This window comes from Phycodurus eques, chromosome 13, assembly GCF_024500275.1.
Source record: "Phycodurus eques isolate BA_2022a chromosome 13, UOR_Pequ_1.1, whole genome shotgun sequence".
Classification (NCBI taxonomy): Eukaryota; Metazoa; Chordata; class Actinopteri; order Syngnathiformes; family Syngnathidae; genus Phycodurus; species Phycodurus eques.
In genome coordinates, this window is record NC_084537.1 from 24,758,086 (window position 1) to 24,879,981 (window position 121,896).

The 121,896-nt window shown below is 44.2% G+C and overlaps 8 protein-coding genes across 25 annotated transcripts in view; 4 read left to right on the forward strand and 4 right to left on the reverse strand.

Annotated features, from left to right (window-relative positions):
- The window catches only part of scp2a (sterol carrier protein 2a), a 9,018-nt gene extending 2,290 nt beyond the window's left edge, over window positions 1-6,728 (forward strand). The window contains exons 8-16 of one of the 6 annotated variants that reach the window (XM_061695110.1): window positions 8-94; window positions 191-341; window positions 948-1,095; window positions 1,502-1,609; window positions 2,304-2,457; window positions 3,112-3,208; window positions 4,854-4,983; window positions 5,536-5,615; window positions 6,013-6,728. In XM_061695110.1, the coding sequence (XP_061551094.1) occupies window positions 8-94; window positions 191-341; window positions 948-1,095; window positions 1,502-1,609; window positions 2,304-2,457; window positions 3,112-3,208; window positions 4,854-4,983; window positions 5,536-5,615; window positions 6,013-6,108 (1,051 nt within the window). In that variant the 3' untranslated portion in view covers window positions 6,109-6,728. Of the gene's footprint in view, window positions 1-7; window positions 95-190; window positions 342-947; window positions 1,096-1,501; window positions 1,610-2,303; window positions 2,458-3,111; window positions 3,209-4,189; window positions 4,831-4,853; window positions 4,984-5,535; window positions 5,616-6,012 lie in introns of those variants that run through there. The other 5 variants (XR_009769728.1, XM_061695112.1, XM_061695111.1 and 2 more) reach the window with 5 other exon arrangements.
- A 1,177-nt stretch (window positions 6,729-7,905) lies between these two features.
- slc1a7a (solute carrier family 1 member 7a) lies at window positions 7,906-29,662 on the reverse strand. The gene is made up of 11 exons (XM_061694097.1): window positions 29,495-29,662; window positions 25,843-25,922; window positions 20,293-20,508; window positions 17,759-17,801; window positions 16,482-16,713; window positions 16,294-16,393; window positions 15,848-16,081; window positions 15,152-15,346; window positions 11,709-11,843; window positions 10,310-10,409; window positions 7,906-9,628 (listed from the first exon to the last, which is right to left on the reverse strand). Exons 1-11 carry the CDS (start codon window positions 29,633-29,635, stop codon window positions 9,362-9,364), a joined length of 1,743 nt encoding a protein of 580 aa, XP_061550081.1. The 5' UTR covers window positions 29,636-29,662; the 3' UTR covers window positions 7,906-9,361.
- A 3,630-nt stretch (window positions 29,663-33,292) lies between these two features.
- On the forward strand, window positions 33,293-36,050 carry LOC133411641 (protein shisa-like-2A). Of its 3 annotated transcripts, none has more exons than XM_061694231.1 (4): window positions 33,293-33,480; window positions 34,479-34,615; window positions 34,713-34,845; window positions 35,226-36,050. In XM_061694231.1, the coding sequence occupies exons 1-4, from the start codon at window positions 33,302-33,304 to the stop codon at window positions 35,341-35,343; spliced, it is 567 nt and encodes a 188-aa protein (XP_061550215.1). In that variant the 5' UTR covers window positions 33,293-33,301; the 3' UTR covers window positions 35,344-36,050. The 3 variants fall into 3 exon arrangements, with proteins under 3 accessions (XP_061550215.1, XP_061550217.1, XP_061550216.1); XM_061694233.1 differs by having other exon boundaries at window positions 34,713-34,870; window positions 35,226-35,317; XM_061694232.1 differs by having other exon boundaries at window positions 34,713-35,310.
- Window positions 36,051-39,696: 3,646 nt separating this feature from the next.
- Window positions 39,697-42,820, reverse strand: LOC133411824 (leucine-rich repeat-containing protein 19-like). Of its 2 annotated transcripts, none has more exons than XM_061694531.1 (3): window positions 42,765-42,820; window positions 40,816-41,002; window positions 39,697-40,657 (listed from the first exon to the last, which is right to left on the reverse strand). In XM_061694531.1, exons 2-3 carry the CDS (start codon window positions 40,979-40,981, stop codon window positions 40,263-40,265), a joined length of 561 nt encoding a protein of 186 aa, XP_061550515.1. In that variant the 5' UTR covers window positions 40,982-41,002; window positions 42,765-42,820; the 3' UTR covers window positions 39,697-40,262. The 2 variants fall into 2 exon arrangements, with proteins under 2 accessions (XP_061550515.1, XP_061550516.1); XM_061694532.1 differs by lacking the exon at window positions 42,765-42,820 and adding an exon at window positions 41,948-42,106.
- A 596-nt stretch (window positions 42,821-43,416) lies between these two features.
- Window positions 43,417-44,866, reverse strand: tmem125b (transmembrane protein 125b). Its single transcript, XM_061694530.1, has 3 exons — window positions 44,607-44,866; window positions 44,211-44,271; window positions 43,417-44,118 (listed from the first exon to the last, which is right to left on the reverse strand). The coding sequence occupies exon 3, from the start codon at window positions 44,085-44,087 to the stop codon at window positions 43,419-43,421; it is 669 nt and encodes a 222-aa protein (XP_061550514.1). The 5' UTR covers window positions 44,088-44,118; window positions 44,211-44,271; window positions 44,607-44,866; the 3' UTR covers window positions 43,417-43,418.
- Window positions 44,867-52,772: 7,906 nt separating this feature from the next.
- On the forward strand, window positions 52,773-100,866 carry LOC133411206 (low-density lipoprotein receptor-related protein 8-like). 5 transcript variants are annotated; one of them, XM_061693243.1, is made up of 18 exons: window positions 52,773-52,931; window positions 53,306-53,422; window positions 67,845-67,967; window positions 77,326-77,451; window positions 83,062-83,451; window positions 84,950-85,072; window positions 85,197-85,319; window positions 87,997-88,116; window positions 88,775-88,900; window positions 91,724-91,895; window positions 92,686-92,913; window positions 93,405-93,523; window positions 93,778-93,917; window positions 95,305-95,446; window positions 96,424-96,576; window positions 97,025-97,300; window positions 98,097-98,165; window positions 98,810-100,866. In XM_061693243.1, the coding sequence occupies exons 1-18, from the start codon at window positions 52,877-52,879 to the stop codon at window positions 99,148-99,150; spliced, it is 2,943 nt and encodes a 980-aa protein (XP_061549227.1). In that variant the 5' UTR covers window positions 52,773-52,876; the 3' UTR covers window positions 99,151-100,866. The 5 variants fall into 5 exon arrangements, with proteins under 5 accessions (XP_061549227.1, XP_061549228.1, XP_061549229.1 ...); XM_061693244.1 differs by having other exon boundaries at window positions 98,828-100,866; XM_061693245.1 differs by lacking the exon at window positions 67,845-67,967.
- An 844-nt stretch (window positions 100,867-101,710) lies between these two features.
- LOC133411207 (KN motif and ankyrin repeat domain-containing protein 4-like) lies at window positions 101,711-111,696 on the reverse strand. Of its 5 annotated transcripts, XM_061693250.1 has the most exons (10): window positions 111,496-111,696; window positions 109,614-109,670; window positions 107,953-109,245; window positions 106,765-106,825; window positions 106,273-106,536; window positions 106,083-106,167; window positions 105,784-106,003; window positions 105,218-105,360; window positions 103,914-104,114; window positions 101,711-102,713 (listed from the first exon to the last, which is right to left on the reverse strand). In XM_061693250.1, exons 2-10 carry the CDS (start codon window positions 109,630-109,632, stop codon window positions 102,618-102,620), a joined length of 2,382 nt encoding a protein of 793 aa, XP_061549234.1. In that variant the 5' UTR covers window positions 109,633-109,670; window positions 111,496-111,696; the 3' UTR covers window positions 101,711-102,617. The 5 variants fall into 5 exon arrangements, with proteins under 5 accessions (XP_061549234.1, XP_061549237.1, XP_061549235.1 ...); XM_061693253.1 differs by having other exon boundaries at window positions 102,634-104,114; window positions 108,049-109,245; XM_061693251.1 differs by having other exon boundaries at window positions 102,634-104,114; window positions 107,959-109,245.
- Window positions 111,697-115,647: 3,951 nt separating this feature from the next.
- On the forward strand, window positions 115,648-120,612 carry LOC133411693 (angiopoietin-related protein 3-like). 2 transcript variants are annotated; one of them, XM_061694345.1, is made up of 7 exons: window positions 115,648-116,158; window positions 117,213-117,323; window positions 118,033-118,153; window positions 118,371-118,484; window positions 118,939-119,034; window positions 119,595-119,867; window positions 119,948-120,612. In XM_061694345.1, the coding sequence occupies exons 1-7, from the start codon at window positions 115,655-115,657 to the stop codon at window positions 120,172-120,174; spliced, it is 1,446 nt and encodes a 481-aa protein (XP_061550329.1). In that variant the 5' UTR covers window positions 115,648-115,654; the 3' UTR covers window positions 120,175-120,612. The 2 variants fall into 2 exon arrangements, with proteins under 2 accessions (XP_061550329.1, XP_061550330.1); XM_061694346.1 differs by having other exon boundaries at window positions 118,383-118,484.
- The last annotated feature ends 1,284 nt before the right edge of the window (window positions 120,613-121,896 follow it).

The following is a 121,896-nucleotide window of genomic DNA, read 5'->3' on the forward strand; positions in this document are numbered from 1 at the left end:
TTTGGAGTTATTCTCAGTTCCAAGACGAGTACACTTTGGAGCAGGTCATGAACTCGAGGAAGGTGTTTGAGTTCTTGACTCTTCTGCAGTGCTGGTGAGATACGCCCATGTATTCATTACCTTTTCCCAGGAGGACAAGTTACACGCGCGCACCCAAAAAGCAAATTGTCCAACATTATTCTGTCATCAGCCCCACATCAGACGGTGCCGGCGCTGCAGTTTTGGCGAGTGAGGCCTTTGTCAGGCGTCACCGTCTGGAGAAGCAAGCAGTGGAAATCCTGGCCCAAGAGATGGTGACTGACCTGACCACGACATTCGAGGAAAACAGCTGCATTAAGATGGTGAGAAATCACCATGGTGCCTTTCCGCTATCATTTTCTTGTCCCCACAGGGTTTCATGCTCATGTCATGACAATGATACAAACTGGAATAGCACTCAGTCGAGACAAATAATCCCAATTAGGTTCCGACCTTCATAAACACCCATCTCTTGCTTTTATTCAATATTATTCCACAAGAAATTGAGGCAAGTCCCTCTCAAAAGACTTCTGGTTTTGCCTGTGTATATTCTCATTCATTTCACTGCATTTTTCTTTAAGAGCAGGATAAATACTTAAGCTTTAAACCCACCCAGCACTTCACGTCACCTCCAAAAAAGCCATATTGATGTATTTTCATATTGTTTACAGACACAGAAGAGTTCAACTCATACAGTATTAAACTACAGCCTTTAAATCTATACACGTTTTGCTTCCTCCGTCTCCCAATCTTGAAATTGTGTCCAAAAAAAGCAATTCATCCGCTGTAGGTAAATCAATCTTTGATTTTGTAAAGGCGCATTTATTTTGACTGCAAATCCCATCACTGTTCACAGCTTTAAACAAAGTAAGCCGCTTTCGGGATCCTTTCGCCATAAATGAGCGCACTCCTCTGTCACCGACGTTCAGGTGGGTTACGACATGTCTCGCTCGGCGGCCCGAAAATGTTTCGAAGCATCGGGTCTGCAGCCTGCCGATGTTGATGTTGTGGAGCTGCACGACTGCTTCTCTGCTAACGAGCTAATCACCTACGAGGCACTGGGACTGTGCCCTGAAGGTACTTTTCGATATACCGAAAATGTAAAGCAGATTCAAGCTTTCCGCTCTCTTTTTCTGCGCCCTCGAATCACAAAATATTATAATCGAATCATTGTGGTGAATGTGTTCCGCGAGTATGAGCCGTATATCAAAAATCCATATATGTCCAATATTTTGAAAGCGATATAAAATGATGGGCCTTTAAAATGATCCACCAACCCTTTAAGTGCCATAAATTCAACTTGATTTGCGCACTTAACACACAAACACAAGCTGGTTGACAGATGTTTCAAACGTGCGAAGAAAGCTAAAACGTTCCTTGTCGGAAATACAATTGAACGGAAAACCGAGCCACCTGCTTTTAGAATGTTGACAGTATACGATGAGTAAACGGTGATGTGACCGGCGGCTTTTTGTCCCAACAGGTAAAGGTGCGGAGCTGATTGACAGAGGGGACAACACGTATGGCGGCAAATACGTCATCAACCCCAGCGGCGGTCTCATTTCCAAAGGACATCCTTTAGGAGCTACAGGCACATGCTTTCTATCTCCTATTTTCTAGCGTAGATATTTAGAAATCATTTAGGATCCTTTCAATATCAACGTATTCACATATTCCAATGGCCAGTAGGAGGCGCTGTGTCCCATGTGACTGGAGGGTTCAGCTTGTTGTTTTGTTGTTGGGGTTCGGGATTCTGCTGAATCTGGAGTCGTGAGTGGCGCTCCACATTTGTAGCCATTAGATGAGAAGTGTGCCTTCGGGCAAGATCTTAAACCCTAAAGTGCGCCCGGGTCGCCACTGTAAATGAGAAACCGTTCTCAATTGCCGTAGGTGGTTAAACAAAAGAACTCAAATTGAAGAATGAAGTGTATGGCGGATGCTTGACGCAACAATAATACTTGTATTGTTGCTGGCCTGTTTCTTCCTACTTCTATGGATGTATGCAATGGACCAAAATGACTGAATTCAACATTTCTTCTTTGACTCATCTTTCTCTTATTGGTGAGATGTTCCCTCCCCTGCATCAAATCTCATTTGATTAATTCTACCTCGCACTCTTTGATCACGCTTGGATAGATTGCCAGGGGTCTTGCCCGCCTCACCGATCAACAGTGATGCGTTTAACCTTGGTCGCGAAGCCCACGTTTGAAAAAGCCCCCCCCCCCCCCCGTTCTTCCAAACACTCGAATGTGCGTGTGCTCGCAACGTTTCCTCTTTTGACTCAGGTCTGGCCCAGTGTGCTGAGCTCTGCTGGCAGCTGAGAGGTCAGGCCGGCAGGAGGCAAGTCCCCGGGGCTAAAGTAGCCTTGCAGCACAACATCGGCTTAGGAGGAGCTGCGGTTGTCACTCTTTACAAAATGGGATTCGAGCAGGAGGCCAGGTATCCTATATTTAGTTGCTCTTCGTGTCAAATCGCCGCGAAAGGGGCGAGCCTCTCTGAACGAGGCCATTTTCTTTGTAAAAATATTCACCTTTGCGATGAATAGATTTAATCACCGATATAAATATGACTTCATTTGTAAATGCATTGCCCAGCCACGCTACAATCTAATCAGATCCAACGCGAGAGCGTTGTTAAAAAAAATATTAAAAAAAAAAAAATAAAGAAGAAAAAAAAGATATTGCCTTTAGATTTTCCATGATGATATTGTTGCTTCATTTGAGTGACAGAAAAAAGAGACCGTTTGGCCAAACATTTGGACTTTATGACGGCAGAGGATTTCACTTTCGCTCAGCTCTCGCGTGTTGTGGTTGCTCCGTAATCGTGTTCGGCCCGGTACGCACATAAAGACGATCGGGCTGTTTGCGTCCCGATTTTGTCCTGACCGAGGACGTCGAAGCCCAGACAATCTTGGGTCTTCGGAGATTTCCAAATACCGCTCGTAACTCTATACTCGTAAGTGCATTATCTACTCTGGATTCCACATTGCTTATAATCTATCGTATACTGTATATCACTGCGCTTATCGTATACTTTGGTCACCGTTTGACCTAAGATTGCGTTTGTGACGACGGCTGCTTTTTGCCTCCTCAGGTTACCCGTCGGTGCAGTCGCCACAAGTGCAGGCAACAGCTTGGAGGGCTTTAAAGCGTACGCTGTCTTCAAGGAGATTGAAAAACATCTGCAGGAGGTACGGTGACATCGCAAGCCTTATACCAACCCCAATTCCAATGACGTTGGAAGGTTTGCGGTGATAACGATCCGGACGGGGGATGCTGACCAACATCGGTCAACGTCGAGTGCCGCTACTGCCGGCAACTTTAAATAACATTTCATTTGCGCATGCTAATTTCCGCCACCGCGCGCATCATTGTATTCCGTTTATTTACATTTTACGCAACGTCCCGACTTCATTGGAATTGGGGTTTGCAATCTTCCCTGCGTTCCCTGGACGGCACATTTCTGATAAAAGCATACATTAAAAAAAATCGATCCAAGAATTCAAAGTAACAAAGCCTCACATAGGCGGCCACAGAGAGATGATAATAAAAAGACGACCATGAAACAAACAAATATGACCATATGCTTAACGGTCGTTCACATCAAACACAAATAAGAAACAAGGATGTCCATATTTTCTATTTTTGGCACATATTCTAGAGTCTAGTCTGAATACTGCTCACTTGCGACCCAAGTCAGGAGAAGCTTTGTAGAAAATGGATGAATTGATGGACTAACAAACCACTTTCACTTGAGGCTCATCAATCGTGTGAGCTAGCGTACGAGCCTAAATAACACGCTCGCGCAGATGACGTCACATCACGCAATTGTGCACTAGCACTTGACACAAACTCCTTTTGTCATTTACGCGCAATAATAAATGTTCGGAAATACTGGCAAATTGGAAAGACAACGAGTGGCTGCATCGGAAGAGAAGCAGAAACATAACTTTTGACGGTGGACAAGGTGCATTCCAGGACCTCTAACAAAACAGGAACTCTCAAATCCAGATGAATAATGCGGCAGAGGTCCAACCGGAAAAGAATCTGCCGACATGCAAATGTGTGAAAACCAAACCGCAAATATGCGGTGGTTCACTGTAATTCAGTCGTTAAGATACTATGAGTGTAAATGCAAATGAGGGAAATAAAGCGTTTTTTTTTTTTCAAAGCACGGACGGCGGACTCAAATGGACTACTAACAACCTGCGTGAATTTCAGCAGATGCACTTGAGTCCTGACTGACAGCAAACTGCACGAACCGCAGGGACGTTTTGATTTGCTCTCCCCGTTAATGGCCGTCAACGAAAGACTTTCAGCTTACGGCACTTCAGTACTCTCACCGTGCGCGTCCCTTAATGACTCCAGTGAACCCTCGACTTCTTCCAGCGTGGTCATGCTTGTCCCAAAACTCCAATCAAAACGTGGTGCAACCCAGCACGCGCAAGGTGCAACTAGTAAACGCATTTGTGAGTGCTGTTGTTATCCTTGCCGCATGATGTCCTCGTTCCAAAAAAACCTGCCGTGTGCAGTTAGTTGTCGTTGACCGTTTTTTTCCATTATTTTTTTTTTTTTTTTTTTGATTGGCTCTTTGAAGTCTCTCCCACGTGTTGACATGCTGACAACGGCCAAATGGCGATGTTGTTCCCGCTTTCATTCTAATGCATGTGTGCTTTTGTCAGGTTTTCTGAGCTTAGTCGAAACCATTTGGTCTTGTTGCATTTTTCTAATCATCACTATCGGTTTGATCCTTGACAATACAAACCTCTCTAAAAGCATTATGTGCATATTCAAGAATTGTTTTAGGAAGCTCAAAGCCTTTTTGTCCTCCTGCAGGAAGGAGCGCAGCTTGTCAAGAAGGTCGGCGGTGTGTTTGCGTTTCAAGTGAAAGACGGACCTGATGGGAAGGAGGCGACTTGGTTTGTGGATGTGAAAAATGGCAACGGTCGTGTCACCAGTGAAGCAGGTATTTCTTTCCAAACCATTTCGAGCTATTCGCCTTTTTTGTCTTTGAAACACATCGTACACGATTCATATAGCCTAACTTGAAGTTACAGTGGAACCCCGATTTATGAAGAATTAAGAACTTGTTACCTCGGAGAGCAGAGAGCTTTAGTTTTTTTGCTCCAAAGAAACTGAAAACCGCTAGCGATGGTGTTATGAAGGTTAATCGTTTTACTGTTGAGAAAGGAAAGAAACATTAGTTGAACACGAGAATGACATTTGTGTTTGTGATCTCGCAGCGCACTTTGGTTTAGTAAAAATGGACCATCTGTCCAATTGGGCTTGGGAACGTGTCGTCGCGCCGTACACTTATCATTGATTATTAATAATCACATAGAATTGAAGCTGACTAGAGCAAATTTGTTTTCCCTTTGCATGAATCAGTACCCGAGAAGTACCGGTAGCTCTCGCTTCCCAAAAGCTTGGCGACCCCTGCGAGAGTGTGCGAGGTTTTGGAATCCCAATGCAATTGAAAAATGGTTTGCTCAGTTGTCGCAATTGACGTTGCTTTCAGGGACAAAGGCCGACTGCACCTTGACCATGAGCGATCAAGATCTGCTGGAGCTAATGACAGGAAAGTTGAACGCGCAAATGGTACGTGCCAAAATACTCTCGAGCTTAACGTTTCGAGCTTTCATTGCGGTGCATACGTGAGATTTCTTACTTTTTTATTTTTGAAAACATTCGAACGAAAACGAATGTGAAACGCTGCGCTTCAAGAATGACTCAATTAAAATGTGTTGCACGTAAAAGTTCAATAAACTTTGTATCATCTTGGCCATTCCCGCTGCAGTCACATTGGCAGCTGTCCGACATGGGACACTTGATCCCGATCCGAATATAGCCGATTCCGTGCATTTTTTTTATATATATTTTTTTTTTCCCCGGTACCTTTACATGCCGCGTAAACTAATTGCGCAACCGTGTACTGTAAATCCAGCCTCGGAAGATTAACAAGTCATCTGGGTGTTTCCTCATTGAACCTCTTTAGGCGTTTTTCAAGGGAAAGCTGAAGATTGCTGGGAATATGGGCCTGGCCATGAAGCTGCAGGACCTTCAGGTCTCACCAGGAAAAGCCAAGCTGTGATTTTTCTGGGACGGAATTGAACAGGTTCTTCAGTACTGACAAGCGCCAAAGTCACTGGCTCTGCATGTCCATTTGAATATATATTTCGGCGAGAAAGGCTTTATAGATGATAAACTCCTTCTGAATTGTTTCATACGTTTGAATAATTGAATAGGAAATAAGCTCAGGACGGCAGAATGAAAGAAGAGCGGAGGCGGTCACAAAATGAAGCCCTATCCTGCGGGCGTCGGCCAGTGGCATATAAAACTGTGTTCGATAATTCAGATTTTTTGTGTGCACAATAGAGAAAAAACATTGTTCTGCGGAATACACCGACGGGATTGCGGGTGACGAGGACATACACGGCGAGCCGCACGCAGCAGCGGCATTTTGAGGAGAATTTTGGAAGGAAAAATAGAATGACTTCAAATCATTGATTTTCACCATCACAACATGTAACTGCTCACTCAATGAATGCCTTATGATGAATTTACGCAATTACACACTTCTGTTGTTATTTCTCGTTTGTCCTCAAGAATAAGCGAAACATCGTGCTAATTGTGAAAACGGTTAATGTCAATCGCTCTGGAACATTGGCAACATTCTGCGGCACCAAATCTTTAATAAACACCAGCAGCTTTTCCGTGTGTGAGTTTTTATTTGAAGTCCGTAATATTAAAGCGCAACTTCACTGTCAAATCTTCTTTTTTTTTTTTTTCTCTCTCGCTCTCTTTCCTTCCTGAATGCCTCCTAGTCCCAGTTGTGTGTTTCTGTACACGACCTGGGAAAAAAAAAAAAAGTCATTTCAATCGCTATGGTTGGATACAGAGGTGGTTAGGCGATACAGGCAAATGCGAAGTGCACCGGGCACGCCGTGGGTTGCCACATACTCGGGGAAAATATTCACCTTTCATATGATGATTTGAAAACTAGTTGAGCTAACGGAGATTCAAATGTCAAGCGTTGCGCAATAAATAATAGTGTAGTAGTAGTAGTAGTTTTTTTAAAACATTTTTTTGTTGTTGTGTTAGTTAAAAATTTCTAGAGCATGTGCCAGTCATTTTTTAAAAACTTTACATAAGTGTTAAAGTGCACATTTATTGTTATTATTATTATTATGAATACTCCATAACTTAGCATTCCATATTATGCAATATTCAACTGAAGTTTGCTGCTTTTTTTGCATCTGCTAATGACCATTTCTAAGTTATGACAATAAAGTTATGACTAGTGTAATATTCATTTTAGTAAATACATTGGCAATTATACCTGCATAGTAGACGTGTATACATGAGGTCATTCATATTTTGATTTATAAATGATAACCGTACAACATACATGTGTTTCCTCACTGCAAGGTGACCGAAGCCAAGGTAACCGATAGCAACCGATGGCTCGGAACAAAACAAACCGACAGAAAAATCGTACGTTAGGTCAGTGGTCCCCAACCCCCGGTCCACGAACCGGTACCGGTCCGTGAGGCATTTGTTACCGGGCCCCACAGAAACAATGACCAATTGATATCATTTCCGTTGGAAAGCGGTTCGTGTCTCAAATGTGTGTCGTTTTGAAAATTGACCATATCTTCTCCGCCGCAACAGCTGTACGTCTCAATTGACACGTCGAGACGGCGCAGAACGCTTCGGTTTCCGCACCCCAGCCGAGCTCGAAGAACCAATCATTTCATAAAGTGATCCGGTTGATTACGTTCACTGTAAAAGATTTGTTCTTTTGAACGAAATGTTCGCGAACGAAACAACACGAGACCGCACGTCGGTCATGTGATGCGTTACTACAAATAAGTCCGTACGACTCAAAGAAAAAGAAAGCATCTTTTAATAGAGAATATCAGGAGTCCTACTTAAAATACGGGTTTATCTCAACAAGTAAGTCTCACGCACCGAGTCCGCGCTGCATAATACCGGATGTGGCGACAAGGTAGTTTTGATGTGTTGCACTTCTAAGAGAGTGTTTTAGTTTTTCCGTGACATGGCGCACATCTGGGCTAGGCCCCCGGCCGCCGTGTTGGAGGTCCCACGCGTTGTTTTCCCGCTGCACATTGAGCGTTAAACGAGATCATTCTGGCAGCCAATGTCCCAAAAATGGTGAAAAACGACGCAATGTTTGGCTGCAACGATACAGGCGGGAGGGACAAAGTCTCATTTCGCCGTTTCGTAGCACCGATTTGGAATCAGGGCGAGAAGACTGAACGTTTAATTGTCAAGGAAAAGACCGAGATTGTGGCTTTCCCGGATCCGCCCGGGTGCGCTGCCCATGCATCTGCGTCTGTTCTGAACACTTCGTTGAAGGTAAGCTCCGCTCGGCAAAGTCAACGCTGCCGTGAGGCGAAAGAGTTTAGTTTTATTTCCGCTTGTCTGCGCGCACTGTTAGGCGCTGAGAATTGCGTAGGCATGGTAGTTGTTTACGACAGCCACTTTGTCGTCGTGTCGCGTCATCTTTGCCACTGCGTCCGGAGTTTCTCCTTCCTCTGTCAACTTTGTTTTTAGCACATCTCAGGAGGTCGGAACATTTACGACATAGCTGATATGAACCGATTACAGAAAAATAAACACAGGAGCAAAACCGAACGCAGTTCCATCTACTAGTCTTTCCGTTTCAAGCCTGGCTTATTTTCCAGCCCTCCAAGATGGCGGACAAACTTGTCATGCGATCGGAAACTATCTGCGGTGCGCTATAGAGTGAATGATTTCAAACATGGGCTTTGTCATGACAGCGCTGCTAAGACATCAAATCGTATGGTGGGCGAAGAGCTTGGCACCGTACTGTATTGCGTATATATTATTTTTGTTGATGTGCGCTTCAGCGTTTGTGAATGCATGATTGAAATATACAAAAAGTCCATTTAAAAATATACTTTTGGATACCAAAACAGGTTAATACAATATGATTCGAGTGGATTTTTCCCCAGTCCGCAGAAGGATAGAGTTGCTTTTGATAATTAGAAGCTTTTATGTCCTCCCTTCCTTCTCCTTTTAATAGAAGTGGAACCTTGAAGTGAGTCCGCCCAAGCCCAACATCATGCACAACTGCTACCAAATGATACATGTTGGATATGGACACTCACAAATACGCAGGTCATTATTCAAATACTGTTCTGAAAAAGAGAAAGCAGTGTTTGTTTTCGATTTCCTCCGCATTCATTCACTTTCCAGGAATCTCTTTTCCGAGAGCTCGGAGCAGCGTGACCTCGGCGGCGTCGCCAAAGGAGCGTTGCTGGTCCTTTCCCCGCCGGGCCAGCACTCCAGTGCTCGGTCTATACGTTAGTCTCCAGACCGTTCATGTCAATGGAACAGTGGTCCTTGTCTCTGTGGCCTCTCTTGTGGTGAGAGGAGGGAGCGCGTTTCTTCTTGTCTAGTGGTCGAATGCCCTCCTCCAGCTGGATCAGGCGGGCCACGTCCGGGGACGGGCGCTCGCGCTTGCCGCCCGGCGGAGGCGGTTGGTAGCAGCCGTTCTTCTGGTTCTGGTAGGTCATCATCTGCTGGATGCTGATCATGGGCTTCGTCTCGCAGATCAGAGGCACCTGGCGGAGGCCGTCAGACGATTATTCATTACTATTCATTATATGTCATTACTTCTTCGCAATGAAGTATCAAACTTGCATTCTCTCTTGATAAAGAATTTGATTGCATTTTTTTGAATTGGGCGTGTTCTAACTTAGCAATGTGTTATGCGATATCCCCGTCAACAACATTATGCTTTCCACTTTGGACTAGTTGTAAAAGATTGACTATAGAATGCTTATCTCATATTTATCTTTATTGACCTACTTACCAACCAAGCGACCTTCTTTTTCTTTTCCGGCAATCACGTTATTTGGGTTCCCTTTCAATTATAGCTTCCTGAAACTTCCCATTGCTGTGCAAATGATCGTTTCCTTGTTTTGGGCCTTGATTGCACTTTAAGATAACTTTAATGGACTGAAGAAGGGATTTAATGAACGGGAACTATGTATGTGAAAAATGCGAATCTACCGAAAGGGGAGGTTGCGCTGAATGATTGACACTGATCATTGACGATGGTTTCAAAGACACAGAGCATCGCTACGCAGTACTGTAAATGAACAACACATTAGCCCCTGGAACAGCCAGTGGTATAACTACTTACACAACCTTAACTGACGTCCTAGGAAATGTAACTACACAACACATTGTAGGAGTATTCATGGATTGTCTGTGCGACACACAAGGTTTCAAGTTCTCACCTGTTCGCCCTCTTTGATGAAATCTTTTCTGCAGATGTGAGCCATGATGCCTGTGGCCAGGGCGTCGCCCATCACATTGACCATGGTCCTGAATCGATCCCTGCGCCACAACATTTACAAACCATCATGAAGAGGCTTTAGGCCGAAGGATATGTTAAAGAAGAATGCAAAATTGCATTTTGAGTTGCTTGTTTACAAATAATTCATTCTCTGGAGTGTCTGCGCATCCATTCAAAAACAAAACAAAACAAAACGTAACAACGTATGCCATTATTTAGTCCCCCCGCAAATGAGTGAAAATACAAAGGCAGTGTGTCACAAAGTTAGCACAGTCACTGATGAAGCAATCATGACCTCATTGTTGTCACGACGATGATGTCAGTGTCGTGTATCGTTGCGGAGGGATCTTGACCCACTCTTCTTTACTTTACCACCTGGCTTTAACTCATTTGTTTCCGCACAGATGTTTCGAAGTCATCACGTCTTGGACTGTGTCGCCGGGACGCCTCGATGCACCATTCTCTTTTTGTATTTTACAGTGTAATGTGCTCATAACAGCTTTTGCGACTTGTTGTGGGCCAAAACTGTAATCCGTGTCACATTTTGCAGACGGAAAAGCACTTTTTCCTCATTCAACTAGTTGGCAGTCTTAGTGTGTTGCATGTGAAACTGTTGCAGATAACTCCAAGCATCTCTGTGTCACTGATGTTGTATTCTTTTTTTTTTTTTCTTCCCCCCCGACCCTCCACATTATTTTTTTTCAACTTTATTGCTGCCTTGCTATTCAGTGCAGTGTTTCTTTCTGTACAGTATTATAAAACGGATTACTAAGGGGATTAACATTTGTCTGAGAATCGCACACTCTACCATCGCAGTTGTGCTGATTTGTTTTGATTTGTAAAATGGGATTTATGGGGTTCAAATCGTCATGTTGTAATGACAAGTTGAAAAGTGTTGCATTTGAGTGAAACATATGGCGTGTTCAAGAAAAAGTTGTTTTTGGAACGACGCTTGATGAGAATAAAACACATTTTCATCACAATTTCAAGACGAAATGAAATTAATTAAGTATCGGTACTCAGTGGCATGAGTGCTTCCCTATCTGCAACAACTAAGATCTAAGATCACTCATCATGTCTTTCCTCTTTGACATGACGGTAAAACACATCAAAATGCTCCAAACTAGCAAAGTGTCTGATTCTTAGCTGAATTATTTCTATGGAAATAATTCGTGTTGTTTTTCCACACACGCACATTATTTGTTTTTCCTGAAGTAAATGACACGAAATATCCTGCGTTGTTGTTCATCTGAGGCTGTATCGACGGTTTCAAAATCTAAGCTGTAAAGACAAAAGTAAAGGTGAAAGGTGTGTTTTCTCTTTGGCTGCAGCGTACTTACAAAGCCCAATCAACAGCAATGATGAGAGTGATGTCATCGGTAGGCAGACCCACAGAGGTCAGCACGATCACCATGGTAACCAGTCCAGCTTGTGGGATTCCAGCTGCACCAATACTGGCTGCTGTGGCAGTAATGCTGAAAAAGCAGGGTGCAGTTCTTATTGCTATCGTCATGATGTCAATATTACGATTCGAAGCTGACTTGAATGAACTGCGCACGATAAAAGCTTTTGTCGGGGTTGTGCCGCCAGATATACAGGAGTAGATCATTTCGTAATGTTTGTCAAATCTCGACGCTGGTACTCGAGAACAATAAGAAAAACTTGTTTGGGGCTGCCCCGCTAGATATATCCTAAAAGGCTCCCACCCCTCCTGCCCACCGCCAAGTTACTTAAAAAAAAAAAAAAGAATTAATCGAGCAGAACCTGCGGGTGCATGTGCTAAATCGCGGGTGTCAAACTTATATTTGTTGCGGGCCACATCTTAGTTCTGGTTTTGCTGAAGCTATCTAAATATGTAATCGCCTCATATTATTACATATGCACAACAAACTGATGGATAACTAGTTTTGAAATCCGATGCCATAAATGTTTTCTTTGTTAAATTCCATTAATTTTCAAAGGAGCCTTATTAAGCAAATATGCCTGCAATATCTCAACATTATTAAAAGTGAGGACAATTTGCAATCTTTGTATTTGAGCGGAACACATGACCTCGACGCTTACGATTTGCTTTGGCTACCTTTGCAAAGTGGCCAATTGCAAAGGGGCAGACTAGGAACCAATCTTCCATCATCGGGGTTTGCGGAAGACATTTCCTCGCAGCTGTGTATAAGACGTTTGATTGGGTTGTCTTTGAGTAATTTAGCAAAACATAATGGGCAACCTGCTCGCTAACTTTAGCTCTGTCGTGCGCTTTCCATTTCACTATCAGAAGAGGACGTCAGTGCCATTAATCTGAGCAACAGAAAAGCCAATGAGCTGGTGGCTCACCCATCGCGCTTAACTGCTGTACGTCTGAGTTTCCACCACGTCTACTTTTAAAGCAGGAATTTTAAGTCGAGGTGAATTGCTTCGATGCAATTCACCTCGACTTGCGCGTCGCACGTTCAAACTATGACGCCGAAAAAGGAGAATTGAACTCTTCGTTGAAGCCGCTTTCCCCTGTTTTCTCAATCGCGCTGCCTCGGTCCAATGACGCGAGATGCGAGCTTTTGTTTAGTCGTGGTGCGACCCGGAAGTACCTTTGACGACATGGCGAAAAGGTCAATAGCGCCAGTACAGTACCTTTATACAATGTCCATTCAAAAGCACAACATAGAATTACTCATGCAAACAATAATATGCAGCCATTCCGGGAGCAATTTGGGGTGCATAAGGAGCACCGAAAGATGCCCAGCACTCTTTGCGTGAACCACGGCACAACATTAAGCTGTGTTGTCAGCTGCCAAAGCGCACGGGAAGAGGGGGGGGGGGGGGAAATGATGTTAATTCTGGCGTGACAAGAGAGATGAGTCATACAGGTCATTGGGTTTTACTGCCAAGGGATTACGAGGGAACGGGCACAGCCTGAAGCTACGGGCAGAAGTCTGCTTAATGTTATTACCCGAGGACATGCCATTAAATCAGAGGGCCAGCCTTGTTTTTTTTGTTCTGGGCCTGCGTGGACTTGTTTACCTGTTGCAAGTGTAAAGAGCAACGGGGCGCTGGGAGAGCGAGTACACGACGACTTTTTTTGTGGAACGCTTCTGTGTCACGGCGGCCTCCAGACTGATTTGGCACAAATCAGATCAGACTAAGAAGCTCACATGAGGCATAATCTGTGTGACTTTTACATACAGTATATGCGTATTGAGTAAATCCTGTCATATTTTTAATCATGTAGAAAACGCAATATGTGACGTGATGTGATTAATTCACGATGCGTGGGAAACGTTTATGCAATACTCTTTTGCTCAATTGAAAACAAGAACAAATGTCAAACGAGTAAAATGAACAGCAGGGCATGTCCGTCCGTCCCTGCCGCGGCACCGTATCGGCGGCCAGTGCACGTGCCCGATCCACGGACCTGTACGGTGGATCTCGTCCATTGCCATTGGTCCAATTTTTTCAGTTTTCCAAGAAAATCGAGTTGACATATATATTATCCACATATACAATTCATACTTTTTATACTGTACAAGCTATAGTTGATTTAGCTTTTATATTATTTGTTATTATTTGGGCGGCACGGTGGGCGACTGGTTAGAGCGTCAGCCTCACAGTTCTGAGGAGCCGGGTTCAATCCCCGGACCCGCCTGTGTGGAGTTTGCGTGTCCTCCCCGTGCCCGCGAGGGTTTTCTCCGGGCACTCCGGTTTCCTCCCACATCCCAAAAACATGCATGAATTGGAGACTCTAAATTGCCCGTAGGTATGCATGTGAGTGCGAATGGTTGTCTGTTTGTATGTGCCCTGCGATTGGCTGGCAACCAGTTGAGGGTGTGCCCCGCCTCCTGCCCGATGATAGCTGGGATGGGCTCCGGCACGCCCGCGACCCGCGTGAGGAGAAGCGGCTCAGAAAATGGATGGATGTTATTATTTGTACTGCCTTTTGTGGTACCCTTGAGTACTGTAATTTCAATCACGTTTTGCACATATTGAAGAATTGGCAATAAAAGTACCTTGCACCTTGCATAAGACTTTTCTACATTTTCTATTGGAAATGAATGAGTGGGAAGAATTTAATGTTTTATTTAAAATTCAATGGGCACCAGAATTCACTGATTTCACACATCGTTTCTGGTATTCGCACTTGATGTTCTTCCAAAGCCTTTGCGTTGTTAAGATAGACTTGCCCCTTGAACCAACCCCGAAGGAAAAACAGAGTCCCCAGGTTACCTTGGGGGTCCTGGCTGGACACTCATACGGATGGATCTCTTCAATCCATCCATCTCCCATCCAAGTGGGCATTCAGCCATGCACAAATGTGGAGGGGCCCCATCTTGCATGTCAAGCACTGATAACTGGCCAGATTTCATTTTGCATCATCGCAAGGAACCTGTGTATGCTGTAACCTTTTTTTGGTGGTAAACTAAACAGCCTAAACCTAAAACATAAAAAAAAAAAAAAAAAGGAAACAAGGAATAAAATGTACGTAGTGTACGGTACTACTGTGCATTATTCTATGCTTAAGAGTTAAAAGGTGTTTAAAGATCATGGTAGAGGTTAATAGGAGTGTGGAGAGGATTAATAAGACTCTGAGGAGGTTCATACAGCTTTAAAATAGGTATAAATAATCCAAAGTATGTGGTCGCTACTTGGGAGATTTCAGCTATTGCGGGGGCGGTCCGGCGATAAACGAGGGATTTCGAAAATCGGGACTTCAATTTCAATCACCCTGTATTTGATTCATGGTGCTGCGGTCCAGTTGCCGCCGCACTCATCTTTTGCAAAATGTTTCGCTGACCTAATCGTGATGATTTGTCCGAAGTCGAGTTCGTAGTTATTCACTTGGGCTATAAAGATGGCCGCCACAGCCTCGTAGAGGGCGGTGCCGTCCATGTTGATGGTGGCCCCCACAGGCAGCACGAAGCGGATGATGCGTCTGTCAATGTGGTTGTTTTCTAGGAGGCACTTGAAGGTGATAGGCAGCGTGGCAGAGCTGCAAAAAAGACAACATCCAAATATCCACAAACGTCATCCGGGTGATGCAATACTGTAATAAGGGCGTCATTAAACAAGTTGAGCAGCTGTTCGATTCAGTTCTTTAAAACCTGCCAAGTGTCTTAAAACGCTCTTGTGCGTCCTCATTTGGAACAATGCGTTTCATTTCTGAAATTATTTTTCAAAAATAAAATTAAATGTCAGTCAACGGCTTCACAAAATGAGAATTGATGAGAGAACTGACTGCCACTATCGATACTGATAAGCAGTATCGACAGTGGCATCTCAATTGCTAAATCCTGATCAATTCCCATCCCTGGCCACTGTACTGTGAACGCTACGTTTAATAGTGTCAAACCTAAGCCGCACAATGTGGGATCTATTTCAAGCTTGATATTTGCTCTCTAAATCAACCACAAAGCTCAACGTGCCCGGGATTCAAACGGCCACTTCGTCAGAGGTTCAAGGCCGGAAATAGGATTCCTCAAAATAAAATTACCTGGAAGAGGTGGCCAGGGAAATAAGTAGGGCCTGCAAAATTCCTCTGATGTAAACAATGGGGCTCTTCTTGGTGATGAAGAAATACATGGCCGGCAGGATGAAAAGCCCGTGGAGCACCAAGCCCATTACCACTGTGATGGCATAGAAGCCCAGCTTCTTCCCCATTGCCGACGGATCGTCCATCTCCAAGATCTTCCCGGCAACCAGGAAAACAATACCAAAGGGGAAATACCTAAAAACGAAGGGACACAAAAAAATGAGTGCTATATTGTAAGATGAAACGTCCATGGGGCCCCCAAAAAAACCCATTTAAAACAATGGAGATGACTGCATAATGAGTTATGTAACAACAATCCTGTTGATTTATTCTTCTTTTTTCGCTGAGTTACATAATGTGTCCAATTTGGCCTGCTTTCAAACACATTTGAAGACACTAGTTCTTACCAGATAACAATGGCAACGATCTTGAGAACCGCTTCATTCAAACTCTGACAGAAGTTGACCAAAGCGCTTCCATTGGGCCCCATTCTCCCCAACATGATCCCTGCATCAGTCGCATACGTACAGTACGGAATTCAATGCATGTGCATAGCGTGAACTGCGTACGCGCCTGAAGCGTGCTGACCCCTTACCCATGGTGGCAGAGAAAATGACAATGCCCAGCACGTTCATGCCCTCGCTAGTACCCGCCGACGTCTTCATTATGACGTCCGGCGGCGGCGTGAGGTCCAGGGAAAAGTTCTGGACGTCTGTTCCGTTGTCATCCTGGATGCCGTAGATGTAGACCTTCCGAGTGGTGGTCTCATCCAAGAGCTGAGCCACTGTCGGTTTCGGGATATATTCGGCCAATCTCTGGGTTCGATACTTGAAAAGCAAAAGGGGTTAAGAGGCGCTCAGTGCTTAATACCGACAACAAAATGGTGAGATGTTCAGAGCAGTCTATTTTCTGACATCAAATGACATTTGTTGATCGTACTCATCAGTGCGTCTTGATCGTGTAAATGCTCGGGGGGGGGGGGGGGGGGGGGCGATTGCGCTCTCTGTCCAAGTGCAGGACAATTTCAAATAATTGCTCAAATGCTAATAGTTGATGGGCTAAAATATGGCAAAATAGCCAAAAAGTAGTCACATATTATACATTGTTCCCCAATGGTGTGGTGCTAACTTCAAAAGCCTAATGAGACTGGATAAGAATGCTGCAAGGGGAGAAGAGGCTGAAAGCTGAAAGTTGAAAGTTGAATGGCAGCAGGTCACTGACAATAACTCAGTGAGAAAGTTTTCCTCAAACATCTTATGGCCAAACTGCTGGAGATATTAAATGGCTTTGTCGGCTGGGAGATTTTGAGTTTTATGCTGATATTGTCAACCTCGGTGAAATACTGACTTTTGATTCCTCTGAAAGAAACGATACAAAATGTAACATTGGAGTCAAAGTGGACGTTTGAGCGCATCCGTTCGCTTCGAGTGGTCAATAGTGTCGGTTGTGTCATTTGAAGACATCACGTCGACACGTTCACCAAGCAGTGACCAGTAAGAGTGAGTTTATTTTTTGCTGATTCTAGCATTTACTGTATGTGCCCAGCTTCTGCAACATGTTCCAGACCAAAATATATTCAAAGTGGCAATGAAATTCCGAAATATGCAAACAGCAGGGTTGCAACCGCACTGGCTGTTTACGGAATGCCAGAAACACGTGTCTGGTATAAAGCCAACGTGAACGCTTTCCCCATTCACTTCAAATGGGAAAATATTTGTGGAGTTTTTAGCTAATTGCATTTTTCAAACTGAAATGTGTAAGGAGTAGAAGAGCCGAAAACGCATGTTGTGTTGGCACAGAATAAAATGCTGCATGTTCTTCAGCGTTCACATCACAAATCACAATTGTAGAAAATGTAACATTCTAGCTTACCTGTTGAAATGTAGCCTGAACCAAGTTTGCTGGAAACATGTTTCTACAGAAGAAAGGTTAAACAAATGTGTTAAAATCCTTCAACGAAAAGGGTATACAATACAATAGTGACAATAGTGCAATGTAACGTGAAATGAACCTTGTAAGAGCAATAATGACAAACACTTTCTTCAACAAACGGTGCTCATTGAAATGATTGTCAGCACAAATTGTATTGTATTTGTTATGCATTTTTATCCTGCAACACAACACTGCTCGCTAAAAGCAGACTGTAGGACTCGTATCCCAACAAAGAACCACTCATGTCGCTTTATCCCAGCACACGGAGTGCTCTCTCTGCCAAGGCCAGCTGCAGCGACACTCCAAGAGTGGGGGCACCTGACCTTGTGGATAGATTGACGTGGGGGGAGGGAGGAGCTCATTTTCCCAAGTCATCAAAGATCTTGCAGAAGGTTTTGAAAGAATGCACCATTGATGAGTCACCGAAAACACTGCGGCACAAGTCAAGTGCAATTCGTACGCAAGTAGGAGCGTTCCTCCAGCCGTCTGTTTTGTGTCCAAGACAATGCAAAGCGAGCTAATGTACTATTTTGATCCCCAAATCCAAGAATCCCCAACTTCATCAACACTATGCTCATTATTTGTACTTATCACACAGACTGGCATGCACACTGGGTCAAAGACCGACACTCTAGGCCATTTGTGGCTGGACCGATATAGCACGGCTGCATGATAGATGAAGGCTTTAAGGAAGCTTTGCTAGATAAATCCAAAGCCCAGCTGTGCTCTTCTGCAACACACACACACACACACACACACACACACGCGTGCACTCACACATTCACAAACACACACACACACACACACTGAGGGGCTGCGAACGTCACTACTGTCATATAATCAGTACAAAGTGGAATTGTGTAGACTTGGCTCATACATTCATTCAAAGGCAATTTATATTTGATTTTGACAATGAAATGAAATGGAAAAAGGATGGAAAGATTTTGGGGACTTAACCTTTTCCTCCAAGATAAAAAAAAAACAAAAAAACAAAACCCAACAACAACCTAATAGCCATTTTTTTTTGCTTACATGCCTAGCTATAAAAACTAATAAAAACAATTTTCCAACATAATAACTCTGGCCCCGTCACCTTATCGTGTTGGAGGGGTTTGTGTGTGAGAGCTGGATGAAGTGGCTGGGGAGAGGGAAGTCTGGGCGTCCCTGCTAAAGCTACTGCCGCCCCCCGCGACCCGACCTCGGATAAGCGGTAGAAAATGGACGGACGGACGGACGGATGGCTGGATAACTGCCGGTGGTGTTCTGGTCGTTGACCTAGTGTCACACTGACACAGTGGCTCTCAGGGTCCCGAGCGAGTTCACCTCAAACACACCCTGCCGCGCTTGAGCAGCTCTAATTAGCTTAGTACGTCAACCCGCTGGCACGCCTCACTCAAGGATTTCCCCTCCTTCCTCGAGCACTCCCGTCACTTTACTCCACATAAGACCGCCCGCAGTTTAGCACAAAACAAATTCATTACTAATCTCTATAAGTGTTCTTGCCTATTGTAAACCAAGGAAAGGATTCGCTTCTAACAGTTTCCAGCTCAATGGTCTCCTCAATAGATAAGTCGATTAGCGGCGACGTGGTCAGGGCCAGCAAGGCCCGAACGTCATCAGAAGCACTGACCTATATTACATATATATATTATATACATTTCTATGATAGACATTTCCAACTTCCATTTTAATATTTGTTCCATTTATTCCCAACAGTCTATTGTCTTGGTTTTTGTCGTGTTTTTCTTGGCTGCGCTGCTTCCAAGTGTTTACAGTATAGGTGATCTGCACGCTAACGTCTTGCGAATACAATTATCCTTCGAATATTATCGGTGCTCGCTTTTCGTTTCCTTATTGTGGGCTCGTAGAAGTAGCTGGTCGTAGCGCCGACCCCGGTCGGCATGGTAACAAAGCTGTCCAGGACTGGACTCATTTTCAGCACGCCTTCAAAAAACCCCCCCAAAAAACACTTATTTCTGTAAGTCCTACAAAGAAAATAGGATGTCATTCCTAATTTTACCTTGGCGTATTTTGGTGAATGCGTGTCACCGACATGTTATTAAGACACCTGGGAACTATTTGAAATTATTTAAAGAAGGAATTGAAGGTCACCGTGGGATGAAAATCCGCTGCGTTCAATTCTTCTGCCGAAACCTCTCTGCACCTTGAGTTCGTGCGTGTTCGACCAATGACAATTATGAGCTACGGAATATCCAAATTCGAAGCAAGCGCTTCCACCAATACGATGAAGATCCCAGCGCGACCGAATCCCAGCATGCAAACTTGGTCTACTTGACGGCTCTAATCTCAGTCATCCCCGTTAAACATATTTGGGAAGAACTTGAAAAGAAAATGTGAACCCTCTTGAATTACAAGTATTGTTTGCTCGTTTGTCTGAGAAGACAATGCGGATTCCTAAGCTACGTTAAGTTAACAGGCACTGAACACGGAACAGCTTTGCGAGTCCGTCTCACCGAATGAGATCCAGCAGAGCGTCGGCAGAGCTGGTCATCGGCTTCTTGCTCTCGTCAGAGTCCTCCTTCTGAGCAGCTCCTCCCGGGTGGATGACGTACACCATGACGATGCCCACCACCACAGCAACAAAGGTGGTCCAGAGGTAGTAGGAGATGGTCATGATGCCCAGTCGACTGGAGCATTTGGCATCCAGAGCGGCCAGACCTGACATCAAACTAAACAAATATTCCAAGATGGAAGATGGAGAGAAGAAAGAAAGAGAAAAATCATTCAGTTGAAATTTCTGTCTCCTCAGAAAGTGTTTGATTATTAATGGTGTTTGTTTAATGGTATAAATCAGAAAAAAATAAAAGAAAATACAAATTTGTGGCTGGTTTGAACAGATTTCTCCGGGTCACATAAAATCATGTGGAGGACCAGATCTGGCCCGCGGGCCTTCAGTTTGACACCAGTGCTTGATGACCACCAAGTTGTTCAATTTATTATACAACTCAAATTATCATTCAGAAGTTATCATTCTTCTGGCGGCACGGTAGACACCTGGTTAGAGCGTCCGCCTCGCAGCTCTGAGGACCCGGGTTCGATCCCCGGCCCCCCCTGTGTGGCGTTTGCATGTTCTCCCCGTGCCTGCGTGGCTTTTCTCCGGGCACTGCGGACCCCCCCCCCCCCCCCCCCAAAACATGCATGGTAGTTTAATTGAAGACTCGAAATTGCCCGTCGGCGCGAATGTCTCTAATAGATGAATGAATGATTTGACCGCCTTTGCCGGAGTTCGGGCAGCCCCTGTTGGGGGCTCACCTTCGTCACGTGAACGTTGCCATGGATTATTTGCAGCGGAACGTCCGGTGGCATATCTGCTTGGCTTTTGCCGCGTGCTCTCGCGAGACATCTCATGAGCTTTTAAGTTGTCTCTTCGTTCAACGTTTCCCCAAATTCGTATTCTAATACTCTTTCTAAATTCATACTTTTAACGCAAACATGCAAGACTGTATTTGAATGCTTGCAAATATTGTACATGACAAAGCGTTGAGTGCCTCTTTTCTAGACTTGTAGTGGCATTTCCATCGTTCTGAATGGCACTCTCAGTATCTTACGTGAGCATCCTTCTGTCCATCCATCCATTTTCTATAACATTTCATTTATCCTATTCAGTCACCATTAAGCCTTTGCTCCATTTGAGAATTGTTTTGGTTCAGGGAAGCGTTGTACCGTGACCGTCTCCAATTATCTTTATTCACAATGTGCATGTGGATCTAAAATACGTGTTAGAGTAGACTTGCATTCATCATATTTCAATTAGAAAGTGTAAATAAGTTTAAAGTAACTGGGTGATGTTGAAATATTGACCATACTTATCATTGTAGATCAAACCATAGCCACGAATAAATAAAAATGAGGAGTTTTTTGAGTACAGTCAGCACTAATTCCCTGCCTGAGGCCTGTTAGACACGCAGATTAAGTATATTAGTATGCAATGAGAAACCAAATTACAGACTTAATTAATCAGAGTAGGCTAAATTAAATGATTTTCGATATATCAAATTTGTGTCTCGAAACAGTGGCAAACCTGAAAATTCCTTTATTTTGCCGATGAGCTAAATGTTGGATGTATTAGATGTAGATGTATTAAACAAATGGATTTTGCTGTGTCGTAACCAACTCCAAGTCAAACTATGTGAAAAACCACGTTATCATTTCATTGGCGAATCATGTGCAACTCCACCTCTTCTGTCCTCTGCCTACCTGAACTCTGAACTTTGACGCCCTGCAAACATGTAGCTGCACACACACTCTCACACACACACACACACAAACACGCACACGCACGCACTCACACCAGACTCGGGGGTCGCACCAGCCACTTTAGCAGCCGTGGGGTTTTGTCATCTAATTTATAAATGTCTTATTTGCCTTCTCTGACCTTGACTATGTTGCACACGTCATCTGACCTTAGATAGTTGCACATTCAATGAATACTTTTTAGACTGTAAATACTACAGTTTATTTAGCTTTTATATTGATGTTATTATTTCTTTCGTAGCACTGCGGGCCCTTGAGTACCGTAATTTCAATCCTCTGTGTCTGTTCCGCATATTGAAGAATTGACAATCAAAGTACCTTGTAAACCTTGATTAAAATATCACGACCCTGATATTTCTTCGAATTCCTTATTCAGTAAATTAAACAGTCACTACATTATTGTATATTAGTATGCCGATATAATGCCAAGATATCGTATGAAATAAATGAAACATCAAAAGATTGTCATATTTAGCACCTTCGCAAGCACCACTTCAAATGTCACGCTTGAGCAAGTCGTCGAGAGCACAAGCGCTGTAGTCCTGTATGAGGGGCCGTTAGGGACATTATTCAGGATTAGCTCTCACACTTACTATTCAAATGCTTTCACGCACACAAACTACTGAAAGGCTCTCATAAACACTACTCAAACCCTCTCATAATCTCTACTCAAACACTCTCACACACAAGAGTCTTGCTCTCATAGCCTACTCAAACACTCATAAACTATCTATCTATCTATCTATCTATCTATCTATCTATCTATCTATCTATCTATCTATCTATCTATCTATCTATCTATCTATCTATCTATCTATCTATCTATCTATCTATGTGTTTATCTATATTTATAAGTCTTGAACTATTTGTCAAAATGTATCTATCTATATATCTAGATCTGTATTGTCTAAATCTATCTATCTATTTCTTTATTTGTGTGGAACTATATTTATAAGGCTACATCTATTTGTCAAAATCAATCTATCTATCTTAAAATAAATCTCCCAAGATTTTTTTTTCCGCCCCCACAAGTATGTATGCGAGCATTTGAGATGGATATGTGAAAGGATTTGAGTATATTCTCTGAATGGATTTGAGGATGCTATGTGAATAGATTTAACTTGTTTATGCGAGTGTGCATTTATATGAGTTGAAAAGGAAGTGGTTTCAAAATAAAATATGGCATTGACCAACAGCCATAAAGTACAATAGTAAGCCCAACTTAAGCCGTAGCGTTACATAGCATTATACTGTATAGTACAGACATATATATATTTATCATGTATATATGTCGTATACTTGTTGATTGTTGTGTTACAATAACACCCAAGAGCCCCACCCCCCACAAACCTCACATCATTTAAACAGTAAAAAATATCAGTGTTCATAAATGTCACGCTATATTGTTTTGTCTATTATGTCTACAACTGTAGCGAGTGGCCATGAGGAAAATGATTCGCTGCCTCCATGTTGATTGTTATGCAGTGAGATGTTCTTAAACCCGCAAAAAGATGTCGGGCACGTGTGCAGGGAACCGCGTCAGTTGGGGCCAGCTGTGGTGGGCGCCGCCCAAACGCCGTCCTAATTGCGGGCAGTCAAAATCCCGAGTGCACCGAGCCCGGTTGCTGCCCTTCTGCCAGGGACATGGCCTTCTGTGGGGGGGTTTGTTTGGCCTGACGCAGAACAAGAACAGTACTGTGCGCACTTTTTATCTATCATTTTCCGTACTTGGTTGGGAATTTATTTGGATTAATTGGCGCTAGCAGGTGTGGCGCCGAAAGGCTCGTCACTCCATTCCAACCGGTCTTTGGCTGGCAAAGTATATGAGTGTCGCTGCAACCGTCCAGCATCGGCATTTCAATATTTCCTCACAACTCGGAGGCTGCGACTGCACACGCGCTCTACGTATGTGTTGACGAACGGCAATAGATTGCAAAGTTTGTAGCGTGAAGACGAACACGCATGCAGCGAGCGGAGAGCCCATTGATTCGGCATGACGCGTCCACGGGATAATCTGGTTTGGTCTTTGGCTGGCGCGCAGATGGTTGGGAGGGAAACTAAAACGGGGACAGACAGGCTATAGGGCCGGGGCAGATATTTCACCCCGGGATAAGCCGTGTCAACCGGCTCATCTGTGCATCGCTAACCAGATACATTCTGCAGTGTTCAGCTACAGAGAGACTGCATTGCACGTAGGCATGACTATACATGTCTTTAGAAAGTCATAATTCTCTGCAAATATAAGCAAGCACCTAGCAGGCCGGCTGTGAGATCATGTGTGCGTGTGTGTGTGTGTGTGTGTGTGTGTGTGTGTGTGCGTTCATGCCGTCGCCGCTGGCTCCTTGCCTGTTATGTCGGATTAATTCTAATGATGCTCTCACATGTCTCACGTTTTGTCATCAACCAGCATTTTTCTGCTCTATACATGTGAAGCGCAAGTAAAAAAGACACCCATGCAAACTAACAAACGCTATTACTGCTCCTCCCTTTGAAACATAAATAAAAGGAAGACACAAAAGCACTGACATGGAGAGACCGACAGTGGGAGGGAGGATAGATTAACTTCTCATCCAGACTTTGCTGGTGTATATATTGTAAGTAGCTTATTGCACAAAGCACCCTGCATGTAACCGGTGTGTTTGCCTGATTTGTTTTTGGAGGGTTTTTTTGTATTGGACATCACTGACCTCATGCAGGCAACTAAGCGCTTTGAGGCTAAAATAATCATCATGGAGAATTTCTTACTCCATGACCCCCCCCCCCCCCCCCCCGCCCCCCATCACAGAGTTATGATGTAAAATCTAATCATAATTTAAGAGAGCACACAAAGATTGTAGTGACCTGAGCATTCAAAATGTAGGACATTGGATGAAGTATATTTCATGCCAAAAGAGAACAGCGGGATTCGTTCACTAACAGGGCACACGCACACATTTGTGCTAAAATCAGGCGTATGCACATCTCACGCACAAATCCGTGATTCGTCAATATGTTCGTACTTGTTTTCGTTCGTACTTTGTGAACAAATTTAGAGCCTCCTCCACCGATGCGTACGCACAAATAATGATCAGCTTTTGAAAAAATGTCACACACACACCTTTTACCCAGGATGCACAACATCTTTATACTACAGTCATTCATAAAAACAATAATTTTCATGAGAGTAACTTCAATTGGGACGTTGCTTATGAGTTGAGTGCTTTTGGACATACTTGGCAAATAAAGATGATTCTGATTCTGATTGTTCCTTTCAAGTGCTTGTAAGCGCTGTACAATTTGCCGGTACAAATGTGTCATAACAGCGATCGTGTGTATATGCTCCAAAAAAAAAACCTTTCCATGCAGTTATTAGTGAATACGGCAACGTGTGCAGTATGAAGCAGAGAAGGTCAGGATCATGCAAGACGTGCTTATAAAACCGAGTTAGACAGCCAACAATAATCCACAGCAAATGTTGTATTCTGTGAAAAATGATAAAGGAAAACAGTCGTTTAACTGTACTCTTAATTCTGACAATAAAAAAATAAGGACGCACCACAAAAAGATGATACCAAATGTTTGACAGACTGTGGCACTGAAAAGTACAGTAACACACTCCCTGAAACCCTACAACATGTTTTCAAAAAGAATACAATGTGAACAGAGAATATATGCTTCTGTTATTATTGGTCGAAGTGCGGTACAGTACAGGTATATATTTGGTACTCGACACAAACGTGTGTGCGTGTGTGGACTTGTGTTGCTCCTACCTGGAAACGACAAGCGGCAAAATGAGCATTTTCAACATCCTCATGAGCAGTTCTCCAGGAAACTGAAAGTATTTGACCTCCTGCAAGAAAAACATACAATAACGTGAATAAGCACTTCACTTGATTTACCATACAAAAGTCATAAACGGCATTTGGACCTCCAGCATTCGTTGTGCATTCATTAAGGCCTGGTGCACGCAATGAAACAAATGTTCTACTCTTAAAAGATTATTATTATTATTTTTTTGTCTGTTCTAAAAAAAAACAAAAAACGCTTTGGAAAATACTCCTTGCCGTCTGGGGAACCCACTTTTCTACGACATCGGCTGAAACATTTTTGTTTTCATTTGCGGTCGCGTCCGTATTCGTCAGTCTTGGGCGCTTCTTTGATCGGCTACATTCTGTTCCACGTCACCATTCTCGGCGTCATGACTTGGGAGACGTCGGCGTTTCGCGCGCACATTCAACACGTTCATTATTTAAGATTGTTGACCCCGACCTGTTTCGGACGCAGAAATCAGGACGAATCCACTCTTAACACACATCGGACTGAAGGACAAACTTATTCTTAATCTTATAAAATCTAAGATTGTCTGGCATTTGACGTGCGAGGTGTCGAAGGGGCAGAATTGGCACAATTCGTGCGTCTCATATTTGCTGCGAGTTGAAATCTTGCTATCGCTGGCATCTGTTGCTATCGATACATGAAGCAATGTAATGACTTAAATGGCTGCAATTTGACAAGAAGAGGTGAGGAGTTGTTTCCATGTGAAAATGCAGCAACGTGTGCTTTGGAACATCTGCAAAATTATAAAAAGCCTTTCCCCACTAAAAGGACACCACATAAGCCATTTGGACAAAGTCGGTGCTTGAAGCCCAATGTTTGGGTTTAGTTCATGTAACCACCCCAATTCCAATGAAGTTGGGACGTTGTGTTAGACTTAAATAAAAACAGAATACAATGATTTGCAAATCATGTTCAACCTATATTTAATTGAATGCTCCACAAAGACAAGATATATCGAATGTTCAAACTGATAAACTTGATTGTTTGAGCAAATAATCATTAACTGATGTGATGGTATGGGGCTGTGTTAGTGCCAATGGCATGGGTAACTTACACATGTGTGAAGGCACCAGTAATGCTGAAAGGTTTTAGAGAAACATATGCTGCCATCCAAGCAACGTCTTTTTCATGGACGCCCCTGCTTATTTCAGCAAGACGATGCCAAACCACATTCTGCACGTGTTACAACAGCGTGGCTTCGTAGTAAAAGAGTGCGGGTACGAGACTGGCCTGCCTACAGTCCAGACCTGTCTCCCGTTGAAAATGTGTGGCGCATTATCAGAACGCATTATGAAGCGTAAAATACCACAACGGAGACCCCGGACTGTTGAACAGCTGAAGCTGTACATCAAGCAAGAATGGGAAAGAAAATCCACGTACAAAGCTTCAACAATTAGTGTCCTCAGTTCCCAAACGTTTATTGAATGTTGTTCAAAGACAAGGTGATGTAACACAGCGGTAAACATGACCCTGTCCCAGCTTTTTTGGAATGTGTTGCAGCCATAACATTCTAAGTTCATGATTATTTGCTAAAAACAATCAAGTTGATCAGTTTGAACATTAAATATGTTGTATTTGTAGCGTATTCATTTAAATATAGGTTGAACACGATTTGCAAATCATTGTTTTCTGTTTTGATTTATGTTTAACACAACGTCCCAACTGCAATGGAATTGGGGTTTTATAAACTAGGGGTGGGACTCAATAAAAAAAAAAAAAAAAAATAGAATTAATGGCGTGTTTTGTAATTAATTTATCTCAATGAATCACATTTTAATCGTATAACAATATTTGTCCAAAAAAAGCAACACGGTTGATTTTAAACGGATTTTAGTGGACGACTGAATCCAATAATTGACACAGACAGGAATATAGTTAACGGTGGAAAAATAAATGTTCTTGTATTTCAATACAAAACAGTAGAAAAGCTCATCCACTGAGTCCCTCTGTTTCTTCGGCTAACGCAGAGGTGCTGGTGCGAGCTTTTTCTCTCTCCTGCCATTCAGACGACTGCAGTGCTCTGCTCGGTGGTCTTCCCAAAAAGACCATCTCTAATCTCCGACTACTGCAGAGCTCAGCGGCTCGTGTGCGGACCAAGTGTGTTTCTACACTATTCAGCAATACAGTACGTGCGTGTGCACGTGTGGTGTGTGTTTCGCGTTTATATGTGGAGATGGGAGGGATGGGTCGTTATTTGTTTTTGGGATATTTTGTGTTTTAATCTCTGTAAAGCACTTTGTGTTGCATTTTGATGGATGAAAAGTGCTATATAAATTAACTTGATTTTAATGTAGTTTACATACTGTTTTTTTTTTTTTTTAAAGTAGTGCAATAAAAATACACGTTTCCCCTAAGATAAGGAATAATCGTGATTAACAATTGGGATTACAATATTGATCCAAATAATTGTGATCGTCATTTTGGCCAGACTCGTGCAGCCCTACCAAAAAGTTCAACTGGTTTCGTTAGACCGTAACGCATTTTCAACTGCACACAAGCGGGAGATTAGAAAATGTAGCCTGGCATTGATGTTGTTGTTTTTTTTCGGGTTTTTTTGGAAGAAAAAACGTCTGTAACATGTTTGCATTGCACGTTTTATTTTGCCACACTAATGACGACAATACATAGAAATCCATTCTGAGATCCACATTAAATTAAAAGGTCAAACCTATGATTAATTACTGGATGTTGACCAGCCATAATATCAATATATCAATATCTGAGCTTTCTATGACATCGCTTGATGTAAAATATTTTGTTCCATGTCTCCAGTAGACCATCTTGCCTTTTTAGGCTGCTGTTCAGTGTGGCATGGACAAGTGTGAGTGAATTAAACCGAGGTTTACAGCGGTCAAACAAAATGGAGTATGTTAGCATGTCAGCATGTTCCATTCATCATATTGCATATTCTTAAGAATTACTGTTTTATTCACGTACTCATTGCATGACTGTATGTTCACAAACCTAATAAGTGGACCGCACGACTATAACGCGATGTTTCCTACCCTTGTGCAACCATGCAGAATAGCAAATACAACTGATGCGAATTATATAAGTGAACACGGTGGTCTGTTGTTGACCCGATGTCCCTGTGAGCGATTGGCTGCTAATCTCCCAACCGGGAATCCCGATCCATAGATGCGTCCGGCAGCCGCTCTCGGCAATCGGGGAGGCTGATGGGAACCGGCGAAGGAGGCGTCTGACGCCATTTTGGCTTCATATTGAATCTGGAACGCCTCCCTGGGAGCAATCTAACCTCTCAGGAAATATATTGTATGTTCCAACTGCACACCAACTCAGTATAAATGAATTCCAACAAACAAGAACACAATCGCTTCGACATTCACTCCTGCGTATGAACGACTGTGACTTTTTGTTGACAAACTCATTTGCGAGGCTTTCCTGTCACTCATCGCAAAATCCGTCACATGTACCTGTCGAAGTCCAACTGATATATTGTACGATACATCTGTACATTCGTGAAATGATCTTTTTAGTGGGGCCGGTGTAAAACGGACACGTGAGAAGTGGGTGCACAGGTGTGTTAGGGGTCACAAGAAACGGGGGGCATTTCAACCGACTGACCTGTTCGGAGAGCTGCTTGCCCCTCAGAAAGAAGCCAAGCAGGCAGCCGACTACCACGGCCAGCACAGACAGGATGAGGAGGCCGTTCTGCTTGCAGACATTCTTTACCCGCCCCCACACTTCCTCCAGCGCCACCGCCATCCTCAGCACCTCCTACAGCAGCTCGGTCCTGAGTGCAACTTTGTAAAGCCACCCCACGGCGGAACCCCCACCCCCCACCCCCGCCCCCACCCAAGTAGAACCCCGCCAACTGTCTATTCATCCATTCAGAGCCCGCAGTGCACAGTCGACAGCCACCTGCGCAATGTTCTAAGACTTAGATGCACCGCAGGTGGTCGAGACAGATTAAAGCAGACCTCCTGTATGTATACGAGATAGTGGGATGAAACAAAACGTGAGGAAAGAAAAATTGGAGGGGATTCAGTTCATCGAGGAGGGCAAAGTAAACACTGAAAAACAAACAGCAATTCCGCTGTGCCCAAAGCCGTCCGCTCCCCGGGATACTCCGCACGAGACTGACAGCATCGCGCAGTCGACCTTTCGATCTCTCAGTCGGTCGCCGCTCCCCTCGCCGTCTCACGGCCTCATCCCCCGCCCTTCCGCTCTGCCCGCTGGCCGACAGAGGGCCCTGCAACAGCCGGTGCTATTGTTAATGCTGCGATCCTATTAGGATGTGCTGCGCGACTCCCATCCAAGGCCGGATTACGGGGCTCTCTGAACAATTGGACTGCGGATTGTTGAAAAACAATTGCATAAAAAGTTAATTGTCACGTACTGTATACACACTGAGGATAATAATACCTGAGAGATTGACTCTTTAGAAGTCAAATATTGCTTTATTATGTATGGACAATACAAGAATATATATATAAATACAAACGCACACACACACACACACACGTGCATTTGGGTATAAATTGTGCAGAAATCTTTTTTTTCGGTGAGTGAAAGTGAATAGAAATGTCCGCCATGTTTTGTCCGTGTGGGACGATGCGCGTAGTTCCAAAATTTGGGAAAACTTGCAGATGCCGCACGAAGAGGTGCGGTTGCTGAAATGATGCAATTTTGCTGCGCGGAGCCGTGCGGACCTCGCGGATACGTCAAGTATAAACCAAACTTAAGTCAGTTTGAAGAGAGAATGATAAAAGAGCAGCTGCTCTGAAAGTCTCATATTGTAGACTTTATACCGTGAAAAAGTTGTCAAAAACTATAATCGAATATGCCATTGTCATGCATGCACACAATGCATATTAAGTTTTTTTCTTGCAAAATATATACTGGGTGTTTTCTAATTCATCTATGTCCTTACCTATCCCCGTCACTACGATACTTGCCTTTTGCATTTGTTCTATGGCTGGTGCTGTGGCATCATTGAACTATTATTTATTGCTTCTTATTGTTTATTACTTGCCGTGGACCAACAAGCAACACCTTCAATCACCTGTTTTCCTCCTGCTTAGATTAGAATTCAAATTGTGCCTGGGTTATCTTCAAATCGGTCAGTCAGTCAATCAATCAATCAATCAATCAATCCATCCATCCATCTGTCCATTTTTACATTTTCATGATTTAATGATCGATCCACATCTATTATATGTCAGTGTTGTAAGTCTACTGCAAAAATAAAACAAGTCTCCGTACCTCACTGTTCCAAGATATCATTTTGGGCCAAAAGTGTGCTAAGTGGAAAATATGAGTAAAGAAAAAGAAAGAAGAAAATGTTGAGCGAAATGACAGAGATAACAGCAAACATATGCACATATAGCAAACATTTACATTTTCATAACAGTTTAACAGGCTTTCACACGAAGGGTGATATTACTGTAATTGTAATCCCAGATGTCACAGCTGCAAGCGCTGCTGGGTAATCTCTGAAATATGCGCGCGTCTACAGGCCGTACACGCCGAGGCGCCACTCGAGGCCGTGAAAGGAGAAGAGGAGAGGAGAGGAGAGGAGAGGAGAGGAGAGGAGACGGCCATTTCAAACTTCTGAAAAGAAGCCCCGAGCTACTGATCGAATCTTGCAATTTCGGAATTACAATCAATAATTTCAAAACATGCAGGGAGATAGTTTTCCATGTGCAAACAAACACATGGATGGATGGGTAGAATGGCAAAGGTCACGGCCCTGCTAAATATTTGGTTCCCTTCAATGTGGATGCACGCTGCGATGGACCGTGGGGATGACCTTCCGCAATAATAGAATCATCTGCGCGTGTTCCTACGTCTTTGTAGGCATCTGAGCAGGACTTGTGTGAGTGAGATTTCTGAACAAGCGGTTGTTTGTCACCGCTGTCAAATAATCCCCTTTTCTTCTGCCAATTTTTTCCGCTGTTTCTGGATTGGACCGAGAGATAATCCGGGATTACAGCGATGTGTTTCGGCCTCATTCATTTTGATGGCCGGACGTGTTCAACAGCGGAAGTTCATTCATTGCGAGCCACGAGATGTTCAATTGCATCATCATCATCATCATCCACGGTAGTTTCACGGTCTCGCATAAAATGGGAATCACGTAACATAAATAAATATCCCAAAATAGGGTACTGTGCCAATGTTTTAGCACTTCTATAAAAAGTGGAGTCGTGCATTTGTTTGTTTGCCCATCTGTTTCTTAGTTAGTAGACTACTTTTGACACACGCCCCACCTTCACGAAGGTTGGCGGAAATTTCTTTTTGATTTATTAGTGTTGTCCTGCTAATTAACATGACGGATACAGGGTGTTCGGAAAGTCACTGTGCACTTATATCTTTGTTAAGAGAGATGTTCTAATATCCAATACAGGAGGTACTGTTATGTACAGTGCTGTGACAAAAGGGTTTGCCCACTTCTCAAATGATTATATTTTTGGGGGGGGAAATAGTTTGCCCACTTCGTATAGCATCGTCAAAACGAAGTCGGCCAAATGATCTCTGGAATGCAAAACGAAGCAAAATGCCAATTCGAGAACAGATGAGAAATAAAGTCAATGACATCGGCTTTCAAAAGCATTTCTCCAACCAACCGTTATCCCCAAATGGAAATGACTCCAAAAGCACAACGACGACTCATCCGGGAGGTCACAAAGGAGCTCGGGACAGCATGGAAAACAACTGCTGGCCTCCTTTGCCTCAGCTGAGGTCAGAGTTCACGACTGGACAGTAAGAAAATGGCATCCGTGGCCAAAACCGCTGATGACCAAACGCAAGCAAAACAAACATCTCAAGACTTTTGGAAGAACGTTCTATGGACGAGACGGTTGTTATCCATCATAATTGTTCAGAAAAAAGTGGAGAGAGCCTCGTGATGTTGTTGCAATACACCAGAGGGAGAATGAGGCAGCCATTTTGCAGTCACGTAATAGCACGCGGCAAAATAAATGCTGTTATTTCTGAGACTTCCTATTTTTGAGACTTCCTCATCGCAAGCTATCCCCTCGCATTACCCGCTCCCCAAAACGATGTTTTTGCCGCGGTGTGATTACAGTGGTGCAAACGCGGAGCCGCTACCGCGCAAAAAAAAGCCTTTCAAAGCAAACACCTGTGTCCTATCATCCATCCAAATGATTTTACAAAAGCTCTCGAGTTATAAATGTATGTATAAATTACAAAAAAAACATTTATAAAATTATAAATAAACAGCACAATACAGAGAGAGAGAGAGAGAGAGAGGGAGATTGTGTGATTGGCTCCCTTCCCTCCATCATATCAATTGGAGCTTTTGATGACGTGTGCCGAGTCCATCTGTCAGTGCACCCGCGGAGCGCGCGCGCACGCACGCACGCACGCGCTCTCGTCGGACTCGCGCGCTCGCTTCCCCGTGCCAGCATGAGCGCGGCGTGCAGCGGCTACCTGAGCACCGACGACGTGTTCGTGGACGCGTTCTCCTGCCCCAGGCCGGCAAACGCCGCCGCTCGCTTCTGTTGCGGCTTTAACGACTTGAAGTACTGCTGCGACGACCCCAACAGCTTTTATCCGCACGACTATGCTTACATGTGGTGGCTCAGGTGAGTTGGACTTTGTCGTCCCAGAGACGTCCTGCTCTGAACGTATCAGCCTTCCAAATGCCAGAAGGCTTGCCGTTATCTTTATGCGATTAGATGAAATGATTTGAAATGAGACTCTAGATCTTTCGTATTGATATAGATCTTATTTCAAGTGTCGAATATCCTTCTCATTAAAATCTAATGCAATACTGTTTGAGATCTTATGAAGGGATTTTAGATTCTCATTGTTCTCCTGTATATTTGCAGTGATATCTTATTTTGTCAAGTCCAAAAAAAAATGACAAATGTCTATCACACCGACGTATAGTGACAGGCAGAACAACTAAATGCTCGTGCATTCGATGGCAGAAGGTCCAAAAACCCCGGGTGGCCACCTATTGCCATTTCTACAACCGAATAAGTCGTGATCATAATAAATCGATCAATTCGATAATGATTTTGCAGGAAGGGAGTAAAAATGACAAAGGCTCATCCGTTGGCCGCGGTACCGCCACGCAACTTTTCAGGGTTACGGACAAAAAAAAAAAAAAAAACGTTTCCGCAAGAAGGCATGCTCAGTATTTCATGTTTTCATTGGATTGTTTTCTACTCATGGCCCACAAATATTTTTTCTATCTCGATATTTACTGTAATTATGACTTGAATACCGCGGCGGCGTAGGTTAGTTTCGGCTTGTGTACAAATTTGGGTTCCAGTATGCCATCGCCATAGGAGCAGTTAAATGTGCATCGCCAACGGAAGTTGCCTTTTCTTTGGAAAATAGAAATATGCTTTTTGACCGGCATACATCTCCAACGCTATTACTTTGGATGTAAACACATTTACTAAAACTACCTTCATGTCAGTAGATGGCAAAATCAAAATATGATTGAAACATGACACGCAGTCCATTTTCCCCTTAAGTCATCATGTGTGGTCATTGTGTAGTAATTGTAATGTCTTGATGCTGAAGTTGTATTTTCCTTTCTTCTATCACACGTCTTCTTCTCCCCTGTCAGTATTTGGGCTCTCGTCGGCCTGTCTTTCGCAGCGGTGATCCTTCTCGCCTTCCTCATTACAGTATGCGTTCTTTGCTACCTCTTTATTGCCACCAAACCAAGTCGCCGTGAAAACAACGTAGCCTTAGGAGCGCCAGGTTCGTGTGCGCGCGAGGCTTTCCCCATTCTTACTCCTTTTTATTTATTTTTTTTAACAAATGTATTTGCCGCATTTGTCTTTGTGCCTTCCGGCAGGCGACCCCCGGCAGGGATCCGGCCCGACCGGAGAGAAGCGCGCCTCTGGTCCGCGGGGATTCCGAAAGTACTTCATGAGCAGGAAGTTGCAATCTGACAACCAGCCCGCAGACCCGGAGCGTCTTTTTCAGAGGTGTTTCACAGCCACTGTTACGGCCGTAAGGGTGGAAAGTCCTTCATAGAAGAAGCTTTTAGCGTTGATTTAGTAGATGAAATTAGCGGTAGGAGCATCTTGATGTGGAGACGGTCTGACCAGGAGAGAAAAGAAGAGCGAGAAGACAATAAAGGGAAAATCATAATATTATTGGCCAATAATAATAATAAGAATAATACCTAACCTGTATAACATCTTGTTGCAAGCGGAGTCTTGGGAGACTTCAACTTGAGTCTCACGGGGTTTCTAGTCGTTTTGTCGTCACAAATCATCGAAACAGTGACGATCTAGATATCTGGATTTGTGTTTGACTGTTTGACTTTTTTGTGATTATTATTATTATTTTTTTTTTTTACCAGCTGTAATGCCCAAAATGTCAGTGAAGCAAGTGCACAAGTTGGATCTGACACCTCCACACCAGCAGGCGCCACGCTTTTCTTGCACCATGGACCTGTTTCATGTCAAGCAATTTTGTGACTGACCGGCAGAGGAACAAACAAACAAACAAACAAACAACAAAACATGATTTCAAATATAACTCACTATTATGCTGAATGTACCTGTTGTAATTAATGGGAGCCCTGCGCTTGCTTGTGATCCCTTCTGGCGGCGATGGGAGACCTTGACGCCAATGTGTTTCTTATGTCCAGTTTACTCTGTAATTTGCTTTTGGTCGTCATCGAAATGTAACCAGTAAGTGTCTCTGTGTGTAAGAAACTCGCAAAGGACTTTTTCCCAGTGCATTTATTGTACATGCCGGGCCTGTATCATTGGCAATTTGACGACGTCCGCAGGAACACAATGCGTTCATCTTCAACCGTTCTATTTATTTCAAATCCAGTTCCTGCGTTGGATGGAGGTGTAATTAGCGATGGGAATGGTGACTGAGCAGTGGTGGACAGACGCACGTGGCCGGTCACGCGTGCCTCGCCTTGCTCTTTCGTGTTCGAATTTAATATTACGGTACATTGTCCTCGAGCACGGAGCCCCATTGCTCGTGAATTCTGCACAGAATTCCTGAAATCCCAAAACCCTTTGCTTCTCCTCTTCGCTGACAAACGGGACGTGTGCATCGCTTGAAGGCTTTGTCGTTTTTTTAGTTCCAGAAGTATTTGTACGGAGTTACTGCGATTTCCATTCGTACACCACCGTAATGTATTTGAAATAAAACAATCAAGATGTGATTGAAGTTGAGACTTTCCGCTTTCATTTAAGGTGTTTATAATTTATGAACATTACCAAATTAGATCGCGAAACCTCACAATTCATCTTGTTTGCATCATGTGATGATCAGTCAACACCAATGTGACCGTTCCAATGCCATTAAAGAATTTAAAGAAAAAAATTAAAAATTAGAATCCATCGTGACGGTGCATAAAGCAAAATCATTAAAAGATCTCTCATTGTCCAAAGACCTCTGCACGTCGTTGTATATTTAGTCTGACATCAACCAAAAACTGGACAGTCAGGCTTTTTCAGGGTATTGCAGGTACAATTGCTCCAGTTTCGTTGCCACAATTGTCATCTCTTCTTCTTCAGGGGCTTAATGTGCGTGAAGAGATTAGATTGGAAAGAAAGTAACTGCGTTTTGGTCTCCAAATGCTTCCGGGTCATTCCAGAATTGGACGACATTTTGTGTTTCCCCCCCCCCGTGAAATTTAAACCAATCCATGCGCAAAATACAGAAACATGCAGTCGTCCTGAGAAATAATGTAATTGCAGTAAAGGTGATTATAAAGGTATTATTTAAAACACTAAATAGCTCTTGAGAACCCCCGACAATCTCTTTTGTTCTCTTGTGCCTCCTTGACATCCATATCAAATATGGGAGCTCAAATGAGTTTGAAATGAGCTTTTTTTTTTTTTTTGGTATCGGTTTTGTTGATATGTCTAACTTGTAACTGGTAGAAAATGTTGTTTTATCACAGAAGCGTCTCAACATGCACACGACCCAACGATAACCTTTTTAGCCATCTAAAGGAAGAGAAAAAATGTGAGCTACATGACTCAGCAGAAATGACATCATCAACCTCATCGCTTTGACCTTGGCCAGACCGAAGTCCTCTCGTCTACTTTTGCTATTTGTGTTCCAGTCAGAATGGAGTGTATTATTCAAACCAATGTTAATGTCACTTATCTCAGCAGCAAAAGATATATTTATATCAAAGTATTTATTTTCTTTATTATCTAGCTGAGTTTGTTCTTTACCAGTTAGCGTACTTTAGCAGTTAACACAGTTAACACAAAAGCATTGATTTGCAACCCTGTTACTGTAATTAGAGTGCCGCTAAAATTGAATTAGTATTCAAATATAATTGACCCTTCTTTATTGAAATGTAAATGATTTATTCAGCAATATTTTTAAACATGCTTTCTAGGTGCCCGAGTATCTGTAAAAGGGTTGTGCCAAACTCAGCAAAAAAATATACGACAAAAACAAATTCTCATAAAAAGTGTACCGCTGATGGTTGAACTCGACGAATCACCTGCGTTTCTTTGAAATCTAGCAAGCATTTATGAAATCAAGGATCCGTTTTACAGAAATTGTCCTCCAATTCTGCAATCAGCGTTGTACTCAACTTTCCATCATCCTAGTAATATTTTAATTGCGACGGTCGCACGTCTATCCGTAGGCCTACATTTTCGGTAAATTCAACTACTACTAATAATAATACTCAATTATTGTGTCAAATTCGATTGACCTTGTGGCCTTTGTCACATTTGTCAAATGTAACTCATACCAAAGTGTAACCCATAAATCAGTCACCGTCTCTCTATAGCCATCTAGCGCACATTTCCGCCGCCACTGAGCGCTAAGGGAACCCACGCTGCACCGTATTTCAGTCACAAGCATCCCAATATGACAGCAGAAAATGTAGATCATCTCCCTTCATAAAAGTCATGGATTCGGAAATCTGATCAAGTTTGAATTCTGGAGTTAAGACAGCCAGCTACGTTTTAATGTAATGTATATACTGTACAATACATGAAAAAAGAGCCCATTATTTGCACATTTATTTTGCAGGGTGTAGCTGATCGTAGCTATTACATGTATGACAATGTATTAGAAATCAATTATGTAAGTTTGTCTGAGTGTAGAGTAACTGATATTCTCTGACAAATACATAATCTATTAGAATATTTCCTGACATGGTAGGATGCGTTTGGTAACCAGATACATGTCCCACTAATTATTTTGTCCATATTTGACAGCATACACAGCAAGTCTGGTGAAAGCTTAAAGCTCGTTGTGTTTTTCATCATTGTCGAGTGTTGCGTCCACGTCAATGCAGACACGGGCCCCAAATGGATTCTTTTTTTCTTAAAGCTGACTCTGTATCTGACGTGGACATTAGATGAATTGTTAGCTATGTCGAGTGCACTGCTTGAAAATAAACTATTCTATCTATCTATGTATCTGTCAGATTAGAGACAAAAGGCCGACTCGCCTTTGCTCTCTTCCTCATAATTGATGTTGATCATAATCAATGAATTTTCATTTCTGTCCTTTAGGCATACAATGCCGTTAATACATCATTCCTTTTATGAGTTGAACGTTCAAACCCAGCAAATGAAGGCCACATAACAAAGCAAGGACCAAGCCACTCCAAGCATTCTCATTTCTAAGCATTAAGTCGTCAAGCTTGAAGTTACCTTTGATGCGTCAAACCTACGTTTCGGGCCATTTACATGTGAATGGTAACATGCTACACTGTGCATTTAAATCAATCTTTGTTGACATTGAGCAGTATTTCTACATTTGCGTTAGATTTGCCATGCGAAATGTTTCGTTTCTGATCAGAAAAGAAATCTCCACCTTGCACCCGTTACTCTTACTGCGCAGTTTCTTCCATCTGCAGAACCGATCCAATTCCGAGGGGTTTCTGTCTTTGCGCAAATACACATGCAACGCTGATTTCACGGACAACAGAATGCCCAAATTACTTTTCAGTTTCCCTCTGCAGAGGCAGGTACAAGCTGTTTTTCAAATAGCTCAAGCAACTGGTAAGGACATGAAATGGGCCCCACCAAGATATAAAGTACAAACAAAAAACAAAAATCCACAGCAGAGGTACCCAGGACGTCTTTTCTTTCGCATGAGGCTCAACAGGAACACAGACCAGCAGCTGTCTCAGAGATCATTCTTCACGTTCTTCTTTCATTTGTTGCGGTCGAAAGAACGAGCGTACGGCGGAACCTCCAAAGTGGAACAGCTTCTGAAATATGCCTCACGAGTCAACACAAAATACAGAAAACTGGAAGCTGTAAAGTCGTGATGCGTGAATCACGTCAAGTTATATTTATTTTTGAAAATCACAATGCAACCAAGACATTTCATATTGAATATTTTGTTGTTACAGCACCCGCACAATAATCAATATTATACACTGGAAATTTCCTTCTGCATATTCAAATAAAACACAGATGAAGAAGTCACCCTTAGCCAAATGGCAAAAATGACGAACATTAATTTAATGAATGCATATTTTATGAGGCAGACCCTCAGCGACCTGTGACCTCACAAATGTTCTTTTTCACCAACATCTGTATTCAAGTGTGCTCAGAATAGTAAAAGCGATTAAATTTAAAGGTGAGGCCAAGTCCATCCATCCGTTTTTGACTTCACGTCGAATTGTTTGATGGGATCGCCAGTCGTCCAAAGACCTCTGTCCGACATTGTTCACTGGTTAAATTGCTAAACAGTCCAACTTCCTCTGGTAAACAGTCGATCATTATTGTTGTGCTTAAAAAGCATTCAAAGAATAAAATCCAGTTGATTGAACCAACTGGATTTTATTCTTTGAATGCTTTGCACATATAGATGTATACTGTATGTACATACTGTACATACCATATCCAGGAATGAGGACCTCCTCCAGTGATGAAATAATTTACAGGACCATCATTTTGTTTGCGTTACCCGTGCTAATATAAACTATATTCTGTATACTATAACTAGAATGTCAGTCAGTCGAGCTCGAACCTCTGCCAAGGCCAAACCGATCACAGAAGTGTTCAAAAACAACATTTGTTCGTCTCTTTGTTAGTTCGCGGGTTATTTTCTGGTTGGTGTAGGATTGCGCGTGGTGCCACAAGGATGGCTGGAGTGCACAGTCGCATTGATGCCGCAAGGACTCAATCGGTGAAAATCAGTTTCTCTACCCGCACGCTAGATCCTCACCAAGATGCCATTTGTTCTTTCTTGGCCCATGAAGCACCCTTTTACAAAGTTTGGCGGAAGTTGTTTTTAATTTCTTTGACCTGATTCTGCTAATTGTTCAGTACGACACATAGGTGTGCATATTCGTCTAAATGTTTATGTTTGGCGCTTCTGCATCTGTCAAGTGATGAAAAAAACGAGCTGTAAAGCAGCCGCTGCACTCATCTACAGTATCTCAGCCTATTGTGAACTGCAGGTCATCGTCACTGTCGTCTATGCCGTACTCCACCTCTTCATCTTCTTCTCTCTCTGCCCGGGCCTTCTCACTGGTTTGAATATAGTTATCTTCAATGAAGCCGTCGTCATCTTCCTCGAGTGCGACGACGGTCCCTCTCGCCACTCCTACTCTGCCAGACACGCTGCTCGGAAAGGGCACCTCGTCTCGGCCGTACTGGCTGACCCCGTCGGCCTCCTGCAACAAGGAGTGTCTGTAGCTGGCCAGGAAGCGACGGAAGACGCGGAACCTGACGGCCGTGACGATGACGAGCGAGATAGCCAGAGCTGTGCCCAGCCCGGCGGCCAGATAGGACCATTCTGGCGACTTTGGGGCGCTGTCTTCATTGGTGAGCCCTGAGAAGAGAGTAGGAGATAAATGTACAACATAAAATAATAAATGTGTGGAGGATTGCGACAGTGTTGGAAACACGATTCTTGTAAATCTGACGTTGGAGCTCAAAGTTCGAAAACACATCTTGTAAAATACTGTGTGTGTAACTTTGTTGATTTACCTCGAGTTTCAGTGGCGTTACTGTTGGCCAGATCGCCGTCCTCTGTCAGGAGGTTTCTTTGAGAGGCGTTCTGGCGCTCACTTTCATACAGCGACGCACAATGTGCTTTTCTCATCGTTTCACAAAAGGAGAGAAACACAGTGATGCAGCAGATCCACCGGAACATTTCTCAAGCCTCCAAGGAAACCTAATCAGACAAAAAGACATTTTTGACAGAGGGTAATAGAAGTGCTTTTCTTTCCTCTTTCATATCTGCTCTTCCATTATTGGCAAATGTGGTCCAGTGAAACACCTCAAAAACTCTGAGAGCAACAATATGCACTTTTTCCCTTCCGAGAATGATGATGTTTGTCAGGCCGTAACTTGACATTGCCATTCAGAGAAGTCACCCATCTGAAAGGATTTACTACAACACATCACAGCATGTCATAGCAATCCCCGGATGCAATGTATGAGGTGTGTCAGAAATGTTCCAGGACCCGTGGCACAAATGGTGTACAGTGGACCTCCGCGAAGAGAAGTGACGGCCATTATAATTGCACTGAAATAAATATTTTTTAAAAACTCTCAACCAAATTCTTCAATAAGCGGAGGTAAACCGCCCGTTGTCACGGTGAAGCCGAGTTGTCCCGCCACAACGCTTGCCTCATCTTGCGAACTGATAAAACAAACGCCGCAGGATCTCTTGGTAGACGTCGTGGTTGATCGTCTGGCTGACAGTGAAAAGGAAAACTTGGACAGGTAGTTTGTAGTTTGCGTTCGGGGGACACACCACTTTTCTGACACACCTTTTAAACGTGCTGTAAAGATTTGAGGTGCAACAGAAGATCAGTAGTGGTGCACTTTTGAGTAATAATGTATAATTATATCAATTCCACGTGAAAGAATATCATTTTCCGAAGAGAATGACTTTTACATGGACAAATAAGGCAGTGTCTTTTTATTTGTACTGATTTCTGCTGTATGTTTCGGCTGTAGATGTTTCATCTGAGGCAGTAAGCAGTTAACAGTTAAAGGTAACAAAGGTAAACGATATCTAACTGACCCAAATCCACCGAGTTCCAAATACTAACTTGTTGTCCTCACCACGCACATCAACAAACAAAAGAAAACAAAAATAGCGATGACTTACCTGTCAGAGGAACTGGAATCTTTGTTGTATATATATATATATATATATAAAGTTCTTAGTTGTAGTTTTTAAGAGTGTTGTTTTTCTTCCTCTCCTGTTTCTCCTTCTGGAAGAAAGACTCTTGGTGGGCAAAGGTTGCGTTATATGCCTTAACGTTGCCGTGCCCATAAGTCAGATGCGTTAATGAATAACTTTATTTGGTTTTGCTATTTGTTAACAGCCTTTTGCTTTTTCACTGCCCACACTCACGTTCACACCTACAGGCAATTTAGAGTCTCCACGCAGACTACCGCGCAGGTTTTTGGAAACCGGAGCACCCGGAGAAAACCCACGCAGGCACGGACGGGAGAACATGCCAACTCCGCACAGGTGAGGCCGGATTTGAACCCGCAACCTCACAATTGTGAGGCGGATGTGCTAACCTGTCGCCCACCGTGGCTTTTTCACTGTTTCGGGCAAAACCAAAATAGAGTCCAGACGTCTATTACCGATAAGCCAGTGTTGTGTGGACGCATCCGTGCCTCGAGAGCAGATAGTGGAGGTGTGAAACAAAAAGTGTTTTTTTTTTTTTTTTTTTTTGCATATTAAGAGCTACATCCGCTTCTAATTGATTTGCTCCCAGTCGGAGGTCGCGTGTCTTCATCAAAAGGTCAGAAGCGTCTCCGGACTTCTGACACATGACAAATGAATCCCTTCGGAGAGCATTAGGTAGGACGCCTCTTTGAACAACACCATACCTGCCATGCAAGTATGAAGGGACGAATTACTGCATAAAAAAGTAACAAGTCATAACTAAAAATGAAGAAAAAGTACTCACCCTTTGACGTCACCTGGCAGCTGTTTGTATCTCGATACCGTCGCCGTTCTTCTGGTAATGCTGGAATTATTAAGTGTTGTGTGTCTGTCGGTAGGAAGCCAAACAATCTTGAGCTTTGTTGTTGTTGTTGTGTGCTCAACGTGGTTGCTTATGGAATATCTGGTCTCTCGAAAACAACAACAACACCAACAACGATACATTTGATTTGCCCAAAATTCCATGGTAGGGTCAATCGCAATTTGAGATTTGAGATACTTCTGTTTTCATTATTATTATTATTATTTTACATTGTGCAATTGACTTTAAGGGCCGGGGCTGATCATGACGTCATGACTGACAGCTGCCGTAGACTCGCCTCATTCATGGTGCCTTCAAGAAGGCTAGGTAACAAGAGCTTTGTTTTCAAACAGGGCACATTACAATGATTAGTGAAAAATTGCAATTGCAATTTTCTTACGGTTTATCGGTAAACAATAATCAACGATCTATCATTATCACAACAGATTAATTGAACGGCACTGCAATTATTTCTTCGGGGGAAATTCTGAAAACTTCCAAGTGAGAACAAACCGAAGTACGAAAAATAACGTGTTCCAATTCCACGAGTCCACTTTCTATTCCAGAGTTGCTTTGACTGTCTCAGTAGAGGCAGGCTCAGCTGGAGGCGGTTTCTCTCCTGGCCTGGTTGGCCTGTCCTCCTGAGACACAGAACACCCGGACGGAGCCGCCTCCCGTCCTCCTCCTGCTGTGCTCCCTTTTTCTCTTGAGGCGGACCAGCACGGCGTATCCCACGACCGCCAGAGCCGTGGCGAGTCCCGCGGCGATCATCACCAGACCGGACACCCGCGCGTCCCCGCCGTCATCGCCTCGGCCGCCCGTCGCGGTCGCACATAGTAAAACCGTCCCACACAGCGTGACCGCCAGACCCGCGACCAGGATGAGCGCCGGGTCGGCCCGTCCGCCGCTCTTCAGCTGGTCGATTCGCCGCCGGCTGCGCACGCAGTTCGTGTCTTGGATGGCGGAGCTGAGAAGCTGCTTGAGCAGAAGCGCCAGGGAGAGGAGACACAGCGTGGCGCCCACCCCGAGGCGCCACTCGCTGGACACGCTGGAGCCGCTGGTGGAGAGGAAGGCCACGCCGCCCAGGCCCAAACCTAATATGAGGGCGACCGAAGCGCAGTAACACAGAAGGGACTGACGCGGCTCTCGGAACCACCACAGCTCCACCTGCTCCTCCGGGGAACGCTGCTGGAGGAGGTCCAGGTACAGGCTTGGACGCTGATGAAAAGTCTGACCAGGCTGGTAGAAGACCTGCGTTTCCGGCATGCTGCTGGTGCCCGCCGGCAAGCCTCAATAGCTTGGAAAGGGCACGCAGTCGAAGGAATCAGAAACAGGTTCACAAATTTCATTCTGAACATCAACTTTTCCTACATTTTGCGAGCCGCTCACAATGTCGGGTCATGTGTCGCGCTCCGTCCTGCAGCAGAGGTCCCGGCGGTGAATCAGCTCCCTGTGAACGTATGGATCCTTCAAAGTTAAGGGATCGTTTGGCAGGGGAAACTCAAAATCAAAGTTGAAAACATTTTGAGTTCTTGCGAGAGAAAACCAAAGCAAGTAGAGAAATGGCCTGACAAACATCAGTGGGTTTGTTGTTGAAGACATCTAAAACACAATCAGAATGTTGATCCTTAACCTTAATCCTAATCCTTAATGTAGCTAGACTGAAGAATAATACAAATAAGAACTGTATTTGCATAGCACCTTTGAAAACACCTTTACAAAGTGCTTTGACAGACCGTTAGAAAAGCTGCAGGCAGGCAGTGCAAGATCGAGGTAGTCACTCACAAAGATGAAGCTCACGGGTCACGGGTCACGGGTCACGGGTCACGGGTCACGGGTCACGGGTCACGGGTCGCCGTCCATCCATTTGCGTTCCATCCTGCGGCGTCGGTCAGAGGCTTGTTTGGGCTTCATGGCAAATGATTACCATTGGAGTGGATGAATCAGTCGGCGTTAACGAATCCTTTCGGTTGCTCTGACAACAGCTTCGCTGAAGTGCTCCAGCTGGTTGGCAGATGAAACTCAAAAGAAGGTGCTCGATGGATTTTGAGTTCTCGCAGCAACGCAAGCGAAGCAGGCAGAGGAACGGTCACGGTGACTCGCCGCCGAGGACGAGCGAGGCTGATGAGCCACAAGCTCGTCACGTTCGCCATCCCGGTGCCAGGCGGAAAACGCCGGGTCACAAATAGAGCGTTAGATCATAGTTGGGGAGATTTTCTACACAATGAGGCCACACAACGGCAGCACGCCGACTGATGAGCACGACGACTGCTGCTGCCCAACTTGCCGTTTGTGTGTGCGCGCCCGCGCGCGCCAGGGCTGAATGATGTCAGCGTGTCACAATAATGCCGTTTCTGTGATCCAAAGCATTGTGTCACACTCACACTGCGTGGTTTGAATCGAATGAATGTTACTTCACATCACATTATTATTCTCCTCCACCCATATAAAGTCAATTATATGAACAGAAACACTGGCTCACGAGGTGTTGGTCCCGTCTTTGCAGGTACTCTTCTGGGAATGTGGGTCATGTCGGGAAGGATTTCTGTTTTTTCATCTGGGACAGCAATTCTCAAAGTGTGGTACGACTGACTGCCTAAGTTCAGTTCAGTTGTATTTAACTTTCGACTTCAAAACATTTGCATTTAATATTCAAGAAGTGTTTGTTTTAAACTTTCGTTGAGGTCCAATTTTTGTTGACCCTTCATGTGTGAGACATTTCAATTGAAGAATAGTTGAATAAGTATCGTTGAAAAAATAGATTTGTATATATTACATATGATATAGATGAGATTATTTATATGTTTTTCTTATTTTACTCTATTTAAGTGCAGTGCTAATGTTCAAACTGCATAATGTTATCGTGGCCTACAATAATGCAGTATTAAAAGTAGTCAGATACTGTCGATCGGTTTGAACATGAAATAACTTGTCTTTGTAGTGTCTTCAATGAAATATAGGTTGAACATGATTTGCAAATCATTGTATTCTGTTTTTATTGATGTTTAACATAACGTCCCCACTTCGTTGGAATTGGCGTTGTCGTTTTTCGGAATGCCACTGACCACTTAGGCTTACTAGGCTCCTGTAATTGAACGTCGGTCATGATGGTGGCACTTGGAGCGCAAGTACCTTTTGAGGTGATACTTGGTGTACAAAGTTTGGGACTGATGACTGACTTAGGGCACAGTCCAGGGGCCGGGTCCGGCTCGCCACGTCATTGGTGGCCCACAAGAGCAAATCAAGTCGACTGGATGAGTTGCTTTCATTTTGGAAAACCTCAACCAAATTTGCAAGTCTTCTGTTTGAACACATGTTACAAATCAATTCTAACATAAATTGAAAAAAAATACTGTAATTGTCCACTGAAAGGGACAATTTGCTGTTTTTTTTTTTTGCCTCCCTTTGCTGTTTTTATACTGTACCTTTTCAGCCTCTGGTTTTCTTGGAAGTGCTTTTGTTATATCAAAATAATGACATAACTTGCCTGTCGGAAATTCTCCAAGAAGAGGAAAAAGTAAGAAAAAGAAAGAAAGAAAAGAAAAAGAAGATGTGTTTTTAAAATAGCCTCTTTTGCGCCGCATTGACAGGCACGTTGGTGAGACGCCATTTCAAATAAGTTTGACGTACTGCCAAAGGCATCATGCGATGCGTGCTGTCCTCCAGCCAGAGGTTGAGCTGCACTGAATTGTTTTTGAATTTTGAATTTTTTAAACTAGTGGTTAGTGCGCGAGGCAGTTACACGTCCTGCCCCTGGACCGAATATGTTCAGTGATGGGACGCTGTACGCCTAAGTACCGTCTCCAAAAAATCCCAACATGAATACTGTACATCCGTACCGTCCGTTATACTCCCAAGTAATAACATTTCCAACGCATGCTTGGCTAAATAATGTGTTTTTTTTATTTTTTATTTTTTATTATAAACACAATGTTGTAAACCAATCAGCCCCAGTAATTTTTCACTAGCTGTCCAGGAGCCACTTTTGGATTCTGACCCACCGGATGAGAATCTCTGGTGTAGACGAGTAATTCTAGTCATTTCATTTAAGTTAAAAAGAATGTTCAGTTTCAAGTTCAGGCAAAATCAAAATAGCACCAGAACTTGACTATATATATATATATATATATATATATATATATATATATATATATATATATATATATATATATATACACAGCTGTAGCCTGTTTTGAAAATTCAGCAGTTCAAGATGTGTAATCTTCTGACAGTAACCCTTACTGCCATTATGCATTCCTATTATTATGAAACATTTTTCTTCTTTTCATTCATATTATTACAGTCATCATAGAAAATCAGCGCCCTGGGCTGACGCTATCATGCCCTTCAAATTTACAAATGCTCAACCATTGGTACAAAAATCAAGGTGACTCGGTGAGGACAATGCTTCTTTTGCGGATCTCAATTTGAAAATGAAATATTTCAAAATGTGGCAAAAGAAAAAAAAAAAATCTGGTACATGCAGTGGGGACAAGTGAATGAATGGATGAAGAAAGGAAGAAATGAATGGACTTTTGAATGAATCTTTTTTGCACATTATTGTCTTAAAAAGAACAGGTGTGTTGCCATACTGTCACCGGGGCATCAACATGTGCAATACAATGTTTCACCTTCAGGGGGCGCTGGATTTACGACAGCCTGCGGAGTGCCGTAGATGAAAAGTGCTTACCGGAGAATGTGCAGATTTGACAGGGAACGGCCACATTTTATTGTTGCTCCACGCCTCCACCTGGCACGCGGGTGTCGAAATGACAGATGGTAGCGGACAGGCGAATGCGCACAGCCAGAAAAGTGCGCAGTTGTTCGCCTTTTCTCACTCGCGCACAGGGGACAATATGGCCCATTCTAAATACTAATTTGACTGGTACCGGTACTGTAGCCTTTCAAGAATGATTCATTTTCATGTAATTATTAAGGCTTCTAGACACTGTAAACATGAACACGTACAGTTAATTTTAATTACGAGCATGCTTATTGACAGTCAGTCACCAACTGCTGAGGAGAAATTAAAAATGCCCTGGCGATGGCACAGTTCAGAACAGAAAGGCCAGCCAATTTGTGCTTAATGGAACGCTAATAACATAAGTGGCGGACAAAAGCATCTGTGAAAGCACATCATGCTCTACCTCCATCGTGCCCAAAAGGCTTTCAACACCATCTGAATAGAGCGTGCATTCAAATACCTGGCCAGTTATTACAGTATGTCATGGGCCTATTCAATTCCAAAAATAAAAATAGAGGATTTTTTTTTTTTTTTTTTTTTTTTTTTTCGGGCAAGGAAGGCAAGGCAAAAACGTGGCAGGACCCAAGTGCAGGCAAGCAGGGAGGCAAGACAGAAGTCTCAAAAATGATATTTAATCCCAAAACAAAAAGGCAAACAAGGAGCATGAAAAAAGCTAACGAAGCAAAGTCCCAAAACTGTTCATCAAAGTAACAAAGGAACACTTGAATAAACCTAAAACTGCAAACAAGACACGACAAGTGAAACTACTGCCGACTACGACAGCCACAATGACAATGAACCGACAAGAAGTGAAAGACACCCGGGAAGTAAATACAAACAAATTGATGAGACAACGCCGAACGCCTGGACAAGACACGAGGGGGCGGAGGGAGCCGATTGGTCCACACAAGGTGGAAGGTTGACGACAACAGGTGGAAACAAATAACTAAATGAGCACACGAGACATGAAAAACATGGGACAACACCGTGACAATATTCATATTCCATTGGTTTTAGAAGGGTTTTAAGTGGCTGATTTGTGCCGTTATTACGTTACGGGCTTCGATACGCAATGTAAGCAAGCGTAAGGTGCGTCCCCAGTTTTTATTATTCTCACATCGTGCAACGTAATACCACAGTCCTCATGGGTGCCGATTGAAGTGACTGGTGCGTGGCAACCATCTGAATTTTACTGGGGCCTGTTGGCTACTACGCAATCCATTTTTCTCTGGACTGTAGAAAGTAAACAAATCTCATTCAAATCTTTCTTTGGGCCAATTTTTAAAAAACGGTATGTGCTCAGCGCTTTGCTCTATTCAACACAGGTACATCTCAATGAATTAGAATAATGGTAGAAATGTATTTCAGTACTTGTACATTATGTAGATTTATTAAACACTTGGGGAAATACTTGAGGTCAAATTCCTGCTAATCTGCCTCTACCACGCATCTTTGGCACCATATTGCTTTCCTTGAAAACAAAAAAAAAGCAAATACATTATTCAATACAAATATTTTGGAATGTAATTATTCCTTTTTTTTCATTTTAGATGAGCAGGACAAATACTTTGTAGTTAATGATGAGTAAAGTTGTTTTGATCGTACCCGTTGACTCTGGATCAAAGTTTGCCATTCGCTGTGCAAGAGGTAGCAGCGAGGTGGGCGCGACGTAACGCGAGGCTTGTCTGACCTCAGAAGGTCAGCGTGTGGCACGTTAGAGGATAAGATGATAGAAATAATCATTCAAATTAAAAAAAATTCTACGCTTTATTTCCAGTTTTACATCTCGTTGTACCGCAGCGATGAAGGATTGCAATTGATTCTGCAATTAATTAGGCAGGTTTGCTAACAGTGGTTGCTAGCTTGCTATCGTGCCGGCTTTGTGTGTGTGTGTTGATCACTACTGCGCATGTTTAAGGTGGAAAACATTTTAAATATGACTCAAAGGTTAGTAATGTCTTCATCTGGTGATGTCTTTCTCAGTGTGACTGTTTTAGGAACGGGAGTTTAGTTCAGCGGAATCCAGAGTCAGCTGATACATTTTTTTTTTTAAAGTTGTTGTCAAAGCGAACAATATTTTTTGCCTCGTGGTAAAAAGAGGGTACAAATTCAAAAGCATAATTTCAATGTCGTGGGATTATTTACATGAAAAGACAATCGAATGATATTGTTAATGATGTTTACATGCTTCAATACTTCACTCTGTAATTGATTTATAATAATCACATCATATACAGTCACGGCTATGTGTTTAGCCATAACTGTATAAAAAGACACATGTGCTTCCCCCCACCCCTCACTGTCTGACATGAAATCAGACTAAACCTTTTCTGTTTTAGGTCAATTGGTATTATCAAAATCATGTCGAATTTGCTAAAGGCCAGAAATAATGACAGCAGTATTGACTGCATATAGTGGACAACACAGTCAACATTGGCACTGGTTCTGATGTTGAGGAAGGTTTCTGAAAGTAAAATGTGGCAAAGTGTAGTTTGCAATTACAACCAGCAGAGAGCGGCAGAGGAGCGTGCAGGAAGCCCCTTTTGCTGATTCAGTGCAGTGCTCGGACGACTTCTGGATGTAACAGAGACCAACTACCTGCAAGAGATGAAGGCGCAGTTTTAGCAAACCAGTAACACGCAGATTTGTCATTTTCATTCCAATTTCTTATTTGCAACAACAACAGCAACAATAATAATTGTATTCTGTTCAAGCATCCTTCAAATACAACTCGCAGCAACACAATAAAAGGAAACTATTGATCAGAGATGTTCTCTGGCCCAGCACAAAAGAATAGACGCCTGTGTAAAGCAAACAATTCATGTTAGTTTCCCCTGAACTGGCTGGATTACAAAAAAAAAAAAGAGAGGGACGTCACGCTGCAGTCGACGATATTAGTATGGCATACTAGTACAAGCAACACGGGAGCGGGGGAGTCAAGCTCAGCTTGTCCACGTCACACCTGCTGCGCCGGCCCAATTCAATTTCCCAGCATAGCTGACAAGTGTGAGAAGATAAGAGAGGATCAGAAGGTCGAGCAATTTTGCATCCCTGTGGCGCTTTTGTGCTCAGGTTTGAGGAGAATTTGTCAAATCACGACGACGGAAGTTTCCAGTGCATATGACGGATTCACACATCGGAAGAAAGATCTGCTTCACTTGTTCGATTTTTCAGTTCACGACTCCTGTATGACACCTCACTGTTCAGCAACTCTTTTATTAACACAGACCCTCAGCAATAATCTGATGGTTCTCATTTACATGCAAATGACGTGAAAGGTGAACCACGGCGAATATTGTTTGTAACAGTAGCGGGAACGGGAAAATGAACCTTGTTCCTCTTTCGTGAACTCAACTGCTGCCTCGCTGCTCTTTTCGTCACGCAATTAGGAAATCCGGGCGCGCAGATAAAAGTGCGCATCGTAGTTTTTACAGGACGAGGTCCAGAGTCTTCCAGCCGGAGCCAACAAGGTCGTCTTTCGAATGTAGGCCACAGAGATGGAGATAAGCTCGACGGCAACGAATCCCCGTGTCAAGCTCGACTGCATTTACAGCCAAGAAAGTTGCGGCGTTGAAGAGAGGGTCGCAGTCGCAGGGGGCCTGTTGTCATGGTTGCGCAGCGTCCAACCAATAGGAATTGAAGGGCCGGAGCAGACATCATCACATCCATTTATGTTGTTTTGTCTGCACTTTCAAGGAAGCAGTGCATCGTGTGAGCACTGCAACGTCTCAATAATCATCCTGTAATTATACAAAAATAAGACCTGAAGTTGGGCCATGAGGCACACCTCCAAATATCAATTGTTTTATTTGAAGTCCTTGTTAGCGAACGTATTTTCTGGAGTTTTCTTATCTCATCGTACTCTGTCCTCTCACCGTGGGAACTTTTTTATTATTTGCTTTAACATCGGCGAAGTGAGTTGAGCAACCTTTACACTTTAAAAACAGCTGACATCGCACTAATCCCCGACGTCGAGGACGTCGTCGTGACACTTGTTGAACAATATTGCCTGAAAAGGGTCTGATGCGAACTGTGACCGGTAGCGTACCCGAAAGGAAAAGGACCTTTGTCCTTTCCGAGCGACAAATGAATCTGTCGTTGTCAGCCCTGAGATATTGTCCGTGAAACACAAAACCGAAAGAGGTCCAAACGCTGCACGATTTCAAACTGCCCCCATACGACTAAAACGACCGCACTTGTACGATAGGTGGAATAGGACAGCAACGCTTAAGTCGAGGAATCGGTCAACCGATCGCCTGTCAATCACAGGAGGGGAATCGACCGTGCATACTCACGTTCGGTCCGTGCGGGCAAAATAACAGTAACCACAAGAATAATTCCGAATATTCGTGGGCCGTCTTGAGGAGGCGATTTGCGGGGGGGGGGGGGGGGTCTGTTGACTTCTGAGAAGGATTTGGCTGCAGCGTTGGACGCGAGTACGCACATTTTGCAGATGAATTTTGCTGTCGAGAACCCAACAGCCACGGTTCTATTGTTGGAGCGGATGAAGTTGTGCATGCGTGTGTCTGTTGCTGTGGTTTGAGAGCACAAAAGCATTTTCCAAACACGGTGCACGTGCCAGCAGTTATAAGTCAGAATTAGGAACCATTGGAGCGTTGTTCTGCATCCATTTTCTGCAGAGCTTGTACTCATGAGGGTCACAGGTGAGCTGGAGCCAATCCCAACTTGAAACTTTCGAAATCTGTGCTTTTTTTTTTTTTTTTTTACTTTGACTTTAGGCGAGGAGTTGAATCAGTACTTCTACTTTTCCACACAAGTATCTCGCACTTTTGCCACGTGCACAATGCCGTTCTGTGAAGGTAACTGAGCAATATCCGCTTTGTCAAAGCAGAAATGTCTCGTCTCTCCTCCCCTCCCCTCTCATCCCCTCCCCTCTCCTCCCCTCCCCTCTCCTCCCCTCTCCTCTCCTCTCCTCTCCTCTCCTCCCCTCTCCTCCCCTCTCCTCTCCTCTCCTCTCCTCTCCTCTCCTCTCCTCTCCTCTCCTCTCCTCTCCTCTCCTCTCCTCTCCTCTCCTCTCCTCTCCTCTCCTCTCCTCTCCTCTCCTCTCCTCCCCTCCCCTCTCCTCTCCTCTCCTCTCCTCGCTCAATATTGTGGTGTCGTCATGCTGCGGGCATCCAATGAGTTTGTCGGGGGATGATGTGAGGGGGCTCGATGGAGGGGCGGGCTCAATGGGAGCGGATCCTGGAGGTGGCGTGGGGGGCGTACAGCGGCGCAGACAGCCTCGCTACCAGCCCAGCTATTTTTTTTATTTTTTATTTTGACGGACTTTGTCTTGACAGCTCCTCCGGAAATGTGGCCAGACGTGAGGATATTGTTACTTTTTTCCATGGCCGTCGCGTCAGAAGGTCAGTGTGTGAGACATGAACGCTTTAGATGTTCAACGGTGGCGTGCGCGTGGATGCTGAATGAAGCTGAGCGCATGATGAGGACGAGGACGAGGACGCTCGTGCGCGTCTGTCGTCTGTCTGCCGGCTGCCATTCTCAAGGAATCTTTGCTCCGGCCCATTGATTCAACCGCAAGCCTAATTTGCTTTGCGCTTCTCCAACTCGTAGCGAACCAAAGTCCATTTCTGGCCAAACATGCCCCTCGGCTAATTGACCTTAATGCATGCTGCATATTCATTAGGCGTTCATTTGTAAATGACAGTTGGAGCAGCAGACGTTGGTTTTGTTATTCATCCATCTGGATGCTGATTCCGCTCTTGTGCCCCCCCCCCAGTGACGGAGGAGTGTGAGGATGGACAGTTCCAGTGCAACAACAAAAGATGTATTCCCACCCTGTGGAGGTGTGACGATGACGACGATTGCTCGGACAACAGCGATGAAGACAATTGTCGTAAGTATCCACGTCAGACGTGTGTCACGTGTTGCAGCCTTTATGTGGCCATAAAGCACGACTATAGAAATCTGCATCAGAAGACAACATTTGGAAGTAAGATGATTTGAGCTCACCTCAACTGTCTGTCAGAACATTAGGGTACACGTGCACACTCTCTGTCCAAATCTGCAATTGCATTTCCGTTCGTTGTCCGAGATGAGCACCGGCAATGGACCCCGCCGGGCCTCCCAAAATGGAGACGCGCACTCGGGGGGGGGTTACAAAAGAGCAATATTGTCTTTCTCAGTACAGTATCGGTGTAATTACCACAGATAGGAATAGGAGCGCACTGCAGCAGCCCAGCGAAACAATGCGCCTATGTGGCGGCCATGTTGGTAGGGGCAGTGTTCCCGTCGTAGGCAATGCATGTACAGTGGACCCCGTTAATCACGGGGGGCCGAGCCAGGCCGCGTCGAGACAATTTCCGCATACAACTGACACCCCCTAAAAACGATAAAAAAAAAATGGTGATATGGGTCATTTGTGGTTGAATCTCTTTGATACTTTTGTATTTCCGCGTGTACTGTATCCTGACTGATTTTCTTCACTGTGTCACGATCTTGGATTGGATGTTATTAGGTTGTACCTAATATTTTGTCCACTTCGCGCACTGGTGTCGAACCGCTGGCCCGGGGGCCAGATCCGGCCCGCCACGTCATTTGATCTGGCCCGCAAAAGCAAATCAAAATTGCTAATTGTGTTTTGGTGTCATAACATTGAGATATTTGCAAGCATTTTTTTTTTGTTACCAATCCCGCTTTGAAAGTAAACGTAACAGTCGAAAAACGTTTTTATAGGCTTCTCCATTCAAAACTGGTTATTCATCGTGTTGTGTATACTGTATTTAATTATATGGGGTAATCTTCTATTTATATGGGTTCGCAGTCGTAGCGGCCTTCCGAGGGAAGTCATAACTACGATGTGGCCCGTGGCAAAAATGAGTTTGACACCCCTGACTTAGTGTATAACATTAGTACTTCCTGCAATCAGATGATGTCTGCTCGCGATTCAGGTCGTTTTAAAATGTCAAAGGACACTTTTGCTAACGTTGTTACCACTTCACATTGAACTCATCTCATTGTTATTCAGTGGTTGACTTGTTGTATGTGTAATGCACGCATCCAAAATCAAGGTTTGCCCACACTCGGCAAAATGAAGGATGTATCTTGAGCTGATCACGTGACTTCTACAGCATGGGCAAATACTTCTTTTGGCTCTGGAACATGTGCAAATTGTTACCTTGGAGACCAATAATTAGCCTCAGGCTGTATTTTTGTTTGGATTGTACAGTATTAGAGGGACATAATTAGACTGGTAATGCCCCCCGTTTCAGTCAGTGTATGAGGTGTGTCAGAAAATGTCCAGGGCTGGTGTCACAAACGATAGATTTCAAAGCCAAACTGCGAGTTTTTCGCCGTCAAGCAAGAGATCCCGCTTCGGTGCGCGAAAAGAGGCGAGAGTTTTGTCAGGACAGCTCGTGGATCGGAACTATATCTTTTGTGACTCCGGTCCGAGAACCTTTCCGACATGCTTCGTGTGCCTTTGAAAAGGGATTTCACTTTTTGCACAAACAGGTTTGCTTTGATTGGAGCCAAAATGGGCGACTATGATTGTGTGGCGCATAAACATTTAACAAGCATCTCGGATGTGCCGTGCACGAGAACAAAATGGAATTTTCGTTTCCTTTCTGACGGTGAGCCAGTGGCCTACATTCTTGAAGAAGAAGCAGCGAAGCCGTGCCAAAGCACGTTCTTTTTTGTGTCTGGGTTAATTATGGCTCAGGAGGAAATCTTGCACCTCCTCACATGCAAACATGCATGCAGACTCATTCTGCCCATGTTCCGGTTTGCCTCCAGCTGCACACACAATCCTGCTGCCTGAGCCCATCTACATGGCAACGCTGGTTTCTTTCACGTGGCTATTTGGCCCTCAAAAGTAGCACCAGAGTCTGAATCTGACAGCATGTCATTTTGCACGGTAGTTTGTTGTTTTGTGGAAATGCAGTGTGGCAGCCAACACGGGAACACATGAGACTCCATTGAGTTGGCCCCTCCATTCCAACCGTGTGTACACAAACATCCTTTTGACACTGTGAGCAGCTCCACGGGTGGTTGCTGTTCAGGCAATTCCATATCCAGACAGCTTACACAAAAACGTAATGTGTGACGTCTGGCGTGACGCCTCCATCGTAGACGCCCCGACTACCACTGACCCAAAAGCAGCAAAGTCAAAGAAATACTTGTTTGAATTGGCAAATTTTGTCTGTAAAAAAAACCCACTCTTCTTGAACCGTTTGACTCCTGCCAACAACATTTTGATCTTTGACTGACACTACCTCTCAGTACAATAGGGTTTGTTTTCTGAAAACATATACAGTCAAAGTAAAGCTGCCATTTTGGCTGTTCTTTCACATGATGGCAGAATTTCAGAGCGCAGACGTTTGAAAACGAGCCTCAAAGTGGAAGCTAAGGACAATAGCGTTAAACTGAGGACACGTACCGTATGTGCACGTTAGTTGTCCAAGAAGGCATGTTCAATCAGTTCTGCTCAAGATAACACGTTTACTGCCGTAACTCTTCGACAGCGAGTGTACATTTACTCCACTGCTACTTCTACCAGCAAAGACGCAGTAGTTGCACACATCAGAATGGAATCTCATATAATTCACGCCGATGAAGAGTATTCCAAATATGCTTTTGCATATTGATGTGCTGGTGTCAACTGTTTTCTTTACAGTGACATCACCTACTATTGGCCTGGCAATGCATGTTTTTTTTTTAAATTGCGTGTTGGCTTACAGGAATCCTTTCGTACACCCAAGTAAAAAAAACAATTCTGTTTTGACTGAAGCGTTGTTGTGTAAACAGCGTCGCCTTCCCGTGTGCCCGTCCTCATCATGGCTCCACATGAGCGCACAAAGAAGGCAAGTGGTCCCGGGTGGACCCGCGGCCGTCTGCGGCGGCTCGGGGCCAACTGGCTAAGGCTGTTCGCTTATCTCACAGCTTTGGCAGCTCACTAAATGTGTTAGAAGTACACAAAGGGATTGTCGGGCGGTTGCTGCCGTGAATCCTTTCCGGTTCTGCATGCGGGCGAGCGCAGTGAAGTGTGAATTTGTGCGCCATATTTTGTGCAGGGCAGAGGTGTGTGCGTAGAAAGTTTGGCTTGTAAACACAGAAATTACATATCTGGTTTGGCTATGGAATGATTTTTACATTAGATCTCTGATTTTACTGCCTTACTGTTCCACAATACAAACAGTTAGGTCCCAGATTTGGACAATGACGACGACACCGCCACAATGCATTTGAAATAACAATCAATGCGTGGATATTGTATGTATAAATGGTTCGGCCAAATACGGCATTTACGCTTGGTGCGAGTACCACCATTTTGAGTGGCTTGAAATGGTAAAAAATGCCAGCACGGCGTCGTAGTGATTGTCACGTCTGCCTCGCAGGCGAGAGGTTGTGGGTTTGAATCCCGGCTGTGTGGAGTTTGCGTGTTCTCCCTTGGCGTCGGTTGCCTTGGCTTCACTGCAGCCGCCGTCACCTGCTGCTTTTTGGTGCCGCCTTCACTTTTGTCTTTGCTCAATTGCACCTATCGCTAATGGGGACTATCAAATGCGTTTGCCTTGAGTCTTGACTTGCTTTCACAGTTTGTGATTGGGAGGAGTAGCAAATGTTGTGGTAGGTGAGTGTCTGCTCGCAAGCTAAAGCTTTGAAACTGAAAATTAAAAAAAGGCTTCTAACGCTCTTCCCAATATCGTGTCTTTATGCATCAAGTGCATCCTCTAACTGCCACCGTGTTGTCACCTCCCCACACCCCCCAGACTGCATTTATATCTCTCCATACACAGCACCATCCCCCATCATCCCCCACTGACCTTCCAGTCTCTGCATGCGCCCATTACATTCCTAATCCCACTCACAACTGCGTGCGCACCCCAGTACGGACCGCTTGCATGCACAGATAAACGTAAATAGTGAAACGATGGATGTCAGGGCACTGTCAAATCATAGTCAAGATTACAAAGTGGAATACACGTACCGTAAATTCCCGTGTATAATGCGCATTTTTTTTTTACCACAAAAAATGGTCAAAAGTCAATAGTGCGCATTATACATAGGTATGGGAGAAAATGAAAAAGAACTTTCACATTTTATACATGTATGCCGCCATCTGGAGGTTTATGAAAAAGCTGTACACTTTCATTCCACTATTCCACCGCTGTAAAGATTAGCGTGGGAAAGCTTTACAAGCCCCAAATATGCATTCTGGTTAAACATGGGCTTAATCACAAATGAGCACAAAACATAATTTAGCACTTTGGAAATGTAAAATATTGAAATCAACCTCGCGATTCCCAATGCAAGGCGATGTCTTGCAATCTTCGTTCATTGCCATAATTAACGTCCTTATTATTACGTTAATTATTGTTGTCGTTTCTGTCTTTGTTACCAGCAGTTTGTTGAATATGTTATACACTTTATTTATGGTAGATTTTTATTTTTTTATGAAAGCATGACTTTAGGTATCGTGTGAAAGAGGGACCTTCTGGTCAATTCCACCACATAGATAAGCCCTACAGGGCCATTAAATGTGAAAGCAAGACTCAAGAAAACTTGAGCATCAATATCTTGAACAATTCTATCCGAGCGTTATTCATCAAGAACATTGACACCGTTATTGTATTTTGAATCATTTCCTGTACTAAAGCGAGATAGCATGCACTTGCTCTATCTGCTAATCAGATGGTTTGCTGTGAGCAGGACAAAGTTGGGGAGAGCGATCACGGCCGGCAGAAATGTAGAAACGACGATCGAAGAGAAACATATCTCGCCGCTTGGCCAGCACTAATACGGAGTGTTTAACCCTTTGCAAACGTACTGCAGCAACATTCTGGAGTCGATCCCAGTGCGGCTGGCCGTACGGCTACTTGCGTTTGATACAGCAATGACGCTGACATCGTTCCAAGGATGCTGAGGCTCTTGTAAGGAGCATTTACTGGCATCCGTTGTGCCGCTCCATTTCGTCGTCCGCTGGGCCACCGTCAACAAGTGAAGTGGAGACAGTTGTGTTTGTTTACTTGGTGAGCCCCGCTGGCCCACCGCACTGGATGGGGGTCTCAATGCAGCGTGCCCAAGCGGATCATTAGCAAGTCTGCAAGTCAGAGTGAGCCATTGACTCACATGAGCGCGTGTCGTTTTAGCAAAGATGGAAAAAGAGCGGGATTGGTGGCCGGCTTCAACCTTTTGCCTTCACCGCCCCCTCCAATGCATTTATCCTCACTAATGCTCAAAAAGAGGGCATTCTTGCTTCATTACTTCTCCTAAATAGCGCATTTCCCAGCGGACACACTTCGCATTTTTACTTCTCCTCTCGCAAAGATTTGCCTTTTCCTTTCAATTGAGGTGTACAGGTTGTAGGTCAGATTAATGATGGGGAAAAAAAAAGTTTAGACATGATTTATCTCCTATGTCACTTTGTTTTTGCATCTCCAAAACCTGGCAATTGAACAGGGGTGTTTCGACATTTTATATTCACTGTAGCTGTCATAGCTGATATGAATCATCTAATCTTCCACTTTTTACCACGCTCGTCCTCATTAGGGTCGCGGCTGAGTCGGCGCCCGACCCGGCTGACTTTCGGCGAGAGGCGGGGTACACCCCGGATCGGTTGGCAGCCAATCGCGGGGCACATATTGACAAACGAGCATTCACACTCACATTCACACCTGAGGACAAGTTAGCGGCTTCATGAAACCTGTTTTTGGAATGTGTGAGGAAGCCGGAGTACCCGGAGAAAACCCACCCAGTGCAACCCTGATATGAACCGGTGAAATATTGCCCTGCATAATTTCATGGAATCACATTCATTTTTTTTCTCAGAAACTAAACTATCAATTCAATGACCTTGCGTAAATCTCCGTTGTACAGGAATCCAAAGAGCATTCCTTTACTCTGACAGTGTGTCTTGATGCTAAAGTCAGAACTCTGAAGTTTAGCAGAGAGTAGCTTGTTTTTTTGTTTTTTTTTTCTCTCAGAAGAGCTAGAAAATGTGCTGATATGAAGTTATGGTAAACGTTAGCGGGTAAATGACTTTCTCCTGACCTCTCGCGCTTTGAGGAGGGACACGATGATCAAAGTGCAGCCGCTGAGCTCAGCCTGGAGATGGACGTGCTCGAGCTGCTTTGCTGCTGCACAATTGCACGCGCACCTGAAAACAGCCGTGCACTCACGCACGCGCACCGCACGCCCAGCCGTTCGGGCGCCGCACACGAAAAACACTTTCATTGAAACACTTGATGTGCACAGACAAGCAGAACAGAATGAGAGCATTTTGATTGGTCAGGATTGTGGATTGTGAATTGTTCCCTGAGAAGAAGAAGAAGAAAAAAAGAGAGTCTGTATAAAGACAAGATCTTCTCGGGATTTTTGTGGGTCAGGGTGGGGAGGAGGGGCGCTGCCCTCTCACTGATTTGCGAGTGTGTTTGGCCGTGTAATTGTTGTGATGCAGCTCAGAGTAGATGGGCAGCAAACAAAAAAAGAAACCTGCAATGTCGAAAAGGTCAACTTGGAGGTGGGGTCGCAATCTGCCATTGTCTACGTCGACAACTGAACAGCGATGGTTCCTCGGCCCCAGGGATTTAGCGAGAACAATCACCATGGCAACAAGGTCAAAAACCGAGCATGAAAACGAGACCGAGGAAATCCGAATTTAAACAGCTGGTATAAATAATGACAAGCTTTATTAAGTTCATCCTTCTGACATGTAAAAATAGGAATAATAACAACCAAAGCAAACCCAACAATAAAAACATGAAATGATGTGATTGCTGTCAGAATTGGAGAATTATTGAGCTCGACTGTATTACTCAAAAGGTTTCTTTATTGCTGCCACCCAACAAAACGCAAGATGGCACTTCTGAATCTTGAACACACACTTCAATCAGTCAACAATCAACAATCGCTTGGAATGTACGCCCCTGAAAGTCCGCCACACAATTGGATCAGGTTGTTTGTAAACATCACCGATTGGAAACAAATCCTTTACATCTTGACATCAATGTTTCAGGTGGATTCAAAGGAAGGCCGCCTGCGCCCATTGCAACAAATCCAAGTTGTGAAAAAGATTTACACATGCCATCAAAAGAAACCTCCAAAGTCCTAAACCACAGAAATGACGGAATCTCGTTTCGATGCCGTCGCTCACTTTATGACGTACTTCCTGTTTGTGTTGCAACCAGATTCAGAAAAGTGGACTAACGTGGCTGAAATATTGCGCAGCCCAACAAGGCCGGAGCGAAAGTGACTTTATAAAAAACAACGAATGCATCACTTCACCGGTTTCCTAACTTCCGCAATAACCCTGGTTCCTCTCCGGGATCCAAACTTACTTCAATGAGTTACGTAATGAGTTACAGGCTCTCAAATAGATACCCCACTTATATACTGACCATTGGCATACATCCAGGCTCTCTTTTTTTCGTCAAATTACCATGAAAACCGACTGCACTGAATGTTTGAGAGGCGACCTTATTTGTAAAGCGAGATCCGCTACTCACCTCGTTTTATTTTTCTTGAGTCCGGGGCTCACCAACCTTTTTTTTTTTTAAAAAAAAACGAATAATGCAAAAACCTATCAATTTAATACACGTCTGAAAAAACACATTTGCGTAAATCACCTCTAAGCCACAATATGTTATTTTTAATAATGAATGAATGATATTCGTCTATGTGAAGACACTTAATTGTCTCTCACAATAATTCAAAAATAGAACAATTAAAATAAGTGTTTACATTTTCAAATGAACACTTCCACCATTTTTTTTGGTCAGTTTTGCCATATCATGGAACTATATATATATATATATATAAATATATATATATATATATATATTTTTTTTAAACTAAAAAATGGTCAGTAACAATCAGTGACCCAATAAAAACTGCCCTAGGGACCCATGTTGGGTCGCAACCCTCAGTTTGGGAAAGACTGCGGCTTGGAGAAGCCATTGCGAACGTCCCCCAGTACGGCCTACAGCGTTTGCCACTCTTTGCAGCCTCACGTTGAGTATTGTTGATTGTTTTACGACGGGTAGTCGCTTGTATCGTCGGTCGATTTTCAGCACGCTCGACATAAAGTCTATCAGGCCTCCCGTTGTCTATTTGAGCCAGTGTGTGTTTAGTGTTTTTGTAAATGAAGCTGAAGAAAAGCAAATCGAACATTTTCATCTTAAAGTGCACAGCGGCAGAAACAGTCTTGTCGCGGGCTTGCAGAAGTGTTTGGGTTTGGTTCAAAGACAGAGTGAGTCTTAATTATGCCGCCTCGTTGCTGGGAGCAGATTTACTCGAGCAAGATAATTGACCTCGGGCAGGATTACGGTTATGCAAATTTTTATCTGCAGAGGAAACATGTATAATCCTCATTTTAGTGCCTTGTCACGGCAATTTGAAGGCCTTAGTCTTGAGGCCGGTGAGGCTACTTGGGTAAATTCCTTCTGTAGCTGCCATTGAGCTCCATAGTATTGTAGGCAGGGAGAAAAGAAAGGGGAAAAAATAGAGCCGCATCTCATTTTCTGCTCTGGCTAAAAGGCTAATCTCCTAACTCCCATTAGAGTTCACCCCCTCGGTAAAAAGGTTCTTTTTTATGTGCGGCACAGGTTTCCTTACACAAGGCTGACTGCGCTCTCGGCCGTCTCTCCGCGTTTTCCGTCTGCGATGTCGTGCCGCGGCATGTATTCTGAAATGAGAATAACTGCTCTCATGGGGTTTTACACTCGCCTGAACTGTTTGTGTGGCTCAAACCACAAAAAAACGATTGTGGTTTAGTTCCGTTTTCAAGCTCGTTAGAATAATCACAGTTCCACATTTCATTACGTTTGCGTATTCACCAATGTGACTGCTCTTGCCTTGTTTTTTCTTCTTTCTTATTCCCTACGTCAGTCCCCCCCCCCCCCCTCTCTTCCACTTAACGCAACCAGTCATTAGGTGTCTATTTTCAGTTCAATCGGAGGACACGAGTCAGATCTAAATCTGATGATGATGATGATGATGATGGCCATCCCCCTCAAGAGTACACAAATGGGTTTCCATGAACTCCAGCAGAAAGGTTTGCCAAGTTACACGAGGGGCTGATAGACACGCCCCCGTTCCGCAACAGCGTGTGACTGCACCGGCTCGTAAGAAAGGGTCGCGAAAAATTTGCCATGGTTTGATGAGCTCCGGAGAAGACGGCTGGCGTGCCCGCACAGAGCCCGCCCGGGCCATCAAACATCAACCATGGGATGAAAACAATTTTAGTGACCTCTGAACTCACAAACTCCTTCACTGACTTTATTCTTTATTAAAAACTCTAATGGTTGAATGGACAAAAGAAATCAAACATTCCAATCTCTATTGATGTAATGTCCCAATAGCGTCCCTTCTTAATGAACTGGAAAATGGGATCAAAAATTCCATTCTTTGTATCTGTGGACTGTAAATATTTGAAAGCAGTTATAGCTTTTCAGGCTTTGTAGTGTTGGCTTCAAATCCAAATTTCTTTTGCAACAGCAGTTGAAGCGTTTCAAGCCTACGTTTACTTTTGGCCCAAACTTCAGGAGCCTAACAATTTGAAAGTCAAGCTCACGGTCTTACAAAGTCTACTTTATCTCAACTGTTAAAGCAACACAAAAATAATATTGCACTTGTTTTGTTTTCCCTCTGTGGTTTATATTTGAATGTACACTGAGGTAAAATATAAGTAGATGGCGGTAAAGCGCCTTTGTTGAGAGGCTTACCGGTTTTCCTGGTTTGAAAGCAGTAAGTACATGTAGCGGATGTGCCAAATTATAACAGAACTCATCTACATCACATCAGGTCTCAAAATAACCAAATCAAGGAGGTAGTCCGTTTATAACGGAGGTTGTGTTCAAGCTATCAGAAGTCTGTTTCGAGCTGAAATGTGTTTGATGCTGTTATTCATAAAGGTGTTAGTTTAAGGCTTCAAACCGGCGTGTCATCAATAAGTATGTGGTGAGCCACCTGTGTCTCGGATGGGGGGGAAACGAGACGCGCAGGACAAAATGAATTGCGGCGTCGCAGCCTCAGCGGGCTGCGCTAAGCGGGTCCACCAGAATGGTGAAGTCAGGAGGAAGGCGCGTCTGGCCGCAGGTGTTGATTTGGGCACGTTTCTACTGAGGCGTGCGAGGAAAGCCGCGACGCGAGGTGCACCGGCCGAGGTGTCAGCGGCCTTGCAAAGCCACTTGCCCTCAAAGCGTGTGGCTTTCCTCCATCAGGTGGCCTTCATTTCTCAAATGAGGACGGCGACAGCATGCACCAAACGCCTCGCGCGATTTCATTTTGATTAAAACTTCAGCTTGAAGTTGTACAGCGCCAGACCTGAATGCTTTGACTTCTTTGTGCAAAAAAACAAGCCTGCGATCGTTTTCGAGGAAGTGGCTCTTTATCTTAATGAGCTCTCATGGTTTCATCCGACCGCAAAGAAGCCTCCCCATCTGCCGAGCGGGATTAGTTTCATCGGGACGTTTACTGTGTTGCTGCTCATTTCCGATAAAAGTGGGATTTGGGGATTTTGATTCTTGACAGCTGCATGACCCTGGCTGTGGAATTAAAGAGGCTCGCTTGTTGCACTTGTTGTTGTCTGTTAAAACCTCTTTTGCTTTTTGCTAGAGTCTGCTTTGATCACAGTGTATATATACACAATATATATACACAATGACAAAAACAGATTCAGAGAAGCGAGATATTCCGCACCCAGGGCCTTTTCAGAACATTTTAGACTGCAGGAATGATTTGTGGGGAATGCGTTATGTCTTGTGCCACCCTACTTTTACCAGAGTCAAAGTTACACGCGCAACTGTTCTTCTACTTAAGTACAGTGTATCAGTACTTTTATATCTTCTTGTGTTAAGGAAGAGGCCATTTTGTCTTTTCCAAAGACATTTTGCAGTTTCTGTTGAAGTGGAAGCTGAAGTGATATCGAACTTACCTGTCGCTCTACCGCAGTTACTGTTTTTTTTTTTGCTTCGTCCACCGTCCACCATCCCGCTGTTGTCTTTTTCTTCTTTTCCACTGTCGCAGTTGTTCCGTGTGCGTCCGCTGGGGCACCCTCAAGATTTGCTCGTGTTCCCAACTGAATCCTTTCCAGACTTCTGAAACAGGGATAATAATTTAGAATGCAAAATGCGTACCAGTAAATATAACCGTTACTGTACGACGACCACGCGTGCAATACGCGGCAGTGTGAGGGCTGGTCGACTTTACAGCCGGTTTGCGTCATTCATTCATCATTCTCCATATGCAAGGCGACAGTGAACTCGCACAGTGGGAATATTTCATTCGAATCCCCTGACCTACTATCGTACAGCCTTAATGATAATAAATCGTGATCGTGAACAAAGGAAATGTGTGAGTTACATCACTCTGAGCCGACAGCGCATGTGTCGTCAAATACTATAGCTGGCGGTCGTAGTGGAATTAATCATGAGTCTGTATTGTCTTGAAATGTAGGTCATGCCATGATCTCAATACAATCCACGCATTCAGCACGAGCAATGTGAACTGCGGTGTCTCCCGTGTGAGAAATAATGCCTTGCTGGTTTGAGTGACACGTCGTCGCGATATCCGCGCCATCAGATTCTTTTCTATAGCTTTGAATTCTTGTTGGAACGTCCACCGATGAGTTCTTTCAGATTCCTGCTTTAGTTCCTGACTGCTGCACCCTCACAGCATCTTAGACAAACACAACTAAGAGAAACATGGACGTCCAGTAATCCCTTTCTCAACTTTCCTCATCTAAATACAGACATGGAGCCGACATGCGTAAAGGGCAACGGTGGAATTAGCCAACTAAAAACTGTGCTACTGGTAATTCAATATATTGAGCATAAAGCTACAAGGTGTGTCAGAAAGGTCCCAGGACTGGTGTCACAAAAGACAAGAGTGCATTTCAAAACCAAACGACAAACTCACTGTTGTGTTTGGATTTTTTGTGGAAAGTTTAACATTCACTCATTCAAATGATGACTCTTATAATTGTACGATTGTTCTTTTCACTTTGGCTCTAATACTCTGCTAATGCATCTTAATATATTGTGCAGGTGTAGCTTTTGTGATGAGCGAGCGCACCGGCTTGTGCGTCTGCTTACACGGCGACAGAGTGCACCATTCTCATACTGGGACCATTTCATTTCCCTGATTGTCACTATGTTTGCAGTCTATTTACTGGATACTGTATTCGTCTCCCATGTTTTGCAAGCATGTGGAGAGCAACCGGAAGTGGACTCTTGCGCATTTTGTAGTATTTGCATCTTTGAGCTCCATTTTAACGAATCGAGATTTCAAGATTTTTGCGCAGCAGTCACCGTAGGCCCGTCCGGGGTTCAGGCATCGAGGTGCTGCAAATCTCTCGGTGTTTGGCCGAGCTGAACTAAAACCGCCTTAACTATAAATCACTCTCAGGCTATGCTGGAGGGACCGACGAGCTCTGCTGGCTGAGGCTTTCCGTACGAATCCAGAAAGGTGTGCGGCTGCGCACCTTTTCTGGATTAAGCACAGCGACGGAGAATATGGTCTGCCCCATGGACAATTTACGACATGTCGTAGGGATTCGTGTCCTGTGAGTGCTGCTCCTGCCTTTGACAGTTATATCGGCAAATTCTATGTGGTTTTACACTTTGCATTTGGTCTCCATAAAACACATTAATAATCTGCCAAAATCGAGCTCTACATGATTACCTCTCACGTTTAAAAAAAATCAACAACAAAATAACTGTATTGCTTTCTTCGTCTTCTGTAACATTTTCCTTTAGCTTGCCCCCCTAATTTGTATCCCAGACGAGCCGTATGTTTTTAAATCTGCACTAATTAAAAACCAAAGTGACTCCAAGCAGATGGCATGTCATAGCCTGCGTAATTATTGCCAAGTGAACTGTGGCCCCTGTAGACCTTGACTCAAATCAGTCGCTGCCTTGGTTGGACTGGATAAGAAGCAAACACGATCACGTGGGTCCGCTGGAGAACTGCAGAGACCACGTATCAAGGCAAGATTTTTCGCATGCCATGTAATGCAGAACATTCTGTCGCAACTTTTCAGTTCGTGCCACAATCTCCATTTTGGAATTTTAATGCATTTTTTACAATCAGCTGCCACTGCCATGAGATGCGGAAAGACAAAACACAAAATGAATTGTTAACACAAGGAAGAAAGCTGCAGCGATCCAACAGCTACTTAAACGATCGTCGGACTAAATGAAATGCCGACGTAGCCGGGATCGTGCAAACCTAAAAAAGCAATGTAGAAGCGATACAAAAATACAAAATAAATACAAAGCAATGGAAAATACAATATACGTGGAGCGCAAACTGCTAAATATTCATGAACTAACAGCAGAGTTTGCCAAGGTTGTAGTAATCAGAGACATCAAGGAATTGAAAAATACAGCGGTAGAACTCCTTTTCAACTCAGGACGTAAAGTAGTAATATCAGGAAAGGAATCCGACTACATTGCGCGAACTGCTTGGACATGGAACAGGACATTGATCCGGACATGAACAACTACCTGACACGTCTGCAGTAGGAATTAATACGACTGTAATATGGGATACAAGGGCAAGTTATCCGAGATCCGCGTCGACAATAGAAGTCTATACGCAAACTTTAATAGCATCAGCAACTATGCACAGTTGTTCTCATAGCTACTCCGCATCACTGCCATTTCTCTAGCACAGGAAAGGAAATAAACAACATAGTAAACAAAACCCAGTGGCGGAGTTTAGGTATGCTTCATGTTCAAATGAATACTACGGGTGGACAAATGTATCTGCCGAGAGGCTCAGATCTTAATTTATTACGTCTCCATCATCAACAACAACAACCAAAAAAGAGTAGCGCCCTGGTGGGGTCGATTAATTCTGATGGCGGGCAAACAAATGTCACAGAAACAAAACAAACAAACACAAAACCTTAGCGGAGGTGCAAATGAAATTCATGAAATGTTCCGTCTGACGCGGGACCTCCGGGCTTCGAGACGAATCGGAAAATTCAGCTCAGCCGTTGTCACTTTTCCAACAAGCAAGGAAAGTGGCATTTCTTTTGTTGTTGTCTACGTATACGCGCGCACCTCGCAGTTTGGAATGAACACAATGGGAAGATAAGAAGGATTCACCTCTTTGATCTTCCCATCATTAAACAGCAACATGTCGACGTCACTTAGTTTTATATGCCAAGACGACGGGCCAGCTGGATAAAGCCCGACGGCCGGGATTTAGTTTTAGTACGGAGATTAGGCCTCGGGGAAGAGCGACCTTAACGCCTGTCCTGTCGCTTTCCTTCTCTCTCTCTCTCTCTCTCTCTCTCTCTCTGTGTACGTGTGCAGCCCGGAGAACGTGCGCCGCCGCGGAGTTTGCCTGCCTGAACGGGCAGTGTGTCCCAGGGCGATGGCGCTGCGATGGCGAACCAGAATGTCCGGACGGTTCTGACGAGGCGGAGGAGACTTGCAGTAAGCGAAACCTCTTCACTTCACTTCATTCAAATGTTTTGACGTGTCGCTTACGAGCAGGGGTCGTGAGATCTTTGCCCATTTTGTGTGTTTCCTTTTAAACTCCTGCCAATTCATAGGACACTCAATTATACACAGTAGTTGGATTTTTCCAAGAATTGAACCTGAAGCAGTTATTGGAGCGGATCTTTTGAGCCACATCTTTGACACCTTCGTGCTCGCCGAACAGACTTTTGAGGCATATTTTCACTGAGTTAGGTCAAATTTGGAATCATTCAGTCTTAGGAGTGCTCACGTTTACATGTTCCAATGTGTAGTTCTTTGTGACCTTTAACTTGGACTTATGTTGGCTTTCAAAATTTGTTTGATGGTTAACTGTGAGAAATGGGTGTTCTACTGCTTCTCTGTGAGGCATTTGGATCCAATTCGACACCCATTTAAGTGAACTCATATTGCTCTGTGTCTGATAAAGAGCTGCAGATTGAACACAATCACGTAGAAGGAAATTATATGTCCTCGCAATTCAATGAACCAGAATTTTCATGAAAATGAGCTTTTGTTTTTTTAACTGAGCTGAAGCATCTGACAGACCGGGAAAGTATCGTAGATCAGGTGAATTCTTTTGACATTTTGGGTGTCGCATCGTCCGACGCTGTCAGGTGTTCATCTGGTGTGGAAACGCTTTGATTTCACTCGCCCTGTGAGAGCCTCGCTGATTTCCCTCGTCACCTCGGCTCCCGTGGCACCGCAGCCGCCTTGCCGACCGACTTCCGCTCGCCCACGCACTTGTGCGCACGCAAGAAAGGCGGCGATTACCTGCAGCACTGAGTGGCGGCTCTCTGGCTGTCAGTCAGTCAGTGATGCCCGCCCACACACGAACGCCGGCGGGGCTTGGATGAGTCCACCGCTCAAATGAGAGGCCCCGCTCACTTATTTGTTGTTTCATTTTTGCTCACATCAGATTGCGGCAGCATATCTGACTTTCATCAATGCTTGTTTATCTTTCCAAATAGGACTATTCCGAAATAGCCGCAGATAAAACTGATGCGACAACTGTATCTGATCTGAAACAATTGTTTTTCACGTGCAGACAATATTGCAATAAGCAATTCAACGTTGATTTTATGAGTCGACCACATTTCAAGTCCATCAAAGTCAATAACATAAACCAAATAACTTGAATTACACTACATGTGAAATATGAACACATTTAAATCAGCAAATCCGTACGTTTGCAGGTTTGCGTGGTGGAGTTGGTGGCAAAAGGTGGAAGATCCAAGTGAAGGAAAGCAGGAAGGCAAAGAGTCTTGAAAAAGTATTTCTTGACAACAAAACAAGAAAGGCAAACAAGGATCATGGAAAACTAGAAATACTTCAAAGTAACAAAGAAATACTAGGAAACAAAACACTCACCACTGCAGAAAACAAGACAAAACTAGCGATAGGTAGCTAACTGACGAGACAGCGAGGCACACCCGGAAGAGACACGAGTAGCTGGAGGGAGCTGATTGGTAGACACAAGGAACAGGGATAACGCGAACGGGTGGAAACGAAAAGCAAACGAGCGAGACATGACGCGAACGTGGGAAACAAGAAAACGAGACAAAACGAAATTCAATTGAGTTCAATTTCAGCGAGCTGTCGACGCTTTACGATTTGGAATTTAAAAGTGAATTAATTCGCCTGGGCTTCTTTGACAAGTCTGAATGCTTTCCTGGATTCATTTTTCACTATTTTTTTGAAATGAAGCAAATATCTATAATTTGACTTATGTGCTCTACTACAAAATAAAATATAATAACAATATCTGTCACTGTTGATAATAAACTGCGCAGCTAGCAAGACTGTGCGTAACAGAGGCTAGAAATGTGTCCAAAAATTTTTTTTTTGTAATTTTAATTTTTTGAAAGCGTTCCTGGCGAAATGGTGAATTTAAGCCTCGGTAGGATTAAAGAATAATTGACAAGAAGAATTATTAAAAAAAATATATATTGACAGAAACGATGTGTGTCAAATGAACTCTTACAGAGAATAATGTTAGAATATTTAAAACATGCTTCAAAGACCCATTGTCACGACTTGTCCGTTAGACCGGCATAATGTAAAAAAGGAAATTCCGAAAATTTGGTGACGTTTCAGAATTTGAGACCAACTCTTTTTCTTTTTAGACTAACCAACACTTTGACCTTGAATTGAGAATTGCAATTGATTTGTGTGTTTTTGTTTTTGCCTCATCCTCGTCACTGCTTTGTTTGTGTGCTGGTCGGTTGGATAAATAATGTAGGAAGCTGACTCCCTCGGAAAGTAGGAAAACATAAAGCGACCTCTGACGGGGAACGTGTTTGTTTTCAGAATCCAATTAAAGATAAACGAAGAAGTGATTCAGATCGCCTGACTGCACGATAAGAAGACAAAAATCTGGGCTGACAAAAATGCCATTTATATGTAAATCGCCTGCCGTGTGCACTTTATTCACATGATGTTGCATGTTGCAGTGTCAGATTTTCATCACGCTAAGAAGTAAATAACTTTTTAAAAGGCTCCTGCATCCCACTTTCCCCTAAATGGTGGAAAGATATGGCCGTTGTGTTGCAGGATTAAAGGAAAAACAAAAACAAATACAAACTCAAAATGAAGTCAAGAATAAATGACACAGCTAACCAGTTATACTTCCGTTCATCTACAAAAAAAAAAAAAAAAAAGAATGACCTACATTTACAACCTAAATTCTAATATTTGTTCCATGAACTTGTATTGCTTTATTTGATTGGCAATCAACCACAACAACAGCTTTTGGTTGACTGTTAAGAGAGCTCAGCAAGTCTGACTATTGTTCTCTTATGTATAATAACATTCAGTCCAACGATGAAATCCATTTGTTGGACACCTCATGCTGTGTTGACGCTAGCGTCTGTGTTCGGGTTGCGTGCAGTGTTTGTATAGCTTGAAAATCCCAAAATGGTCATGGAAAAGTCGATGTCAAGACACGGCATTCGCATCCGTTGTTCGTGTGCGGTCCGAATGTTGTAATTATTGAAATCTAAAAGGAAGTTTCACAGCTTTGAGAGAGCAGGGAGCCGAAAATAATTGTTTTTTTTTGGTGTTTTTTTTTGAAGAAGAAGCAGACGAAGAACATTAACTGCAAATGAAAACACCAATCTGTTGGATATTTAGGATTAGTACTTGCTGTTAGATACAGAAAAACAAAAAAGAAATGATTTGTTGCTCAATATGAATCGGTCTTGAGAAAATAATTTTCTTGCACAAAGTGAAATGTCACCAAGCGTCATCACTCTGACTGCAATGATTTGCTCTCAAATGATAAGCCACTCGACCTCACATGAATCAATGAAAAGCTGCAAAAGCAGAGCTTGCCGTGCTTTATTACACGAGGAGGAAGGCCGGGCCTTTGCGCTGACTGCATCCAATCTTTACTAGTTAGCGGAGAAGCACGGATGCCATTATGCAAATAAGACATGAGGCGATTACGTCTCGCTCGCCATACGTTTACCACATCGAGCTCTGCTTTGACGAAATCGGAAGTTCAACCAGGCAGCGCTATCGCGTGCTCTGGAACTCTCATGCTGTTATTTAGTTTGCCCCTCCGTTCTCGGATTCTGTCTTGTTCAGTTCCGCGTGTGCTGCGCGTGAAAGCGCACAGTGCAAACGCAGGCTGCCGAGGCTTTTTGGAAGGAGACATCTGTGCCATCGTCATTCTGCCTCACTGAGTGGATCCACAATTACATGCTGGACTGTGCTAAGAATCCTTTTCCGAGTGAGTTACGCGCGGTCCGTGAAAAATGAATGAGAAACACGGGAAGGGCCAAAGCTCCTCCTTTTTGGATGAAATTATTGTGTAATTAAGCAGGAAGTGGGCCACGGTTTCCAGCTGCGCAGCCCCTTCATGCAAGCGTCTCAGCAAAGTCGTGACAGTTATATGCTATCAATTATCTTTTGATTCCTAAAAATGTACACAATATAGCGGTGAGCCAAAAGAAACTGACAGTGTCACGTTTCGTTTGGCTTTGGCTTTGGGTGAGACGCTGCCGATAATGCGGGAGAAAGCCGGAAAACTTTGCCGAGCGAGGGAGGGACATGCAAACGCGACACAGGAGGGCCCAAGCTGAGATTTCAATGCAGAACCAGACGTGCTCGAACTTACGCCGATAGTTTAAAATGTATTTTTCTATGATTGGCTTTCCTGATGACTTGAGTTTCTATTGCTGTGTATTTGTTTCCCAACACACAGACAATCAGGCCACTCACATGCATGCAGGCAGGCAAGAGTGTCCCTCAAAGTCATCAGGATTCAAACTAGCATCTCGCCAACAGCTGGTAGCGATTCATTTTGTCCGCAGCTGGACTCGAACCGTGACCCTCCGGTTACAAAGCCCAACCGCAGATTGGCTTCTGTCGTCCAAATAATGTATTCTTATCGGTACGCACGTTGTTCGTCGTGGTTGTTTTTTGCCGGAAATCTACTCAGTGCATTAGTTATGGTGAAAAAGCTGTGGAATGTTCATAATTACTGCAGCGGTTGTGGTATCCAGTATTTGCAGTACTGCGAAGGTACTTGGAAATGACCGTTTGACCAGGCTGCGTATTTGCCACGCAGCACCTTCCAACAACTTCCGCTTCCAGGCTTCAACTCCGTTCTGCAAAGACACTCTGCGCTCCGCTTTTAAATCCATCGCACTTGACAGGCATGGCAAGTGCATCGTCTTCCGTTAAATGAGGACTTAACCCGGGAATAGGTGCCTTCATGGAAATGTGGACTTCTCAGACATGGGGGCGTATACCAAACTATTTCACAATCAAACCCCAGGGCTCCAAAAGGCAGAGATCCCCGAGCATTCACAGCTGAGTTTCCAAACTCTTGTTGACAGCTCACTTTGTGCTAAAATTCGTTCATCGACTTTATTCTTTCTTTCTTTATTCTTCATAATACAGTTGGCCTTTTAAGTGATGTCATCGATTTTTAGTGGAAAGATATGTTGAAAGTTGTTTTGGTCTTTCGTTCGCTTGAGAATCAGGATGACTTCAAAATGCAGAGTTGCACATACAGTTTGTTGCTTCGGGTTATTTCTCGCATATGTGCTTTTGTGTCATAACGTGATAGATAGTAAGTGTCTTTGCTATCATTTTTATGCAATACAACTGCTATAAAGACGCACACTGGTGGAAACTGTCAGAAAAGCAGAAATCGTAACTGACGAGTGCACTTGCTTGGCAAATGGGGAAACAAGATTTTCCCATCTTGTAGTCTCATATCACACGTCTGTTCCTTTCTGTTGCACATTTATAATGCAGGAAGGAGGACTCAGACGCGCCAACTCAGTTTAATGAAGCAGTTACGTCCGACTCGTGTTTTCACTTCTTTTGCTTTTTCACCTCTCGGGCTGAAAGACACGTCGATGTATTCAATTGTGTCACGGTTCTCTTAATTGCATCCCGCTGAAACGGTGCTGTGGAAACAAAGGCGAGCTATCGGAGCGCTTCTCTTCCGAAGGTGCGGCGGCTGGATCAGTTGTCACTTTGCAAAACAATTGCTCTTTTGGAAGACCAGAAATAAACCCTGGTTGTTTTTTTGTTAAGACTATTTCACCCATCCATCCGTCCATCCTCCATCCATTCATTTCTTCATTAATTCATTCATTTACGACAGCTCATCCTGTTCAATTTCACGGGCGAGCTGGAGCCAATCACCACGAGTACACCCCGGACGGAGCGGCTATCCGTCATGCGCGGGGCAAAACAACAATTGGCGCTCATGCTCCCACTTACGGATAATTTGGAATTCTTCAATGAACAACATGCCTATTTTTGCAGTGTGGAAGATCAGAGTAGGGATTCGAACTCACAACTTCTAACTGTGAGGCGGACGTGCTAGCCCCTCGCGGCACCACGCTGCTGCTATTTGAAGAAATGACTTCGTTCAAAATGAACCTAGTTTAAGGTTGCTAATAGTTTGTCTACGTTAACTTAAATGAATTAACGCTTGCACAAATCAGATTTCACATTTTGGGACACGACAAAAAAGACCTCACAGCCATTTCTACTGTTATTATTATGATTGTAATTATTGCCACATTTGTTTGCGTGTTGTACGGGATTTTAGAAAGTTGTCGTCCTTTAAAAAATATCAAAGTACCTCCACTGCAAATTAAACAAAAGGCGTTTCTAATATTTTGCTCCTCTCATGTGGTTAAAACAGGGACCAAATATACTGTATTCATATAATCAATAATAATAACCACAACGATAAACATTGGGTGAACCACATAGCTCACTGGCGATGTCGAGCAACATTAATGATTTTGTAAAGGCATCATTATTTTTTTTTTTGGGGGTGGTGCAGCTCTCGTTTTGGATCCCATTAAATTGGTGTACCTAATGAAGTGTCTAGCGAGTATGTGAATTGAGAGCGTACTCCGCTGAGGCGAGCAGCGCTTCCGACTCGGAGGCGCAAATAAATCAAAGGTCCACCTGTTGGAGCTCCGTGTGTGGACACGCCCGCCGCTTACAGCGACGGATCTCAAACAGTGGAGATGAATCCTCGTTCATCACAGTATAGCCTGTTGGTCTCTCGAATCATTTCCCTTTATTATACTGTATGGCCTCCTTCCCAAGAAGAAAAAAAAAGCCTTGAGGTGTGTCTTAATAACCTCACTAAATCAATATCTGTCTCCTGGAGCGGTGAGGTTCCCACTTGTTTTGTAATGGAGAGGTTGGGCTTGTGCGTGGAGGAGGAAGCGAGCTCCCACTTTATTAGAGAGTCATCAGTTAAAGGGCGAGACGGGTCGGTGGCTGGATGAATTCAAATTCCGCTCCACGCTCTGCCGCCTTCATCTTTTTTCCATTTGCTGTGGGTGAGATTGTGAAAGGTCAGGGAGCAGTTTGCTTCCTTTTTCTTGCTTCTGTTGCGCTTTTATGAATTCCCTTTCACCTAAAGGCTTCTCTCTGTCCTCTCGTCTGCTTTGTGTCCTCCTCTTGCCTCATTGGATTGTTTTCTGTCAGGCCGTGTTTGTTTGAACATCAGTCGGATTCATTTAGACAGCAAGTCATTACTCAAAGAAATGCTCTTTTTCTTCTTCTTCTTCTTCTTCTTCTTCTTCTTCTGCCCGTCTTTCTTTCCAGACATTGCTGCTTATAATCAGTCACTTGGTTTGCTTGGTCATTCCTCTCTTTTGGCTTGTACCTTCATTGCACACGTTTGCTCGATTGACATTCAGCAGTACACGCGTTGCACAATTTGGTCGTCAGCTCCCAATTCAAGTCTAAGTTTTTTTTATTGTTTTAAGCGGCATTAACATATAGGATTAAGAAAATATCTCGCAGGGCCAATGGAATGAATACACTCTATGATAGAAAATGTAGAATAGTATGTAATTAGCATAGTATAAAGTAATAGTCACTCCCATTTAGTTTCTGCTTAAACATCCATCCATGGATTTTCCATTTCAGTTATTCTTTTTAGGGTCACAGGGTGGAGTACATCCTTCACACGAACGTTCGGAGTTCCCGGAGATAACCCACACGAGCGCTTGGAGAAATAGAATCGAAACTCCGCAAAGCTTCCCACCCGTATCGGGTATCCCGTTCTGCTGCAGGACAAAAGTGCTCACCACTGCTCCACTGTTTTCCTTTTTTTTTTGGGGCTTTTGGTTCACCGTGACAACGTGAGACGTGAGGGTCATTGAGGTCCCATATACTATATCTGCTTTGTTTGAAACAACATGTGAAGTGCTTCGCACGATGAGCCTGTGAACAAATGAGTGCAAACCTCCTTTCCATTAAGAGCAACCTTCAGTGCTGTTCGTTGCACTTCTAATGAAGTAAAGCCGTCCCGTTGACGACACCAATCACTTCTAGGTTTCCTTTTTCCGCAAACTTTTCTCCCCTTCCCTCTCAGCTGATCCAAAACACACCTTCCCCCAAAGAAATGATGAATTTGTGACATTGTGCCTTGATCGTCTTGATGCAGAATTGTCTGATTTATGTTCAGTGGGTGCCGGCTTCAAAGCGCAGTATGAGCTCTAGTAGCAAACTTCTGTGCAGCGCTCTCTTATTTCCGACATTTGAAACCTTGTAAATCAAGCATACAAGTGGAAGATGCTAACGGTGCATGTACATTCAAGTGTGGCCCGATATGCTTATTTGTTTACAAGTGCTGATCAGATGTAAAATGGAATGAGTATCAGTATTTGCCCTTGTTATGAGAACACAGCAATAGTGAGCTGTTTAGAAGCCGTCCCGTGGCACTGCAGTGACCAGTGTTTTTTTTTCTTTTTTTTGGGGGGGGGTCCAGGCTTGGCTGCGTCAGCCCTTCTCACGAGTTGCTCTCCCCGGGCACCAGCTGCTTCTGTGGCCCACCGTGCCCGTCTCGCTGCTGTCATCTCACTGCAAATACGACAACATTTGTGCAAATATTACATTTGTGTGCTTCTCATTTGGCATGTTCAGTCCCACGTCAGGTTCACATTATGAACGTTTGCGTTTGAAATGTTTCTTCTTACTGCAAATCGCATTTTTGGATTAAGATCACTTTTATTTGAAGAATAATCACAGTATCATACATGTACAGTATGTCTTAAGTAATACTGTATAATAATTGAATCCTGATGTATGTTGCATAATTAGAAGTTCAATTTTCCTGTCACGCCACGCGAGAAGCTGTACTTTGCAGAGGCTTGTTAAACCTTCTCCCTGTCTCGTCCAATGACCTGCAATCCAGTTTAGTTGTTTTTTTTTTTTGGCAAGAGGCTGCATCGCTTATTTCCGCCTTCATCTCATCAAGTCTTGATGAAGCACGGCCGCCATGTTCGAAGAGATCCGTTTGGGATAGTTTTTGTCAACAACGCTGCCTCCGTAAACTCTCATTGAACGATAAGACCCGTGAAAAGCGAGCAAACACATCTTGGTAAACAACTGTGGGTGGAAGGGGTGCTGATGAGATTTGAAAATACTGTGTGAAATAATCATAGATCCATGATACGGCTTGTAGGCTGAATCTTTGATTTAAGCTTAAGGCTGCTCTGTAAGCAAAGATGTATAATTAACAACATGCGTCATAACAAACGCAGTGTAATCTGGATCAAACCCGCCCCGCTGCCAACCAGAACAGATTGGCAGGGAAAGGAGGAGGGTGCTGAGTTGTCCTTTGGATTTGCAGCCAACTGTGCATGTTGTCCTCCTCCTCAAAAAAACAAATAAACAAAAAAAAAAAAAAAAAGCCAAACTCATTTTTGTTTGACTAATCCTGGAGTTTTACCTGTATCATGAGGGCGCGATTCCTGGGGTGTCCTGTGATGTTTTCCATCAAGAACCCACGGCAGTAATCGTCTTATCACTTTCACAGGCAAGCAGACTTGCCCACCCGAGAAATTCGACTGCGGGGGATCCAATAAGTGTGTCTCATTGTCGTGGAGATGCGACGGCGAGAGGGATTGCGAGAACGGGGCGGATGAGGAGGACTGCGCATCCGGTGAGTTTGTCATTAAAAAAAAAAAAAAAAAAAAAATCAAAAAAAGATTGAATGAATTCATTTGTTTTCTTTCATGCACAAAGCATACGTATCTTTTCTGTTTTAACTTCACTCCAAAATGCAATTACAGTCTTGCTACTCTCATTGTGGCATTGCCAGATTTGTTTTTAAGCTTTCCCTCATCATACAGAGGCCTATGAACATTCTCTCATTCCAAGGATTTGATCTGAAGTTGACAACAAAATGACGCAGGACTCATTTTTGATGATTACCATAAAATTCTGTTGGCTTTCTGTTGAGGTTTGAGGGCTTGCGTCAGTGTGATTTCACTTCAATCCGGGAGTCTTCCGCAGGGGCCATCAGAGCCGTTGTACGTGACGTCGTCGCCTAACCGGCCAGTAAGACGATTCCGTCATTAGCCTGCGCCGCCCCCTCCTCCTTTACTCCCTGCAGGGACCTTCGTTGGCCTACTTCGAAGGCACCGTGAAGAATCTTCCTCTCCCTCATGCCTCTTCACACCAAGAGAAACAGATTGAGAGTGTTGGGGATGTGGTGTTTCGACTTCGAAGATCCTGTAAAATGGCATGTGGCAGGAAAATACAAAAAAACAAAACAAAACAAACACGTGGAATAAAAAAACATTATTATCGTCCAGTGATGCAGGTATTTGCTTTCAAAAGTTGAATGTTTGTGCAGTGTGGGTGTTGACATTGTGGCTGCTTTGAACAATTGGTGCCTGGGATACAATACATCATGTTTAGATGGGAGCTTTTCAAACAGACCTAATGGAAACACTTAAATTAAACAGTGTCTTACTGAATCCTGGACAATTTCTAACCACCCTAACATCAGACTGAAAGCTTGAATGTGGTGTCACACACTCCAGAGGAAGGACTAATTGACTTCTGCGCTAATACAGTACCTTCTTAGCTTGATGGCTTTTGCAGTGTTTTCCATTGAGAATGCATCTGTGTAAATGATTTTTGTCTCTTCTCACATCACTCTTAATGCCACAGCTTCAGATTCACTTCACAACGCTGTCACTCACCCAGTCGCATATTCCAACTCGGAGGATTTTAGTCATTCAAAACAGCCCGTTATGCGGAGTTGTCAAAAACGCAATTATTGCCGCAGACTCTGGCTGTCAGATGATTTATATTTACAGTCATGAAGTGAGCTGAAGAAGGACAACCGGAAATGACCAACGCATCTGAGTTCTCAGTGTGTCAATTGAGTTCTTGAAGCACTGGAGGGTTCATTTCTAAGCAGTTGTGTTCGACTTTAGTATGAGAAGATGAATTGCTTATTTCAAAAAACCAAAAAAAAACCAAATCAAACATAAGGTGTGACTGTTTCTTACAAGCCCAATTCCAATGAAGTTGGGACGTTGTGTTAAACATAAATAAAAACAGAATACAATGATTTGCAAATCATGTTCAACCTATATTTAATTGAATACACTACAAAGACAAGATATTTAATGTTCAAACTGATCAACTTGATTGTTTTTAGCAAATAATCATGAACTTAGAATTTTATGGCTGCAACACGTTCCAAAAAAAAGCTGGGACAGGGTCATGTTTACTACTGTGTTACATCACCTTTTCTTTTAACAACATTCAATAAACGTTTGGGAACTGAGGACACTAATTGTTGAAGCTTTGGAGGTGGAATTCTTTCCCATTCTCGCTCGATGTACAGCTTCAGCTGTTCAACCGTCCGGGGTCTCCGTTGTCGTATTTTACGCTTCATCATGCGCCGCACATTTTCAACGGGAGACAGGTCTGGACTGCAGGCGGGCCAGTCTAGTACCCGCACTCTTTTACTACGAAGCCACGCTGTTGTAACACGTGCAGAATGTGGTTTGGCATTGTCTTGCTGAAATAAGATGGGGTAGAGTTAACCTGTCCATGAAAAAGACGTCGCTTGGATGGCAGCATATGTTTCTCCAAAACCTGTATGTACCTTTCAGCATTAATGGTGCCTTCACAGATGTGCAAGTTACCCATGCCATTGGCACATAACAATTTTGGTCTGGTTCTCGAAGAAGAATCAGAGGTTGTTGCTTGGTGCTCATTTTTCCCCGACCCACGACTTTACTGGCATTGGCAATTCTAGTATTTTTTACTATTACTATGAATTACTTTAATTAATAGATGTAGCCTACGGTAATATATTGGAAAGTGTTCAATAGATGTATTCAAATTTAATAACGTAACACAAAATCTACTGAATTAAATAGATTAACCCAAATAACCATGATCTGGAAAAGGTTTCTGTCGGAACATACTTCAACATACAATAATTGCTACTTTCAAAAGCTACTCCTGAGACTCAAATTGATTCACAAAAGAGGACTTATTTGGTTACATTGAACAGTGAATAGTTGCCAATGAATCCACAGCTTAAATAAACAGAAAATTATGCCACACCAAAATGGATAAAAGTGAGATCAAAGGACTTTATATATTTTCTTGTCTGTCCAAAAGATCTGTAGAAGTGTTGGACTTCAATTATAAAGTGCAGACACTGACGTAACCAAAGGCAGAATTTTATGTACGCAAATAAAACACTGTACAGCTAATTTTAAAGTTATGGTATCTGCTAAAGGAAAAGGGAACACGGCTGTCTAAAAGTGACACACTTCTGAATATTATTTTTTTTACCTTTGTTAATATTTACAGATCTTTCCAATTACAAAAAACTGCCACCAGCCTAAAAAAAAAAGGCCTGTAGCAAATCCACCTACTTTAATTTCATGAATTTACATGACAACTCACTCCAGTAAAGTTTATTTTTAGTGCCTGTTTGGCCTTAATCCTTCCCGCTCCGGGCAACGTATTCCACTTTTTTTTCTCAAGTACTTTTTTGCTTGTGTTTCGCCAAGGTCCTTGTATATTGCAGCGATTGCACAACAACTTGAACTAGCTCCAGCTCTTGGTTGTTTCAAAGAAATTGACTAGGAGCATTGCCTGCTTTGGATTTAAAAGAATAAATGGCATAAAGGCAATCTGTTAATTGAGTCATCCGCATGCGGAATTATGTGTCAGCTAGACCCATTCGCTGTAAGCAGTTTTCCCTGACTAACATTTCTTTAGCTAGCACCAGCTCTGCAGGAGCGCTTCACTGATTGCGTTGTGTGTCCCTGTGATCCTCAGTCGAATTGAGTTGTTCTGAATCATCTAGAAATTGTGCAACATACATCCGCCGTGACATTATCAACATCGCATTTAAAATAGTTCATCAAGGAAATCTTGTCACATTCATGTGATAAACCTGCATTGAGGTTAGGTACTTAGGGAACGTTCCACCTGCATGGCAGTGAAATTTAGGTTACTTCGCAGGTGAACATCTACAAGCAGGTCCTCAAATTTTGAAAAGGAGACATGATATGCATTCCCCCCCCCCACACACACAATTTAAAACAATTCCCAGGCGTTATAATGTCAAATGTCAAAATACGACAATCATCAAGAAACAAAGTGAGCGAGCCCTCATTGCGACATTCATTCATCTTCCGTTCCTCTCCTCCTGTCGCGGGTTGCGGGCGTGCTGGAGCCTATCCCAGCTATCTTCAGGCGGGAGGCGGGGTACACCCTGAACCGGTCGCCAGCCAATCGCAGGGCACATAGAGACAAACACCCATTCGCACTCACATTCACACCTACGGGACATCTTCTTACATTAACATCGGCAATAATTTTGAAGGTCTTAGCTTGCTTTGGACAGGATTAGCTAAATACGTGGCCAGGAAGTGTTTTATATCACATAGCATGCTGTTCTCTCATTCGGTTCTAATTTGCCTGATAGTCTTCATTAATCCCACAACAGAATTGAGAAAATAAAGGCTTTTCCGGCTGCAAAACAATTTGAAGAGGATATAGTCGGGCGATCTTGGCACTTTGACTTCCAACATACCCGACAGAGGTTTTCGCAGGATTTACAGTAAAGGTCATCGACTGAGTTATTTCCCAGGAGACGTGCTGTTACCCTGCTGAACCTTCAGGAAATGTTACTTCTTCTCTGTGTGCGTCATGACGACAAGCTCGTCGTCTTTTGTCTTTGTCGGTCCGTACCTGCCACAGCGAAATGATGTGCTTCTCAAGGCTGCAGTGGTCATGAACTAATCATAGCCACCGTCGAGGCCTAAGGTGGTTTAGTGAGCAGTGATGAGTCACAATGTCAGAATTGAAACGCTATAATCCAAAGTGACGATCGTGTAGATCTTGTTGCTTCTCGATGCCATGTGCGAACTCCCCATTGTGGCCTGGCTTGTGGTGGGTCAAGGCTGAGGCTACACTGGACCTTCGCTTTCAGGACACGGTCAGCTGCCAAAATGTTCCCTCAGTCCACATGCGCTAGGACGTTGTGTACGTGCAGATAAACAAAATTGAGAGCTCGTTTTGTGCACAGGCGCACGTGGAGACATTTTGTATTTTGTCTTTCTTTTTTTTTTTTTTTGTCTGACCACAAGCTGTCACTGTTCGGTGCTCTACATGCTCACATGTATCTGTTTCTCCCGCTACTATGACAAACGAATCCAAGAGAAATAGGAGATTTATGACTTGTTTACTTCAGTTACAGATTTGATATTTAATCACAATGCAGTAAAATATCAATTTGGGGAGTTCCATTTGTCCAAAAGAAATCATAAAACGTCACAGTTAAATCTGGTTGTTTACCAACATTTAGAGACGCACTTACCTATTTTTTTTCTAGTTTTACAGTACACATTATCTATTTAAAAAAATAATTCAGTTTTTGGAACAAAAGTTAATTTGATTGTATGGTGTCCCCCGGAATGTTGCTGTTCATCAGGCGCCACTGTTATATTATTATTTTTTTAAACAATCCGTTTTCTTTACAGTATACTTGCTTAGTGTAATGTGCTCGCATTTGGGAAAGGAGAGCCACACTTGTTTTAGTTGTGCTCTCGATCACAGATTTTCACCAATTGCATCCTCGGCGATAAAATGGGGGTTCTCTGGATTTTGCTGTTCATATCCTCTTCCACATGATCATTTTATAATTCTAGCTACATATCCAATTTCTGTGCTATATGACTACGATTTACATTTTGAAGGCAAAATCGTCACAATGGGTGCAATGATTTCTTATCTGAAGTTCATATTCAGCTCTCAAATTATACAAGTGTTCTAAATTCCAGCTTATTGGTTCAAAGTAACCACGCTGGGCTGTAGTTGCAATTATGTTGCTGCCTCAACTCAAGTGGATGGCAAAACAGCATCGTCCTAAATGTGACCTAATTCGGTTGAAAATTGGCAACAGAAATGTCAAGCGCCCTGCTTGGGTTTCTATGATGATTTTGAGGTCGCTTCTATCTCTGGGGTGGCCGTTTATGTCATACATGAGATTTTAAATACAAAGCACACACACACACACACACACACACACACTAAACACAGATTTACGATGAATGAATTTTTACAGATTTTTACAGTAAATGTTATTTTTGGCCTACAGGGCACAAACAAATCTTTCTGTCACTCTGCAGCCTTCCAAAAACTTCGAATGATGATAACTAGAGACAGACAGGGAGCGCTCGTTGACTCAGCAAATGTTTTGTTCTTTTCTTTCTCGGTCCACCAGACGCCAAAGCCTGCCCCGCTGGCCAGTTCATGTGCGCCAACCGAAAGTGCTTGGCCGCGGTCCACGTGTGCGACGGCGACGACGACTGCGGAGACGGCAGCGACGAGCTCAAGTGCGCGTCGCCTCTCACCTGCGGGCCCAACCAACTCCGCTGTAACAATTCCGAGTGCGTGCCGCTCATGTGGAGCTGCGACGGCGATCCCGACTGCGCGGACGGTTCGGACGAGGGGCCCGAGCGCTGCGGCGGCGGCGACGGCCTCCACCTGGCTAACCGCAGGGCCGCCTGCACGGCCCAGGAGTTCCGCTGTGCCAATGGGGAGTGCGTACGGCTAAGCTGGAAATGCGACGGCGATCCCGACTGCAAAGACAAGTCGGACGAGTCGGACTGCCGTGAGTTTGTCTGTTCATCCTTTAGCGATCGCTGACCGCCGTGTGGTCTTGTGTCAAGATAAGCGCGCCGCCACTTCCTGCTTATCCTCTCTGACCACTTAATTAGGGACGAGATGGCAGAACAACGTGTGGTTTGGGGGCGGGGGGCAGTGGGAAGCACTCCCGACAAAGAGAAATACACATGACTTTGATGGGCGGCTACATGTAATTATGCTAGTGAGAAGCATTCGGTGTGCGCTCTCAAAATCTTTCCTCAGCAAACAGTTTTGCCCCTCGTGTGGTATTTTGTGATGGAGCACACTTTCTCCTCTTCAGGCAAGCTAGCTGCGTCCAGGGTAGGATGTCCTATCCTGGACGCAGCTAGATAAACTAAAAAGTGTGAAGATGGGGGCTTTATGATCCTTTTCCTCGTATCAGGCCAAGGGGAGGCTTGGGAAGCTCTTGCCTCACCGAGGCTGAGTGCGAAGCCGAGATTTTCTCACATGCCATTAGGACGATGTGTGACGCACACGTCACAGTGTGTCCACCACTCTGGTGGCATGTGAGCGGCGTGAAGACGACACCTGCGGAATTGCTTTTCTCCACATTTACCAACCATTTGTTACCAAAAGCAGAAATTTGTTGTAATTTGACCTTAAAATGAAAAATGGTTCGTGTTGTGGTTATGTTTATGTTTGTCCATCTTTTTGTTAGGTAGCTGGCTACGTTGTCCTTCATAGAAAATGACCAACAGAAGGGCGGAGGCATTATACTTCTGGAGGGTGGACTCGCTAATTTTAGTGAGGATTTAGAGATCCTCACTAAAATTAGCGAGATCCTCACTGAAATGTAATGCGTTCGTCCTTAGCACGTAGCATCCCCCTATAGAGTTTTGTGGAATCGTAATTTTTTTTGATGCGATCCTGTTAGGAGACTCTGTCTTTTTAAAATTTTGTTGAACTATTTCCTAAGGACTTCTGCGAGGTCACGAGAATGGCAAAACTACAGTAGATGTGGCTGATCTCTGGATAGTCTTTTACACATATTATATTACATATTATTTTTGTAACTGTCCTATTTTTTCAGTGGCCTTATTACGCCTTCATATAATTGAATTAACCAGAACTACTCAAAAAAGGCCTCAAAGCTTGAACGGTTACAGCAACACAGTCTTGTATCATAAATTCAACAATTGGACGAGCGTGCGCTTCAACACAGTGAGTCCGCCCTAAATCATCTCACTTCACAGCTGTAGTGCGAAGCTTATAGGATGGAGGATATAAACTGAAAGAACACCATCAAAAACACAGCAATCTTACTTCCTTGGGTGTTTCTGTGCTGGTCAGACCCAACATCCTCTGGACTCCGGACTCTCCCTGAAAGAGGAATGTTGTTTACACGTTTCGTAATCTCAGTTTGTGGTAATATAGAATTGAATTTGAATTCGACGCCATGGTGTTTTGTTGCACTTGAAAGGCTTAACTGCGGTGTTTTTGCTCGTGTGTGTTTTCGCGCGCAGCCCTGCTGACTTGCCGGCCTGATGAGTTCCAGTGCGGTGATGGTTCTTGCATCCACGGCACCAAGCAGTGTAATAAGGTCAACGACTGCCCCGATCACAGCGATGAATCCGGCTGCGTCAATTGTGGGTTTGGTTTTCTTTTCTTTTATTTGACTCGTTCAGTTTTAATGAACATTTGTTCGATATCGCTTCCGAGCGCTTTGATTGGCACGCAATGTTTGACCGATGTTTCGCTCCTTCGTTGCAGCCACCAAATGCGAGGGCCCCCTGAAGTTCTTGTGCAAGAACGGGGAGTGTATTGATAGTTCCAAAGTGTGTGACTCTGTCAAGGACTGCAAGGACAGATCAGATGAGCCCAAGAAAGAGTGTGGTAAGAGGAGGCTTTCTTTTCACAGCGTTGTACTATTTGTTACTCTGTAAGCATTTATCAGGTCAATTTGTGTTTTACATGGAATGGAATGAATTCTGTGACGATTGTTTGTTGGTTGCTTTTGGTTCTGGGAGTCCATAAGTCTGCCTCGATTGTTTAAACTTAAGAACGTCAAGGTCACAGGGTGGCGCTGGCTGAACACGTTGTCGCGACACTGTAAGCCTTACGCTATTTCGACGAAGAAAACTTGATTTATTCCCGTGGGGCAATTGAGGAAAACGCAAGGATGGAGGACATCAGGCATTTTGTACTCTTTCTTCTTAGCATGAGACTTCATTGCAGGTTTTGCCAATAGAAAGCGTCATGTAACAGATGGTCGTTTTCCAAATGTTTGACACAAACACTTCTGAACAGTGAACACAAACAACACAATTTGTTCATGTGTGTCAGCAGAGCTTTGTCGGCACTGTACAGTAAAAGATCATCGATACATTTTTTGTAAATGAATTCAAGCACATTATGTAGCATGGATGTGTTTTGGTTTGCCTCGACTAATGGCAGCTAACCTCCTCCTCTTACCTCAAAGACTTCAGAGGCACACTGACTCCAATTAGAAGAAGCCTCACTGATCACAACAAGAGTCTGCTTGTTCTAATTACTTTCAAACTGGAGGGAAAAGTCTTGTGTGCTGTTATCGTCTCCCTGTTCGACATCCTGTTTGCCGTCTCTACGTGACGCTTCTTCCTTCAGGACCAGTCTGTGGACTGAAGCCGCCGAAATGTTTTTACCGGAACTCTTGAACCCAAACGTTCCATTATATATAATGATGTTGATGAGGCGGCACGGTCGACTACTGGTTAGCACGTCCGCCCCCTCACAGTTCCGAGGACCGGGTTCAAATCCGGCCTCGCTTTTGTCCCCGTGCCTGCGCGGGTTTTCTCCGGGTACGCCGGTTTCCTCCCCATCCCAAAAACACGCACAATTCATTGAACACTTCAAATTGTCCGTAGGTGTGAATGTGAGTGCTAATGCTTGTTTGTATTTATGTGCCCTGTGATTGGCTGGTGACCAATTCGGGATGTACCCCGCCTTCCGCCTGCAGTTAACTGGGATAGGCTCCAGAATAGAGTGAGGTGCGTGTAGAAAAAAAGTGCGTGTAGAAAATGGATGGATGATGTTGATGAAGAAATGCTGACCGGTGCCAAGGAAGCTAACTACGAAATTATGAAACAAAGCAGATTTTTATTGCATTCATCATTTCTCTTCCTTGTCTTCCTGTGAGCTTGTATTTCCCCCCCATCGTCCTTCAACTCTGTTTTGTTCACAGCTTGTTAAAAAGTGTCCACGCACGCACGCACGCACGCACGCACACACACACACACACACACACACACCTACGCACACTTGATCACTCTGTCCTTCCAACCATTCATTTGCAAGATGTTCTTCCAACCGCACACAAAATAACTCACATGCGACACTGCTGCAATGAAACACACTGACACAAAGCGTCCGATTTCCATCATGGAGAATAGATGCAATGCACTTCTCTCTGCGCGTCAGCATGTCGTTTCCCAGCTTCTTACAAATAATTCCGTTTACAGTGCAGACTAATTACTTAGCAAACCAGTCAACTGTTAACACTGCACTCTCAACTCTCACGGGGAGAAACTCTTACAAATGGCCACTACGTAACGGGTTGTCATGGTGAAAAACAGCTCGCGGAGGCGTCGAGAGAATGCAGAGGATGTCGGCCCACAAGAATAGAGAAGTGGCCTCTAAATCACGGGCTTGATGGCATTTCTGGGAGGAAAATGTATTCCCAGTTCCTCCTGTACCTCTTTTTAACTAACCTAGTCCACGCGCAAGAATGAGCAATTACTGATTACTAAAATTGCCGTCACCTTTTTACATTTATTCTGAAGAGTAGTTGAGGCGACCCAAGTGCTGTCACTCATCCAATGAAATTAGAGCTGGGAATTTCTTGGTGACTGTTGATCTGCTTGACGTCTCCTATCAATTCGTACCTACTCGAGTATACAATCTACAGGAGGATGCTCGCTGAGTCTCGACTAGGATGCGATGCCGAAATCTTTTTTTTTTTTCAGTTCTGTATTGGAGCCCCACTTTGCATCAAGAAATGGTTGGCCTCAATGGTTAACCTTCTAGGCTTGAAGTAAATAACTTAGTATTTGATGAGTTAGTAACAGCAGGACATCAATTCTGTTACATTTCCCCGTCTTTGCTTCTTCCATGTAATGAGACTCAGTTGCAGCAGCACATCAGAACTCCAGTCCTGCGTCGCTCCATAACTGGCATCTCAGGATCTCTGCTCACATCACTCGGCGTCAGTGCGTGAACCGATGAACGATAATGAGTCTCTTTGATCCCCTGAGAGAATCTGATGGGGATTTGAGGCGGGAGCGGGAGGCGGGGTGGAAACAGAGCTGGCAGTACAAGACCGCAGATAAGATGAAATTGTTTGATTGAGATGAGATTCATCAGACATGTTCTTATATCTTTACCAAACATCAGACACCTCTTTTTGCTACACAAAGTGAGGCTTAGACTTCCTTTATATGAATTAATTGACCATACAGCATCTCCCTATCTTGGCTGTGATTGGCTGGGTGTTATTTTTGTGCCCCCCCCCCCCTCCCCATCCGACCCCCACAAGGTCTTAACGAGTGTATGATAAACAACGGCGGCTGCTCCCACGTCTGCATGGACCGACCCATCGGGTTTGAGTGTCAGTGTCCCGCCGGCTACCAGCTACTGGACAAGAAGACTTGCGGAGGTATTTTGACACAGTCATACAGTATGGTGACTAACTGAGTAACCAACCGTATGTGTGTTGCTTTTGCAGCTTCCCATCTGTTGTTTGTGCATTCAACCCCGATGTTTCAAAGAGTAGAAGATCAGAGTAGTTGACTTCGAAACATCCTCGAGATCAGGGGTGTCAAACTCATTTTTGTCACGGGCCACATCGCAGTCATGACTTCCCTCGGAGGGCCCCTACGACTGTGAACCCATAGAAATGAAAGATGACCTCATATAGTGTAATTGCATACAGTATACACAACACATTGATGAATAACCAGTTTTGAAATCAGAAGCCTATAAAAACATGTTTTTATTTCTCTTCAAAGTGGGATTGGTAACAAAAAAATGCTTGCAAATATCTCAATGGTATTACACCAGAACACAACGAGCAATTTTGATTTGCTTTCGCGGGCCACATAAAATGTTGTGGCGGGCCGGATCAGTTCGACACCTGTGCTCTAGATTGCCTTCTGTCCATCAGTTACCAATCGTCCCAGCAGATAATCACCCATTAAAGCTTGTCTTTCGGAAATGCATCACTTTCCTGAGGTGTGAATCAGTCCCTTTCTGTTTCCACCTGACTGTCCTGCGGTTGATTGATTGATAACCTCTCTTTCCTCTCCTCCCTGCAGACATTGATGAGTGTGAGAATCCGGACGCCTGCAGCCAAATCTGCATCAACTACAAGGGGGATTTTAAGTGCGAATGCTATGAAGGCTACGAGATGGATCCCGTCACAAAGACCTGCAAGGCAGAGGGTGAGTGCTCACTCATTCATTGAGAAAAAGAGCAGGTTGTTTGGCATGATGGAATTTGCATTGAGGACTTTTATCGAAGAGGATCATTTGTAACCTGACACACCACATGGTTGGTTTGTTTCGCAAATCCACACGATGAGGAGCTGAAACAAACTGTTGACCAACAGATTTAGGAAAGTTTGAAATGTTAATGAAAGTTGCCGATCACACAGTACAATGCCGGTCCGTGTACTGCACCCCCCCGGAGAAAGTGTCCCCGACCACCTGTTGTTCTTGACCGGATTAGAACGGGTGCATTTTTTGCGTCAGAACCCTCCCGTGAGGATTGATTGGGAGGGGGCGCCATTAAAGCCAGCACCGCCGCAACTTGTAGGTTCCGCAAGTGACACGTTCAGCCGTGTTTAGTTGTCATCCAGCGTAACAACTCTTCAGGGAAAACTTGCTGAGCCACGGTGAGTACTAATCACATTTCATTTCGTTTAGCCTCCGGTTCGTTATTCGCTAGATTTGTGCTGAACAAAGTGGACTGCCGAAAGGCCAATTCATCTGTCATGACCTCCGACCATGACGCAATATTTAGGAGGGATTAACAAGAGATGCCAGATTCTGTTCACACATTCCTCCTAAAATGTTTCTTAATTAGCTCGATGTAGTCAAATGAAATGCCGTCACTTCCAGTAGGCCCTGTGGCTCTCAGGCTCAGTGTTTTCTCTTCCTGCAATTAGCTTCAGCTGATTTTTCCTCCAGTATATCGCTGCACTATGTTTGTATATGCGTGGAGATTGTGTCTGCGTACACTTGTGTTTGACTGCGCGTGACTGCCAGTGTGTTTGCTAACAGTTTGCTGATGCTCGGGGACAACTGAATGTCTGGATGTGTGTCAAGAGCGGCGCAGATGCAGCAGCGCCACGCTGTTTCGAGGGAAGGGGGACGGCTGCCGGTGGTCCTTCAAACCAGCAGGGGATCATTTGGTTGTCATTGAAACGGACATTTTATTTTATTTCTTTGAGAGAATATAGGAAAGGGAAGCATTGGTAAGCATGATACAACATGGTCTTTGACACACTGAAGGACAACAGGGGCAAGTGAGTCATTAAGGACAGAATCTCATGTGTGCCTCTGGAGAAACGTGCTGCCCAGCTGCCATCCTAACACCATGCAGCGGTAAAAGCATGGGTCAGTGAGAAGCTTGCAAACCGTTTGGCTTTTTTTCTGGCTGGCTGGAATGAAAAAAAAACCAAACAACAAAACACATTGTAAATATGCCGCAAGATCCTGTTCAATTGAGGGTCTAATTCAAATGCAAGCTGGGCGACCTCTAAAAATAGACCAGACTCCCCCTAAATTGCAGCAAGGACACACTTGGGTGAAGGCAATTGTTGCTAATGGCTGTGTGGTCATTACATAACCTAATTACATAATTACATGGGTTTCTGCATACACAACCTCCAAAATATACGCGACACTAAAATGCCTACTTATATTTCTCTTCTTTACTTTTTATCCAAACTGCTACATTCCTCCTCTGTAGTAGCGACTTCAAGGTACATTTGTATTTTTCTGCTCCTAACAGCCTCTAATATTTGCCCACCATCTTTCTGTGGTGTGCTGCGACGTATCACTCAGCATTATAGTTATAAATTCATTGATTTCGTCCTCCGTTCCTCAATTTTTTGAAGCAATTGTAGCTTCCACTGTTGACTTTGTGATTGTTTAAACGAATTTATTTGAGGCAATAAAAGCTCCACTATAATACCAACCCAGAGAAAATGCGATTGAGGTTTGGCGATTTCATCCCCATCGCATTTTTAACTCAATGCAGTAAGGTGTAATAAATAACATAGTCATAGTCTGAATGTGTAAAAGTACAACATTCTGTTGTTCTGTGCCACAAACCTCCTGTGGAGCGTCAAGGAGCTTTATCAGTCATCAGTGGTTTGGTTAGACTGCTTTAGGATTTGGAAGGATCAGGGTTTGAATAGAAATCGTTGTTGAAAAGACTCTCAATGCAGAAGCAAGAAATTGCGCAAACGGGAACTACACGACTGTAGAATTCTGTCTCGGAAACAGAAACAAGCTTGAGTCACAGCTGGAAACAAAGAACATTTCCAGCCACAGTAAATGTAGTAGGTAAATGTTTTTTTCAAATTACTTTCAAGGGGATACACTGCATACATTTATTTCTGTGCCTGCTTACATTATTGGCCTTTCCCTTCCTTTCTGCAAGGAACAAACCGTTCGTAATTTCCGGGTAATGGCTTGGGTAAAGGTTATAGTTATTTATGGTAATGAGATTGTGGTTGAGGTTATCTTTCATTCATTTTCTGGATGACTCATTAGGGCCGCGAGTGAGCTGGAGCCTATCCCACCTGACCAAGAGTGGTCCATGGTCGACACTATCACAGGGTGCTTAAAAAAACAAACCTATCACACGTTTGGGCAATTTCGAGTCTTCAATTCACCTAACGCGCATGTTTTTGGCACGTGAGAGGACGCCGTAGTCCCCGGAGAAAACTCTCGCTAACATGAGGAGAACATGCAAACTCCAATTTTTAATTCCAGAACCTCGCAGCTGTTAGGCAGATATGGTCACCGCTCTTCATGTCTTCATGTTAAGTTTCTGAGAAAGGACTATACATCTGCACAACGCCCAAGGATTCATCAACAACTTGCAACGCAATCCCAGCCACAACAACTTTCAACAATAACATCATGAAAAGCAACATCAGTTTTATCCACGAAATGTAAAGGATCCTGTCTAGTCTTAAGAGTTAGCCTTTCAAAAGCAGAATGGTAAAAATGTTTGTTCCTTTGTGTGCACAGGAAAAAGCCCTTACCTACTGTTCACTAACCGACATGAGATCCGACGTATCGACCTGGTGAAGAGGGACTACAGCCAGGTGGTTTCAACCCAGAAGAACACTGTGGCTCTCGACCTGGACGTGGCTAATAACCGAGTCTTCTGGTGTGACCGTTTTCATCGGAAAATCTACAGGTGGGACTTTGACACAAGGAGTCAGAGTTAGTGAAGTGTTTCATCGCAAATCTTACTTTCTGGACATTTAATTGAGGGAATTTTGGTTTTGGTCTCCTATTCCATTTGACCCTTTGTTGCTATCCCAAATTCATTTCCTCCCTAGTGTGAATTCTAATTGGGACAGCATGTTCTTTTTATATCTAAAATGGAGCTCTCTTGGTGAAATGAAAGGGAAATTGCTGTTTGGGAACACGTGTGCCCGGCCTTCACCTCACACCTCTGTCAGGGTGACATCATTTGCAAGAAGGACCGTCCTAGAGCGAGGTCTTGTCTAATTTGATAAGTGGTCCATCCAAGAAGGACTCTAACCCCTGCATGAACCTGCTCAGTGTTCGGCTCAAGGCTTGAGCTTCACTGTAACACAAAAATATACATAATGTTAGCTCTCGCCATAAATAAACCGTTTGCTATTCATTTGACCTCTAATGAATTCATTTGATCACATTGCAGTTTTATAGTGCTTGAAGGCCTCCTATGTAGCTAAATAACCCAACCAATGGAACCTCCTGTGGTACAGTGCACTACGACTCCAATAATCAGCATAAATTAAAGCTGGAGTTGGAGCATAAATAGTTGTGTTTTCCACACAAACGCTGGCTGCCTTGTTGCAAGAACTGATGAATACAACTCCAATAATAAACATATTTTTAAATGAATACCTCTCCGAAGGCATCGATGTAGACTGAGCGTTATTAAGACACTCATTGGATTGCATTATGTGTCCCTAATGGTGTGTCCCCTCCTGCAGTGCCTTCATCCACGAGGCCAGCGACCCGTCTCAGCAGGTCCAACTGGTGGAGTCGTCGCTGCAAACCCCAGCTGGTCTTGCTCTGGACTGGCTGCAGCACAACCTGTACTGGACCGATTCTGGTGACAAATCCATCTCCGTGGCCTCAGTGGACGGCACCAAGAGACGTGTCCTCATCAACACGGATCTTAGTGAGCCCAGAGCCATAGCGCTGGATCCTCATCACGGGTGAGGGTTAGCGTGTGTGCATTCTGTATGGAAAGTGTGCAGGGACTCAAAGCATTCTTTCCATCGTATGGCATTCGCTATACAATGCAATACATGATACATAAATTGGGGTGGGGGCGGTGGGGGTTGAGTGGGTAAGTAAACTTCCTAGTTAGCTTCCTAGTCTACTTTCCTCAGATTAATCGAATAGAAAACACAAAACACAGATAGAAAATAAAAATAGCACTCATATGGAGGCCATCCCATACAAATTGAAAGCAATTAAATTGCTTATATTGGTAAGGAAATAGACCTTGAAGATGCATCCACCAACAAGCAGCAGAATTTCAACACTTTAATACACAGTTGGTTTGACTTGTCATACCTCCGATAGCTGCACTACATCAACTGTGGAAACATCTGGAACCAGCTGCATGTCACAAACTTGCATATGTTTTTCTGCACTTGCACACCATGCCGCCCACTAAATATTCGTTCTTTGTTCTATCCAGTTTTATGTACTGGTCGGACTGGGGCACAAGAGCCAAGATAGAGAAGGCCGGGATGAACGGAGTGGACCGGCAGGTGCTGGTGGCCGATAACACCGAATGGCCCAACGGCATCACTCTCGGTGAGAGCAAAACGGCTGTTTATCAATTCACGCGGTGCTGTCAGATGCGATAAATAACGGCAATTCAAATAAGACGATGCTTTGAATTGTAATTAGGCATCGTAGAGAGCTTCTGGGTGACACAATTAGAACATGCGATCGTCTAATCGAGATGATCTTCCGTTCTTGAACGTAATCAATGATGGGATTTGTTGGTCAGAGTGCAAGTGTGCCTTGTGGGCAAACAATCAATCAAGGGGTGTTTATTTACTCAGATGTAGCTAACCGGCGTCTGTACTGGGTGGATTCCAAGCTGCACCACATAGCCAGTGTGGACCTGAACGGAGCTCACCGCAGAACACACATGGCATCTGCGGAGAGGCTCGGACACCCCTACGCTCTGGCTGTGTTCGAGGTTTGTGTCACTTTGGACGTTTATACGCGGTAACCTCCCATTAGCTTTCGAGGCTCCTGCACGGCCGAGTGTCTGCGCTATCATCATTCCTCGCTCTTATTGGTAACGGTAAAGAGCTTTTCAACAGGTCAGTTTTTGTGCTTGTGTGTTTGATCCGTAGTTGCCATCAAGTCTGCGAGCCCATTAGGACCTTTCAAAAAATGGCTTCGAGCCAAAGTGCGGAAGAACACGTTCTATGTCCTCCTTAATATATACAGTGGACCCCCCGCATTTATCACAAGGGATGTAATCCAGAACCACCTGCGATAGTTACAAATCTGCAGGATAGAGAGGCCATCGATTTGTTTTTCGTTGTACCCCTCGGACATGTTTTGCATTACACATTTAAATTGATCAAAATACACACTTGAACTTATTAAAACACTGCTAGTGCCTGTTCTCACGCTCTTGCTGTCAACAAAACAAATGGGAGACAATCGTATAACGTCACTTTGAGGAAACGAAAAGAAGACTGGATTGTGCAGTTCTCCAAATAAGAGGCAAAGTACGCTTACTCAAAGCTGTTTATTTGTCTCTCAAAGTTGAAGTTCACGGTAAAACTGACACATAAAACATAAAAGCCATAGAGGGGCTAATGGAAATGAGTGGAGATGTTACTGTAATTCTGTACAACTTCTAATTGAACACGTGGAGCAGCAATAAAAGCACAGTTTCTCACTGCTCTGTGGGAACAACGACTATTACTGAGGAGGGCGACAGTATGAATTGGGCACCTTCGCTGATGACATTTAGACATTGTGAAAATGTTGGGGTAAAAAAACAACAATCTGGTGAAAATCTGCGACGGCTGGAAATACAGTGCAGCCCATACACATGCACCAATCAGGAGATATCAGAGTGAGGTGCCACTTCAATTCTCTTTTTCTGTTTGGTCCAGTGGCGTCCTCCACTTTTCTCACAATCACCTTTCAGGCTTAGCAACAGAGTTAAGCTGCAAATCAACTTCATAGTTACCTTGAAAAGTTTTGGGACTGACTAAAACTTTGGGTTTCACTGACTTTAGTTTCAGAACAATTGACTGGCACGTAGTCCAAGGAATGCCCCCCCACCCCCCCTACACTTGCATTCAAAAGGGACGGGCTCCATCCCACTCATGAGTGCTTAATGCAAATACCAGTTGGGGGAGGAATAAAAAGCCATAAAAAAGGCTTCACTAATTTGAATTAGGACACGTTGTCCGTTTCTGAGAACTTCCTTTCTGTGAACATGAACATGAACATGAACAGTCCAGGACAGCAATTGTCTTTGATGTCATTTCTCTTCCAGCCCGTGTAGTCGTAAAATAATACAAATCTACCATTTCTCTTCTCTAAATATTCTTCTGCAGGATCGTATCTACTGGACAGACCGAGACAAGGCGTCAGTCTTCATGGCCAACAGGCTGACGGGTCAAGACATTCACACTCTGGCTGAAAACCTCAACGATCCGCACGACATCGTGGTCTTCCACCAGCTGCGACAGCCTCAAGGTGGGTGGACACAAACCGCACGTGTTTGCGCGCATTCTCTCGCGTGCGCCACATCGCACCCTCTGACACCGAGATCGTGTGTGAGCTCAACCGCGTCTTCGTGACCACTGTGCGGGATCGCGTCAATAAATGATGAGCTGTGGTGCACTCATCAAAGCATTAAGCAGCCGCCGCTGCTAACCTGATTTCCCTCACAGAAGGGTGTCAATTTGATGAATCGTGACATTGATGGCTTTGCATTTTTGTTTTTTTTCTGCAGCATTATTTGATTTGATTCTTGCCTTACTCTGCATGTGCACATTGCGTTTAATTATATGTTGATCTTTTTAGATTGACTCCCAGTCACCCAGTTTAACATATATGTTGTATATATTGTAGTGTCTGGCTGTGTATTTGGTCCCTGGGCCAAATCCAATTCTTAAAAGCACCACTATCAATTATAGAAAAAGCAATACAATCCAAAAAGACAACATAAGAGCATACAACTGCGCCAAGTACATCGTCTTAAATCAGTATTTTTCAAATTGCATGACGAAAACAAAACAATTAAGTCAATACTTAATACTTACTCGAGATGCTGATTATTAAATATACTGTGTACAGATTGCTACAGATGGGTTTTGCTGGTCAAAGTTGGCTTTGAATTTGAAATCTGATTGGTTATAGAAACAGCCGCGTTGCTACAATAGTTGACGTTGAATTGGGCAACACGACTGATTCTGAAGGGCAGCGGCATTTGATTGGGCAAAAAAGAAAAGAAAAAAACCCCAAAAACAGTGCAGCCAAGAAGAAAATGCTACAAATTGAAGCGAATTTACTGTTGGGAATAAGTTAATATAATTTCACGGAAAACCAATTGATAGGGGTAGTTATCTGACTAATTCCGTACCCCTATATTCAATATGTGATGACTTGAAATGCAAAATTGTCCCTTTCCTGGACTCTCATATTGGACTCTGCTCCGGCACAACCTGCAGGTTCGGACAGCTGCAATCTGGGCAGCGTGGCCAATGGAGGCTGTGAGTACTTATGTCTTAAAGCGCCGCAGATTACCGAGCACTCTCCTAAGTACACCTGCGCCTGCCCCGACGGACAGGAGCTCGGCCCTGATATGAGGGCTTGTGTGCCAGGTAAGACTTCGGAGGGGAAAATAAGAAGGCCTTAAAGGGATTTGTGGAGCGCATCACAACTGCATTCTGTTTCAAAGTCAGGAGGATGCACTCACTTCGTTGCATTTGGTGCACCTGCACAATCCGAGCAGATCCAATACAAGCGCTGTGTCAAAAATTCTCATTTCTGATTGACATATATCACATTATAACAACGTGTTCCTTATTGTGGTTGCATGGTCTTGAATTTGTTGCATTAAATCTCATTAGATTGTGTAGATGTACCAAATGAAGTGTCCGGTGAGTGAGTATCTTCTTGAACGCCATGAAAGCATCATCTTGTACCAAACTCAGAGAATTGCAATTGAAACAGTAAAACAATAACATTGGGATCACTTCCTAAAACTTCGGCCACGACGTTCACTTCCGAAGTCCTAAAAGTCAAATGTTTTTCTTCCTTTGCGTGCAGCGCCGAGAAACGACATGCCGCGCTCACCCTCACACGCGCTCACGCCCGCTACCGCGGCAACGCGAGACTTCCTGCCACCTTCTGAGGGAGTCTCGCTGGCAGACGCCACCCCGCGTTTGACCACGACACCTCTCGCTGCCCTGGAGCCGCGCACGCCCCTCGGCACGCTCAAGGCAGTGTCGTCGCGGGAGTCCAAGGCGACCGGATCGCACTCAACTGCCACCGTCACCGTTGAGGCCAGCACACTCGCAGGCGACAGCAGCGTGTCGCAACACTGTAAGCGAGCTGGCAACGTCTTCGTGCATTCATGTGATGTCTTATTTGATTGGGAAAGGTCAGTCCGGACCAATGACAGACTGGTTGGAAACGACAAGACGGGAGCACTCATTAGTTTCAAAAGTTTTGCTAAACCACACCTAAAATCTCCCAAACGCAGGCGAGCAAACGTGTTATGGGCCGATGAAAGCAAGGCTGAACTTTTCTGCTATACAGGTACATCTCAATAAATGAGAATATGGTAGAATAAATAGTCCATTTACACTGAAAAAAGAGTGCTTTGAATTTTCTGAATTTGAACAAAATGTGGCAAAATGAGCATTTTTCTTTTTTTTTTTAGCAGAAGCCGGATAAATTATGTGACTTTACCCCTTTTCAGTCATGTGCAACCAATGTCTAGAGATGGTAAATTTGGGGTTTTCATATGTAGTAAGCCATAATCATCAAAATGATGCATATATTTTCAAAAATCCTGAAATATTACACTCTAAGCGTGTGGTGCAATATGAGTAAGTGTATTCATTGCAATGTGAAAAAGTGCCAAATGGCACTTCAGGCTCCCACAATTCATATTGTAGATTGAGTTGATTTTTGTTGTTGTACTGTTTACCTCCGCAGCTCGTAAGCAGCTGCTGCCGCTTTGTTTGGCCACCTTTCCGTCCTGTCTCCTCCTTTTCACTCATTTTTTCTCTCTCTCCCAATTTGCTACCTTATTTATCCTTCCTCCTTTGATACACTCTCTCTCTCTCCCATCCTGTCACTTTCTCATGGTTCTTGATGTTATGTGCCCCTGCAGCTGGAAGTGAGCATTTCCTCCTCGGAGAAAACCTGACGGTGGCTGTTTTGGGAGTGGTCATCCCCATTGGTAAGTCACATTCAACATCCTTCTCTGACTTTGTCTGCTGCCGTCTCGCCGCGGTCGATGACCGGTTGAGTCCGTGCGCAATCATCCGCTGTGACACCAGAAGAGAAGCTTGGCCCAAAGCTCTTCCGAGTCATTGTCTGTGTGTCCGCCGACATTGCTGCATTATTCACTTCGCGAGGTTGTTGGCTTTTGCTGAAGCTTCCCCCTCTGCGACCGCTTTGTCTTATGTTGTCATGTATTAACGTGTAAACAAAATGGGGGGAAAAAAAGGGGACAAACATTTTTTTGCCAATTGGAAAAGGGTTAACAGCAGCCGATTAAATCGGATGGATGATTAATCGGCCGGAGTCGTGTAAGTGAAGGAAATGTGCAAAGAAAAATCCATTTGGGAAGAAACACTTTATTTTATAGACTTTATTTGCCGCGGTGGGCCATAAAAAATGATGCGGCGGGCCGGATTTGGCCCCCGAGCCTCGATTTGATTTTTATAGTGAGTTTAAAATAGGAGCCACCTTCGCTCCACCACCCACACAAACTCTCGATCGCGCGACCGTGCCCCCGCCGCGTTGCCCTCGTTCCACCTCGGCTGCTCTCCGTGCGTCATTTCGTGCCTCATGAACGCTCTGTGTGTTAAACGCATGCAGTTCCTATCGTTGCCACAGTGGTGTTGGGCTTGGTCTGCGCCGGGGTCTACCTGCTGTGGCGGAACTGGAGGCGCGAGTCCACCAAGAGCATGAATTTTGACAACCCCGTCTACCGCAAGACCACCGGCGAGGGCGAGGACGACGAGATCCACATCGGCCGGACCGACGGCGCGGGGCACCACGTGCACCACCGCCACCTGTACCCGCAGAGCGTGGGCATGGGGGTGGTGAGCTCAGCAGGCGGCACCTGCCCGCAGTTCATCACCTTACCGCTCGGGGGCAGCGTGCCCGATCCGGGGGCTCATTGGTATACGGAGCAGCCCGTGCTCTCCACCGCGTGAGACAGAAGCGGAGGCTTCGGGGGACAAGATGGCTGCCGTGACGACGACATACAGGGAGGTCAGAGGTGACTGAGGTCACATATCATCAAATGCCATCCACAGCCATGTTCTATGCCAATTTTCAAAGTTCCATTGCTTCTGTTCGCTGGAGCCGGATCTATTTTTCTCGGATGAAGTCACGTTTTGCGTTGACAGAGTGTCTGTTGTGTGTCGTCCGTGTTGTAAGCAAACTGGTGAGTGTTTTGTCCTTGATGTGTTTATTTGGGATTTGTGTTAGGCCGGGAGTGACGAGAAGCAAAAGCGCCGAAATGATGGATCTGCGTTGATGGGACAATCTGTACAGATTATGCGCCGATGAATTGAGAAGCGTTATTCTTATTTGACCTTCAACACTTGACAAAGTGAAAGGCTCTTCATTGTGCATGGAGGGGGAAACGTGCAACCGGAGCAGAAATAATGACAACGCTGGGTTGCTTTTTTCGTCACTGTGACGTTTCAATATTATGCGGTTTGAAAGGAGCAATATATCACAACTTTTAGTCGGCAGAGAATATCGCAATCACGCGTTTGCCTGTGATTCACATAAATGCACACAGCGATAGGATGCAATGTGCACTTGCTCTCCCGGGCATAAACACGCACGCACGCACGCACGCACGCACACTGTTTCTCCTGCAAACATGGCCGACATGGGAGCGGGAGGGCTCGCTCAGCAGGTGGCTGCATCGTCGTATGATAACACAAACAGCGGACCCCCTCGTACTCGCGGTTCAGCACCAGCGCATTCACCTATTCATGCATTTTTTTTCAACCATTTTTAATTTTCTTTTCAATTTTTTTCCCCTGCCCCAACGAAATGATAACGTGTGTCAATTATCGTCCGATCTTTGCTGTTCGTGGTCCGGCCCGGTCGCAATTGCGGGGGTCCGCTGCCCAATGTTGACACTGTGTTGCTGACCCTGTAAACATTGTGAGTACGCGCGTTCGCGTGTGCGTTGACTGTGATGCATGCGAGTGCTAATGTTCACCCCTCGGCCACATTTGAAGTGTTTGGACGCTGTGTGTTGCGCAACCCTCTTTGAATGCCTTCTGTGTCGCATGAAAGTTTGTGAAGCGGTGCACAATGTGTAGATGAATGGATGCCTAATTGGGATTGTCATACACACACACACACACACACAGCGATGAGGGTGCTTTTTGACTCATTGATATGTAAATATGTTTTCATAAGGTTTTTGATAATGTATAATAGCCTCCAATGATGTAAAAGACAAGCTGTACATAAGATTTTAGATAAAGTGTTGACAGGTATATTAATTTATTTGTACAAAGCGAGCACGGCATTCCCTGCTTGTCAGAAACCCAAATTCTTCACCAAAGTTGTCAGTGTCGGTTCTGATCGTGCATCACTCAGCATTGCTTTTTTCTGAGCCAGCCTTATTTTTGTGTTAGTCCATGTAAAACTGCGGACCCTCTTGACATTTTTCCTCCTCGCAATTCACCTTACATCACATGCATGAATGTTGCAATTACTGTAAATTTGTTCGTTTGTGCCTTTTTTGTTGTTGTTGCTTTTTTTTGTTTTTCTCAATTACTGTTTTCATGAAGACGCTGGACAATTGTAAGAACAAAAACCAAACTGGTTCCACATCTTGATTTTCTGTGTCCCTTTTAATATCTCTATATATTGGTACATAAAATTTGACTGGAAATGTTCACATTGTGTGTAGTCTTATTTCAGTGCAAACAACATATGTTCCCTATACTTAATGGCAGTAGTGGAAATAACACCTCCCCTAATATAAAGACAGCATTAATACTTAATATTATGTATAACGGCTTGCCATAAGGTAAGGTACACCTGTTTGATCCAGTGTGACAAAAAACAACAACAACAACAACAATTATTGCTGCGGTTGTACTTCGCAATGTTGTGTGCAGCACCGCACTGCTTTACAGTGAAATTTGTCAAATTTTGTTTTGTGTAGACAAACAAAATGTGCAGCGAACTGCACATATTCACAGCTCGGCATTCTTGAATTGACGTAGTTGCCGATATCTGTTATTTGCCGAAAAACCTACAGTGAAAGTGTTGCGTTGCGTCACGGAACTATGTTGAAGTGAGTTGAGGACATTTATTTTGCTGCCATCAGGTGGTATCTGCAGGCATTTACGCAGGGATTATTCGCCGTTCGTGAGGGTTCACTGAACAGCGAGATTTGCTCGGATGACGCGCTTGAGGAATCCAGATCCCGGGTCAGTACCTTAAAGCCGACCGTTCACTTTTTTCGAGGCGGTTTGTCTCTGTGTAACTCTTAAGATGAAGCCGTTTTTAGATGTCAAAGTTGTGATGTAGAAAAAGAATTGATCCTCATGACCAACTGCAAGCTGGGCCTCGGCCGCCATTCGTCCGCATCCTTTGCAGCCTCCTTGGTAAACCACAACACCATTTGGGGCAGCGAGGTCGTTTGTGATGGCGTTGAACGTACATTTACAGTCAATTTGACCACCTGACCACCTGTCATAAAATCGAGAGAGAAGAGACTGTCCAGCGTTGGGAATTCTTTTATTACAGACGATTTCGATTTCAGTGAGCTGCCGATGTTTTACATTTGTGAACGCGAATGAGGACCTTTAAACTGAACACAAATTGGAGCAGGCTCGCTTGGCTTGTCTGAGTAGTCAAACATAAATCTAGAGCATAACAAGCACGCGTTTTCGAGAACGCAAGACAATAATAGACGCCACATTTGAAAACAATGAACAACAATCATAAAATCTATATTTTATCATTCAAAATACAGTTTCTGAACACTTGTTCGGTAACCACGACAGAGCATTTTTGTATTGTTTTACTTACAATTTGCTCAGGACCCCTTTTTGTTGATTTCGGGCCTTATTTACCCGAGGGGGAGGTCGACTAAAGAAATGTACTAAAACTGAGATGGAGGAGATGCGCCATCTGCCGGTCAGGTTTGTCCGTACAGCAAGAAGGCTGACGAATGAGTTTATATTCCAGTCCGACAGTTGAACTGCTGCATTCATGTCAACGTTTGTATGACGTGAACGTATCCGTCAAAATGAAATGTTCGGGGAATGTCCTCAGTAATGACTTTTTATTTTCTGTATTTCATAAGAGCTTCATTTACAAATTGCTCAGCAGTTGAAAAAGTAATGTTGCACATTTCGTAAAAACAACAACAACAACAACAACAAAACAAACAAACAAAAAGAACCAGATGCTCTTGTGGAGGGAAAATCAAGACCAACAAAAAAACCACATGCTTGTGCAAAGATCGGACGAAAGTATGGACAGCAGCATTACGAACTCACAACTTAGCAAAAGTCAACTGTCATTTCATCAGGAATGACAATAAACCGTTCATGTGACACACTGACGGACGACGTGGAGGCTTTCTTTGCACAAACGCGGTCAGCGGTCTGACGCCGAGAAGTGTCCGGTGACGTCACTTCCGAGCTCGAGGCTCGGCGTGGGCCTGCAGAAGGGCCGCCGTGTCACTGGGGGATCCTTGCATGGCCATCGACAGCGCGGCGCGGCCACTCTAAAAGGAAAGAAAAGCGGCTAGGAAATCTTTGGAACATATTCACCGTAGATGACGTGGACGCGGCCCGCCTCGCATTGTTTTGTCACCTTTGATGAGCAATGTCAAAATATGGCCAAGAACGCAGGCGGGAGGGTCAAAGCCTTCCTGTCCATTCGGAACACTTCGCTGAAGGTGAGTTTGAGAGCTGCTTAGCTTTAGAAAGCACGGTATACAATTGACGTATTCAATCCATCTCTCAAATCATCTTTGGCTATTGAAATGAGCGGAAATGCCATGAATCCATTCCAGCCCCCCCCCCCAAACAAATTGGGATGTGTTTTTTTTAAGAAGGAAAATAGCACTTGATCCTTTTATACTTTGTAAAAACAGAAATACATGTGAAAGTATGACATGTCAAGAGTTTTTATCACACTTTGTCATTCATTCATTCATTTTTGTATGTTGAAGATGGGTATTTAAAAACTCCTCTTGGTATTTCGACACGATGAGAAAAATGGATCAACGGGACGATGTCAGAGGAAAGTGGCCAATGAGCTTTGAGTTTCATGGAAAGTCATCGGCAGAGAGACCGGAAAAGTCACAGAAAGGCATCGCGGCGGATGCCGACGGACACATATCGATCGATTCGTTGATCCGACCCCTTGTCAATGTTGCCATTCGACTTACGTTCACTTGGAAGGTTTATGGTGCGTTTTAGCGCCATTGTGAAATGTCACTCGAATCTGGAATTTCCCAATTTCCCGAGTCGCGTTTGTCCCGTTGTATACTTCTGTTTGTAAAGTGCACAAGACGATTTAGAAAAGCTTCTTGTTCGGTGCAGGGGTACCCCTCGAGCGTATTTATTCCAAAAGGCCCAAGGCAGCACACCGGTGGCCCGCGGGCCAGATCCGGCCCGCCACATCGTTTTTGTGTGGCCCGCGACAAACAAATCCAAATTGCTCATTGTGTCCTGGTCTAATACCATGGAGATATTTGCAACGATTGTTTTGTTACCAATCCCCCTTTGAAAAGAAATGTAGTTGTTGAAAAACATGTTTTTATAGGCTTCTGATTTCTAAGCTGCTTATTCATCAATGTGTCTTTCATTTTCTTCCATTTCTATGGGTTCACGGTCGTAGCGGCCCTCCGACGGAAGTCATAACCGCGATGTGGCCCGTGACAAAAATGAGTTTGCCACCCCTGGTTGAGCAGCGTCACCTGATCGGTCAGCGTCAGATGGCACTGGGTCCTCTCCAGCAGCAGCCTTGCGATGTGCGCGTAGCCTCTCTGGGACGCAAACATGAGGGCGCTGGTTCCCTGAGCGTCCTGGATGTTCGCGTCTGCGCCGCAGCTCAGCAGCAGGCCCGCCATCACCGCTCGCCCGTGCCTCACAGCCAAGTGCAAAGCCGTCTGGCCCGTCTGCGGCGTGACAAGATGCCTTTCGTTAGCAAAGGATTTCTCTTCATGCTGCCTCTTGAATGTCGATTTGACAACCCTCACAAATGATTCGGCAGCGGTTTTTTTCTTTGATTTGGACTGACAGACGAGTGACCCACGACAGCTTCGGTCACCCTGAAAAAAGTACGCAGCGAACACGCGTCTATGCTGGGGGTACGTTCCCACGTTTTACATGCGTTTGAACCCGAGTAAAGCGCAAACGTCAAATGTATTGAAATACGGTGCAGTATTGCTAAGGGCTGTGTGATGATATGGCGTTCCGTAGCCGGTTATTGTTATTGTCGAGACGAACGGAAATGAATTGTTCTTCATACAACGCCTGTGTAATTCCGTCCTTCCGGGAGTCTTATCTTCTCCTGAATGGTCGGAATCTTCCTCTGGCTCTTCGGCCCGCTCCCGAGAACCCTTGAAGGTGCAGGACGCTCGGGGGCCGTCTGTGATGTTGCCAGCAGCCAATCAGACCCCGAGACAAAGAAAATCCCACTTAAATGATTGCTTCATTGCGTTTCATTTCAATCAATCTTTATGTTTTCACTACTTTGCAGAAAAGGTTTGAAACGTGATATAGCAGCAACAGACAAAGTAGATACAGTCCAACCAAAATCTGTGAAATAGCAGGGGGACATATATTTAACATGATTTTCATTCGAGTCTTCCCACTACAGCTAAGTGACGCTTAAAAATAAATCACGGGGCTAATATGAACGGACTCCGGCGTCCTCTAACGTTCCCGAAACTCGCATGTCAGCTTGCGGAGAGCCTAAATTGTGAATGCGTTGTTGGAGAGCACGTTCGGCAAGTTCGGAGAGCACCTCGCCTCTCGCCCCAAGTCAGCTGGCATAGTTTGCAGCTTCGTGAGGCTCTAGAAAACGGATGGCAGCGGCAGGCTGGCTCGTCTGTCGCTGACCGCTTATGAGTCCCAAGTTTCTTTTGCCCTAAATTGCCAATTTACAATCCAAATGGATGAGCGGCCGGCAGCTCGCATTTGCGTGTGAACAACTTTTCTGTTATTCCTTAGAAATGATGCAAAGGGCAATCAGAGAGCATTTGCAATGTTGCTTTACCTGGCTGGACCGGGCGTTAATGTTCCCAAGCTCCATCAGCCTGCGGACCACTTCCATGTCGCCGGGGTTGTCGGGGGCCGTGAGCGAGGCCAGCATGGCAGTTGTGTAACCCGCTTTGTTCTGGAAGTTAACGTCACTTACTCCTGAATGGCAGGGAGATGGAATTTTTCATTGTCTGCCTGTCATTGTTTCTTCCTCTGAATTACAACCCCAATTCCAATGAAGTCGGGACGTTGTGTTAAACATAAAACAAAGACAAATATACATGTCCCCAATTGAAAATGTGCGGCGCATTCTGAAGCGTAATATACGACAACGGAGACCCCGGACTGTTGAACAGCTGAAGCTGAACATCGAGCGAGGACGGGAAAGAATTCCACCTACAAAGCTTCGACAATTCGTGTCCTCAGTTCCCAAACGTTGATTGAATGTTGTTCAAAGACAAGGTGATGTAACACAGTGGGAAACATGACCCTGTCCCAGCTCAGTCATTGTATTCTGTTTTTATTGATGTTTGTAACGTCCCAACTTCATTGGAATTGGGGTTGTAGAAGGATATGCTGTACCTGTGTCTAGCAGCAGACTGACAATACTGTACTTGCAGTGGGAAACACTGTAATGGAGGACCGTGTTGCCGTTATCATCGGCCAGGTTGACGAGGAAGGCCAGTAGCGAAGGTGTTGCCTTTTCCACCTCCCGCAAGTACACGGCGACTTTACTGGCCACCGAATTCTCCTCTGCCGCCGCACTGAACCAGTCCTGGAAAAGCACGACAAGGGCCTTCCTCTGCAACCAAAACCGGGAAACTCAAGATTACAAGCAGTTGATTTGCGTGTGAGCATTTAAGAATTACAAGCGTACGCACCGTGTCGTTGGTGGGGTTCTCGATGGTGTCCATGTGATCATCGAGGAAGTGACAAGCTGCCATAAAGTCGGCATTTACTGTCATGCTTTAAAAAAAAAAAAAAAAAAAAAAAAGTAGAACAGACAAAATGAGAGATAAAAGGGCCAAACGAATGAGAAAGACGAAACGCTTAGCGCGCTGGCCCTCTGACCTGTCTCGACCTGTTTTGGAGGCAGCGTCCCCCTCCGTCTGTTTCGCAATCTCGGCCATTTCCGCCGCGGCGCCGCCTTCGACAGATGCCCGCCCTCCGTCTGCTCCTTGCGATATCGTTTGCCCCCTTCCGTCTTGGGCCTCCGCCTGGCTTGCGGCCGTCTCCCGAGGAGGCCCGCTACTGCTCTCCTCTCGCGCTGAACTACCCGCCGTCTGCGGCGCGCAGTCCCGCCCAATCGGATTGTCACGAGCAGTTGTTTTGCACCTGGAAAATGTATGGAAATGATAAAGGGCATGAAATTGAAGGAATATGCTGAACTGACTTGGGCAATTTCATCGACACAAATCTCTTGAATCATACTTGTGTTGGGTTAAGCCCATTAAAATGAAAGTTTTCATCTCTGGATGCGCAACATTTTGAAAGGATACATTTCTATAAACTGGTTTACCCACAAAAATAAAAAATAGGTGATGGAATAGATTATTCGCTAACCCTTTTTCAGCGCCTTTGGCGGTCCAAGCACTGCTGTCGGTCGTCATGTCGCACCCCCCACCTAGAAATCAAGTATATGGCGATGAAGAATTCAAATGTTTCGGCATATTTCCCCATATTTGTTGAAGATCGTCAAACACATGGATGTATCAGACAAACATAAACATATGTAAACATAAAATGCTGAAAAGCATCACTAGCCACAGTGGGGTGGGGGAGCTTACAGTAGCCCCCCCCCCCCTTAATATTCCAAATCACCATTTAAAAACTAGACTTTATGTTTCTTGGGTTATCTTTGACTGATATTTACATTTGTTTGATGAGCTCAAACATTAAAGCAGGGAAACGATGCAAAAAAATAATGTATATCTTTTTGGAGAAGGGAGGCCAAGACTTATACTCATGTTGCATGCATTATTATAATAAAATTCATGAAATGCTCTCATCAAAATAACCTCCGCTGATAAAGAACACCGGTAGCAAGTCACCAATTCACCAAGAAAAGGAAAAAGTGCATTTGAATGCTGAGGAATAAGAAATCCTCACTGTTAGACATTGCTGTAAATTCTACGTCAAATACCTTACAGCAAAATGCTGTAAAGTGATTTTACGAGTAATTAACAACAGTTCCCAGTGCATCATGGTATTTTGGTTGACGTTACTTTCTTTCAAATGCAGCAGAATTGCATGGCGCCATAAAATGTCGAACTGTTGCCGTAACAAAGACGTCACGTTCGTGAACAACAAGGATGGACGTAACATTGATCATGTGCGTTTATGTTACCCATAGTTGATTGAGAAACTGTATGTTGCACTTTTTGTTTTTCATGACTGCGGCTTGTGTGCAAGAGAGCGACGCTAAGTGAAGCTAAAATGAGCGTTAGCTGGCCTACTTGTTCTGCAAGCCGCAAGAGCTCCTGTTCGCTCGTGCAACTCATCAGCACCGCAATGAATAGAAACACTGATTTGACACTGTTGCCAGTAAATGACTGTAACTCTAGTTTGCAGTCACTGTTAAAACCCCTATGAAATGTCTAATGCAAAAGAACCATATCGATAAGCTCCTAAAACCTGACTTTACTCTCAAAATTCACACAGGTGTTAAAATAGCGAAATGTGACTAATTTACGCACTAAGTACTGTATGTATGATCACGAACGTGCGGTTCCTGTGGGCTCCTGCCAATACCTGCACCTCGTATCGCGTAGCGCGAGCGAAGGACGTCGACGAGTGCCATCATCTCCCGCTGCAGGGCGATAACTTTCGGGCTCAAGCGCTGCGCACCTTTCTCCCGGTCTGCCGCGCTCAAACACGCCCACTGCTCATCCAGGAGTCGCTTGATCTTATTTATGTGGTGGAGCGCCACGGACGGGTCAGTTGAAGAATCTTCAACGTCGTCTCTGATCTGAGCGCTTTCTCCATTTGTGCTGACACTTTTTGATATGGCCACGATGTCATCCTCTTCCTGGCGGAGCTGCACCCGCTCCGCACGCACCCCCACCGCAGGATCGGCCGCGAGACGTTCCAGGCGCTCATCTTTGCTTTCCTTCTGCTGCCGCCTCAGCCGCCCCGCGACCCTCTGAAGGTCCAGCTCCGTCCCGTGGAGCTTCTGCTCCAGCATCGCGACCTTAGCTTGGAGCGACGTCACCGTCAGCAGCTCATCCAGGTCCGTGCTCTCCCTCCACCCGTGCGTAGGATTCCGATCTTGACGACATCCTTCGTGCCGTGACCTTTTATTGTCGTAGTGGGCGGAGGTCCCATTCAGGGAGAGCGGTGGAATATGTGAACGCAGCGTTTCTTTTCGCTCCTGCAGCAGGCGGATCTGCGCTCTGAGGTCTGGAATGACCCGCACTTCCCTCTCCAGCTCCTCCACATGTTCCAAGGCATCTCGTAGGCGTTTCAACAGGCCTGAGCAATCCTGGCTGTGAGGACTGTCGGCGGCATCGAAGATGCCTTCGCAAGACTTGTTTCGGTCTCCAAGGTGACCCCTTGAACTTCGGAGGCTTCCGGCCTCCTCCGTTGTCTCCAGTCCTTGTCTCAAAAGCACCGTCAGGGGCAGACTGGAGGCTCGGAGGAAATGAGGTCGTATGCGCTCACCCAGGGGCTGCTCGTCAAACGCTCGGATTTTGGCCTCGATTTCTGCTCGGCCTCTCGGAGAAACGGGCGACCTGCAGTCACCCGAGCGGGAAGCGGAGCCGCAGCGGTGTTCGTCAGACAGTCGAGACCTGGGTCCGAGCGCTCCGGTCGATCCCCAAGGGCCGGCACGGTAGCCGCACCCGGAGGGCTCGAGGTGCCGAGGAAGCGTGCTCGGCCGAGGGCCTTTGCCGTGGCGCCGGATAGCGATTCTTTTGATGGTTTTCCCTTTCTCAATATCGTCGACATATTTCAGGAAGTCCAAGTCTAGACAGAAACCGTACGGGGTTTCCACTGAGTATGGAAGTGTGCCACTCTCTGAAGCCTCTCTCTCTGGTTGCATTTTCCCTGGAAACATTCAAAAGCCATTTTGAGCTATCAGTTAACATAACCGGATTAACCTTATATTAAAACTCACACGGCCACCCGAGACTGATTCATCTATTTACATTATTTTGGGTTCTTTTTTTCCTCTATTTTCTTTCTTTCTTTTTTTTAGCGTTATTAGCGATAGCATAAGCAGCATTATTACAATTGACATCATTATTTTTTTTTATTTTTTTTTTTTCAAAGGCGTACTTGCCATCCCTCAGCTGTTGATTACGATGCGACGATTACGACGTTGACAAATGTGTATGTTCATTTAATGATCACTGCGATTGTTTCACAAGTAAGAAATGAGTTATTACATAACGTGACATTTTGAAATGTCTTACCATTACGTCTTTCCATCATTTTGCTGGGCTTGTTGTCACATTATCTGCCGGCGTTGTCTGTCAAAAAAATATCAACATTTAAATCGAAAACAGCACGTTCAAAGAAGTGCCTGAGCCATTTGACAAGCAAAGGCAATTATTATGTGGTTGTCTCAGAATGAATGAAGAGTGAACGAACAATCGGATCATGACTACGGTATATTCATGCATTGTGGGTATTTTGCCGCTGGCCGTTGCTTGAGGTTTAGCTGTGGAAGTTTTGGGGAGACAGCTCATCATTCAGAGAATTACTCTTGACACTATTTTAGCTTCGTGCACAAAACCCAAGCAATTGCACTTAATTGCTTTCCCTCTTGGTCCGTCACGTTTTCTGGGAGATGTGCGTCTGCTGCTTGTGCTCCCACACTCTGATTCATTTCTTCCATGCGCGCGGACGGGCTGTTATTGTGCTGTGGCGTTTCTGATCTTCACTTGATTACTACCCTGCCGTCCAGGACGAACGATGAGAAAAACAAACGACTTTTTTTTTTTTTTTTTTTTTAGCCTCGCAGTTATGACCAGCAGAAGAAGAAGAAGAAGAAGAAAAAAAAAACATTTCTGAAGGCGTACGAGCATTGTTGTGACTCACTGCTTCCCTCCCTTTCTGTATTCTCCCCTCCAGTTGCTTTGCCTCTTTTCTTAAATCAACAGTTTGTTTGTTTTCTCCCACTCTTTAACGTCATCTCCATTTTCACTTTGATTCATTGTTTAGAAGAGTCAACTTTATTGTCATGATTTTTATTTTTTAACTTTCACAAAAGAATTCCTCTTTGAACCTAAAGCAATGCCTATGGCGCTGGCCTGTGATATTTTGCCTTGCTCAAGGGTCCTACAGCAGCGAATGTGAACCTGCAAAAAGCTTCCTTGTTCTTAATTGAGTATACTGACCGCTACGAGGAACAGTGCTGACAGCTTTTCTTCATGGAAATAATGTGTTTACATTGGCTGCTTGTCAAGCTAACACAAGGTATCAAAGTTTACTCTCGGACCTGTTGATCTGACTGAAACAATGTTTGTCCGATTATTATCCATATCCATATTGTTACGCGTCTGGCATTTTCAGCCAGTTTCTATCTTGGATGATGCATCTGTGAAGTAAACCTTCAGTTGTGTCAGGTTACCTCCACGTAAGACCAAAAACATTAGCTAGGCGATTAGCGTAGTCCTGAACGTAGTTATTTCAAAACATTACCTCTGCCCTGTCCATAATCTTCTTTTCCTTTTCACTGGTCATCTGTGCTATAGTTTGCCTTCTTGTTTTTTATGATCTTTGTTCTCTTCCTAGAAATTCCTTCCTTTCCGGGACTTTTTGGCTGTACATTCAGCATTTTTCCAGACTATAACTGGAAGAGATTTACTGTCGATACTCAAAGCAGCGGTTTGGCTCCATTTGGCCTTGAAAACTCACATTTCTTTGGTGCTTTGACTGTCTTGTTTTCAGCCTGTAGCCAATGCTATTGCGTCGCAATTGCGGACTGTCCTGTCATCGTGTCCTAGTGCTATCCAACAGCAACAGAGTAACTGATGTACTGCGAAATCGAAGCAGCATTGTGCAATATGCGCAGACAAAGCTCATAGCCTGAAACAGCTGCCAGAGTCTCGTGCATGAAAGAGCGCCACGCTATCGTCACAGCGAAAGGTTAAACGTGTGCAGCTTTGTGTGTGTGATTACTTTCGACATACATCATAATATAGTGTTACGGTATGTGTCGTCGTGTAACCATTTTCCTGAAAGTATGTCAAACATTTTGTCAGCCTACATTTAGAGCAACGATTGGTTGGAGAGAAAACATTCAAGGTGACCATACGGCAAAACTAATGAACGAATACAATCGAAACTTACCTTAAAACCAATGCCTGTCACTTTTTCTTCTCTGTTCCTCGCCGGGGAAAGAAGTGCCCAATTTGCCCTCAGCGCTGTGCACTCTGGGTGTGTGCGTGTGCTTGTGCGTGTGTCCCGTGCTGTCAGGGAGAGCGACATGCCAGGGCCGTTTGATAAATGCCAATGTGCACGCGGCCTCCGCCGTAACACAAGCGGGGTTCGCTTCTGTGCAGAACGAGAGCAGAGAAGCGGGGAGGAGCTTGCGCGCATGCCTTCCGATTATGCGGCCTCGACGAAGAAACATTCTCACCGTCGACTCCAGAGGGAGTTTGCTGAGAAAGCCAGCTGACATTATGTGACAAGACGGGGCATTTACTCGGGTATGGTGTGGAACAAATGCAGCCCGCAGTAACCTACGGGTCGGTACTGGACCTCCCTTGCGGAGAATGTGTAACTCTAGCCATCGCTACGGGATCTATGTCAAGTCAACGGAAGGGCGAGCCGCCAGGGGCTCGGTGCCACCTACGGAGGCTAACTCTCTCAGGGCATGGCTTTCATTCTTCGTGGATCCTCTGACCACCTCCTGCCCACCGCCACCGTCATGCCGGGAGCAAAGAATATCGTCTGCGCTTCATAAGCGCACACACAATAGTAATATGAGCAAAAATAGCCTTTTGGCCTCCTCAGCGCTGCGTTCACAGCTGCGATGGGAGCTCAATATCCAAGGACAGAATTGCCTCGATTTCACATTTCGGGTCCAAATACGAGTCGGGGGATTTTTTTGGCGGTCCTCGTAGTTTGCTGAAGATTTTGAACTTTTAAGACGGACCGCCGTCAAATCCTCTCTGTCAAGTTTTGTCCGTTTTGTGTGAAGAGTTCAACATTTAGCTGCGATTTAGTCACTCTAACGTTGCACTATTTCTGTGGCTCTTCTCTTTTTGTCTGCTGGTTGTTTTTTCCGAGGGCAGCGCGCGGTGGTCTAGTGGTTAGCGCAATCTCGGCTCCGGCATTCCTGTGTGGACTTTGCATGTTTTCCCCATGCCTGCGTGGCTTTTCTCTGGGAACTCTGGCTTCCTCCCACATTCCAAAAAGTTCCGTTAAGTGAATGTGAACGGTCATTTGTGTTTTTTGTGTTTTTTTCTATCATTTGTGTTTTTTTCTATCATTTGGGCCTGAGGTTGGCTGGAAACTAGTCCAGGGCAGAACCCACCACTCGCCCAAATTCAGCAGACAAAATTCCAGTTCGCCTGACACCCCAATGAGGACAAGCAAAATAGAAAATGGATGGATGCATGTTCTTTCCGACTCATAAAGTGAGTGTTATTTTATTGATCTTGGCAGTTGTGCGAGGGGGAGTCTTGATTGGTTTCTTTGTGTACCTACCCTGCACGGCCTGCGGTGAATACACCTGAGCCTAACTTGAGTCTCACTCGAGAATATGAGCTTCTGAAGAAGCTGCTACCCTGCTTCGTCCCCCACTAAGGGATGGAAAAGGCATCAGTAAGCATTAGCAAGAAAAAGAAAAACAACTCATTTTCCATTACACAGGCAGACGACTGACTCCATGAGGGATTGTGGTTCACAGTGGAAGGAGCGCTAAGGGGAGGTGAACTGCCTTTATAGCTTTGACAGACTACACATGCTGGAGAACGCTTGGCTGACAGGCAAAAATATTAGTCAGTGGCAATTTCAAAAAAGAGATTTGGAGTTGTGTCACATTTTACTGGTTGAAACACAGACTGTTTTTAGATTCATCTAGAGTGGGGTTTTTTTTTTGGTGGGGGGGGGGGGGGGGATGACTGAATGATTAACTTAGATATTTATTTGTCAAAGCAGTGAAAGCTTGCCAGCCGTCAGATATTCATTTTCCTCTGATTGAAGTCTTCCAGGGGAAGTTGCCTCTTGGTGGAACGTGTCCTTCGAGGAAAGTTGAGGTACTTTTGAGAGGGTGACTTTACAAGCAATGAACACAATGTGATGTTTTTAGGATGTTTAGTTTTCACCTGTGGGTTTTATCATTTAACACATTCACTGCCATTGACGGCTTTAGAAGTCAAATATCCATGTTAACTGCGAAGGCTGGCAGTGAATGAGTTAACCTTTCCTGAATATTTTTTCATTCATTAGATTTCAAAGCAGAGCCCTTTTAAGAGTCCTATTGCGTCAAACCTTTGATGAGTGTTATGTTATGGTGGCTTGCGGCGAGAGGCGTGACACATTGCGCTGTTGCTGCATTGGTCAAGATAAAGAGTATTTACATGTGACGGTGACCTATGGATCAAGACCGTCCCTTTAAACAAGATACAGGGCCTTAGGCTCTGGACAGACCCCCTGATAGGCAAAACCACATAAACAAGTTTGAATCCTTAAGTCTTGATGTCCAATGTATATCGTACATTGAAGGAGTAAAATTAGAAGAGTTTTGTCAACAGTTTCAATTGGTCAGTATGACTCGACATCAATTCATAGCATAGTAAAGAGCTCCCGCTCTTTACGTGAGCGGGAGCTCGGCCAGCTGCCCGTACCTGTTCCTGCTCAAGGACTGCAAAGGTGCCCACACAAAAGTATGTCACTAATGTTGGTTGTTTATTGTGTTCAATCCTGTCGTTGGTTTAATGTTCAGAATACATTGTGTACAATGCATGTTGTATACATGACAATACAAGTCTTGTGAAATTTACATTTGTCCTTGCAATGTGCAACAGATAGCAACATAAAATACGAACAAACATGAAATGAGGATGTATGCCCATCTCGTTAACATTCTTTTGAGTTTCGTAGCTTGTCTGCTCGGAAGAAAAAAGCGAAGCATACAGTACATCCAAGATAACTGTGTTAAGATTCAAACTACTTTGACGAGCCCCTGGAAAATATATTGAACGAATGTTTGGAGGTGAGGGCAATTGTTGGTGTGGCGGTCCACGTGGGATTGATACTCACTTAACGTGCCGTTCACATTTGCCCTGTGACTGACTGATTGATGGCCAGATCAGTTGTGTGACCTAAATCAGATGGGCTAAGACTCCACCCTCTGCCTTGATTCTGAACAAACGTGACGAATGTTTGCGAGAGCAATAATGATAATATACAATATATATAATAATATAATGAACTTGCCCATTTTCTCTGCTTTTGACTTAAACACTCCCATTTACTCCCCTTACCCTCCCAAGGCCAGCGGTCCATGAAGTCACATAATGGCAGCTGCCCACCGGAGCCGCCCGGAAAGTGGGCCACTCGCCACTGCGCAACCAACATTTGACTTTGCTGGAATCGGGCCGTCTGGCTGAATTCAGGGCTGTAACTGTGTAAACAACGAGGGCCCCGTGCAACCCTGCCGCTACCGGAGCGGTTAACATTTAACAGAGAGCCCCTGTTGTCACCCTTTGTAGGTGGCCGCTTCAGACGACACAGGAAGCGTCGCCCGTGATCCTCTTGGAAGGTTCGTTTGTCAATCGTGACCAACATTTCATTGCTGAGGATCAAAGAAGTCACTACTGGGGTATTTTTGTGTGGGGAATCATTCTTTTTTTTTTTTTTTTTTTTTTTAAATGACAGTTGAGTGACAGTCGAGGCACTCTCCTCAGATGACAGCCGCCTCTTTCTTCAGTGTGCCAATGACATTCTCACAGTGGTGACGGTGTGTGATGCAATGGAGGGAAATGTACACAAATGACGCTTAAGGGTACTTCAGGGTGTAGCAGTCAAGAGGCGACATTTTAAATAGCTTTCATTTCTTAAATTTCATTTCATTTCTTACATTTCTGAAATTCAATCATGGATTTGAACTTGCTCCCTTTCCAGTTTCAAAGTAAACCAGCCACGCAAAAACTAAACCTATACTGTGACCATAGTGCAGAAGTCAAACTGAGCTGAAACTCCGCATTGGCGACTTTAAAACAAACAAAAAAATGTTATCTGTACCGAGTGGAAGCACCTCAAGTCCCGTACTGAAGGTGATGATGATGATGAGGAAGATTGCAGGATTCCATAAGCAGTTTGGATTTCAAGGCTTATCCGGACAAGGGGACTCCAAACTGTACAGGAATTGATCTGATCCGAGTTAATCATTGACATGCTTGCGACAGCGTATAAAGCTCACGATCTTCCCCCTGCGGCTCGTCAGCCAGTCCCAGAAGAGGGAGACGGCCGTCAGCATTAAGATAAGCACAACAACGACATGAAAACAACTCTGTTCTACTTCTTTGTGCTTGCTGCCGCTTGTCTCCCCGTCCTGCGTGGCAAAGCGGAGCAGCCCACCTCCGAGCCCGAGGCTCCTGCCGAAACGCGCTCGCACTTTGCCGCTCTGGATGATGTGCGTCTCCTGGGGACCGGCCTCCTCCAGCTGGGCCAGAGCCTGCGCGAGTTTGTGCACAAGACCAAGGGACAGATCAATGACATCTTCCAAAAGCTCAACATCTTTGACCGTTCATTCTACCAACTCTCTGTGTTGGCCAGTGAAATCAAGGAGGAGGAGGAGGAGCTGAAGAAGACGGCGGTGGTTCTGAAGGCTAGCAATGAAGAGATCAAAGGCGTGTCTGTTCAAATCAACTCCAAGGTGGACACCATCATGCTGGAGAAGCGTTCTCTGCAGAGCAAGGTGGAAGCCCTGGAGGAGAAGCTGAAAAGTCTGTCTTGGGGACTGTTGACTGGTGACCAAGTGGGAGAGCTCAACAGCCTCAGGGTGAATCACCTGGAGTCACGTTCTTTCTTTCGGGAACTTCATAACACCCGTTTTATCACCTTTTGTGGAATTATGTCAGCAACATGTGATTGCAACTAATATCGCTGGCGGAGAGCCGAAACCTCGCACGTGCTACTAAGTGACCCTCTGGCACGAAAGCGATCGGAAGTCGCACGGGCGTGTTTTGACTACGTGAAAAAGACCGATTTTTCGGAAAAATAAGTTAAGACCACTTCCCTGTTGGAGTTGATGTGAATTAATTACCTCAATGCCTTGAAAACAATTGCTTTTATTGAGAGGGCGCAGCGAAATCGCCATGGGAAAAGTCGGACAACGACGAGAAATCAACGACACTAATCGGCTGCTACTGTGCACAAAACAAGGAAAAGCACATCAGCAGAAAGCTTGGGGTTCTCTGCAGTCACGGATTTCATTCAAATGTACGTTGTGGCAGTCCCTCGTGCTGTAAACAAAACATCCTTGTTGCTAAGCTAATGCCAAAACGCCTCTTCCGATCTTTAAACTTGACAAATGTTACCGGAGTACCACAAGCTATACATCATTTTTAATGCATTCTCAGAAAATGTATATTCAGAAAATGTATATTCGGTTTCGTGCTGGAGGGTCACATCTGGTGAATTTCCTATTTTTTCCCCAAATCGATACTATTGGTCAGTCACCAGGTGTGAATGTTATTTTTACATATTTTCAAGTAATATAAAGTGTTGAAAATGGCTCGCTGTCTTTGACGAAGCAATGCTAATGACTCAACAAAGAAAAGTGATGCCTTTGGAGACCCAAGGTTCCCACCCAACACCAGCGATATGTTGATTCGTACTAAAATGGAACGAGTTAAAAAGCAGTTATGCCCTGTGATTGGCGGCCTGCCCCGGGTCAACCCTAACCCTTTTGCCCAAAGTCCGCTGCACATCTTTCGAGCTCAACCATAACGCTGACCATGATAAGCAGTTAACAGGTCTTAACCGACCTCACCGCCACCATCAACACCACCACCTACCCCCACCTCTTTGTTTGTTCGTTTGTTTTTAACCAGGGAGTGATTAACAGCCAAGAGAAAAGCATCACAGAGCTGTTGAAGGCTGCGAGGGAGCAAAGTGATCAACTCAACTACCAGAGGATTAAGATCAAGAGTCTGGAACAAAAGGTAGTGGAATATGTTCTTCTATAAAGGGGACTTGTCTTGACCTTCTGTCATTATGGCATTGTGAAGATATCAGAACGAACCTGAGGCGATGTTCGGTTAAGAATTTAACCAAAGGCAGCAATGGTGAAGTAGCCGTCTTTATCTTTCTATAATAGTATCGTGTTTCAAAAGTATTCACGTGCAATTGTGTAAGCCTGGTACTCATGAACAATGAAAAGACTACAATACAATTTGATAGACAGTTTCTAGTTTGTTTTGGACAGCAGAGTGACGTAGCGGTTAGCACGTCTGCCTCGCGGTCAAGAGAGATCCTGGGTTCGAATCTTGTCTTGAGCGCTTTTGTGCGGCTCTTGCATTTTCTCCCGGTGCTTGTGTGGCTTTTCAGCGGGTATGTGGGTGAATGCGATCGGCTGCAGCCACAGTCAGTTGCGATCGGCTCCAGCTCACCTGAGGACGAGCGTTATTGAGAATGGACAGATGGATGGAAGAATTAGTTTGCAAGAAATTATGTAATACAAGGCACTGTCAGGATTTGGTCCTTGTTTGGTAAAAACATTAGCAGCATTTGTATCCATGTTAACATTGCTTTGATTATTTTTTATTGTTGACGTATATCAAACTGCATGTGTATGTGTACAGTATGTATAATTAGACAGTGAGGTGGATGTATTATGTGCATCTAAATTATGATCCAAACAATGTGCCTCAGTTCACAGCTAGTACCTTTGCCCAAGACACAATTGAAAGGATGCCTGAATCCTTCAACAGCGATCCACCAACACTCAGCCCTTATCTGGCCCCCGACTCCGGCAAGAAAACTGCAACCGCGGGTAAGATCGGTATCACAGCTGGACGGGAGCGTCGTCGTCATGTTAGAAATGCGATCTGTCAGGCTGTGTGTCTGACTGTGTGCACGATCGAGGCTGACACTTCCCAGGCTGAAACCATTCTTTTGTCAGTGACCCGCACCGTAGAGTGGTGTTCGCCATATCCACGGGGCTCGCTGAACAAACTCATTTCAACCTCGTTTTGCTCCATTTTGAAAAGCTCTCCCATCAGACTGCAGTGAAGTGTTCAACAGAGGTGAGAAAATCAGTGGAGTGTACGCCATCAGACCAGATGGATCGGAGCCCTTCATGGTGTTTTGCGACATGAGTGCAGGTTTGTTTGTTTGTTTGTTTGTTTGTATGCGTCTCACTGTGCTACAGAATTATTATTTCAGTTGTGCAATTACAAAAGTGTTACACATATACAGACTCACACGTAGCCAATTCCGATCTAATTCTTTTAAATGAAAAAAGGCAGGTTCGGTGGTTCTTATGTAATATTCTCATTTCTTGAGATGGTGAATTTGGGCTTTCAGTTAGCTGTATGCTGTAATCACTCAGCTTATAAAAGAAAAATGAAATCATCAAATTGTTCACTCTTTATGTATTGAATCTACATGAAATGTGAATTTCTTTCTACTAGTACTTTCTGAATTGAACTTCTGACAGAACTGATTTAGATGCACCTGCACCTGTATAACTACAAGAATGATCTTTTTAAACGCTGCAGGAAAGATCAAAATATACAATATTCATTTTATATATTTTATATATTGACATTTTTGTAGATCATGGGGCAACAGTCATCCAGCGAAGGAAGGACGGCTCTGTCGACTTCCATCAAACTTGGGAAAAATATGAAAACGGATTTGGAGATTTTCACGGTAGGTCAAAGGAAGAAAACTTGATTTCTACGAGATGCGCGCAAAAAATAACAAAACAAAAAAAACTTCAACCATCAAAAAAGTTCTCTTACCACCAAAAACCCTCTTAGCAAAACAACAAATTAAATGTTTGTTTTTGTTGGGTTTTGTTTTGTCTCAGTCAGACCGGTTTCTGATTGGAGGTTTAAAATTGTGAGAATCAAAAATTGCGTGAGTGAAAGGAAGCTCAAAAAAGGGGCGTTTGTGAAAGATAATGTTTTTGTTTTTTTTTATGTGTATGAGAGGTTTTTGGTGTATGTGAAAAGTAAATGCTGTTTTATTTTGCCAATGCTTGATAGATTTTGAAGTCAAGTATGTGCTTGTCAGCTTCTTGCTAATAAATTAATGTTCATGCCCAAAACTTGGAAGTGTTGTGGTCATCTTCATACGTTTTAAAGGGATTTTAAAATGTATATTTTTTAAATTCTGCAGTTGTTTTGTTTGTGTAAAGACGTGTTTGTCAGTGAACAGTCTCGTGTTTCGTTGTCATTTGCGGTCAACCACGGCTCTTCTTCACGCAGGGGAGTTTTGGCTGGGCCTTAGTAAGATTCACTCGCTGGTCGCTCAGGGCAGTTACGTCCTCCGCATCCATCTGGAAGACTGGAACCAGAGCAAACGCTTCATCGAATACACTTTTGACCTGGACGGTCCGGAAAGCAACTACACCCTTCACCTCAAGCTTCTGTCAGGAGATCTGACTGACCCCATGAAGAACCACACAGGCATGATGTTCTCCACTAAGGATAGGAACAATGACAAGAACCGAGACCCCAACTGTGCCCACAACTATACAGGTAAATGACATGTCATCTCTTGAAAAATCAAGGAATCTTCCTGTAGCCCTTATTTACTTTTTTATATCTTCTAACTTCAGGTGGTTGGTGGTTGAATAGCTGCGGAGACACCAACTTGAATGGGAGATATTTCCTCATGAGACACAAGCGTCGTTCGGACCGTCGAAGAGGGATCCATTTGAAGCCGGGTCGAAAAGCTTCTTATTTGCTCAGGTTCACGCAGATGTCTGTTCATCCCTTCAACGCGGCCTCGTCGCCGCCTGAGACGGGTGGCTTTTTCGCAAGCAACATCTATGCGCACCAGTGAATAGGAAACCAGAAACAGTGTGTAGTGTGCAAGTGTGGGCAGCCATCATTTCAGAAGGCTTTGGGCTCAGTTTGGGGACTGTATGTTGATTGAAGTCACTTACACAGGATCGAAGTGTTGTTCTGTGTGGCGTATATTAGTCAAATAAAAATGTTATTAATTTAGGAGAAAAGAATAAGCCGGAAGCGACGCTTGCGTTACTTCCGGTTTACCGTAACTTTAAGTTTAATTGTTAAAAGCAAACTAATATGTCTCGGGGGCACCACGAGGGCACCACGTCACTTTTATGAAATTTAGGGAAAAGGACGAGTATGAAATTGACAAGTATGAAAATGACAAGTATGAAATTTAGGGAAAATGACGAGAAACCTTTTTATCAGTCTCGCAATCTGAAGGTTGCTACACTTTTGAGTTCTAGATGACAGAGGTTTACTTAAATTCAGAACACACACAAAATACAACCAAGAGTGGAATTTTATGGTATACTTAATGACGTCTACAAGGGATCTAGAGGGAAACACACAAAAGGCGTCTAACTATCCATCCATCCAGCCATTTTCTGAGCCGCTTCTCCTCACAAGGGTCGCGGGCGTACTGGAGCCAATCCCAGCTATCATCGGGCAGGAGGCGGGGTACACCCTGAACTGGTTGCCAGCCAATCGCAGGGCACATACAAACAAACAACCATTCAGACTCACAGTCACACCTACGGGCAATTTAGAGTTGTCAATTAAACTACCGCGCATGTTTTTGGGATCTGGGAGGAAACCGGAGTGCCCGGAGAAAAACCACGCAGGCACATGGAAAACGCCACACAGGCGGGACCGGGGATTGAACCCGGGTCCTCAGAACTGTGAGTAATGAAAGAAAATAACACTAATAATGGTAAAAAGAAGGAAAATCGGCTTACGAAAAGGGGAATAGAACATCGTGTGTTGGACTAACGTTGGAAACGTGAGCGTTTACTGCGTTGAGTAAGAGCGAGAGAAAGCAAAGTTGGGATTTCGTGTGAAGCTAGTCATTTCCCCAAAATTATTAGGCATTGATGTTGTACATCATAGTAAGGATTGCAGTGTCGACTCACGAACGCAGATCAACTGGTCTTTGGGGAGTGGTCTTCCTCCAGACCTCAGGGGGAAACGAAGCAGGTTTGGTTGAAGGAAAAAGATGCACAAAAATATAAACAAAAAGAAATGGAAAAGAAATGTTGTTGTCCCGTTTGGATGCACCGGTTGAACTGGTGGCGGGCTGAGCTCTGGCCCTCTGATTCGTGCGGGACCGGTACGGGATGCCGGTAGTTTTTCGCAGAGGCTCCGCCGACCGATCGTGGCTAGGAAAAGCGATCGAAGCCGCATGGCTGGCTTCTTCAATCGAAAACGCCGCCGGCTTGGCTGCAGCGGGCAATCGCGCCAGTGGTGGCACCGGAGGCGCCCGATGACAATGGAAACAAAAGAAAGGGGAGGGCTTGGCCAAAGGCCAACCCCCCCCTCCCCCCCCCCCAGCATGAACCAAGAAGCTGAAGACCAAGAAGAGAGAGAGCCAAGAGTCCAAGACAAATAGGGCCAGAGTTTAAATACCCAGAGGGCGTGTCCAAGGGGGATGGAGAAACTGGAGGGAGACCACACCCATCAGCTTGAATCTAGTCTAGACTTTGAAACCATACAATGGGTTTAGAAATCATATTAATCTAAAACGCTCCCAACTTTGTACTCTCACGCATAG

Excerpts from the sequence above, each read along its gene's own strand:
- slc1a7a (XM_061694097.1), bottom strand. The coding sequence starts at position 29,635 with ATGGCGGTGGCGCTGGAGGAAGTGTGGGGGCGGGTAAAGAATGTCTGC. Across the intron at positions 20,509-25,842 it reads TTGCCGCTTGTCGTTTCCAG|TTTGATGTCAGGTCTGGCCG; the intron begins GTAGGAGCAACA and ends ATATTTGTTTAG. Across the intron at positions 15,347-15,847 it reads TCCCTGGCCACCTCTTCCAG|CTCTGCCACGCTGCCTATCA; the intron begins GTAATTTTATTT and ends TCTTTTTTGCAG.
- LOC133411641 (XM_061694231.1), top strand. The coding sequence starts at position 33,302 with ATGAGCGCGGCGTGCAGCGGCTACCTGAGCACCGACGACGTGTTCGTG. Across the intron at positions 33,481-34,478 it reads GCTTACATGTGGTGGCTCAG|TATTTGGGCTCTCGTCGGCC; the intron begins GTGAGTTGGACT and ends CTCCCCTGTCAG. Across the intron at positions 34,616-34,712 it reads CGTAGCCTTAGGAGCGCCAG|GCGACCCCCGGCAGGGATCC; the intron begins GTTCGTGTGCGC and ends GCCTTCCGGCAG.
- LOC133411824 (XM_061694531.1), bottom strand. The coding sequence starts at position 40,981 with ATGTTCCGGTGGATCTGCTGCATCACTGTGTTTCTCTCCTTTTGTGAA. Across the intron at positions 40,658-40,815 it reads TAACGCCACTGAAACTCGAG|GGCTCACCAATGAAGACAGC; the intron begins GTAAATCAACAA and ends CTCTCTTCTCAG.
- tmem125b (XM_061694530.1), bottom strand. The coding sequence starts at position 44,087 with ATGCCGGAAACGCAGGTCTTCTACCAGCCTGGTCAGACTTTTCATCAG.
- LOC133411206 (XM_061693243.1), top strand. The coding sequence starts at position 52,877 with ATGTGGCCAGACGTGAGGATATTGTTACTTTTTTCCATGGCCGTCGCG. Across the intron at positions 88,117-88,774 it reads GGACAAGAAGACTTGCGGAG|ACATTGATGAGTGTGAGAAT; the intron begins GTATTTTGACAC and ends TCCTCCCTGCAG. Across the intron at positions 95,447-96,423 it reads CCAGCTGCGACAGCCTCAAG|GTTCGGACAGCTGCAATCTG; the intron begins GTGGGTGGACAC and ends CACAACCTGCAG.
- LOC133411207 (XM_061693248.1), bottom strand. Across the intron at positions 106,168-106,272 it reads TCCAAAACAGGTCGAGACAG|CATGACAGTAAATGCCGACT; the intron begins GTCAGAGGGCCA and ends TTTTTTTTAAAG. Across the intron at positions 105,361-105,783 it reads CAGTCTGCTGCTAGACACAG|GAGTAAGTGACGTTAACTTC; the intron begins GTACAGCATATC and ends CCTGCCATTCAG.
- LOC133411693 (XM_061694345.1), top strand. The coding sequence starts at position 115,655 with ATGAAAACAACTCTGTTCTACTTCTTTGTGCTTGCTGCCGCTTGTCTC. Across the intron at positions 118,154-118,370 it reads CAAGAAAACTGCAACCGCGG|CTCTCCCATCAGACTGCAGT; the intron begins GTAAGATCGGTA and ends CATTTTGAAAAG. Across the intron at positions 119,035-119,594 it reads CGGATTTGGAGATTTTCACG|GGGAGTTTTGGCTGGGCCTT; the intron begins GTAGGTCAAAGG and ends TTCTTCACGCAG.